Here is a 144179-nt window from a genome sequence, read left to right on the forward strand (position 1 = left end):
AAAAAAAGAGAATTATGTATCATATCTACATGATGACAATGTTTTAACAACTTAAAATAAAAGACTGACACTTCTGGCCATGGCATAGTAAACTGCTACTGGAATTGTCCTTTTGATGAAAATAACAGTAAAATAACAAAATATATAAAGTAACTTTTCAGGCATTAAACATCAGGCAGATCAGCAATCTGATCCTTGAAAGCATGAAAATATAAAATGTGATACACAAAATAGATCATCCTAGCTTTTTGACCAGAGACACTTTCTTGCTATGGACCAGTGTTACTTATTGGAGGAAGATGGTTGGGTTTTTGAGTGCCATGGTGTTAATGTTCTCTAAAATTTATGTGTTGGAAACTTAATCCCCATTGCCAGAGTGTTGGGAGGCGAGGTCAAATGGCATGTGTTTAGATCATGAGGGATCCACCTTCCTAAATGGATTAACACAAATTATAAAAGGATTTAAGGCTGCAGGTTTGATCTGTTGCTCTCTCTCACCTTGACTTTTCCCTTCCACTCTTCCACTGTGGGTTGACACAGCAGGAAGGCCCTTGCTGGATGCCAGCAACTTGATATTAGATTTCCCAGCCTACAAAACTGTGAGTCAATACATTTCTATTCATTTTAAATCACCCAATCTGCAGTGTTTTGTTATAGGAACACAAAATGGACTAAGACATTGGGTTTTTGACATGGTGAAAATTTATGTGACAAAGACTGAAAATAAGGGAGGGAAGGAATAAGTAAGAGAGGGCAGAAGTTTTCATGAAGATTCATAAAATTTTAGTGGCCAAGCATTACAATGCACATGCACGTGCACAAGATGGCTTTCTATGAAGTGTAGCAAAGATAACCTTCTCTGGGGCTGAGAGACGAAGTGTTACTAGAGATCTAGACTGGGAGATTTAGCATTCTGGTTTATCCAGAGTTGAAAGACTTTACTGAATACCTTGGACATTCATCTGAGACTCCAGAAAGGACATGTCTTAGAAGTAGGAAGCATGCTCTCAAGGAATAGCCATGTTGCAGGACTAAGTTGAAGGCTGAAATAGATCTCTTCTAGCCAAGAGTAAAACCAAGACTTACAGAACAAAGGATTTTCCAATAGTTAACTGCCTGCCAAAACACAACTCAGCACCCCTGTAAAGCAGGGCAACATATCTAAACTCCCTATAATATATCATCAACACTGTTCTGCATGCAATGAAAAGTTAAAAAAATACACGAATAAGTGAGAAAATATGGCCTACTATGGAAAAAGTAAAATACCTCAAGATGACTTAGATGCTAACATTAATAGGCTAGCACTTGATTTATTATACTTTTTTAAGCTGGTCGTCTGTTGGTGTTGTCTTTTTAAGAATTTTATTTTGAATTGACAAATAATAATTGTATATATTTATGGAAAGCAATACAATATTTCAATATATGCATATATATTATGAAATCATTTAAATCAGGCTAGTTAACAAATTCATCACCTTACATATTTATTTTTTTGTGGTGCAAACATTTCAGACCAGGATTTTAAAATGCTATATTATGAATATGTTCAAGGACTGAAAGAATAATAAAATAATAATGAATGAAGAGATAGAGAATGTCACGAGAAAAATGGGAAACATAAAAATTAGAAATTGTAACAGAAAAGTGCAATATGTGAAATGATACATTAATTGGATAGGCTGAGGAAAAGATTGAAGGCTACAGAAACAAGCAATGCTGACCTTGAAGACAAACTAGTAGACATTATCCAGTCTAAAGAACCTAGAGACAAAAAGATGGGGAGGGGGCAGAGGGAGAGGCTAGTGCCTCAAATTCTGACATATATGCAATTAGAATCCCAGAGAGAGATTTTTTTCATATTAAACTAATAATAGCAAAAAATTCTTAAAGTTAGTAAAATGCTCCAGTTTACAGATCAGAGAAGTCAAACAAACTTCCAAGTAAGATAAACATACAGTAAACACACTTAGCTATATTATAAACTGCTGCAAAAGGAAGATAAAGGAAACGTACCTTAATAAAATGCTCAGAGAAAAAGAATGCATTACATACAGTTAAACTGCTAATAAGAGCAGTTGTCATGTTATCAGAAACAGTGAAGGCAAGAACACAATGGAGAAACATCTTTGAAATGCTAAAAGAAAATTCTGCCGTCTCAGAATTCTGTATTTTGTGAAATTTTCTTCAGAAATAAGGAGAAATTAAAACATTTTTAGATAAATGAAAGTGAAAAAATTTGTTGCTAGTAGATATATACTAAAATAAATACTATACAAGATTTTTTTAAAAAGAGAAGAAAATCAGATTGAAATTTGGATCCACAAGAAAGTCATTTGGAAATTTCAAACAGGAGGCTAAATGTGAAAAAGTAAAAAATAAAAAGGATATCAAAACCAGAGAAATGAAATAAAATGTTTCAAAATATTAATAGCAGTTCTCTTTGGATAGTTTTATCCAAATCATCAATGGAAGGCAAATCACGTATGGAAACATCTTGCATATCTGACCCCCTTAATTAGAGAGGTCTTCTGAATGCAAAAAAAGTCACCAAGAACAATACTTCAAAACTTACTCAAATATAGTAGGAGGGATAAATATATGAGTAAAATCTCTATGCAGCTGCTTCTGCCTACTGGAGATGTGGCATAACACATCTGTAGAGTAGAATGTTTTGTTTTTATATGTCTTTGGCTAACGGCAAGACCAAGAGAAATGAAGAACTGTTTTATTCCAATATATAGGGGCAGAAATTTTGTTTTCCACAGTCCGGATAAGAAGAAGAAAAAAACTCGGAAATCAGGTATGTATGGAGAAACGAGGAAAGAGACCTCTGAAATAGTGGCACATGGAAACGTTTGAGGAAAAAAATGGCAAATGAGAAATTCCCTGTGGAGGAGATGGTCCAGGATCACTGATGTCTAATGCTCAAGTCACGTTCTATTCATAATGTGCTGTGGTCATCCTTTTTAATCACCAAGTCTTCAGTTAGGGTCTTCTATAGACAAAGGCCCTGTGTTTATGTGATTTTCAAGCACTGAGGAAGTGAGCTGGAAGAGGGAGAGCCTCCCGGGAAGCTGAGAGTGACAATGGAAAACCTAATTGCAGCAGAAAACAGGATAACAGGGTATTTATTCTACAGGGAATGCCGTCTCTAGTCGAATCGATGATTGATTTCACATCGCATTAAATGGAAGCAAATAAAGTAAATTCAAATTACAGCCCACAAAATGAGTTGAAGGACAACATAAAACAATGTTTATAATTATTTTATTTATAAAATCTGAAGTTGTTTTATAACTTGCATGTGATAGAAGATAGTTGGGCAATTATTGAAATACTAGCACACTATTAAAGAGAAATATTAATTTATAGGTATAGAACTTAGTGTGGGAAATTTCATGTCTGGTTCTCTCACAAATTCATTGATGTGAGAAACAGTAACAGGTTCTGACTATAAAGTGATTATAAGGTAGAATAAATAGAAACCACCTCCGGAGGCACTAGAAGAAATCCTTGGGGATTTCTTACTCTTTGACTGAATCAAATGTCCTTTGCCACACATTAGGCCTCTCTGGAGTCTTTGTTAGACAAATTCCTTAAAAATCTTAGACAGCCAGGCAGATTTTCTAAGATCTAAACCACAAGGGCAAGTAGAGGTCCTTTGTGGTACTCAGAGAGCTTTGAGAGTGACTTAAACATCAGCATACATTTGAAAACTATAATTGCAAATGAGAAGTTTAAAAAATAGATGTGGCTTTTTATTTAATCATACTGTTTTAAATTCTTCTTTACAATAACAAATTATGCTGTATACAAGAAAATATTTAAATTACTTAAATAAAAATTCAACCCAAGCTGCTCTTCTATTTGGATGGCAATCAAAAAATGTTTCTGCAGGAATTATAATAACAATTCTGTGCTCTTCTGACATTTGTTCTAGATAGACTGATATAACCCTTGTCTAAGAGTTCATCCTGACAATGCTATGCCATCTAATCAGGAATTAGAAAGATGAGTCACCACACTAAAACATTTAGTTGGTCGTAAATAAGTGTTCCACTTCAATAGGTACATATGCCATTCTTTGTTTTAATTCATTTTCCAGAATTGCCATATGATCTGTGATACCAATTTGCTATGTGTATTGTTGCATTAAAATTCTTAGTCAATTCTTTTTCTTGTTTCAATAACAAGCATGTTTAAAATAATTTTTTTTAGTCATTTGGAGCTGTGGTATGCTGATGTTATTCTTTTATAAGTGTAGAGATTAGAAACCAACTCCCACTTCAGCATAAAAAAAAAAAACATGAGGCTATTGTCTTGAAGCTTTATTATATTTACATATTTCTAAACTCATTATTTAGCATTTAAATGGGCATTTCTTTTATCATATTATTTTGATTATTATATAAACAATAATGTATAAGCATAATAATTTATAAACATATTTCTACTTAGCAACAGTATAATAAATAGCATGATAAACTACCCATAGAAATGTTACCTACTTCCAGATCAAAATAGATAATAAAAACATTCCAGGTGATGCAAAGGGCAGTCCGCATTGTACATAAGAAAAAAATAAAATAAAAAGAGAGGAGAAAAATGTGGCGATTAAAGGCATTTATTGGAAACAAGTCAATAATAAAAATGTCAATAAGTTTAAATCTAGAAAAAAAGAGACAGGGCACTCAGAAAAGTGTCAGCTTTACAATGTCTGATAGGATCTTTAAAATTTCAAAGACCAATAGTTTCTGCCACTGGTAGTACATGCCAATAAAATTCGATTTATTTTTAAAGTGTTTTATTGGCCTGAAGATATAACTTTATTTAAATGCTGAATTGACTACTGTTTTCTCAGTATTCTCATTTTGTTACAAATAACATTATACAAATTTTCTATCATGCCACCCGTAAAATCAAAATAAATTATGCTAGTAAACTGCCAGGACTAGAGATAGTAAATGACAACACTCCCATACCCCTAATAGTAGGCTAGTTCTAAAAACAGAGATGTGGTCTTAAGTGAGTATAGTGTACTTTCTTGGTTCATCTGATAAAAATAGAAAGTGTGCTTTCTGTGAATCATAATATTAACTGAGGCCAAAAATATTAACTAAAAAAGCTATGACAATTTAATGAATAGAATTAGGATGAATAAATTAACAGCAGATTTCCATAATGATGGAAACCCTTCTAATCAAACTCAGCAACTTATGAATCTGTTGACACCACAGATGAAATGGTTTTTATTAATGGCTCCTTTGTATTAGAAAATGCTATAATTACTAATTTGGTGGGTTTTTTTTAAGGAAATCACCTTTTTATTTAAAATATTTAATTGACAAAAACGACTGCATATATTCAAAGCATGCAGTATGATGACTTGATATTTGTATAAATTGTGTAATGATTATGAAAATAAAATTAGTTAATATACCCATCACCTCTCATACTGTATATCAGATCCCTAAAACTTATTCATCATTGTGTTCTTTGACCCACATCTCCCCATTTCCCTACCCCCAGCCCACGGCAATTGGTTAGCTTTAACTTCACTGGTTAGCCCCAGATGGAGATCTTAGAGCTCATCTAATCCAGTCACTTTTAGATTTAGATAAATTTTGCCACAGAGAACTTAACTATAGAGAAGCTTGAATTACTGAGAATGATAACTTCCTTGGGAGAACGTCACCACAATTAAATACACTAGTTGCTATTTACTTTACTATAAAAGTTCATAAATTCTTAATTCCTTAATATTCATTATATAGGCACACTAGTTATATTATGGCTTTCTATCAGTGATAAGAAATGAGTTTTAAGTGAAATAAAAGTACAAAGATATTATATTGATTGAATGTATTTCTTTAAGTAATTTTATAATCTACCCAATGATAGAATTATGCAATGTGGGTGATATTTATGAATGGTTACAGTAATCATAAGTCACTCAGCAGCTCATGATAGTCACACAATTTCATTTACATTCCCTCTGTTTTGTCATTCATGATTTTTTCTGAAAGTGTAGTCCCAGAGTTGATTGCATTTGATGTCATACTTCTCATTTTGACTTTGAAGTGGAAGTTTTCCTGGTATAACTTATTTTTAAAGGACCATAAAACTGCAAAAATGACCCAGAGCTCCTGACTCTGGAGATATAGAAAAGTTGGCTAATATAAGTAGAAATTTAAAAATAGATTGAGGAGGCTTCTAGCTTCAGCTCCCACATATAAAGAAATTGGAAATCATCCATCCCATTGTTATAAAAGGAAAAGCTTTACAAACTGAAAATCAATAACTTTTACTGAACCAGTCAGAAAATGGAGATTCCAGGACAAACTGCCACCCTTACATTTGGAGGGGCAGGCATATCCTGAGAGATAGAGCTGAAATCTGTTTACCTGGAGCAGAAGCTGCTGGAGGCATAAACTAGTAGGACCTTTAATGTTGATTCTGATGAATCGCTGGATGCTGAATGTGAAATAACCTGAGAGAGAGAAGCTGCATAGGTCCACAGTCTTGAGGGCTCCCATGCTTCCGTGGGCTTTTCCTACAGGAACCCCATCAGGTTCTTATGTAAGAATCTGAGAAAGATCCCTTTATGGCTCTCTTGAAGGGTGGGGAGTGGGAAGGAGTAACCACTGTGAAATATACCCATAGCCTTCTCCATAGCAAAGCCTTCTATGGAGGAAAGAATTTTGCCAGAGCATTATCTCATCTGGGACAAGAGGATTCCTCTCCACTCCAACCTTCTCCAGACTTCTAGGGTCTAGTAAGGTGAAAAAACACATCCACCAAAGTTCTGTTCTCCAAGAAAATGGATTGGAAACACTGCAGCCCAGGAAAAGAACTAGGCAATATAAATGAAGGGATGGGAGGAGCGGGGGTTAATACAACTGGAAAAACACTTGTGAAAGCCTGAGACACAGACTTACTAAAAGACAGATTTAGTTGGAAGATTGTAAGACACTCACCCTCCCTCATGCCTTGTCACCACACCAATAGCTCTCCAGTGGCAGACTTATCATCTAAAACATGTAAGCAAGAGTCGAATAAAACATTTAAGATGTTAAAGAAAAAAACACGAACCTTAATTCTATATCCAGTAAAATTGTCTTTGAAAAATGATGAAGAAAATGTTTCTCAGATTAAAAAAAAAAAAAAAAACTGAAGGAAATTAATGAAAACAGACTTGCCGGGCAAGAAATGTTAAAAATGTTTCTCAGACAGGAGGAAAATATCAGAAACTTGGTCTACATAAAGAAAGGAGGGCCAGGCGTGGTGGCTCATACCCATAATCCACTTCGGGAGGCCAATGTGGGTGGATCACCTGAGGCCAGGAGTTTGAGACAAGCCTGAGTAACATGGTGAAACCCTGTCTCTACTAGAAATACAAAAATTAGCTGGGTGTGGTGGCGGGCCCTTGTAATCCCAGCTACTCAGGAGGCTGAAGCAGGAGAATTGTTTGAACCCAGGAGGTTGAGGTTGCAGCGAGCCAAGATCGCGTCTCTCCATTTTAGCCTGGGAGACAGAGTGAGACTCCATCTCAAAAAAAGAAGAAAGAAAGATCTACACAAAGAGAAAGAATAAGTGATGGTAAAATCATATAGAAAATCTAGAAGAACATAATTTACATACTACTATGCTTGATAAAATGATTGGCTTATGATATTTGAATAATAACTTCAGGCTAGCAATAATATATTTAGTACTACATGAAGAAAAAGTCACATTATTGTCTTGCTATGAGTAAATACACATGGTTTTAATTGTTTTCCCGAGAATGGCAATTTTGATGAGTACTAACCATGTATTAAAAGCAAAGTTTTCTATTACTTGCTATGGCCTAAGGGTCCTAATGCAAAATTGGTGGAAAGCAGTTCCTTTGAACCCCATTTTGTTCAGAACTAACGCTTACAGGAAAATTTCTCTTAGAGGAAGTAAAATTATTTTCAAATATTAAAGTGAAAATCACAGAGCCATAAGAGTTTTCAGTAAGCTTGTTTTCATTGTATATGCAACACTGTTGAACAATTGAGAAATATGCTAAAGTATGCATTTATATATATCGTGTATGATGATGCAACTGAATTACATCAAATTCAGTGATGATCAACAAGATTATAATCATGTAAAAAAGACCATTTTAATTATATATATATAATTTTTATAATCCCATCTGCTGTAGTAGGACTACATGTCATATTTCAGGCATTCCCCCTCCTCATCAGATTTACATTGATGAAATAATATTCCAACAAAATGAACCAATGATTAGCTCTACTGATAGCAGTATGAGCCACAGATTAGAAGTGAAAATGACACTCAAAGTATTTTGCTAGATATGCGCGGCAGGTGTTTGGCTTGAATAGCTTTAATCTCCTTTGACAAAAAGAAATGCCCTTCATCCAGCAAGCTGAATTTACCTTGGTTAAGATTCTCCTTCAGTAAGCTGCAGAGAAGAGAACAGAGAAAAATGCCTGAAGACAACCACACCAGAAGCACATTCATTTCATGGGTGCCTCCTAATTATTGACTCGTCACCATCTCCTGCATCCACAGATTGAAAGATGTGTAGAAATGATAACAAAGCAAAATGATCAGAGTAATGTAAGTGAAAGGGCAGTCTTGCAATTCTCTGTTTCTCTCTGCTTATGATTGTAATTAGTTCCCAGGAACGCTACACTAAAAATACAGCCATTTGTTTCTCCATCTATGTGTGGCACAAGGGTACAAACACAAGTGCTCTGCTCAGAGAAAAAGATCCCTGAAGAGCAGCTGCAGGCAACACATTCTGAAAATAAACAATATTTTAAAGCTATCATGTAGGACAAAATGTTTAAGGTAAAGTTTTCAAACAGATAATAACACAATAACCTGTTCTGTCAGAAAATGCATGAGTAACATTTCATTTTATGGTGTTAAACAAAAAGTATATAATGAAACAGACTACAAATTAATGACGCTTATTAGGAGATCTGTATTCTTTACTGAGGAAGATTATCTATCTATCTATCTGTGAATCATCTATCTCTCATCCATTTATCTATTCTATGAATACCCTAATATACATTTTAGGTGGCTTGAAATAAGAACTCCTAAAATAATTACCACATAAAAAGAAACCAAATGATAGAAATTGAAGGACGCGAATTATGTCAAGAAGCAGACTAGCCAAAGAAAACCTATAATAATAGCTGCTATAAACTCTATTGAAAGTATATTTGAGTGCTGCACTTTAAGAAACAAACTATACACAACAAAAAGGAAACAAACAAAAAACTTCTAAAATCTTTCAGACCACTTATTCATTCAGATTCCCAGCAAAAGTATCTCTATACTTTATAACCTGTGTGATGACATTATTTTATTACATTGGAATTAAAATATATACCTATAGCTCTCTTAGCTCAGAAGGAGTTTGAAATATATATTGCAAATAGTTCTGTAAAAATGGTTATAATACAAAGTAGAGTTAATCAGTATGCTTAATTTACTGTCAAAAGGACAGTAAATTTATCAACTGATTACATATCAACAATGAACAAATATTGATTTCTTGTTCTATACATTTTCTGACAAGCAAATATTTCTAATAAACATATATTTCAAGCTCTGACACAGTATCATTCAAATAATCTAGAATATAACATGGTCATGGACTGACACAAAATTTAAAAATCTATCTATATCCATCTCTCTCTCTGTATATAAATATAGCCTGTGTATATGTATATATACAGATAGAAACTGTCTATCTATCTATATCTATATATCTTGTATTAAATCCTATAATCACCATCTAAGGGAAGATAAACTTCAATACTATTGGGACAAAAGTACCTGAAATACAAATATTCTCCTAACTTTCAAATACATGTATTTCTTGGGTCTTAAATTTTCTTGTGCTGGAAAGGAAAGCAAATAGTTTAAACCGTAGAAAAATAATTCTGAAAATAGTAGAAATTTAGATAAGTTTTTTTGTGCCCATAAATGCTAGAAGAATTATGAAACATTCATGCTATTACAGATAAACTCATTTCCCAAAATCATGAGTATATTTATGCCATGAATAGTTTTCAAAATTGCTTTTTCTGAAATTCAAATTCGTAAGACTTAAAAGCTAACAGTAACACCAAGGCTGTTATAAGTGTATTGCTACTTGCTCAAGAAAAATATAATTCCCAGATTCTATCATATAAATGGAGGACTATTGATTTAAAACTGCCAGATGTTTTCTTTTCTTGAACCTCTGATGTACTATTGAGAATCTATTTGGATCCACAGGAGAGGAGTGAAAGTTTGTGTTTAATATTTGAGGTATGCTGATTCTGGACCCTCATTTCTGTAGGATATTTATGCAAAATTAACAGATTACAGAACCAGTTCAGAATGAGCTTAATGATTTTCTGGTTTTAGGTTAGATGATAGTTTGGAGGACAAAATGGATTTTGTCATTTACAGGCTATTACTGAGATACAACTATTTTACCCATGATATTGGCCAATGATTCCATATATCTCATAAATTGAAAGGCATAGAAAACCGGCATTTTAATACACTGATCACGAGAGAATAAACTATAAAGACCTTCCTCAATCTTAAAAATGTGAATCAGGGTTTCTAGATTCATATTGAAGTTGATAATGTATGTTTGTAATCTTTCCTTCCATGGCCCTCTCCAAAAACTAATGTAGGAATTGAAAAGCTATACTATGATAACAGTGAAGAGAATGACAGGGGTGCCCATATGTACATGAGAAATTTTGTCAAATAACTTGAAAACAGAGCAGATAGAAGTGGGCTGACAGATGATTAAACCTGACCAGAGGAACCCTTAAGAGTCAGAGATTCTAAACAGGAAGGACCACAGAAGCTGGCCATGAAAAACCTGGCTGGAGACAGGAGACTCAGTTAATGCTCTGCACATAAAAAATCTCTCCACACCTCACCTGCATGCAGAATCCCACAGATCTCCTTTTACTACTTCTCCCACTGCTCTCTGTCTCTGTCTCTGTCTCTCTCTCTCTCTCTGTCACACACACACACACACACACACACTCTTCTGTGCACAAACAGAATGAACTGTATGATAAGAACTATAATGGGCAGTATGTCTGGTGTATGAATAGGCATCCTGGAGATAAACTTCAGTTGTTCAAATATTTAGCTCCCTCCATAGTAATAACCAGATTCTTGCACACTCAGTCACCTATGTTGCCAGGTGTGCCAGACAACACAGCCTGCCCGTGTAAGCTGACTTCCCATTCTATTTGGCAACTGCCCTATTGTGTGGTGATGAACAAACACTCAAGGCTTACCAGTCAATGGAGGACAGTCTAGAGCACAGCAGAAGAAAAGAGGGATCTAAGAGCAAGACCAAGTGCACAGAGACACACATAGTTCTGGGGGAAGCAGAGAGGTCATGCAAAGTCACTTTTTACAGAGTGTCTGGTATCTTCAGAGAGTGCCACAAAGCTATTTTAGCCTTATTAGAATAAAAGGGTAGTGTACAAAATGGAGAGTTGGAGAATGCAAAAGGACTGTTAGTCACTAGAAATATGCTGAAATAAACAATTCAGATATTTGGAAGTTAATATTATAAAAATCATCCTCAACACAGTAAGGGATCAAAATTTTAAGATAATTGATGAGAAACACAAAGCAATAATCAAGTACATTTTCTGCTAATAGAAATCCCCAAAATAAAAGGGAAACATAAGAAGAAATGGACAAATAATTAAAACAGATTTTCTAGGAAAGAAAGGGACACTAACTTTAGATTTAAATGTTTTACTGAGTGAAGAACAGTCTGAATGAAAATGACCCATATGTAGACACATCCTTATATTATTCCACAATTCCTGTAGTAAGAAGAATGCTCTAAAATTTTCCCAGACAAAAAAGCAAAACAGAAATAAAGGACTAACATTTAGACCAACAGCAGACTTCTCTTCAGCAAGATCGTCAGAGTGCTTCGACACTGACTCCGCAATGTGGTCAGAGTTCTGAGGGAAAACTATATTCAACGTGAAATTCGGTATTTAGATAAACTGCCAATCAAGAGATGAACGCAAAATAAAGATATTCCAGACTAAGGAATCAGAAAAATCACAAGTGCACTTTTATTGGTTAATTACCTGATGACATAACAATTAAGGAGTAAGTCAGGAGAAATGAAAATACAGGCTCCACAAAATAGTGGCTCTAACTCAGGAGAGCAGTCAATATCAACCACTGGTTAACAGTAATTAAGCCAAGTAGGAAATAACCACTCTAGAGAGAGCAGAAGAAAAGAGGGATCTGAGAGGAATGACACCACAGATTCCATGTAAATGAAAGAATAGTGTACCCCAGAGGTTTTCAAACCATGGCCCATTGGCCAAATTTGTCTCATCTCTTGTTTTTGTAAATCAAGTTTTATTAGAATACAGCCACACTCAATCATTAACATATGGTCTATGGCTACTTTTGTAACACAGCAACAGGGTTGAGTAGTAGCAACAGAGAGTGAATGTCTTGCAATGGCTAAAGTTATTTGCTATCTGCCTTGATACAGGAAAAGTTTGCCAATTCCTGATGTTGGCAGCTGAAGAATTGGAGGGTACAATAAAGTCACAGAGGTCAATAAAAAGAGGGCAGTTAGACACTCCAGGAAATTTTTTAAAAAGCTGAATGTGTAGCAATCAGTCAACTTGTCTGAACAGGAGGCAGGACCTTAAAGAAGAACAATGGAATGATCCTATTTGATAGGTAGGATGCATAGTAACCAGAAGTTATTAGGTATATAATGAAGAATATGTATGTCTCATTTTTTCAAGATAAAAAGATGAAATGAAATTAATATTATTGAAAAGTAAAAGAGGAAGAAAAGAATAAAGGAAACCAAGGCAAATGTTACTTGAAAGATGTGGTTCACATAAAAAGCATGCTAACATTGTCCTAATTTAGAGTGTATGAATGTACAGTACACATGGGTCTTGATGTTGGTACCATGGAGGGGGAATGTGACCTTATTACCTGCTTCTGCATTGAGTATATTATGTCATTACAAAATTAATGCCATTATTGGTTTGTAACATTGAGAATCAACCTACAGAAAAAACATTAAAAACTTCATCATAGTGAGGGAAAAGAATGGAAGTGCATACACATTCAACAACATAAAAGCCTGTCAAACAAGGGGTATGAGGTGCTGACAGTTCTATGCTGTATCATGCATGTGAGCACAAGTGGAAGGCGTTTTTAACTCCTTTCACAATGTCAGGCATTTCCTCATCTAGCACAAAGGAGCAAATGACTTTCCTCATTGAACACCAATGTATTTGCCTTGATATAAATCAGTAAATTTTTCTAATTCCTCAGAAGATGGACTTACTGTGCCACGTTATGTCCAAGTTAAACACACACACACACACTTACACACACTCACTCTTCAAAGTAGTCTTTTTATTAATCTTTGCCGCACCTAAATGCCTAATATAGTACTTTGCATTGTATTTTGTTTATATTGATGAAATTCAATTTTTACTTAAATAGCTTTTAAAACTCCCCCAAACAGAGTATATTTCTGGATCCTTACCTAGGATGAATTCGTAGAATGAGCTTCGTCCAAATTGAAACAGTAAGAAAGTTTTTTCTTAAGAATCGAGTAACCTATTCTTGGAAACTAAATTTTCTTGTAAATAAAGTGAGCTGCCTTTTATTCTTATTCTTCCTGCTGACTAGAGGCAGAAACAATAAAATGATTGCAACCTGAGAATCAATACAAGGCCATTCACAGCTGTGTTGACAGCCAAGAAGCACATGCTTCATTGTGAATAGACAGATCTACAGAGGCTGAGGAGTTGAAAGACTGTATGTGAAGGGCGTGTACAACACAGGCACTCAGAAAGGTTCTTTCAAGTGTACTGTGCACTGACTTAGCAATCCACTGGCAGAGTGATAATGAAAACATAGGAAACATGTGATGACTATTTCATCAACTTCTCAATATGTCAGGGAATAAACCCAAGTGTTAAAGAAATGCTCCAAGGCAATAGTATGGATAAGAAGTAATTTACCACTTTAATTTTTCCACATCTGTTAATCTCATACGATTCTAATAAAAGTATGAAATATATTGTTATCCTACTGAGTATATGAGAAAAAATAACAGTCACTAATTGGAGACAGAGCTAAGAATAGAAATTTAATGTCTTGATCCTATTTCATTTCCATCATACCACACTGAAATCCTGCAGCAAAAAGCTCTTTATTTAGTAAGATTGAATTCCAAAATAAACTGCATTATCAGAGGTAGAAATAACACAGGAAGCAATTAGAAATGATAGGGCTTTGCCCCATTTGATCTCTTTACTTCCTCAGCTTAATCCTAATCGCCAAGGTGGGCAAAGCAAAATCTCCCTATCCTTCAGTAGAGTAACATGGCACTTTTTAGAAATTTATCTCCTGTGTGACAACCATCAAGTAACAACCTCTCAGCTTTAGTTTATCGGTCAAATATGTATAACAGTAATCCTTGCCTTGCAGGTAATCATTAGCAATTGAATATCTATAAAACACACAGAGGATAATCAATCTAGATGGCAAAACTCCACACCAACCCACGCAAAATCGATACCCACCTTTCTCCTCTCTCAACCCTAAAATTATTTGTCTGAGTTAACATCATCCTTTCCAGATTCCATTGTCATCAATCCAGTATTGTGTAGACCAACAGTTCACAAAAACTTACCTGCACCAAAGACATTCTTGTTAAAATGAATCATTGTTTCTTGAAAATTTCATTGATACAGCAGTTTCATGTAAAATTTATAATATAGCAACATTAGCATTTGACACAAATTGCAGGTCTGACTCCACAAGATATAAATTTCCAAGATCAGGGCGTAAATGAAAGGAAAGATAAGTGTTTCCAGCACACCATGTCTCCTAGTAATACGCTTTTTAAAATGTCAATATTATGAGTAAGTCCTTACCCTTTGCCTAGAGAAAATGACTTTCATGCCAGTAATGAAGAGAATCACTTGTGCTATGTTGAGTGATTCTTAATGATCAATAACAATACTTAGCACTTATGTAGCAGTTTTCATCTTCAAATCACTTTACTGGCATTGAACAAATTCAAGATGCTATCATTTTCTCTCAAGAAAATCCATGGGATGGGAAGTTGTAGTTTACTTTGCCATCCAATATTCCAGGATGTGAATTGCGGAAGCAAGTATTTTGCACAAATCATGGGGTGCCAGACCTTTTTAGGCATCTAGAGATATGTCAATAGTTAATTTTATTGTTTATAAAAGTAATAGATCTCTACTGTGCTGTCAAAAATGTGAGAATATGCAGATATATGAAGAAGAAAAATTACATATGGACATATATGTCCTTTAAGTGAGGCATTAAAAGAGGAAACAAGAGGCCAAGTAAGGATCTACTCCAGGAGGAACAGAGGAAAAACTTGTCCTTCTCTGGAAGAGAGACAGGGAGGCTCCTTAGATCCAGCTTCCAGTACAGTTTATAAGGCAGAGATCTGATACCTTTGGGTGGAGGCAGGAAATTCTCAAGACTCATCATAGGGTTTGCCATCCTATGAAAGTAGGAGAAAGGATGCTGAGAAAGCCATACCCATAAGGCCCAGGCTCACAGGGTTTAACTGGGTCTGGGACTTAACCATGAGACCAAAGAATCCCCACCACCCTCTTACCACTATTCTAGCACCAACTGATAAACAACAGCTGACTGGTTGTAAAGAAGATGCAAAGGCATCTGGAGTGCCCCTTCCGTGGCACAGTCATTCAAGCCACACTGAAAACCAAAACTAAGAAATACATTCAAGCATCTCAGGCCCTGCATGAAGCCCAAGGTCACAACAATCCATCATCAGAATGTTAAGTTTTTGACACACTGAAGATAATAATGACAATAAAACACCCCAAACACCCCAAAACACAGCTCAACTTCTAGATTGATTCGGCTCCTCACACCAGGGACCTGGAAGAAAAATAGGCATGCCCAATTTCAGATATTCACATTATTCAGCTTTCCTACCTCTCTTTTCACATGATGTCTGACCTTCAATAAAAATTATGAAATATTAATATATTAAAAAGGAAAATAACCTGCTGTCAAGTGATAAATCAATAAAGAGAAACTGACTCAGAAATACACTGAATGCTATAATTGATCAGATAGGCACTTTAAAATAAATATAGTCAGTATGTTTAAGGACCTAGTAAATCTAGTGCCAGAAAATTTGTAGAACAGATTAGGGTAGGTAAGATTTGCCATATGGATGAATTGCTTGTGTTAGCAATAAATAGCAGGTGGATAATTAATTTGAAAAGTGTAGATTTTATTTATTTATTTATTTATTTATTTATTTATTTATTTATTGAGATAGAGTCTTCGCTCTGTTGCCCAGGCTGGAGTGCAATGGCGTGATCTCGGCTCACTGTAACCTCTGCCTCCCAGGTTCAAGCAATTCTCCTGACTTAGCCTCCTGAGTAGCTGGGATTACAGGCACCTACCACCATGCCCGGCTAATTTTGTATTAGTAGAGATGGGGTTTCACCATGTTGGTCAAGCTGGTCTTGAACTCTTGACCTCAGGTGATCCACCCACCTTGGCCTCCCAAAGTGCTGGGATTACAGGTGTGACCCACCGCGCCCAGCTGAAAACTGTATATTTTAATATCTTTTTGATGTCTTTTCTATTTTAGTTTATAGCCATATATATATTTTTCTGTTTGACTTTTTCTTTCTTATGTTCTTCTTATCTGTATATGCTCATTTTCTTTCTACTTAGGCCTTGGTAGTAATTAAAAATGTTTAATGGGTCAGACCTTAAGAATTTCACCCAAATACACAAGATGGGACTTAGAGCATTACTATGTATTGTCCAGTTATTTTTTATGTACAATACCATCTGTCTATTTATTTTAGCCTAGTTTTACATGGTATATATAATATATTTCTTTGACCAGCAGGGTTTAAATATTTCAGATGAAGGATTTGGACTTCTGTAAGTACTGAACAGTTTTTACATTCTGGCCTCTCTCTGCTTTATGATAGTTTTTGCTTTATGTTCTTTATGAGATGTTCATTATGTAGTTAATGCACGTGCTATAACAGACCCATGTGCAAATTAAAATATTTTAATACATATAAACTTAATTTTTATAGCTCCCTTTAATGCGTATGCTTTATTCTTCTGATCCATATCTGGATAATTTACCTCTAATCTATAGTCTACTTTAGAATTCAGTGCTTTTTCCTAGTCTGTATTTTCATGTAAGTTTTGAGATTTTTGGGGAAAAAAATTGAACAATCTAGGTATTAGAGACAAAGAAAAGAGTATTTAGGAATAGAATATCCTATATGCCTTAGTTTGAGCTGCCTTAACAAAATATCATAAACTGTGTGTCTGAGAAACTAAAGAAATTTGTCTTTCCCAGTTTGGGAGTGTGGACCCTCCAAGATCAAAGTGCTGAGCAATTTGGTGTCCGGCAAAGGCCTGCTTCTTTTTACATAGTCACCATCTTCTCTTTAACCTCACATGGTAGAAGGGGCAGAATAGCTCTGGGTGTCTTCTCTAAGGGCACTAATTCCACTCGTGAGGGTTCTGCCCTCATGACCTAATCACCTCCAAAAGGACTCACCTCCAGGTATCCTCATATTGGGGATTAGGTTTCAAATATAAATTTTAAGGGAACACAAACACTCTGTGGCACTATATATTAAGACATTAATTCTTCTTAAGTAACAAAGCAGGAATTTAACTCTCACCATATTCACCCAGCATTTCTGAGAGGAGGTTTGGCAAACTATCTTTGTAAAGAACCAGATACTGAACTGTTAGCCTTGCAGGACATGCAGTCTGTGTCACTGTTCCGGTCTGCTGTCATAGTGCAAATGTATATATATACAATATGTAAGCAAAGGAGCATGGCTGTGTTTCAGGAAAACTTTGTTTACAAAAACCGAAGGTGGATTGGATTTGGCAAATCTGTATGATAAGTAGACTCCTGCCACAGGGATTTTTAAAAAGAGCAGGAGGCAGACAGTCACTTTTCCTACTAGCTTTAAAAATATAAGTTTAAGTTTGCTAAGTGGAAATTTTAAACCTGCTTTAGCACAAATAATGAAATATATGAAGTTTGTTTATTAATGACGTATTATGAATTATTGTTCCAAAGCAGGTGATTTCTAAAAAGGTGGTTGAAATGTTTGCCTTCCTCTTGGTATAGCTTTTGTGTAAAAGGGAAGTAAAATAATGCAGGGCATGAAGTTTAACATTTCAAGTGAGATGTATTTATTCAAAACAATATGAAAGAAGTAGTTAAATCACAGGATGTAAGAGCAATATGCAAAAATCAGTGTTGTGTCCATATAAAAGAAATGAATAGTCTAAAATTTTTTAAAATTATTCACAATGGCATCAGAAAGAACAATATGCTTAGGAATAAATTTTAAAAAGAAGTGCAAGAGCTACACTGGAAATAAAAAGCATTGCTGAGAGAAATTAAAGATCTATTAATAAATAAACAGAGGCATACACCATATTTATGGGGGACTCAAATCTTGTTAAGACGGCAGTTCTTCCACATTTGAGCAATAGGTTCAATGTAATCCCTGGCAGAATTCTAGCAGGATTTTTTTTTTTTTTTTGAGACAGAGTCTTGCTCTGTCACCCAGGCTGGAGTGCAGTGGCACGATCTCACCTCACTGCAACCTCCACCTCCCTTGGCTTCAAGTGATTTTATAGAAATGAACAAGCTGATTCTAAAACTTAAATGGAAACACAAAGGATCTAGGATAGTTAAAAAAAAAAAAACAGAGGAAAAAAGTTGAAGGGCTTACACTACCACATTACAAAACTTACCATAAAGCTACAGTCATCAAGACAGTGTGCTAATAGTGTAGAGATAGACATGTTAATTAGTTGAGTAAAATATGGTCAAAGGTTGTTGACAAATGTGCTAGGACAAGTCACTGGGGGAAGGATTATCTTTTCAACAGATGATGTGGTAACAATTGTATATATACACATGCAAACAAATAAATAATAAATCTTGAGTTCCACCTCAGAACATACACAGGAATTAACTCAAAATAGACCAGAAACTTACAAGTGAGAAAAAACTGTACAATCTGTAGGAAAAAATAGGAGTAAATATTTTTGACATTGGATTAGCAAAGATATGACATTAAAAGATATGACATTATTTTTTTGAAGATATGACAAAATAAAAGGAAAATTAGTAGTTTGGACTCCATTAAAATAAAAAAAAATACTCTTACGAAGAAGACACCATTAACAAAATGAAAAAAACAAGCCATAGACTAGGATAAAATACTTGAAAAATTCATATCTGATAAAGTATTGTACCCAGAATATTTAAAGAACTAAATAAGCAACCCAGGAAGCAGACGGCAAAAGACTTGAATCGACATTTTATCAAAAAAGATATATAAATGGAAAGTAAGCTTATGAAAAGATATACTCAGCACCATTAGTGATTGGCAAAATGCAAATAGAAACGAAAGTGAGATACCACTTCACATCCAGAAAGAGTGGCAGTACCAAGTGTGGGTGATGCTGTGGGAAAGTGGAACCCTCACATGTTGCTGGTGGGAATACAAAATGGGGCAGCCACTGAGGGAAAGAGTTTGTAGTTTCTTAAAAAGTTAAACTTTTACTTACCATAAAACCTAGTATTCTACTCCAAAATAAATGGAAACATATCCTCATGAAGACTTGTATGTGAATGGTTATGGCAGTATTGTTCATAATAGCCCAAATTGGAAACAACCCAAATGTTCGTCAGCTGTGAGTGAACTGTGGTACATCCACACAGTGGAATACTAGTGAACAGTGACAAGGAATGTGCCACGTGCCACAACATGGATAAATGCTCAACTCCACATGCTGAGTGAAAGAAGCTAGACACAAGACTAGTTTATATGATCCCATTTATATGAAATTTCTACAGATGACAAAACTAGTGACAGCAAGTAAGTCAGTGGCTGCCCAGGGGCTAGAGGTAGGAGAGAGGATTAACTGCGGATGGGAATGAAGGAACTTTTGGGGTGATGGGAGGATTCTAAACCTGGACTGCAGTGTCAATTCACTAAAACACATTGAGTTGTACACTTAAATTAGGTGAGTTTTATGACATGTAAATCTACCTTGAAGCTGAAGAATAAAAGATAAATATTATAAAGGGAGATGTAACGAGGAATATCAGTACTAAAATAAAATTGAGGCACAGCTTGAATGTTGGTTTAAGGATTTTGTATATTTGCTCATTTAAGCAAATGTATAGAGGTTTATATGCATCTGTATTTTTTTGAGTTTAATTTTAAGAATGAGGGATCAAAAGGAACATTGACCTTCAAAAGAGGGTGCCCTTGAAGGAAGGAGATGTAGATGTTGAGGGGGAGGCATGATCCTTCACATGTTGGAAGGGAGTAGTTCTTTGGTGTGCTGAGATGGAGTACCACCTGATGAAATAAGAAAAGGTACACATGGCCCGAGGAAGGATGACCTTAGTTACAGTGAGAATATTTAACAATGTGATTTGTAGAATATTGCATTTGTCATTGGAAATATGTAAATAGATGCTGAGGGGACATTTTGTTTTGGATGCCGTAGGAGGTTTTGCCAGGTGGCTTCTACATTCTCTTCTGGTGGTCATTCCTAACAAGCCACAGGGGGAGTTGCTGAGCCGCCGATGTCATCTGTTCAAGAGTGCCTTTCCCTTAAATCCATAAAGAAAATTGAAAAGTTCTATCATTTCAATATTGGTTTTTTCCCTTTTCTCTGCCTTTTATGCCTTAGTTCATCCATTCTTTCTCTTTGTTTTTTATCCCCCATCAAAACATGTGGAAGGGGAGTGGTAGCCGATTGTGTGTCCTGCTGACGGCTTTACTCCTGGAGAGGTGGTGGCACCTCATTGTATAAATAAACAAATGGAGACTGAGTTATTATGTATTTTGAGGCCATGTAGCTTAGGGGTCCTGGTCCCTGGCCTTTTAACAACCTGGTTGTACAGAAGGAGGTGGTGAGTGGGCATTAGAGCAGATTCATGTGTGTTTACAGCTGTTCCCCGTCATTCGCATTACGGCCTGAGCTCTGCCTACTGTCAGATCAGCAGTGGCATTAGATTCTCACAGGAGCGTGAACCCTGTTGTGAACATGCTTGTGGTGCATGCAGGGGATCTAGGTTGTGTGCTTCTTATGAGAATCTAATGACTGATGATCTGTCACTATCTCCCATCACCCCCAGATGGGACAGTCTAGTTGCAGGGAAAGAAAGCTGATGCCTCTCACTGATTCTACATTATGGTGAGTTGTATAATTTCATTATATATTACAATGTAATAATAACAAAGCGCACAGTAAATGTAATGTGCTTGAATCATCCCAAAACCATCCCCTCCAACAATGAAGAAAAATTATCTTCCACGAAACTGGTCCCTGGTGCCAAAAAGGCCGGGGTCCGGTGGTATAGCTAGGAAACAGTGGAAACTGGATTTGAATCTGTATCTGTTCTACGCTGAGCATGGTGTTTTTAAGTAATATAATTTCATTTGGCTGAAATTTATTCAAACTGTGTGTCACAGGCAGTTTGCCCTTTATTTCTTTTTATGAAATGAAAAACTATTGCTGTTAAAGGAATTAAAGGTATCAGCAGACAGAATCTTTCTTGAGAGGTAGGATGAGGAAGTACAAGTCAGTTTCTTTTTCTTGATTTTGAGAACATGCTGTGTAAAGTTTATTGTGTGTTTGTATGTGTTTTAAGATTACTCAGGGGAAATGATTAGCCATGTGTCTTTTCTGGCCTCAGAATTCCCCAGGGGATTGTGTCCTCTGAAAAGCATCCACCAGAGCCTTTTTCCTAGGACCTGTGTGGTGCGGAGGGTCCGAGAGCGTTTTTGGCCTGTCTCTCTGTCACTGCAGCCTGGCATAAGCTTGCTTGCTTCAGCGTACATCCTGAAGCTGTGCCCCAGCCCTGATCACCTTGTCCTAGAGCCTCCCTTCATCCCTCTTTCACAAGACATCTTTCACCTGTGCTCCCCACTGTGGTTGATGCCATCTGACTCTGTCATTCCATTTTCTTTGGCCTCAGCACTCACAGGATATCTGACTCCAGGCCACAGGATATCTGACTCCAGGCCAGGAGGAGTGAGCAGCAGGATTTACTTGAGGGCCACTTCGCTGGAGCTTCGGTCCTCCATCAGATTCAGCTGTGGAGTGTGTTCCTCAGGCACAGAATGTGGGGGTGGTGGACAAGTGGAGTGTGTCTGAGTAGGAAAGGACAGAATTGAGGTTAAATCCCTGAGATGCATGAACATCAGTCTCAATTTATAGAAAGATCTCTTCACTCTTTTGTGGTAGACAGAATTCCAGTAAAGGCTGTGAATTGTGAAATCAGGCCATTTGTTTATTTGTTCATTCATTTATTCATCTTATTTATTAGACCAACTTCGCACCCCTCTCTTATGTCCTAGGCAATGTCTGGCAGCTTCCCCGCTGAGGAGTTCAGTATGGTGGGAGGCATGTGAACACACATTTTAATACTGTGTGCTAAGAGCTCTGGTAGGAGAGAGTTTGTAAGAATAACTAACCCAACTAGCAGCAAGCAACTCAGGCAACAGCTTCCTGTGGGATGTCATGCGTGAATTAGATACGAGGACCCCAAGGAGCTGAAGAGGTAACATGGGAGGATTTTACTGCAGGGTGGACAGCACAGGCAAAGGCATGGAGGCATGAAACAGCATGGCGTGGAAGCACTAGCAGCTTAATAAATAGCCTGATTAGAGGGGGCAGTTTGTGTGTGTGTGTGTGTGTGTGTGTGTGAGAGAGAGAGAGAGAGAGAGAGAGAGAGAAAAGAACAGGCAAGCGTGTGAGCTGGTGGGGGTGGGGTGACACATCTCAAGGCACGCTTTCCCAGTCCTTCCTTCTCCTTTGGTGAAGTATATTGTTTGGGTGATAGTTTCCCTTTCCTGTCAAATGAGAAACAAACATATCAAATATGTTTCATGTGCTAAGGGATATCGACATAGGGCTAAATTCTTCTTTTATCTGACTGTTATTTAGTATATATGTCTTAAAAATGGACACAGGTGTGCCTTGCCTATAAAAAAAGTATGGTCTGGCTTTGGGAACAATTCCTGCATGCATCTTGATGTGTGCCACAACCAGCAACATTTAAATAAGGCTCCATGGGTAGGTATAATCTGTGTGCATGGACTTGGCTCACATAGAAATTCAGCTCACTGGTACATCGTTGTTCGACATTATCTTGCTTACTTTTTAGTCTGTCCTTTCCATGCACTGTGAGTGCTGTGGGAGGGATGGTCCTGCTTGTCTTAGGTACTGCTCCATCCCAAGGGCCTCACAGAGTGCCTGGTATATGGTAGCTTCTCAGTGAATACTTGTAAAGAATGAGTTTATGAGACAGCCTGTTTTTGTTTACCCTCTACCACCCCCTTTGCCTTGTTCTCCATGACTGTTGTTTCTTCCTCTCTGGAAAATATTGTCTCTTTTTTTCCACAGGCGTTTTTCATCCTGTTCCCTCTGCCTAGAGTTTCTCCTGTCTTCTCCATCCCCTCTCTCTTCCTGACCTTTCAGATTTCACCTTAAGTATTACACCCTTAGTGAATCTTGCCTTGATCTCTCAAGCTAGGACAGATGATTTACACACACTCTCATGGAATTGTTTTCCTTTCCTTCTGTGAATTTATCTCAGTTTTTAATGATAAATGTTTGAGAGAGTTACTTGAGTAATGTGTTCTGCCCCCATTGACTGCAACTTCTATGCGCCTATTTTATTTTCTGAATATAGTCAGTACTAAGAGATTGTATGTTCTCAGTGTTTACTGGTGGATGAATGAGTGATGATGTGCTTCTGCATGAGAACACACCCTGTCCAAGGAGCCTCCTAGAGCTCTTGACTCCCAGCTATAGCCTCTGTCTCCCTTAGAACGCTGGGTGCACCTCAGGGCCTGCCCCATGGGGATCTTGTGAACAGCCACCGTAGCACTATAAATTCTCTCTTGTTTCTTTTCTATGCCCCGGAACAATGTCTCCTCTCTGATTCTTGTACCTGGAATATCTGTTGCTGGACTATACTTCACTCTCTGTTCCTAGAGAAGAAGCATAGGGCTGGAAAGAGGGAAGGGCTGAATGTAGGGAGCCTCACCACTTAGGTTGTGGAAGAGGAGAGGGAAGAGAAATGTGTTTCAGGCATACCCAATTGGAAAAAGACATTTTTTCTAGAGAAGAAATAGCACAGTGTGGCCAGGTTCTTTTATATTGGAGTGTGTTGAACAAGTTTTTGTGGATGGGTGTGGAAACGCAGGTGACCTTTGTGTATTTTGTTCTTTGTTTTCTAGCTTTTCTATGGGAACAATTTGTTTTGAGTTCCAAAAATTAGTCTCATATTTCTGGAACACAGCACGAGAGAACTGCCAATATTCAAATATAAACAGCAGAAACATGGGATGGTTAAAGTGGGAAGAGTGGACACCTATTAACCTTGGGAAGTTAAGCTGAAATACTTTCTTTATAACTTGGAAGTAATTTTTAATGATGTAAATGACCCAAAGAAAACATGTAAAAGATGGAAGTATATGCAGCAAAATTGCATAAATCTAATGGGTTGCCAAGCTGTGTATGGGATTATATTGTAAGAACTGTAATTTTAAAGTGATTTTAAACATACCATCGTGTGGCTTAGCTGCCCACCAATTTGAACAAATACTTACTATGTGCCACAGTATTTCCAGAAACTCAAAGGAGATGGGGCGCTTATTCTTTGAAACACACAGTTGAGAACATTAAGACAGTGATTCCTCCAACACATGATTACTGTTACAAAAGAGGGGTAGACCATAAGCTGGGGTAGGGGTGGGGGGGCGGATCTGGGAGGGACCAACTAATGTGGAAAGCAGTAAAACCCAGACTATGTATCAGCCACTGACTGTGTATTTAGTAGAATAAAACAGTTGGAAACAGAGTACAGATATTTGGTATTAAGTAGAATTCTGGTAACATATATTTAACATATTGGGGCATATTGTGATATTTTCCTCGGAAGTCTGCTTTACTGATGATAAAATGGAACAGTGGACTAGAACATGAAAAAAGATTGAATTCAAACTCTGACTTACGTGTGGTGGCCTTAGTGATTGATTTTATGCGATTAAGGGAAGAAACCTTGCTTAAGATGACTTTATGTCTCAACTATCCTTAGTATTCCATGTTGACCCTAAATGTCAATTTATTTATCTTTTGGGAAACAGTGATAACTTTAGACACTTGGTTGCATGCGGTGTGTGTGCATCAGCAGCTGTGGCAACCCCCGACCCTGCCCGCCACCAGGAGCATGGACCCCTGGCCAGATGCTGCCGGGCACCTTATTCAGGAAGTCAGCCCAGCAGCTGTAGGAGGGCGGGAGCTGGTGCTCAGCCCCATCCCAGTGGCTGCACAGTGCCCAGTGCCAGGATCCCTCGCTTTGGGCGCTTGTCCAGGAGGAAGAAGGGGGTGGTGCAGTCAAGCGGGCCCTGGGGCAGGCCTGGCCCAGTGCTCCGTTCTTGGGAGCCCCGCCAGCCCACAGGCCCATCTGCGGCAGGCACGTGGTGCCGCGAGAACGTGGCTCAGGGGTGGTTTTTCCGCCATGCGCAGATTCTCGCCTCGCGCGGGGGCGCCAGGGGGCAGCTGGTTGAGGTGCGCATGCGCACTGGCACCTAACGGCTCTTCTTCGAGTCTTCTCAGAGGTTGGAGATTCCCTGTCTTCTCCAACCTCTGCCAAGTCTTCAGAGAGGTTGGAGTGCGCCTGTCGGAGGTCGGGGCCAGCCCACCTTGCTCTCTAGTGCTGGGCTGGGTGGGGTCTGAGTGGGGGTTGGGCAGGGGGAAGGGCGAGGGCAATAGGCTATAGGCTATAGGCTCGGGTCGGCTATAGGCTCGGCTCGGCTCGGCTATAGGCTCGGCTCGGCTATAGGCTCGGCTCGGCTATAGGCTCGGCTCGGCTATAGGCACGGCTCGGCTCGGCTATAGGCTCGGCTCGGCTCGACTATAGGCTCGGCTCGGCTCGAGTATAGGCTCGGCTCAGCTATAGGCTCGGCTCGGCTCGGCTATAGGCTCGGCTCGGCTATAGGCTCGGTTTGGCTCGGCTATAGGCTCGGCTCGGCTCGGCTATAGGCTCGGCTCGGCTCGGCTATAGGGTCGGCTCGGCTATAGGGTCGGCTCGGCTATAGGCTCGGCTCGGCTATAGGCTCGGCTCGGCTTGGCTATAAGCTCGGCTCGTTTATAGGCTCGGCTCGGCTATAGGCTCGGCTCGGCTTGGCTATAGGCTCGGCTCGGCTATAGGCTCGGCTCGGCTCGGCTATAGGCTCGGCTCGGCTATAGGCTCGGTTCGGCTATAGGCTCGGCTCGGCTCGGCTGTAGGCTCGTCTCGGCTATAGGCTTGGCTCGGCTCAGCTATAGGCTTGGCTCGGCTATGGTCTCGGCTCGGCTCGGCTCGGCTCGGCTATAGGCTTGGCTCGGCTAAAGGCACGGCTCGTCTTGGCTATAGGCTCGGCTCGACTATAGGCTCCACTCGGCTCGGCTATAGGCTAGGCTCGGCTGTAGGCTCGGCTCGGCTCGGCTATAGGCTCGGCTCGCCTGTAGGCTCGGCTCGGCTCGGCTATAGGTTCGGCTCGGCTATAGGCTTGGCTTGGCTCGGCTATAGGCTCGGCTCGACTATAGGCTCGGCTCGGCTGTAGGCTCGGCTCGGCTCGGCTATAGGCTCTGCTCGGGTATAGGCTCGGCTCGGCTATAGGCTCGGCTCGGCTCGGCTGTAGGCTCGTCTCGGCTATAGGCTTGGCTCGGCTCAGCTATAGGCTTGGCTCGGCTATGGTCTCGGCTCGGCTCGGCTCGGCTCGGCTATAGGCTTGGCTCGGCTAAAGGCACGGCTCGTCTTGGCTATAGGCTCGGCTCGACTATAGGCTCCACTCGGCTCGGCTATAGGCTAGGCTCGGCTGTAGGCTCGGCTGTAGGCTCGGCTCGGCTCGGCTATAGGCTCGGCTCGCCTGTAGGCTCGGCTCGGCTCGGCTATAGGTTCGGCTCGGCTATAGGCTTGGCTTGGCTCGGCTATAGGCTCGGCTCGACTATAGGCTCGGCTCGGCTGTAGGCTCGGCTCGGCTCGGCTATAGGCTCTGCTCGGGTATAGGCTCGGCTCGGCTATAGGCTCGGCTCGGCTCGGCTATAGGCTCGGCTCGGCTATAGGCTCGGCTCGACTATAGGCTCGGCTCGGCTCGGCTATAGGCTCGGCTCGGCTATAGGCTCGGCTCGGTTCGGCTGTAGGCTCGGCTCGGCTCGACTATAGGCTCGGCTCGGCTCGAGTATAGGCTCGGCTCAGCTATAGGCTCGGCTCGGCTCGGCTATAGGCTCGGCTCGGCTATAGGCTCGGCTCGGCTCGGCTATAGGCTCGGCTCGGCTATAGGCTCGGCTCGGTTCGGCTATAGGCTCGGCTCGGCTCGACTATAGGCTCGGCTCGGCTCGAGTATAGGCTCGGCTCAGCTATAGGCTCGGCTCGGCTCGGCTATAGGCTCGGCTCGGCTATAGGCTCGGCTCGGCTATAGGCTCGGCTCGGCTCGGCTATAGGCTCGGCTCGGCTCGACTATAGGCTCCGCTCGGCTCGAGTATAGGCTCGGCTCAGCTATAGGCTCGGCTCGGCTCGGCTATAGGCTCGGCTCGGCTCGGCTATAGGCTCGGCTGGGCTATAGGCTCGGCTCGGCTCGGCTGTAGGCTCGGCTCGGCTATAGGCTCGGCTCGGCTCGGCTATAGGCCCGGCTCGGCTATAGGCTCGGCTCGGCTATAGGCTCGGCTCGGCTCGGCTATAGGCTCGGCTCGGCTATAGACTCGGCTCGGCTCGGCTATAGGCTCGGCTCGGCTATAGGCTCGGCTCGGCTCGGCTATAGGCTCGGCTCGGCTCGGCTATAGGCTCGGCTCGGCTCGGCTATTGGCTCGGCTCGGCTATTGGCTTGGCTCGGCTCGGCTATAGGCTCGGCTCGGCTATAGGCTCGGATCGGCTCGGCTATAGGCTCGGCTCGGCTATAGGCTTGGCTCTGCTCGGCTATAGGCTCGGCTGGGCTATAGGCTCGGCTCGGCTCGGCTGTAGGCTCGGCTCGGCTATAGGCTCGGCTCGGCTCGGCTATAGGCCCGGCTCGGCTATAGGCTCGGCTCGGCTATAGGCTCGGCTCGGCTCGGCTATAGGCTCGGCTCGGCTATAGGCTCGGCTCGGCTCGGCTGTAGGCTCGGCTCGGCTATAGGCTCGGCTCGGCTCGGCTATAGGCCCGGCTCGGCTATAGGCTCGGCTCGGCTATAGGCTCGGCTCGGCTCGGCTATAGGCTCGGCTCGGCTATAGGCTCGGCTCGGCTCGGGTATAGGCTCGGCTCGGCTATAGGCTCGGCTCGGCTCTGCTATAGGCTCGGCTCGGCTATAGGCTGGGCTCGGCTCGGCTATAGGCTCGGCTCGGCTCGGCTATAGGCTCGGCTCGGCTTTAGGCTCGGCTCGGCTATAGGCTCGGCTCGGCTCGGCTATAGGCTCGGCTCGGCTCGGCTCGGCTATTGGCTCGGCTCGGCTATAGGCTCGGCTCGGTTCGGCTATAGGCTCGGCTCGGCTATAGGCTCGGCTCGGCTCGGCTATAGGCTCGGCTCGGCTAAAGGCATGGCTCGGCTCGGCTATAGGCTCGGCTCGGCTATAGGCTCCGCTCGGCTCGGCTATAGGCTCGGCTCGGCTATAGGCTCGTCTCGGCTCGGCTATAGGCTCGGCTCGGCTATAGGCTCGGCTCGGCTATAGGCTCGTCTCGGCTCGGCTATAGGCTCGGCTCGGCTATAGGCTCGGCTCGGCTATAGGCTCGTCTCGGCTCGGCTATAGGCTCGGCTCGGCTATAGGCTCGGCTCGGCTCGGCTCTAGGCTCGGCTCGGCAATAGGCTCGGCTCGGCGATAGGCTCGGCTGGGCTATAGGCTCGGCTCGGATCGGCTATAGGCTCAGCTCGGCTCGGCTATAGGCTCGGCTCGAGACATGCAAAAATCTGTATTTCAGGCTCCTCTTAAACAATCAATTTTGGTTTCTCTCGAGCCCATATTACTGTTTGGTGTGCTATGAAGAGGCTGTAGATTAAAGTAAGTCTATGTTCTCTAGTTTGTCACTGTGCCCACCTAGGTACGTCACTTACTCAGGTCACACCCTTTACCTCTGTAAATATTTTAGTTAACAATTCCTGTCGTATTGTAAAGATTTCAAGGTTTTTAAGACAGTTGAAAATTATAGTATGTAGTTATATATTAATCCCTTAATAATGCAGTTGACTTTTAGAATTTAGAAGTTGTTTGTTAAAACAACGATTTTTCTTTATGCCGTAAATAATCATCTCATTAGAATGTTTATAAGCCTTTTTAGGTTAATCGTTGTTATATTTGGAAAAGTTATGAATATTGCAGAAAAGATATCTTTCTCCTGAGCGTTGTCCCTTAAAATCGAAGTGATTTAGTCGCTTTTATTATGTCAAAATAATCCATATAGATAGGGTAGAAGTTTTATTGATAAGTCATTGTATTTGTAGTTTTGATATTTTGCCAAAAATAGTAAGTAATTTTAAGTAGCAATGGAAATAGATACCAGAATAAAAATGGATTAATGCATTTGAAGAAGTAGATGTGCATTGGGGTCTTAGGATTATCATTATAATTGAGAATAAAATTTCATACTGAACTTTCTAACAGCTAAGAGAAAATTCTGTCATCTTGTATAGAACAAATCCCATGGACCATTCAATTATTTATAAGCAATCGAAGTTCATTTGAAGCCAGACTCTTTTAATTTAGAGCCCATTTCCTTAGTGACTTATTTGGAGCAGGAGGGCCTGACTTTGGCATTTGGGATCCTGGACCATTGATAGAATCAGGCAAGTTTGTGTCACCTGGAGGAAACCTCCACCTTTATTGGAAAGCTTTAAAATTGTTTTCCTGAAGTTTTAATTCCTCAAATAGTAATGTTTGCCACAAAAAAGTATTTTCAAATAGGGAATAGGCAAAGTTCAAGACATTTCTTGAATACTGAACAAATGATTCACAGTTTTACAATATTTCTCAAACGTAGATGATCATAGGATCTTTCTGTTGGGGTACAGTCTTTAACTTCTGGTAAAGTAAACTTCTGCCATTTTGAAAATTTATAACTGTCTTAATGGTAATATTAATCTCATACGTTATGTGAATTCTATACATCTAAATACTAATTTGCATACATTCTGTGAATCTACTGAATAAAATGAGCCATTCTTATTCATTTGAATCCTGACTTTCCTTTGGCTTAAAGTTTTTTTAAAAATAAAGTAAAAATGACTGTGTTTTAAAAATTTGTGTCAGTATTTCAACCCTTTTTTTTCCATAGCACTTTTAAGAGCTAAAATTGATTTAAATGTTAGTCATATGACTAGGACTGCTATTGTCCTGTTGTGTATACTGTACTCTACTTAATGTCACCGTGGATTATGTGATGCCTCTATTTTATGTATCAATAAAAGAATGTTTAAATGCTGCCAAATATAGTTGTAAAAATAATGAATTATAAATAGGATTTCAGCATCAGATCTGTTAAAATACGAGAAACTGTGCACCTTAGAATCATTGAAATACGGTGTTATCTCTAACCTTTGAAACATACCTCAAAGGAGGTATAATTGTACCATTTTACTTAATTAAAATGTTGTCTTCATTAAGTAGTAGTAATAATTATGATATCTAACAATTATTGAGCCATTATTTGTGCCAGGAACAGTTACAAATACTTGGCATAGATTCCCAACTAGGTATCACAGTGATGTCCTGTGAGATAACTACTATATTCATCTCCACGTTATTGATGAGAAAATTGAGGCACAGAAAGGTTAAGTGATAGCTCATAAATGAAAGACTTTAATGTAGTATTCAAGCTCAAGTTGAACTGAATCCAAAAGCCAAAAACTTTCTAGTCAAATGGGCTACTCTTTTATTAGTGTAGTGACTAATACGAGCTAATAAGTGTTGCACTTTCTTCAGGGGCAAATTAGATGTTTTGAAGGCAGAGGAAGGGCATGCTATTTAATGTTTACAATTACATGAATCATGTATGTATGTCTTGAGATAGTAGGCTAAACTTCCCCGGAAAATTCTTTCAGTCTTGTAGGACTGTTCTACATTTGGCCTGTGCCAATGATGTTCCAGAAGTGGTAACTTTTCTGGCACATAGAAAGCGCCAGCTTAACATCTGTGATAGTGAAAACAGGGCACCTCTGATGAAGGTACATAGTGGCCAATTTTTTCAGCATGAGATGAATTTGGCTGAAATACACAGAATAAAAATGAATTTATCTCACCGAAATATCCACAGTTTATGAAACGTGGAATGTGTATATTGATTTTTTAGAACTTAAAATTTCTTGGACTAATACTGATAGGTTATTCAATGCCAATAAGATGTTTTTGCAACTATTCTGCTCGACTTTGGTGCTGATCCAAATGTTGTAGATGTCTGTTGCAACACTGCTCTCCACGACGCTGCCTATAGTGAGAATATACAAAAGGTAGCAAAACTGCTTTCACACAACCCAGACATTGAAGTGAAAAACAAGGTAGAGATCAACCAATGTTATTTTCAAAATATTTGAAATCCATTTGTTTTAACATTGTCATATGTAAGGGTCAGTTTTTCATACTTGGAAGCTCAAGCTCCCTGAGTGAAAATATTTTAAAATAACTGGGGTTTAAGCATCATTGTAACAAAGATTTGTTGGTTCAGAGTTCGAGGAGATCAGTAAAGAAAAGTAGGAGTCCAGGCCAGGTCTTGAAATCTGTTAGTTTTCTGCCCTGGGTGTGATTGATGAGCTCAGAAATAGGGGATAATCATGTTATCTATTTTGATGAATTAATTTATAAATAAATTTTATTACAAATTATCAAATAGCCTAGATGCCCTGAATCACAAACCACAAAAAAATGGAACATCTAATAACCAAAAGTAGGACTTAATAAGTTTCTGAAAACTACAACATTTGAATATTAGATCCTATGAAGAAACACACATTGGTTTTTTATAATTTATCTTTTATTTTTTGTAGTTACAGGGTCTCCCTGTGTTGCCCAGGCTGGTCTTGAAGTATTGAGCCCAAGTGATCCTCCTGGCTCAGCCTCCCAAAGTGCTGGTATCACAGGCGAGTCACGGCATCTGGCCAACACATTGGGTTTTATTTGGGATTTTAAAATAGTTTCAGCTATAAGCTTCAAGATTAAGTATTCCATTACTATTTCTTTGAGCAGTTTTTCAAATGTTACGTTGTTAAAACTTTGTAATAACCTACTGAAATAAGGCACTGAAACCCTCATTTTAGAAGAAGACATTGAGCCTAAGAGAAGCAACTTGTTGAAGAACAAATAGGTGTTGGTTACAGAACTCAAACTTAGGAGATCAGGACATTTTCCATTATGTCAAGCTAACTCTAGTTAATTTCCTGAGCTATACTGCCCTGAATTCATGAGTATTTCACTTTACTTTCTTCTTTAATTTGAAGCTTAATAAGTGCATAGAGCTAATAAGTTAGAAGTCTGTGGAATAAGTAGATTTCAGATATTACCCCGACACTCTGAAATATCCTAGGAATTTAACACATTGGGTAAAATTTTAATATCAGTGTTGAAATAATACCTCAATTTATTACATATTTGATACATAGCATTTACCAAGAATGTTTGGAATCTGAAATAAAGATACGTAAAAGTCCTCAAAACAGCAATCCAGGTAAGACTTTTAATACTAAGCTACTCTTGGTGGTGCTAGCATAAGATTATTGAGTTTCGATCACAAAAAAGAAATTTAGTGTGTCAATGGTATGTCTGTGTGGCTGTGCGTGTGTGTGTAAATATGTTTGTATTTATATAAAATTTTTTCTTTGAATAGTTCAGTATTCACAGTTAAGAATTTAGTTTGTAGATAGTTTATAATCTCAAAACCTATTGTCTTAAAAACAATCCTTTATTGAATTTTGTTGCCTACAATTTTAAAAAATATTTTTGAATAAATAACAATTTAAGTAAGTGAGTTATATTTTCCCTTTACTGGCATGTTATAACGAATGAGGTTTGTGAATACATGATGATTCCTATGATGAGCTTAGAATGATTATTTCTACTTTTGGATCTGGGGAAATGATAAAGATCCAAATAAAATTGTGTTTCTCCAGTGAGAAGAAACAATGGCCGTGGATAGGGAGCCAACCAGGTTTCCTGCAGAGATTCATGGGAAGCTTTTGAGCAGGGGAGTCAGAAGATGAGCAGTCAGTATTAGGGCATTCTGGTCATGGCACGATGCAGGGATTGGCTAGCTCTTCCTGTAAAGGGCCAGGTGGAAAACACTCATAGGTATCATGGTCGCCGTTCACGCTGTAGCAGCGTGAAAGCAGTCAGAGATGACACGTAAGCAAATACTCCCGACCGGCCTCTGGTAAAGCGTCCATTGTGGAAGCGTTTAACAGACCTAACAGCCTTTCAAACCGCATGGCATTTGTTTCCCGGGTCCCCTTTTGAGAATGTTTCTGGCAGCTTACAAGGACCTTCTCCAACGTGCTTGGGCTCTCTTAACTTTCCTAGGATCCTGAATACGGCGTCCCCAATTTGGCCTTAGGGCTCCGGGAAGTATTGGCCTTACTGTGTCCCCGCTAACCCCGTTCCCATCTTGTCATGATCACCCACTGGAGAAGAGAGGAGGTGCTGGAGTGAATGGGATCGGGGGAGGCCTGTTCATCCCTGGGAGCCCGGAATGAACCGGTGTTACCGTGTACCCCTGGCCTTGCCTACATCCCTGCTCTAACGGTCGTGTGTTAGCCTGGGATCAGCCTTTGTCTCGGTGCCATGGATCTGTTGCGCCTGCGGCCTTGGTCCGGTCTCTGTCCTTGTGTCTGTGACATGAGAGTGACTGTGGCTGAGAGCATTCCAGCAAGACAGTGATGATCTCCGCTGTCTGATTCCTGTTTCCTAGATTCTCACACTAGATGAGGAGCCTGTTTTTCAGCTAGCTGCTGCAAGGGAGCTGGAAATTTCTCCCTTCAGATAGGACCTAGAAGGTCTGAAAGCATCTGGAGAAGGACGCGGCTGGGAGTCGAGAAACAGGCTACAGACTGAAGCAGGAGGAAGCGAGAGAGGAAGACTCATGGAAAGCCTTGCTGCGCTCGCCAAAAGAGCGGCCCTCGCACTCGAGAGGGCCATGTTTAATGCCTACCTGAAGAAAGGTAGTAACCTCTGCAGCACTTGTGGCTTGGGGTGAAAACGCGCCTGGCGTGAAGGAAGAATCTTTGCTCTTCCCAGAGGGGTGCTGACTGGAAATGAGCAAGTAGATGGGGTCCCAAAGAGCCACAGAACGAGGCCCTATGCAGGTGGCGGGACAGACTGCCCCAAAAGCCCCCTAAGAAGTTGGCCCTGGGGCGTAAGAGGAAGGCAGGGTGAAGAGCAGGAGTGAAAGCTGCTTCAACACTTTGGAGCAGGAAGGAAAGCAAGCAAGATACAGTTGGAAGAGGGCGAAGCGGGCAACCTAAGGGACAGAGTGCAGGGTTTGACCTTCAACTTGGGGTCTCCTCCATTGGCAGGTTTTGGGGGTGGCATTGTTGCGTCTCCACTGATCCTTCCCTTGGGTGGGGCTGTTGACTGGCGTCGCGGCCTGTCAGCTTGTGGGCGGGGGGTGTGACAGCCGCAATGCCATACCTGGAGGCTTAGGTGTGCTCACTTGAGGTGTACATCCTCTACCCATCGAGTGTTCCCAGAGGAAGGGGACAGAGCTGCTCAACCCCGCCAGTGTGGCTGTCAGGGGGTCCTGTGTGAGCCCACATGCCTGACTCCTGGGATCTTGGAGGCTGCTGATGTCCACCTTCCTGCGCTTCCGTCCATTGGGAGCCTGCCCTTCCTTGGCACTGGCTGGCCGTGAGCGGTTTTCCTCCATAGATAGGGTTCAAGAACCACGCGACAGTCACCTCATGGTCGTCTGACATTCCTGATGGAGGTAGGGAGAACCCCTGGTACCATGCTCACGTCAGACCAGCTACCGTGAGTGACAGGAACGTCTGACAGGATTGCATGTTTGGCAGAAGAAACACCTGCCAGATCAGACGTGAACGTGTGGCAGAAGGCCCATCCAGGAAGATTGCACACTGGGAAGAAGGAAGACCTGAGAACGTTGGACGGACAGCAGAAGGAGCGCCTCGGGAGATTGCCCGGTGGGGTGGCGGTAACATCTGACAGGATTGCGGGGTGGGCGGGAGGATGAGCTGGGAAGGATGCAAGGCCTGGGGAGGTAACATATGAAGACGATTAAATATGTGGCAGGAGAAACACCTGAGAAGATGGGATGCTTGCCAGGGGAAACAAGGGATGGAGTGGAGTGTTTGGGAGAAGGGATGCTTAGGTAGATTGCACGTGTGGCCAAAGGTACACATGAGAAGGGTGAATGGCGGACAGCAGAAACGTTGCAGCCGATGGCACGGCAGTGGGGAGGAAAACGTAGGAAGCATGGAAGTGCATGGCTTGCTAAAGAAGCATCTGAAGACGTGGCATGTCTGGGAGAGGACACGTCGGGCAAGATTCCACGTTTGGCAGTGGGCCCATGAGTGGAGGCAGATGCGTATGGGCCTGCGGCAGTCTCGGTTCCTGCCTCCTGAGAAGAAAGTCATCAACCGAGGGGCACAAGGCAGAGGGAGAGACCGAAGCACGCATAAGAGCAGAGGCGAAAGTTCCTGAAACGGTATGGTGGCAGGAGCCAAAGGAAGTCAAGGAGGCTTGGAAGAGGCCCAGGTGGGCAGGGGAGCCGCGTTCATCCCCGGGGTCCCAGAGTGAAGCTGTGTTACCATGTACCCCTGCCCTTGCCTTCCTCCCTGCTCTAATGGCCGTGTGTTAGCCAGAGATCAGTTTCGGTCTGGGTGCTATGGGTCTGTTGTGCCTGTGGCCTTGGTCCGGCCTCTGTCCTTGTCTCTGTGAAATGAGAGTGACTGTGCCTGAGAGCGTTCCAGCAGGACAATGATGATCACTGTCTGATTCCGGCTTCCCAGGTTCTCACAGTAGACGAGGAGCCTGTTTTTCAGCTAGCTGCCGGGAAGGGGCTGGAAATTTCTCCCTTCAGAGTGGACCTGGAAGGCTTGGAAGCATCTGGAGAAGGGCGTGGCCACGAGTAGAGAAATCGAGGCTACAGGCAGAAGTGGGAGGAAGCGAGAGAGGAAGACTCATGGAAAGCCTTGCTGCACTCGCCAAAAGAGCTGCCCTCGGACTCAAGAGGGCCACGTTCAATGCCAACCTGACATAAGGTAGTCACCTCTGGAGCACTCGTGGCCTGGGGCAAAAACAGAGTTGGATTGAAGGAAGAGTCTTCTCTGTTCCCAGAGGGGCACTGACTGGAAATGAGCATGAAGGTGGGGTCCCTAACGGGCCACAGAACGAGGCCCTATGCAGGTGTCCGTACAGACTGCCCCAAAAGCCCCCTGAGAAGTTGGTCCTGGGGCATAAGAGGAAGGCACAGTGAAGAGCAGGAGTGAAAGCTGCTTCAGCACTTTGGAGCAGGAAGGAAAGGAAGCGAGATACAGTTGGAAGAGGGCGAAGCGGGCAACCTGAGGGATGGAGTGCAGGGTTTGACCTTCGATTCTGGATCTCCTCCATTAGCAGGCTTCCGGGGTGGCGTTGTTGCCTCTCTGCCGATCCTTCCTTTGGATGGGGCTGTCGACTGGCGCCACGGCCTGTGAGACCGTGGGCGGGGGTCGTTGCAGGCACAGTGGGGTTCCTAGAGTCTTAGGCATGCTCACTTGAGGCGTTCTTCCCCTACCCGTCGACTGATCTCAGAGGAAAGAGACTGAGCTGCTGAAGCCTGCCGGTGTGGCTGTCGGTGTCCCGTGTTAGCCCATGTGCCCGACTCCTGGGATCTTACAGGGAGGCTACTGATGTCCACCTTCCAGTGCTTCCGTCCATTGGGAGCCTGCCCTTCCTTGGCGCCGGCCGGCCGTGAGCGGTTATCCTCCATAGATAGGGTTCAAGAACCGCCCAACCATCACCTCATGGTCACCTGACATTCCTGGTGGTGGTAGGGGGACCCCCTGGTTCCATGCTCACATCAGACCAGCTACCTCGAGTGGCAGGAACGTCTGACAGGATTGCACATGTGGCAGCGGAGCATCTGAGAAGGATGAAGGTTTGGCAGGAGAAACACCTACCAGATCAGATGTGAATGTGTGGCAGAAGGCCCATCTGGGAAGATTGCACACTGGGCAGAAGGAAGAGCTAAGAACGTTGTACAGACAGCAGAAGGAGTGCCTCTGGAGATTGCCCGGTGGGCGGTGGTAGCATCTGAGAGGATTGCGGGGTGGCAGGGAGGATGAGCTGGGAAGGATGCAAGGCCTGGGGAGGCAACACGTGAAGACGATTAAATATGTGGCAGGAGAAACACCTGAGAAGATGGGATGCTTGGCAAGGGGAACAAGGCACAGAGCGGAGTGTTGGGGAGAAGAGACGCTTAGGGAGATTGCATGTGTGGCAGAAGGAACACGTGAGAAGGTTGCCATGGTGGACAGCAGAAAAATTGCAGCCGATGGCACAGCGGTGGGGAGGAAAACATAGGAAGCTTGCAAGTGCGTGGCCTGCGAAAGAAGCATCTGAAGAGATGGCATGTCTGGCAGAGGACACGTTGGGCAAGATTCCACGTTTGGCAGCAGGCCTGTGAGCGGCGGCATATGCGTATGGGCCTGTGGTAACTCAGTTCCTGCCTCCTGAGAAGAAAGACATCGAGTGGCACACGGTAGAGTGAGAGACCGAGGCACGCATTAGAGCAGGGGTGAAAGTTCCTGAAACGGTATCGTGGCAGGAGCCAAAGGAAGTCAAGGAGGCTTGGAAGAGGCCCAGGTGGGCGGTGACCTGAGAGGTGGAGTACGGGACTGGACCTTGGACTCAGGGTCTCCCGCGTCGGCAGCATCGCTGCCTGTCCTCTGATGCTTCCCTTGGCGGGGAAGAGGGGGCTGTTCACTAGCACAGTGGCCTGTCACCACCTCATGGGGGCGCGGAGGCGCCGTGTGCTTACTAGAGTTGTTCTCATGCTCTCCTGAGGCGTTCCTCCCACAAGCAGACAAATGTGCCCAGGGGAAAACATCCTAGATCAGTGAACCTTCCGCCAGTTTGCCTCTTAGGGCGCATGTGTGAGCCCATTCACCCAACTCCCGAGGTGTGCTGGGGAGGCTTCTGAGGTTCGTGACTGCTGTGGGGGAGGGGGACTGCCTTTCCCTGGCGCTGCCTGTGATCAGTGATTTCTCTAGAGAGTCTGCTTTGTGACCACCGGGCCATCACCTTGCGGCTGCCTGATGTTTACTGGCGGTGGGGAACCCTCTCGGGCCCCGCTCCACACATGTGACTGAGAGGGACACCTGACGGGATTGAACGCGTGGCAGATCATCCGACGAGATGGAGTGTCTGGTGGAAGGAACATCTGACAGCCCTGAGCATGTGGCAGAGGGAACATCTAAGCAGACTGCAGCGATTTCAGAAGGAACGGCTAAGAACGTCGCATGGTCAGCAGGAGGAAACCTTAGGGTAGGGTGATTGCAGGGGGTTGGGGGGCAAGGAAACCCGTGAGAAGACTGCGGGATCAGCAGTTGGATGCCCTAGGGAGATTGCAAGGCCTGCCCAAGAGACATCTGGGTGGAGGAAGTATTGGGCCCATGGTGCGCCAGACAAAACTGAGTGCTTGTCAGGGGAAGAAGTGGACGCAACTGGCTGTTTGGCAGAAGGAACCCTCAGGTAGATTGCACGTTTGGCAGAAGGCCCAAGTGCGAAGATGACATGGTAGACAGCAGAAACCCTTTAGCAGGTCGCACGGTGGGCAGAAGGAACCTCTGAGCAGATTCCATGGTGGGCAGACGGAATGCCTAGGAAGAGTGCGTGGCTTGCAAAGGAAGCATCTGGAAAGAGGGAACATCTGGGAGAGAAAACATCCACCAAGATGGAGCGTTTGGCGGTAGGGATGTCAGCGGTGGCAGATCCATAGGGGCCTGCACGCAGCAACCCGAGCTCTCGCCTCATCAGAGGGAGTTTAACTGAGGGGCGTGAGGCAGGGTGAAAGAGACCGAGGCCACTTTGAGCGCAGGAGTGCAGGTCTCCCAGACAGTACCAGAGCAGAAAGACGAGGCAGTAAGGTATACTTGGAAGAGGGCCATGTGGGCAACTGGAGAGGTCAGGGGCACGCTTTGTTTGACCTTTGAGGCGAGGTCTCACAGATTGGCAGGCTTCCAAGTGCCAGGGGTTGCATTGCTTCCTCCTCTGAGCCTTTTTGCAGGGTGGGCCATCCACATGGGCAGTGGCCTGTCGTCACCTGGGAAGGACCGCAGGCGTGGCCTGTTTCCTGGAGTCATAGGGGCGCTCACATGAGGCGTGCCTCCCTTGGCAGTCGGCTGTTGCCTGGGGAGGGTCATAGGACAGTAAAACCCGGCCGGTTTGCCTGTGAGTGTGCAAGCGTGAGCCCCCTCACCCGCCCCCTGAGATCTTCTCAGGGAGCTGCTAATCGCCACCTTCCGGGGTTTCTCTCTGTCTGGGGGACCGCCCATCCCTGGCACCGGCTCCCGGCAATCATTTGTTATTTGAGACAGGTAGTTTAATGGCAGCCTGACCCATCACCTCCTGGTCGCCTGATGTGTCTGGTGGGGTGTGGGCGTGGCCCTCTCCTGCGCTGCTCCTGTGTGACCAGCCGCCCACGGTAACACAGAAACATCTAGCAGGATGGAGTGGTTGGCGGAAGACACATCTGACGAGATGGAATGTTTTGCAGAAGAGCCATGTGACCGGATCCCTGGTTTGGCAGAGGAGACATGCGAGAAGACGGAGCTTTTTGTCCGAACAGACATCTGGCAGGGTGGAACGGAGAAAACAGGTATGGTGGAGAGAACGTCTGAGAAGGTCGCAGGATTCGCAGGAGCATCGGGAAAAGATTGCCTGTTTGCCCGAAGGAATGGCAAGTTCCAAAGGTCAGAGGCTCGCGTGAACTCTGTCGGGTTCAGGAGCAGCTCAGTGTTGCTGCTGGCAAGAGTGTGGTACGGGAATGGTTGGGTGTGGTTTGAATGTCTAGAAAAGGCGAGCTGAGGGTATATTTTTGAGCAGTCCAGAGCAGAAGGGGTAGAGGATGTATTCTGTGGGCCACGGCCACATTCTCAGGATGCTCGTGGCTGTGAATAGTAGATGACCCAAGTAAGAGCGGCTGAAACCATAGGCACCAGAATTGTGGCAGCATCGTCGTGTCATGCTCACGTTTTCCCTTCCAGCTGTGCTGTGGGCAGTGTTTAGTTCATGTCTGCTTTGCTGGCGGGCCGAGTAGCAACAGCTGCAGTTGGTGTGTTCTCTGAAGGCAGTATCTGAAAGCTGGAGGGGTTGCTTTTCTTCCCAGGTGTCTTTTGAAGAGGCAGTCAAGTCAGCAGCTCGCAGTGACCTTCTGGTAACATCGTATGGGCTGGGTTACAGCACATGCTGACTGCTAAGCCGGTCACTGGGGAAAACCATGTGATTGCTGTGATGAGCTTAGAATGATCATTCCTCCTTCGGGAGCTGGGGTGGGTTGAGGGAATGACAAAGATCCCAATAACCTTGCATTTCTCCAGCGAGAAAGAAGAAAGAAATTCCGTGGATAGGGAGCCCGCCAGGTTTCCTGCAGAAAATCATGGGAAGCTTTTGAGCAGGGGAGTCAGAAGATGAGCGGTGAGTATTAGGGCTTTCCGGTCACGGCGTGACACAGGGATTGGCCAGCTCTTCCTGTAAAGGGCCAGGTGGGAAACACTCGTAGGCCCCGTGGTCTCTGTCGTGTCTGCTGAAGCCTGCCGTAGTAGTGTGGAAGCAGTCAGAGATGACGTGTAAGCAAATGGTCCTGATTGACCTCCAGTAAAGCATTGATTCCGGAAGCATTTAACAGACATAACAACCTTTCAAACCGCATGGCGTTTCTTTTGCAGATCCCGTTTCAGGAATGTTTCTGGTGGCTTACAAGGACCGTCTCCAGCATGCTTAGGCTCTCTTAACTTTCCTGGGATCCTGAGTAGGGTATCCGCCATTCGTCCTTAGGGCTCCGGGATGTCTCGTTCTTACCGTGTCCCTGCCAACCCTGGTCCCATCTCGTCATGCTCACCCACTGCAGAAGAGAGGAGGTGCTAGAATGAACAGGGTCAGGGGAGCCCCGTTCATCCCCAGGGTCCCAGAATGAAGCAGTGTTACCATGTACCCCTGCCCTTGCCTTCCTCCCTGCTCTAATGGCCGTGTGTTAGCCAGAGATCAGTTTTGGTCTGGGTGCTATGGGTCTGTTGTGCCTGTGGCCTTGGTCCGGCCTCTGTCCTTGTCTCTGTGAAATGAGAGTGAGTGTGCCTGAGAGCGTTCCAGCAAGACAATGATGATCTCCACTGTCTGATTCCGGCTTCCCATGTTCTCACAGTAGACGAGGAGCCTGTTTTTCAGCTAGCTGCGGCAAGGGGGCTGGAAATTTCTCCCTTCAGAGTGGACCTGGAAGGCTTGGAAGCATCTGGAGAAGGGCGTGGCCACGAGTAGAGAAATCGAGGCTACAGGCAGAAGTGGGAGGAAGCGAGAGAGGAAGACTCATGGAAAGCCTTGCTGCAACTCGCCAAAAGAGCTGCCCTCGGACTCAAGAGGGCCACGTTCAATGCCAACCTGACATAAGGTAGTCACCTCTGGAGCACTCGTGGCCTGGGGCAAAAACACAGCTGGATTGAAGGAAGTCTTCTCTGTTCCCAGAGGGGCACTGACTGGAAATGAGCATGAAGGTGGGGTCCCTAACGGGCCACAGAACGAGGCCCTATGCAGGTGTCGGTACAGACTGCCCCAAAAGCCCCCTGAGAAGTTGGTCCTGGGGCGTAAGAGGAAGGCACAGTGAAGAGCAGGAGTGAAAGCTGCTTCAGCACTTTGGAGCAGGAAGGAAAGGAAGCGAGATACAGTTGGAAGAGGGTGAAGCGGGCAACCTGAGGGATGGAGTGCAGGGTTTGACCTTCGATTCTGGATCTCCTCCATTAGCAGGCTTCCGGGGTGGCGTTGTTGCCTCTCTGCCGATCCTTCCTTTGGATGGGGCTGTCGACTGGCGCCACGGCCTGTGAGACCGTGGGCGGGGGTCGTTGCAGGCACAGTGTGGTTCCTAGAGTCTTAGGCATGCTCACTTGAGGCGTTCTTCCCCTACCTCTCAACTGATCTCGGAGGAAGGAGACTGAGCTGCTCAAGCCTGCCGGTGTGGCTGTCAGGGTGTCCCGCGTTAGCTCATGTGCCCGACTCCTGGGATCTTGCAGGGAGGCTGCTGATGTCCACCTTCCAGTGCTTCCGTCCATTGGGAGCCTGCCCTTCCTTGGCGCCGGCCGGCCGTGAGCGGTTATCCTCCATAGATAGGGTTCAAGAACCGCCCAACCATCACCTCATGGTCACCTGACATTCCTGGTGGTGGTAGGGGGACCCCCTGGTTCCATGCTCACATCAGACCAGCTACCTCGAGTGGCAGGAACGTCTGACAGGATTGCACATGTGGCAGAGGAGCATCCGAGAAGGATGAAGGTTTGGCAGGAGAAACACCTACCAGATCAGATGTGAATGTGTGGCAGAAGGCCCATCTGGGAAGATTGCACACTGGGCAGAAGGAAGAGCTAAGAACGTTGTACAGACAGCAGAAGGAGTGCCTCTGGAGATTGCCCGGTGGGCGGTGGTAGCGTCTGATGGGCCGGGCCGGGCCAGGCTAGGCTAGGCTAGGCTAGGCTAGCGGGGTGGCCGTTCAGCCCCATCCTGGCGGCTGCATAGTACCCAGCGCTCACGACCACGCGCTCAGGGCGCGAGCTAGGGAAGAGCGAGCCCTAGAGCGGGAGGGTGGTGCACTTGGCGACTCTCAGGAGGTCTGGGACCAGCCCTGCCAGCTTCCACCGTGGGCTCAGCTACTCCTGCCATCTGCACATGCCCCACGGCAGCACCTGTGGCAAATCCCGACCTTGCCCGCCCCACTAGCAGCGCGGTCCCCAGGGTCAGACACTGCCACTGCGCCTGATTTGGGTCGTCTCTTCCGCAGCTGCAGGAGGGCGGGAACCGGCCCTCATCCCCATCGCGATGGCTGCAAAGAGCCCAGCACCCTGGGCTCAGACTTCTGGGCTCGGCCCAGTGAACTTGGCGAAACTCAGGACGTCTGGGCTAGCCCTGCCAGCCTCCGCCCTGAACTTATGTGCAGTTACCACCTGCACATGGCACGGGGCCGCGGGAGTGGCAACCCCCAACTCTGCCGGCAGCCACCAGCAGCATAGACTCCAGGACCATATGCTGCCATGACCCCTCGGTTAGGCAGTCAGCCCCGTAGCCGCAGGAGGGCGGCAATCGGCGCTCAGCCAAACCCCATGGCTGCACAATGCCCACGGCCTGCGAGTCCGCGCTCCCGCACCAGCCAAAAAAGTGCAGGTACTGCGGCAGCAGCGGTGGCAACCCCGGACCCTGCCTGTCAGGCGTTCGGCCCAATAGCTGCAGGAGGGCGGGAACCGACTGCTGAGCCCCAACCCAGCGGCTGAGCAGTGCCCAACGCCCGTGACCCCATGCTTGGGGCGCAGGCCAAGAAAGAGCCGAACTTATTGTGGGAGGGCTGGGCACTCGGCCTCCTTCAGGCCATCTGGGACCAGCCATGCCAGACACTGCCGTGGGCTCATTTGCAGCTGCCACCTGCACATGGCGGGCAGCCGCAAAGCTGGCAACCCCTGACCTTGCAGGCATCACCAGCTGCAGGGACCGCAGGGCCAGATACCTTCTAGGCCCCTAATTCAGGCGGTCGGCCTCGCAGCTGCAGTAGGGCTACAACTGGCGTTCAGCGCCATTCCTGTGGCTGCTCAAAGCCCAGCACCCGCCACCTAGCAATATGGGCGGGGGGCCAAGAAAGAGCGGACCCTAGGTTGGGGCGCTGAGCACTCGGAGACCCTCAGGCCATCTGGGTCCATTCCTGCCAGCCTCTGCCAGGGGTTCAGCTGCAGCTGCCACCTGAACATGGCGGGGTCAGCAACTGGGGCAACCCGGGCTATTTCCGTGACTACTATCGCGGTCCACAGGGCCAGACGCTGCCGTGGCGCCTAAGTCACGCAGTTGCAACCGCAGCTGCAGGAAGGTGGAAAACAGTGCCCAGTCCCATCCTGGTGGCTGCAGAGTGCCCAGCTCCAGGGACCCCCAACTTTGGGCGCGGGTCGAGCAGGAGCAGTGGACTGGGGCTGCGCAGTCACGTGGGGCCTGGGGCAGATCGCACCGTGAGCTCAGTTTGGTGGTGGGCGCCTCAGCTGCAGCTGCCACCTGCATGCTGTGCCCACGAGAGCGCGACTCAGGGCGGTTTCTGGCCACGCGCAGTTTGTGGCCACGCGCGGGGCCATTACCTTCCGAGGTGCCAGTGCGCGCTGGGGCTCAATGGCTCTGCTCCGTATATTTCTTCTCCAAGAGGCTGGAGACGTCCCTCTCAGAGAAGCTGGAAGGTCCCTGTCTGAGGTCTGGGCCAGACCGTCTTGTTTTCTGGTGCTGGTCAGGGTGGGGGCTGGGCGGGGGGAAGGGCGAGGGCTAGTTGTGGCGTCTCTGAAGCCGATAGCCGGGCCATGAAGAAGATCTTCGCTGTGGAGAGCCAGAAGGGCCAGGTGCCCCTGAGCTCCTGGAATAACCGCATCTTCTCTGACCCCTGGTACCAGACCCCAGATGAGGATCTGGAATATCCACAAAGCTGCGTCCAGGGGAACGCGTGGAAGCTGCAGCGGAGCCTCCTGCTCAAGAGAAAAGGCCAGTCTGAAACCTACAAGAAGAACATGTGTCGGGAACTGCGGGCTGTGGGCTGGGGGCTACTGGAGGAAGTGGGCAGCTGGGGAGAAGCACCCCCTTCAGAGCTGGGAGCTTGGGGAGTGGGGTCGAGGGGAGGCTTGGAAAGAATGGAGTGTGTGGGGCGGGCCGTCCTGGTCCCCAGGGCGCTGGGCTTTTCTCCCTGGCAGACTCCGCAGCGCCTGAGATGTGGACGCCTTGGAGGCGGAGGGCCCAAGCCATCTTTATGAGCAGCAAAAGAAACCCAAAACTTTAGCTGGTTTCTCCACCCACAGTTCCTCTTACAGAGCACTTCAGAGAGAATTTTAAAGCGGTATAACAAAATTAAGTATATACAGTGTTTTATTTTTAATGTACACATTTTAAAAGATAATATTAGATACATTATAGAAAGGAACGTAATGAAAGAAATAATTCCCATAATATATCACCTTCTGGGCTAGAAATTCTTTGGCTAAAACCCAATATTTATTTTATATTAATAAATGCCTACATAAATATGTTCTTTACTGAGGGACCTTAGAAGGACACTTTGAAGTGGGAAGATGGTTCATGTTCTTGAATTAAGAAGACTCATTTTTTTCAAGATGTGAGCTCTTTCTCAATTTTACATAAACCAAATAAAGCTATCAAAATTTTTAACGTTTTTGAATTACACATGCTTTCACTATTGTGATGACATTAAGAAAATTTTTGTAACGGTTAAAAAAGTCTTACCTTTCTAGATATCAAATGTGCTATTAATTTCCACAAATAGTTTGCTAACAGCTGAAAAGATAGATAAATGAATACAAGAGAATAGAAAATCCAGGGACACTCAAATATATGTAAGAATTCAGAACTTGATAATGGTGATACTTTGTACTAGTAGGAAAAGATGAATTATTTTCATTAATGAAAGGCCTGCTTTTTGGAGGAAACTAGCTAGATTTTTATGCCACAAAAATAAGTTCCTCATACAATATAGACTGAAAATTTTAAATATGTAAGATGAGAGAAACATCAGAAGAAAACACAAATGCCTTATTTATACAGAAGCATTTTTGTGTTGACAAAAACCTGTCTAAGAAGCTCACAAGCAAGCCTTCTGAAGGTTGATCTAGCAAAATAAAATTAAATCACCCTATATATAACAAAAAATAACAAAACATAAGGTAACATACTTATAAAATATTTACCATATACGTGTACACATATTAGATTAAATATGGATTTTCATTTTACAGAGAATTATTTCAAATCAGCCTGAAAAAAAAAAGACTCTAATTTAACATTGAACAAAGCAGTTCTTTCAGATCTGCAAGTGACCTATGCTCATAGGAAAAAGTATTTTGTGTTCTTGGTAAGAGAAGGAATTTAAGAGAGGTATAAAATATGTTTTCTGTCCACAAATTTTGTGAAGATGAAAAGCAGTGATATTATACTGCTGCTTAAAGTTGCTGATGGCCTTTCAAATGGACAATTTGGTGGTAAGCATTACATTTTTAAAATGTATATTCCTTTTACTGATCAATTCCATTATACTAAAATCTGTTTAGCAGACAATGAGAGATACATGCGATTTCATAATTTGAAGGTCTTGAATTCCAGTGTTTTTATAGTTTGGGGTTTTACAATAAGTGTTTAATCTATTTTGAGTTAATTTTTGTATATGATGTAATGAAGGGGTCTAGTTTCAATCCTCTGCATATGGTCAGCCAGTTATCCCAGCAACATTTATTGAATAGGGAATCCTTTCCCCATTGCTTGTTTTTGTCAGGTTTGGCAAAGATCAGATAGTTGTAGGTATGTGTACTTATTTCTGAGTTCTCTATTTTGTTCCATTGGCCTGCGTTTCTGTTTTTGTACCAGTACCATGCTTTGGTTACTGTAGCCCTGTAGTGTAGTTTGAAGTCAGGCAGCATGATGCCTTCAGCTTTGTTCTTTTTGGTTAGGATTGGCTTGACTATTTGGGCTCTTTTTTGGTTCTATATAGATTTTAAAATATTTTTTTCTAGTTCAGTGAAGAGTCTCAATGGTAGTTTAATAGTAAAAGCATTGAATCTATAAATTGCTTTCGGCAGTATGGCCATTTTAATGATATTGATTCTTCCTATGCATGAGCATGGAATATTTTTCCATTTGTTTTTGTCATCTTTGATTTCTTTGAGCAGTGCCTTGTAGTTTTCCTTGCAGATACCTTTCACCTCCCTAGTTAGCTGTATTCCTAGGTATCTTATTCTTTTGGTGGCAATTGTGAATGTGAGTTCATTCCTGATTTGGCTCTTAGCTTGACTGTTGTTGCATCTCAGGGATAAAGCCTACTTGCTTTTGGTGGATAAGCTTTTTGACGTTCTGCTAGATTCAGTTTGCCAGTATTTTGTTGAGAATGTTTGCATTGACATGCATCAAGGATACTAGCCGAAGTTTTCTTTTTTCTTTTTGTTATCTCTGCCAGGTTTTGGTATCAGGATGATGAGTTAAGGAGGATTTTTCTCCTCCTCAATTGTTTGGAATACTTTCAGTAGGTATGATGCCAGCTCTTCTTTGTACAACTGATAGAATTCAGCTGTGAATTCATCTATTCCTGGGCTTTTTTTACTTAGTAGGCTATTTATTACTTCCTCAATTTTAGAGCTTGTTTTTGGTCCATTAAAGGATTTAATTTCTTCCTGTTCAGCCTTGGGAGGGTGTATATGTCCAGGAATGTATCCATTTCTTTTAGATTTTTTAGTTCATGTGCAAAGAGGTGTTCATAATATTCTCTGATCATTGTTTGCATTTTTTTGGGGTAAGTGTTAATATCCCCCTTGTATTTGATCGTGTTTATTCAAATCTTATCTCTTTTATTCTTTATTAGACTAGCTAGCAAGTCTGTCTATTTTATTAACTTTTTCGAGAAAGTATCTCCTGGATTTTTTTATCTTTTGAAAGATTTTTTATGTCATTATCTTCTTCAGTTCAGCTCTGATTTTGGTTTCTTGTCTTCTGCTAGCATTAGGATTTGTTCACCCTTGGTTCTCTAGCTCTTTTAGTTGTGATGTTAAGTTGTTGACCCGAGATCTTTCTAGCTTTTTGATGTGGGCATTTCGTTTCCCTCATTGTGGGCTATAAATTTCCCTCTTTACACTACCTTAGCTGTGTCCCAGAGATTCTGGTAGGTTGCATCTTTGTTCTCATTAGTTTCAAAGAACTTCTTGCATTCTTCCTTAATTTCAGTATTTACCCTATGTTCACTCAAGAGCAGGTTATTCAGTTTTCACGTAATGATGCAGTTTTGAGTGAATTTCTTAGTCTTAATTTCTAATTAGATTGTGATGTGGTTCAAGAGACTTTTTGTTATGATTTCAGTTCTTTTGCATTTGTTGAGAACAAACCTAGATTTTACCTACAAAATGCATAGGTGATATCAGTGACGGGCATTGAAACTGATTTTGTCCAGTTCTTGATTCACTGTGAGCAATTAATGGCAAAACAAATCCAGGAGGCACTTTTTGATTTGGGGAGCTTGGTTTTTTAAGGGCTAGAGTAGCTTAGCCTTTATATATATGTACATATTTATCATGTATTTTTATGGTAATATAAATATATATGTGTTATATATTTATATTTAAACATATTTATAAGATTGACTATATTGACTTACTCTGTTTTCTGTTGCTATAACTGAATACCTGAGACTAAGTGATTTATAAATAAATTTATTTCTTACAGCTCTGATGGCTGGGAAATCCAAAGTTACAGGGCTTATCTGGTGAGGATCTTTTCCCTGGTGGGGACTCTACAGAGTCTCAAGGTAGTGCTGGGTATTACTTGGTGGTGGCCTCACAAGAGACAACCAGGAATGAATTAATCCATTCATAAGGGCTTGGCCTCCCAAAGGTTCTACCTCCCAAAAGTTCTCCCTCTCAAAGTTTCTACTAGTCACTTCCCAAAGGTTCTACCAGTCACTTCGCAGAGGTTCTACCTCTCAACACTGCTACCTTGGGGGACCAAGTTTTCAACACATGAACTTTTGGGGAACACATTCAAACCATATCACCACTTTAGCTGTCTTGGCTACTATCTGCACCTTTTACGTTCAATCCATGTATATCTTTGAATCTATAGTGTGTCTCTTATAAATAATATATATAGTTGGATCACATTTTTCTTATCAGTCTGACAATCTCTGCCTTTTGATTGTATTGTTTAATCCATTTACATTTAATGTTACTATGATATGCTTGGATTTACTTCTATTTTCCTTTTTATTTTTAACGTTTCATGTATTTTTTTATTCTTTTATTCCTCCTTTACTGCTTTTTCATCAAGTTAACTAAACTCAAAGATTCTTGTACTTAGGAGAATGGATGTTTTTATACTTTTTTGGTAAACGTACATCACATATAGTACTACCTTCCTGGCCTACTTCACAGAATGATGTGGAAATCAGTGAGACAGTATGAGACAGAGACTGAGAAACCACTGTGTGTTATACAAACACAAAGTATTGTTTCTAATTAAGTACTGGAGCAATGTTTAAAAATCAGTGTGAGATGGGCATGGTAGCTTACGCCTGTAATCCCAGCACTTTGAGCAGCTGAAGAGGGTGGATCATGAGGTCAAGAGTTCGAGACCAGCCTGGCCAACGTAGTAAAACCTCATCTCTACTAAAAATACAAAAATTAGGCATGGTGGTGCACGCCTGTAGTCCCAGCTACTTGGGAGGCTGAGGCAGAAGAATCGCTTGAACCTGGGAGGCGGAGGTTGTGGTGAGGCGAGATAGTGCCACTGCACTTCAGCTTGGGCAACAGAGTGAGACTCCTTCTCAAAAAAAAAAAATTAGGGTGAAATTAAGTAGTAGTGTTTTACAAAAAATGAATTTTGAAAGGGTGTGTGTACGTGTTTAGGTCATGCTTTTTTGGGCTAGTTAGTATGAAATCTATTTACCTGAATTCTGTAAGACTACTTAAAATGTTTATTAAATTTTGAAATTCATGTAACATGTTAGGATCATAGCCTTGACTTGAGAAATAACTGGTTCCCGATCATTGCTTTCTGTGTTATGCACCTTGCAGTGATTACTTCTCCTCTTCTGTGTCCAGGTGACTGGATACTGTTGACTGATTAGGTAATTTATTTTAATGAAAACACACCACGTAGATGGTGCCGATAAGTCATAGACTTTGGCAAACTTTTCAGCATTCCCCAAGCAGTGTGGGCCCCTGCTTCTGCAGAGCTGACAGCTGGAGGGATCAGGCACTAATGTTTTAGTTTAATGAGAGACGTGCTATATGCAGCAAAAAAGCTGAGATGAGCTAATCTAACAGTGAACTTGGAGTTTACAGAGGAGAAGACATCTGATATAAAATGTAGAAGTTAGCCAAATGGTCATGAGCTGTGAAGAGCTTTCCATAGGTGAGAAAGTGCATTTGAAATGCACTTACTTGAGAATCCAACTCTGAAGTGAATTAGATTGGCTCCATTAAGTCATTTTAAAAGGCCAGGCACCATGGCTCATGCCTGTAATCTCAGCACTTGGGGAGGCTGAAACGGGAGGATCTCTTGAGCCCTGGGATCCAAGACTAACCTGGGCAACATGGTGAGACCCCATCTCTACCAAAAAAAAAATATTTAAAATTGTTCAATCATCCAGATTTCAAGGGTGAAGACAAAAAGTTGTTCAGCCGTTTTTCTCAAACTAAAGCTCTCAAGCCGTAAGTGCTTGCTGTTGTTTACGTGTCTAAAATTTTAGTTGCCCAGAATCTAATTTAGAAGAGTAGCTTTCAGGTTGTTATTTTGAAGCCATGAAACCTTTTCTTCAATATTAATTTTGTAAAGAAATTCACTATGTCAAATATGTAATACAGACCTTCTGTGAATGAGGAATGTGTGAGAGATCCTCTGTTGCTCCTTTATGATCATAAAAATGCCACATACTTTTTAAGAAAGCTGGTCAATATAAGAAAATATATATAAAAGAAATGTAAAATTGTCCCTAAATTTTACTTAAGTGAAGATAACCACTTTGGCATTTAACTAGATATATTTTATATATCCCTATGTATGCACTCAAAAAATTAATTTGTTTAAATAGATCTTTTATGCTGATGCTTTATAACCTGATTGCTTTCACTCTCTAGTCTGTTGCTATCCGTGTCAGAAACTTTGGGTTTATAGGCTTAATAGCTGCACAGTATTTTTGCATAGATGTACCATATATTAATTCCCTATTCACGACATTTGGGCTGTTGCTATTTTTCACTTTTACAAGTGACTCCTCTGCAGTGACTCTTCTTTTCTATTCATGTTTGTAAACTTTTGTGATTATCTTCTTAGAATACATTCCTGGGAAAAGAATTTCTAGGTCAAAGGGCACACACACTAAAAATTTTCATAAATTGCCAAACAATGTATTTAATTAATAATGAATATCAAAATATTCACATTTTGACTGTTTATTCAGGCAAATTTTTATTTCCTGTGTTGTTTTAAACTAAATTGAAAGAAAAAAATTGAGTGGTAAAAAATATTTGAAAAAATGTTTTACCTTTAACAAATTTAAATATTTTATATAATTCATAAAAGAAAGCCATGCTCTCTAATACTTTTTTAAAAATATTAATCTTTAAAGTAAAATCTTTGAAATTAAGTTATTTCAAAATGTTTTCATTTAGGTAATGTTTGGGCTTCCAAATATGAATAACTGTTTCTTTCATATGTCAATATTAAGAAAAATATTTTGAAGATAACATTGGTTGATCTCTAACATTTTCCTTTCACTTCAATGTTTGCATTGTATGAAAATAGTCTTACTGCCATTAACACATTTTCATTATAGGCAGCATAATGGAGAGCAGTGTTTCAATAGCCCTTTGTCAGATGGGTAGATTGCAAAATTTGCTCCCATTCTGTAGGTTTCCTGTTCACTCTGATGATAGTTTCTTTTGCTGTGCAGAAGCTCTTTAGTTTAATTAGATCCCATTTTTCAATTTTGGTTTTTGTTGCCGTTGCTTTTGGTGTTTTAGACATGAAGTCTTTGGCCATGCCAATGTCCTGAATGGTATTGCCTAGGTTTTCTTCAAGGATTTTTGTGGTTTTAGGTCATATGTTTAAGTTTTTAATCCATCTCGAGTTAATTTTTGTATAAGGTGTAAAGAAGTGGTCCAGTTTCAGTTTTCTGCGTATGGCTAGCCAGTTTTCTCAGCACCATTTATTAAATAGGGAAACCTTTCCCCATTGCTTGTTTGTGTCAGTTTTGTCAAAGATCAAATGGTTGTAGATGTGTGATGTTATTTCTGAGGCCTCTGTCCTGTTTCATTGGTCTATATATCTGTTTTGGTACCAGTACCATACTGTTTTGGTTACTGTAGCCTTGTAGTATAGTTTGAAGTCAGGTAGCCTGATGCCTCCAGCTTTGTTCTTTTTGCTTAGGATTATCTTGGCTATGTGGGCTCTTTTTTGGTTCCATATGAAGTTTAAAGTAATTTTTTTTTCAATTCGGTGAAGAAAGTCAATGGTAGCTTGATGGGGACAGCATTGAATCTATACATTACTTTGGGCAGTATGGCCATTTTCACAATATTGATTCTTCCTATCCATAAGCATAGAATGTTTTTCCATTTGTTTGTGTCCTCTCTTATTTCCTTGAGCAGTGGTTTGTAGTTCTCCTTGAAGAGGTTGTTCGCATCCTTTGTAAGTGGTATTCCTAGGTATTTTATTCTCTTTGTAGCGATTATGAATGGGAGTTTGGTCGTGATTTCAATCTCTGTTTGTCTATTATTGGTGTATAGGAATGCTTGTAATTTTAAAACATTTATTTTGTATCCTGAGACTTTGCTGAAGTTACTTATCAGCTTAAGGAGATTTTGGGCTGACACGATGGAGTTTTCTAAATATACAATCATGTCATCTGCAAACAGAGACAATTTGACTTCCTCTTTTCCTATTTGAATACCTTTTATTTCTTTCTCTTGCCTGATTGCTCTGGCCAGAACTTCCAACACCATGTTGAATAGGAGTGGTGAGAGAGGGCATCCTTGTCTTATGCCGGTTTTCAAAGGCAATGCTTCCAGTTTTTGCCTATTCAGTATGATATTGGTTGTGGATTTGTCATAAATAGCTCTTATTATTTTGAGATACATTCCATCAACACCTAGTTTATTATCTCTTTTTCTATTGTTTGGAATAGTTCAGAAGGAATGGTACCAGCTCCTCTTTGTACCTCTGGTAGAATTCGGCTGTGAATCCTTCTGGTCCTTGACTTTTTTTGGTTGGTAGGCTATTCATTACTGCCTCAATTTCAGATCTCATTATCGGTTCATTCAGGGATTCAACTTCTTCCTGGTTTAGACTTGGGAGGGTGTATGTGTCCAGGAATTTATTCATATCTCCTAGGTTTTCTAGTTTATTTGCATAGAGAGTTTTCTAGTATTCTCTGATGGTAGTTTGTATTTCTGTGGGATCAGTAGTGATATATCCCCTTTATCCTTTTTTATTTCATCTACTTGATTCTTCTCTTTTTTCTCCTTTATTAATTGGCTAGTGCTGTATTTTGTTGATCTTTTCAAAAAAGCAGCTCCTGGGTTCACTGATTTTTTTGAAGGGTTTATCATGTCTCTATCTCCTTCAGTTCTGCTCTGATCTTAGTTATTTCTTGTCTTCTGCTAGCTTTTGAATTTGTTTGCTCTTGCTTCTCTAGTTCTTTTAATTTTGAGGTTAGGGTGTCAATTTTAGATCTTTTCTGCTTTCTCTTGTGGGCATTTAGTGCTATAAATTTCCCTTTACACACTGCTTTAAATGTGTCCCAGAGATTCTGGTACACTGGTCTTCGTTCTCACTGATTTCAAAGGACATTTTTATGTGTGCCTTCATTTCGTTATTTACCCAATAGTCCTTCAGGAGCAGATTGTTCAGTTTCCATGTAGTTGTGTGGTTTTGAGTGAGTTTCTTAATCTTGAGTTCTAATTTGATTGCACTGTGATCTGGGAGACTGTTTATTATGATTTCTGTTCTTTTGCATTTGCTGAGGAGTGTTTTACTTCCACTTATGTGGTCAACTTTAGAATAAGTGCGATCAGGCGCTGAGAAGAATGTATATTCTGTTGATTTAAGGTGGAGAGTTTTGTAGATGTCTCTTAGGTCTGCTTGCTCCAGAGCTGACTGAGTTCAAGTCCTGAATATCCTTGTTAATTTTCTGCCTCATTGATCTGTTTAATATTGACAGTGGGGTGTTAAAGTCTCCCATTGTTATTGTGTGGGAGTCTAAGTCTCTTTGTGGGTCTCTGACAACTTGCTTTATGAATCTGGGTCCTCCTGCATTGGGTGCATATGTATTTAGGACAGTTAGTTCTTCTTGATGCATTGATCCCCTTACTGTTACATAATGCCCTTCTTTGTCTTTTTCGATCGTTATTGGTTTAAAGTCTGTTTTATCAGAGATTAGGATTGCAACTCCTGCTTTTTTTTTGCTTTCCTTGTGCTTGATAAATATTCCTCCGTCCTTTTATTTTGAGCGTATGTGTGTCTTTGTATGTAAGATGGATCTTCTGAATACAGCACACTGATAGGTCTTGACTCTATCCAATTTGCCAGTCTTTGTCTTTTAATTGGGGCATTTATCCCATTTACATTTAAGGTTAATATTGTTATGTGTGAATTTTATCCTGTCATTATGATGCTAGCTGGTTATTTTGCCCACTAGTTGATGCAATTTCTTCATAGTGTTGATGATCTTTACAATTTGGTATGTTTTTGCAGTGGCTGGTACAAGTTGTTGTTTTCCATGTTTAGTGCTTCCTCCAGGAACTCTTGTAAGTCAGGCCTGTTGGTGACAACATCTCGGAGCATTTGCTTGTCTGTAAAGGATTTTATTTCTCCATCACTTATGAAGCTTACTTTGGCTGGATATGAAATTCTGGGTTGAAAATTATTTTCTTTAAGAATGTTGAATATTGGCCTCCATTCTATTCTGGCTTGCAGGGTTTCTGTAGCGATCTGCTGTTAGTCTGATGGGCTTCCCTTTGTGGGTAACCTGACTTTTCTCTCTGGCTACCCTTAACCTTTTTTCCTTCACTTCAACCTTGGTGAATCTGATGATTATGTTCCTTGGGGTTGCTCTTCTCAAGGAGTGTGTTTGTGGTATTCTTTGTATTTCATGAATCTGAATCTGAATGTTGGCCTGTCTTGCTAGGTTGGGGAAGTTCTCCTGGATAATCTCCTGAAGAGTGTTTTCCAACTTGGTTCCATTCTCCACAACTCAGTTTATTTCATTAAGTTGGCCTTTAATCTCTGATATCCTTTCTTCTGTTTGATCAATTCAGCTATTGATACTTGTGTATGCTTCACAAATTTCTCATGCTGTGTTTTTCAGCTCCATCAGGTCATTAGTGTTCTTCTCTAAACTGGTTATTCTAGTTAGCAATTCTTCTGACCTTTTATCAAGGTTCTTAGCTTCCTTGCATTGGGTTAGAACATGCTCCTTTAGCTAGGAGGAGTTTGTTATTACCCACCTTCTGAAGCTTACTTCTGTCAATTCATTAAACCCATTCTCCATCCAGTTTTGTTCCCTTGCTGGAGTTGTGATCTTTTGGAGGAGAAGAAATGTTGTGGCTTTTGGAATTTTCAGACTTTTTGTGCTGGTTTCTCCCCGTCTTTGTGGATTTACCTACCTTTGGTCTTTGATGTTGGTGACCTTCAGATGGGGCCTCTGAGTGGACCTGCTATTCCTTTCTGTTTGTTAGTTTTCTTTCTAAGAGTCAGGCCCCTCTGCTGCAGGTCTGCTGGAGTTTCCTGGAGATCCACTCCAGACCTTGTTTTCCTGGGCATCACCAGCGGAGGTTGCAGAACAGCAAAGATTGCTGCCTGTTCTTTTCTCTGGAAGCTTTGTTCCAGAGGGGCACATGCCAGATGCCAGCCAGAGCTCTCCTGTATGAGGTGTCTGTCAGACCCTACTGGGAGGTGTCTCCCAGTCAGGATACACAGGGGTCAGGGACCCACTTGAGGAGGCAGTCTGACCCTTAGCAGAGCTCGAACGCTGAGCTGGGAGGTTCACTGCACGCTCTTCAGAGTCATCAGGCAGGGACGTTTAAGTTTGCTGAAGTTGTGCCCACAGCCACCCCTTTCCCCAGGTGTTCTGTCCCAGGGAGATGGAGGTTCCATCTATTAGTCCCTGACTGGGGCTGCTGCCTTTCTTTTCAGAGGTGCCCTGCCCAGAGAGGAGAAATCTGGTAGTCTGGCCTTAGCGGCCTTGCTGAGCCGTGGTGGGCTCTGTCCAGTTCAAAGTTCCCAGTGGCTTTGTTTACACTGTGAGGATAAAACTACCTATTCAAGCCTCAGCAATGGTGGATGCCCTTCTTCTGCCAAACATTCAATTATGTCAGATGTTTCTTTTCCCAAGCATTCAATATTGTCAGGTTTTTCTCCTGCCAAATATTTAATCTGATGTGTCTTCTGCCAAATGTTCAATCTTGTCTGATATTTCTTCTGCTGATGATGCAGTCTTCTCAGATGTTTCTTCTGACACACATGCAATCTTCTTAAATGTTCTTTCTGCCAAATATTGCATCTTGTCAGATGTTTCTTTTTCTATGTCTTCCCACAAAGCCTCCCAACTCTGATGGGGTGCTTCTCTTACATCCACCCAGCTCCTCTTGTTGTCTGCAGCCCCCAGTTGGCAGTTCCTGTTACCTCTTCTTATTGTCTGTTTCATACAAGTTTTTTCTCTTGAGCATAAGGATCTGCTTCAGCTTCCGTACTTTTTTTTCTGGATGGAAGATTTGTGAATCTTCCTGAAGTTCTCAACTGGAATTTTGCACTGATGTTATAAGAAGATGTTATCACAGAAGGAGCTCAGGGGCACCTGGCACTTCTGGCTCTTTACAGCAAAGATCTTTTTCATGGCTGTGACTACCAACTTCAATAACACCACAGCTCACCCTCACTCTTCCTCACCTTCCCTCCAACCCCAATGCCAGCAAGCAATTTGCTCTGGCCAAGATCTCTGACAGAGGTCTCATCGTCTTGAGACTCTTAGAGAACAAACACACCATCTCCAGCCTCTCAGAGCAGAAACACACAGTCTCCAGCCTCTCACAGAAAAAATAAATAAATAAATAAATAAATAAATAAATAAATAAATAAATAAACAAACCTCACCATCTCCAGTTTCTCACAGGAGAGTCTGGCCATCTCCTACTTCGTAGTGAATAGACTCACTGTCTCCAGACTGTCAGATGAGAGACTTATCTTTTGCAGCCTCGAAGAAGAGGACCCCAATGTCTCCAGCCTCTCAAAGGAGAAACTCATCATCACCAGCTTTTGGAGGAGAAACTGGCTGTCTCCAGCCTCTCAGAGAATGACCTTTCCATCTCCAGCCTCTCACAAGAGAAACTCACCATGTCCAGCTTCTGGAAAATAACTCACCATCTGCAGCCTCTCAGAGGAGAAACTGGTTGTCTTTAGCCTCTCAGAAAAGGAATTCACAGTCTCTAGCATCTCAGAGGACAAACTTATCATCCTGAGCCTCTCAGAGAAGAAACTTACTGTTTCCAGCCTCCTAGACAGAAACTTGCTGTCTCTAGCCTCTCAGAGGAGAAACGGTCACCAGCCTCTTAGAAGAAGAAAACCTTGCTGTCTCCAGCCTCTTGGAAAAAAAAAGGCCATCTCCAGCCTCTGAGAAGAGGACCTCATTGTCTTCAGCCTCTCAGAAAAAGAACTCACCAACTCCATCCTCTGAGAGGAAGAACTCACCATATCCAGCCAATCACAGAGACTCACACTCCCCAGCCTCTCAGAGGAGAGACTCACTGTCTTCGCCTCTCAGAGAAAAAACTCACTGTCTCCAGCCTCTCAGAAAAGAAACTAACCATCTCTGGTCTCTTGCAGAGGGATCTCACTATCTCCAGCCTCTCACAGGGGGACTTCATGTCTCTAGCCTCTCACAGGATGACCTCACTTTCTCCAGCCTCTTAGATGAGGAACTCACAGTCTCTGGGCTCTAAGAGAAGAAACTCATCATCTTGAGTCTCTCAGAAGAGTAACTGACCATCTCCAACTTTCCAGCAAAGAAACTGGCCATCTTCTACCTCTCAGAAAAGAACCTCACCATCTCCAGCCTCTCGGAAATGGAATTGGCCATCTCCCGCCTCTCAGAGGAGGACCTCAATGTCTCCAGACTCTCAGAGGAGGAATTCACAGTCTCCAGACTCTCTGAGATGAAACTCACTATCCTGAGCTTCTGAGAAGAGAAGCTTACCATCTCCAACCTCCCAGTAAAGAAACTGGCCATCTCCTGCCTCTCAGAATGAGGATACACCATCTCCAGACTCTCAGAAGAGAGACTTGTCATCCTCAGCTTCTCAGAGAAGATACTCACCATCTCTACTTTATTGGAAGAAAAGCTCACAGTCTCCAGCCTCTCAGAAGAAAATCTGGTCATCTCCAGCATCTCAGAGGAGCACTTCTCCTTCTCCAGCCTCTCAGAGGGTGGAACTTGTAGTCTTTAGCCTCTTAGAGGAGAAACTCATCATCTCCAGCCTTCTCTCAGAAGGGAAACTGGCTGTCTCCAGCCTCTCAGAGGAGAAACTTTTTGTCTCTAGCCTCTCGGAGTAGGACCTCACCATCTCCAGCTTCTCAGAAAATAAATTAATCATCTTCAGCCTCTCAGAGGTGAAACTCACCATCTACAGCCTCTCAGAAGAGTACCTTGCAGTCTGCAGTCTCTCAAAGGAGAAAATTGCCATCTCCAGCCTCTCAAAGAAGAAACTGTCTGCAGCCTCTCAGATGAGGAAATCTTCATCTCCAGTCACTCAGGAAAGAAACTTACCATCTCCAGCCTCTGAAAGAAGAAACTTGCTGCCTCCGGCCTCTCAAAGGAGGAACTCACCATCTCCAGTCTCTCATAGAAGGGCGTAATTTTCTCCAGCCTCTCAGGAAAAAAAAAGACTTGCCATCTCCAGCCTCTCAGGAGAAACTCATTGTCTCCAGCCTTTCAGAGGAGAGAGTCACCATGTCCAGTTTCTCAGAGGAGGAGCTCACTGTCTTCAGCCTCTCAAAGTAGGGCTTTGCCATCTCCTGCTACTCAGAGAAGAAGCTCCCCACCTCCAGCCTCTCAGTGGAGACAGTGGGGTTACAATGGCATAGCATTGCCCCAACCCCCAAAAGAAATAGTATCAAAGTCCAATGTAAACCTATTAATTACGTGGCTGTGCTACAATCAAAACATAGATCTCTGATGTCAGCCTTATTGTTCTTCATTGTGTTGATCAAGGTAAGCATGTGCTTTCATCTTTAGTTAAGAGATTCATGAGTATAGGACACAGCTTAGTGTTTAAGTCTTTTGAGTCTTAGACAAGGAATTTCCAACTATAAATGAAGCCATACTAAAACATAAATGGCAGAGGTTTCTGGGTATCCTCGGTGTCCAAAGTGACTGCCAGCAAGTTTATTCATGTTCTGTCTCTCTCTTCCTATAGAAGTGCCCTAGCCCTCAAGTCCTCCTCACTCGAAGCCTATGGACTCCTAATTTGCACACAAGTCTAACAAGCCACATCATTTTGTTTTTCAGTTCATAGCACTGTGAAACAGGAGACATTAGAGGCAAGCATTGATAGCAGTAAAAAGGGCAACCATTAGGAAAGAGTCAGAATATTAACAAACAAATGTCAGAAATGAAAGTCAAATAGTCCAGGACTAATCTAAGGGCAGATATTACCATATACAATAAGCCATTGGGATGTCTCTAGATTTCAGCATAGTTCATTAGTTTATGCCCAAAACAGTGACTTAAATCTTCCTCCCAAAAAGATGAACTTGTGATTATTGTTCAATATAAAATGTAATACATTAAAAAATATAAGACTTTTTTTTGAGACAGAGTCTCACTCTGTCACCAAGGCTGGAGTGCAATGGTGAGATCTCGGCTTACTGCAACTTCCCTCTCCTAGATTCAAGCAATTCTCCTGTCTCAGCCTCCCAAGTAGCTGGGATTACAGGTGCCCACCACCACGCCCGGCTAATTTTTTGTATTTTTAGTAGAGATGGGGTTTCACCATGTTGGCCAGGCTGGTCTCAAACTCCTGACCTCAGATGATCCACCTGCCTCGGCCTCCCAAAGTGCTGGGATTACAGCCGTGAGCCCCCACACCTGGCTCGGTGCAGCTGCCAGTATGGGGCTGGATGGTCTTTTATTAAAAATATAAGACATTTTTAATAAAAGAAGTTAAAAAGTCTGTGGAAGTATTGAGGGTGAGAATCTCTGCTAGCTAGATCTCTATATTAAGTGATGAGATAAGCTTTATTAAAAATGAGAATCAGTTCATACTTAACCTAAGCCTGACAGTGCTGGGCAGAGAGTCCTGCTGTACCACTACCAATGGAGCCAGGCAAGGATGCCTCTCTGCTAGACACAGCACATATGGACAAAGCCACAAGCTATGGCTCGTCCCAATAGAATCTTACTAGTTCCCTGGTAAGGTTAGCTATAATCTCTTCTAACTCACATCATTTGTATTAAAAAAAGAAAGAAACAGATGATGACTGATACACATGTTGGTTGGTAGAGCTTTCAGGTTCCTCTTTCCATGTAGTTGAGGAAATTCCTCAGCCCATTGTCACCTCGGATCTCATGCTGCAACTCCATCCTTAGCTCAACACCCGCTTTCAAAGGGTTGCTGGTCTTCAGGTAGAGCAGGTTCTGCAGATCAAAGGACATTTTTCACTAAAAATCTCTGACATCAGAGACAGAGACTACATATCTATAATGAACCTTTCCGAAACCTGTCCATTAGAAAGCCACTTCTCAGTACAGAGGTGGCCCTTGGAGTCTTTCCAGGATTTTCACATCCATCTGCGAAGAGGAAAAGAACTCCTGAAACTGGGCTGACTTCATAACCAGTTTAATTTCACACATCTCACCTTTCTGGAGCTGCCTTGTTTTTCCCTTCTTGCATCACTGCAGAGAAAATTCATGGACTTCCTAAAGGTGAGACTGACCCATTAGTAAGAAAGTCTTGCTTTATATTAAGTTGGCTTTCTCTGGAGATCTCCTAACTGCTTTATAAACATTCTTTCACACCTCCAAGCAGGTAGGTGGTAACTCATATTCAATTGTTACTTTAGTTTCAGTGATCCCCAGGAGCACTGATCCCCTGACCAGATGCCATGGAGGCTGCTAAGTCAGGTAGCTGGCTGGGCTGTGGAACGATGGGCAAAACCACAGCTCAGCCCCATTGTCTTTGGCTGCAGATTACCCAGCAACAGGGCCGCTCTCCAGATGCAGGTCAAGGAGGAGTGGACCCTGAGGCCTGGCAGCAGGCACACTTAGCTACCTGGAGGCCTTCTGAGGGAAGCCCCATATCCGGAGCCAGTACCTGAGCTACAGCCGCTACGTGCAGGTTGCGCACTGATAGAAGTGGCCCTGCGCCTCCAACTTCCCGCTTCCCCTCTGGACCCCAGCAGCGCAGACTCCCATGTCAGATGCCACTGCCGCGCCTAAGTCAGGTGGTCCGCCTTGCAGCAGCACGAGGGCGGGAAAAGGCCACTCAGCCTCATACTGGCAGCTGCACAGTGCCCAAAACCCGCCACCTCGTGCCAAGGAAGAGCACACCCTAGAATGGGGGGTTGGGCACACCCTAGAATGGGAGGAGCAGCAGAGCCTAGAATGGGAGGCTGGTGTCCTCGGGGACCCTAAGGCTGTCTGGGACCAGCCCTGCCAGCCTCCACCAAGGACTCTGCTGCAGCTGTCACCTGCACATAGGGCTCGGTAGCAGAGATGGCAACCCCCAACACTGCCCGCGCCACCAGCAGTGAAAAATACAAGGCCAGAGGCTACCAGGGCTTTAATTCAGGCGGTTGGCAGGACAGCTGCAAGAAGGGAACCGGCAGCTGCAGGAAGAGAACCTGGCGGCCACACAGTTTCCAGCGCACACGACCCGGAGCTCAGGGCGCGGGAGAAAGAGGAGCTGACCGTAGGGTGGGAGGGAGGTGCACTCGGCGACCCTCAGGCTTTCTGGGACCAGGCCTCCCAGCCTCCGCCTGGGCTCAGCTGCAGCTGCCACCTGCACATGGCGCGCGGCAGCACAGATGGCAATCCAATACCCTGCCCGCACCACCAGCCCTGGACCCCAGGGAGAGACACTGCCACTTCAACTAATTCAGGCGGTCCGTGCCGCAGCTGCCGGAGGATGGGAACCGGTGCTCAGCCCCATCCCAGTGGCTGCACAGTGCCCAGGACCCACGACGCCGAGCTCTCGGAGCTGGCCAAGATTCCATATCGGACCCTATGGTGAAAGGGCCATGCAGTCGGTGACATTCAGGACCTCTGGGACCAGCCCAGTCGATCTCCACCATGGGCTCAGTTGCAGCTGCCACCTGCACATGGCACCCTGCAGCAGCGGTGGCAACCGCTGCCCTGCCCACTGCCACCACCAATGAGGATCCCAGGGTCGGCCGCATAATTCACCCGGTGGGCCCTGCAGCTTCAGGAGAGTGAGAAATGTCCACTCAGCCCCATCCCGGTTGCTGCATATTGCCCAGCTCCCAGGACCTCACACTCTGTGCGTGGGACAAAAAAGAGTGGAACCTGGGGTTGGAGGGATGTACACTAAGCGACCCTCAGCTGTGTGGGACCAGCCCTACCAACTTCCATCGTGGGCTCAGCTGCAGCTGCCACCTGCACACGGTGCGGGGAAGCAGCGATGGCAACCTTTCACCGTGCCCACGCCACCAGCAGCGTGAAACCCAGGGCCAGACGTCACCAGGAGCCTAATTCAGGCGATTGGCCCGGCAGCTACAGGGCGGGAACTTGCTGCTCAGCCATCGGATTTAGGCTGCTGCACAGTCCCCAGCACTGGCGACCTCGTTCTCTGGGCGCAGGGCAAGGAAGAGAGGACCCCAGTTGGGAGGGTGGTGCACTCGGAGACCTGAAGGCCCTCTGGGACCAGCCTTGCCAGCCTCCGCCTTGGGTTCAGCTGCAGCTGTCATCTGCATATGTCGCGCGGCAGCAGGGGTGGCAACCCTCAACGCTGCCCGAGCCACCAGCAGCGCGGACCCCTGGCCAGATGCTCCAGCAGCCCCTAATTCGGGCGGCCGGCCCTTCAGCTGCAGGAGGGGGGAACCAGTGGCTCAGCCCCATGTAGGCGGCTGCACAGTGCCCAACACTCAAGAGCTCGCGCTCAAAAGAGGGCAAGGGAGGAGCAGCTGCAGGGGGCAGCGTCGTTAGGCGGGCCCTGAGACAGCTGGGACCGCGCGCTCCGCTCTAGGGAGCTCGGCCAGTCCACAGGCGTCTCAGCAGCAGCTGCCACCTGCATGCGGTGCCGGCGAGTGCTCGGCTCAGGGCGGTTTCTGGCCACACGCAGTTTCTGGCCACGCGCAAGGCGGTTGCCTTTTGAGGTCCCATGGGCGCTGGGGCCCAACTGCTCTGCTCCGTATATTATTTATTCTCCGAGAGGTTGGAGACGTCCCTGTCCGAGAAGTTGGAGGGTCCCTGTCTGAGGTCTGGGCCAGACTGCCTTGCTTTCTGGTGCTGGGCCGGATGGGGGCGGGGTGGGGGCTGGGCTGGGGGAAGGGCGAGGGCGAGTTGTGGCGTCTCTGAAGCCAATAGCTGGGCCATGAAGATGATCTTGGCTGTGGAGAGCCAGAAGGGCCAGGTGCGCCTGAGCTCCTGGAGTAACTGCATCTTCTCTAACCCCTTGTACCAGACCCCAGATGAGGATGTCGGGATGATACACAAAGCTGCGTCCAGGGGAACGCGTGGGAGCTGCAGCGGAGGCTCCCGCTGAAGAGAAAAGACCAGTCTGAAATCTACAAGAACAGGTGTCGGGAACTGCGGGCTGCGGGCTGGGGGTTGAGGGAGGAGGTGGGCAGGTGGGGAGAAGCACCTCCTTCAGAGTTGGGGGCTTGGGGAGTGGGGGCCAGGGGAGGCGTGGAAAGAATAGTGTGTGCGGGGTGGGCCGTCCTCGTCCCCAGGGCGCTGGGCTTTCTTCCTAGGAGGACTCCGCAGCGCCTGGGATGTGGACGCCTTGGGGGTGGAGGGCCCAGGCCATCTTTATGAGCAGCAAAATAAACCCAAAACTTTAGCTGGTTCCTTCACCCACAGTTCCTCTTACAGAGCACTTTAGAGAGAACTTTAAAGTGATTTAACAAAATTAAGTATATATTGTTTTATTTTTAATGCACACATTTTAAAAGATAATGTTAGATACATTATAGAAAGGTACATAATGAAAGAAATAATTCCCATAATATATTACCTTCTGGGCTAAGAATTTTTTGGCTAAAATCCAATATTTTATATCAATGAATACCTATGTAAATATGTTCTTTGCTGAAAGACCTTAGAAGGAAACTTTGAAGTAGGAAGAAGTTTCACGTTCTTAAATAAGAAGACTCACTTTTCTCGAGGTGTGAGATCTTTATTAATTTTACATAAATCACAGTTATCAAAGTTAATATTTTTGAATTACACATGCTGTCTTTTAATATTAAGATGGCTTAACATTTTTGTAATGGAGAAAAAAAGTCTTGCCTTTCAAAATGTGCCATTAATTTGCATAAATAGTTTGCTAACAGCTGAAAAGATAGATAAATGAATGCAAGAGAATATAAAATCCAGGAACACCCAAATATATGTAAGAATGTATAACAGGGTAATGGTGAGACTTTATACTAGTAAGAAAACAGTTATTTTTATAAATGAAATGCCTGCTTTTTGGAAGAAACTAGCTAGATTTTTATGCCACAAAAATAAGTTTCTCATTGAATATAGATTATTTTAAATATGCAAAATGAGAAAAATACCAGAAGAAAACGCAAATGCCTATTTATACAAATACATTTTTGTGTTGACAAAGACCTTCCTAGGAACCTCTCAAGCAAGCATTCTGAAAGTTTATTTGCAAAATTAAAATTAAATCACAGTGCTTATGAGAAAAAGATAAAATAAAAGACATCATACTTATATAATATTATTTACCACGTGTTTTTGTGTGTGTACATATTAAAAATGGCTATTCATTTTACAGAGAATTATTCCAAATCAATATGAAAATACCTCTAAAACTGGGCAAAGTACCTTTTCCAGCTCTGCAAGTCACCTATGCACATAGGAAAAAATACTTAATGTGTCTGATAAGAGAAGGAATTTAATTTAAAAAAGGAATGAAATGCCGTTTTCTATCCTAAGTTTGTGAGGATGAGGAGCAGTGATATTTACACTTCTGCTTAAAGTTAAGTTGCTGATGACTTTTCAAAAGGACAATTTGGTGGTAAGTACCATGTTTAAACTATGCTTATGCCCTTTCTTGATCAATTCCATTATAGTAAAATACATTTAGGAAACGAGAGATACATGCAATTTGTTTTTCTCAGCAGTGCTTAAAATATGATTGTATTAAAGAGAATCCATATAACAAATTTCATAAATAAATTTCAGTGAATATATAGTATGGGATAATATGAGACCACTGAAAGTAATATCTACAAAAGTATGTTGACATATGAAAATGTATTTTGGTGTATCAGGTGAAGATAACATTCAGTTTGATTACACATACAAACTGACTATGTTCTTGCTTTATCTGAAAATATGTACCAAATGTGATAAAATTTGCTATTTGGGAACAATTGTATTATAATGAACTGTTTTTCCTTTTTAAGATTTGTGATTTCTTCACTGAGCAGGGGATTGGGGATCTGTGGTATATAGCATATAGCATAATTATTACTAATAAAATAATCCTTAAGAAGAGCAGAAATATGAATTTTGCACATAAAAGTAATTTCTCACTTTCTATTTTTAAATTTTTATTTCTATGGATTAGTATAGTCTGTGAACTTTCAGTGTCTTCAGAAGTGAAGATAAACTTTATCTGTGATATTGGTTTTATATATGTACATATTTTATTAAACATATTTTTATTATGTATAGATTTATTACATATATGCCAATAATTATATATTAATCATTTTAGTTTCATGTTATTATTATGAAAATAAAAATAGTGAATATAAGTAACTATTACCATTGCAAAAATACCACTTTATTTGTAGCTGTTTTAAAAATATTAAACTTCCCCACTGTATTTATTCATTTTTAAAATCTATTTATTCATCAAATACAAGCTGAATACCTGTTATGTAAAAGACACATTATACTAACTATCAAGACCCTTCCATTCTTAAAAATTTCATGTGTACCTGCCCAGCCTGAGAAAGCTGAGAGATTTAAAATTAGAGAATTAGGACTGAGTCTCAACTGAAGCTTGTCCTCTCATCTTTCAAAAAAAAAAATCATTTCTGATGTGGGAAAGTAGTGCAAGATAACATCAGCAGCCACTTTGAAAATGTATAGGTCTTAAACAGTGATATTAATTATCATAAATACTTACCCTACATGCATTTTATACATGTAAATACTAATTTACATACATGCATACATTTAGATTGTGTACATCTAAATATTTAAATAAATGAGCCATATTTATTTATTTGAATCCTGTCTTCTATTAGGCTTAAAGTTTTTAAAAATGAAGGAATTGCTTTGTTTTAAAAATTTGCTTTTATTTCAATGCTCCTTTTCCATAGTACATTTAAGTGCTTAAAATTGATTTAAATGTTAATCATACGACTAGGACTTCCATTGTCCTATTGTATATACCGTATTCCACTTGATGTAGCCACCATGGATTGTGTGATGCTGCCTTATTTTTATGTATCAATAAAATAATGTTTAAAATGCTGAAAAATGTAGTTGTAATAAATAATGAATTATAAGTAGCATTTCAATGTCAGAGTTGTTGAAATATGAGAAAATGAGAATCTTAGAATCATTGAAATACAGTCTTATCTCGAACCTTTAAATCATAGCACAAAGGAAGTATAATGGTACCATTTTACCTAATTAAAATGTTGTCTTTATTAAGTAGTAGTAATAATTAGAATATCTAGCAAGCGAAAGATCTTAAAATAGTATTCAAGTGCAAGGTCAACTAAACGAGAGGCCAAGCTCTTTCTATCCAAATAGGTCACTCTTTCATTGATGCAGTGAATAATAACAGCTAATAAATATTGTCCCTTTTCAGGAGGAAATTAATATTTGTTTTGAAAGCAGAGGAATAGCATGCTATTTGTTGTTTGCAATTACGTGAATCATTGTATGTTTTGAGATAGTGGACTAAACTTCTCCCAATGTCTTCTCAATTTCGTAGGATGGCTCCACATTTGGCCTGTGCCAATGGCTGCCCAGAAGTGGTAACTTTTCTGGTGCACAGAAAATGCCAGCTTAACATCCGTGACAGTGAAAACAAGACACCTCTAACGAAGGTATATAGTAGCCAGTTCTTTCAGCATGAGATGGATTTGGCTTAAATACATAGAATAAAAATGAATTTGTCTCATTGAAATATAACTAGTTTGTGAAACCTGTGGAATACTTATTTTAATTTCCTACAATTTACAATTTATTTCTTGTTCTAATACTGACAGGCTATAACATGCCAAGAAGATGTGAAACTATTCTGCTAGACCTTGGTGCTGATCCAAATATTACCGATGTCTATGGCAACACTGCTCTCCATATGCTGTCTATAATGAGAATATGTCAATGGTAGCAAAACTGTTTTCACACAAGACAAACATCGAAGTGAAAAACAATGTAGAGCAACCAATGTTATTTTCAAAATATTTGAAATCCACTTGTTTTAACACTGACATATGTAAGGGTCAGTTTTTCCTATTTGGAAGCTTAAGCAATCCCTGAATAAAAATAATTTGAAATAACGGTCTAAGATTTTACCTTAAATACTAATATCTTTAAAAAAGTATTAGAGAGTATGGCTTTCTTTTATGCATTTATGGTACATATTTGAATTTGTTATAGGTAAAACTTTTGTTTTCAATTTTTTTTTTGACTGAAGTATTTTTTTTCTTTCTAAGTAGTGTACAACAACACAGGAAAGCAAAGTTGGCCTGCATAAATTAAGCCAACGTGTAAAATTTAGGAGACCTGCAAAAATCTGTATTTCAGGCTCCTCTTAAATAGTGGAATCTGGTTTCCCTTGAGCCCATATTACTGTTTGGTGTGCTATGAAGAGGCTGTAGCTTCACGCAAAGTCTGTGGTCTCCAGTTTGCCGTTGTGCCCACCTAGGGACTTACTCAGGTCATACCCTTTGCCTCTGTAAATATTTTAGTTAACAACTCCTGTCATATAGTATATTTTGGTAAAGATTTCAAGGTTTTCAAGACAGTTGATAGTTATTTATAATATATAGCCTATATTTTGTATTAATTCCTTAATAATGGGTTTGACTTTTAGAATTTAGAAGTTGTTTTCTAAATAATGATTTTTCTTTATATATACCATAAATAATAATCACATTGGAATGCCTATAGGCCTTTTTAGGTTAATTATGGTTATATTTGGATAGGTTATGCATATTGCAGAACACATTTTATCTTTCTCCTCAGCATTGTCTCTGAAAATGGAAGTGATTTAGTGGCTTTTATTATGCTAAAATAACCCATATAGTTCAGCTAGAAATTGTATTGATAAGCCATTGCATTTGTATTTCTGATATTTTGCCAAAAATAAAAAATAATTTTAAATAGCAATGAAAATGGAAACCAGAATAAAAATGGATTAATGCATTTTAAGAAGTAGATTTGCATTAGGGTCCTAGGATTATAAATATCATTATAATTGAGAATAAAATTTCATACTGAACTTTGTAACAGCTAAAATTCTGTGACCCTGTAATAGGAGAAACCCAATGGACCATTTAATAATAAGCAATCAAAATTCATTTGAAGCCTATCTCTTCTAATTTAGAGCCCATTTCCTTAGTGACCTACTTGGAGCAGGAGCACCTGACTTTGGCAGCTGGGATCCTGGGCCCATTGATAGAAAATAATCAAGTGAGTTTGTATCACTTGGAGGAAAACTCTACCTTTATTGGAAAGCTTTAAAAACTGTAATCCTGAAACTTTAATTCCTCAAATGTTAATATTGCCACAAAACCTATTGTCAAATAAGGATTAGGCAAAGTTCAAGACATTTCTTGAATACTGGACATATAATTCACAGTTTTATAATATTTCTCAAACATAGATGATCATAGGATCTTCCTATTCCGGTACAGTCTTTAAATTCTGGCAAAGTAAATATTCTTTGGAATATAGTTTAAGAAGTACTACTCTAGAGGTAATAATTTAGATCATTAATTTAATAAAAATACTTAAAGTATTTACTACGATGTCATAGGGTTTGAGGATAAACAGATAAAAGATACAGCAGCTGCCCTCAAGAATCTGTTGGTTTAGATAGAAATCAGTAAAATTATTACAATATACCATGTGAAATGCTGTGCTAGAAACAAAGATTATTGAAACCAGTGACTGTTTCAAATCATTTTTGGAGCTGACCAGAGTTAATGTGAGTCAGAGGCCGGATGTTTTCAAGTGGAGGAGGAGTGCATGGGAAAGCACAGAGGAGTGAGAAGGAAGGGACAGATTTTATTTGCTTTCTATTTTATGTGTTTAAGTTCATAAGACCTTATATAAGGTATTCAGCTCAGCTGACAAATATGTAATTTTATGAATTATAAATTGTTTTTGCCATTTTACAGGATGGCCTCATACCACTTTTACTTGCCATAACTAAAAGAAGACAGCAAATGGTATAATTTTTACTAACAAAAAATGCAAATGTAAATGCAGTTGATAAAGGTTTAGTCATTTTTTTAAAGTGAGTGTTGTTCTAGAGTCGTAACATTCAAGTTGGAAATATTAAATTAATCAGCAGATTAGCTTATATTTATTGGATTATAGTGGAAAATATCAAAACAAGTCACCAGTTAGGTAGAAAAGCAATTACTTGGACTGGGCAACATAAAGAACATATGTATATGATAGGATTTATATTCTCTTATTATATTGGCTGATGTTATTTGCAATCTGATGTTTTTGGTCACATTATCTTCTATTAGTAAAGGGTTTTGTATTAGTTTTATAAAATATGAACTTTAACTTTCAGTTTGCTTATTGATTCAATATTGAATTATTAAGTATTTATAGTATTTCTCTACCTTCTGCTTTTTATATACTTTTTCTATAAAATGTAATATGAATCATAAATAGGAATTGAAAATTATTTTGTGTTTTGGATGACTGTTTGCTTTAAGGTGATTTATTTGAAAAATATTAATGTTAGGTTATCCCTAAGTGACTATTAATTGTTACCACCACTGTGAATTCATCATTTTATTTCTTTTTAACTTATGGTATATTTTAATTTTTTAATTTGTAATCGGTATGTGTAGAGGGAAGAAAGATATGTTTAATTAAATTAACTTTTTATTTAATGAAGATAAGCTGTAGGTGAGTGATAGAAAAGAGGCCTTAGATTCACAAAAGACAGGTTTTAATTTCTAGCTTCTTCATTTGTTAGGGGTGACCTTGCATACATTACTTAGTACCAAGTATGCTTTCCTATATGAAAATGAGGATAATAATATTTCTTTCAGGGGTGATTGTGTGGAAATTAGATTATGTGTATACAGCATTTAATTCAGTTCTTCACACATGCTTATCAGTATCATTAACTGAACAACTACTACTAATATCATTATTCTTTACATTATTGTTTTCAGCCTGCAGATTGCTCTTATTTATCTGACTCCTAACTGATTTTGAATTACAATATATCAGACTAGAGAAGAAATGGATAATTCTTCACTTAAATCTTTGCCTCCTGTAGATGAGTGACCTGAGCATAGTCTTTTGCCCATCAAAGGACTTTATGTTAATCACTTCTACTATGCCATACCCCAGTGGGACATGAATTTTTTTTGTCCCTTCCTTTAAGCCTTTGTGGTTATTTACAAAGATGAACACTTGAGCACCCAGGATGCTTATGTTTGTTAGTTCATGTAAATGTTTAATTCTACACTGACAGGCACGTATTAAGTTTGTAAAGTTTCTAAGAATGAAGTTCTCTCTCTGTTTAGCACAGCCCTCATGCTTGCAGTATGTCATGGATCATCAGGGATAGCATTCTTCTTCAGAAAAATATTGACATATTTACTCAAGTATTTGTGGAATGACTGCAGAAGATTACGCTGTTGTTAATATTTTTAATCTATGTTTGTACATGTAAAGTCTAGGTGAGATTTCATAGCTTGGCTCAAGTAGTTTTTGAAGGGCAGTGAGTTAATTCACTTCATCAGCCAGAAATCAGGCAAAAAGCTAGACTAGTTAGAAGGAGCAGCGGGTCCAGGATTCTTTATTTTAGGGCTTTTAACACATTTATCCCTACAGATACCAATGTTGTCTATTTGATCCCAAGTATAATCCCAATGCATGGGATAAACATAGTGTCACATTTTAAATTTTTGTAATTAGTAATTTGGGTCTTAAAACGTCCACTTTAGCAAAAAATTTAGTACTGCCTCTGGGCGCTATCCTCTATACCCTTCTCCTTGAATTTTTAAAGGAACTTAAGGGGTTCCCTAAGTCCAAGGAAGACAGTCTTCTTTTACAGTCAGGATGAGGGGGGAGAAAAGACCCTTCTAATCATTGTGTTGTTCCCTCTGATTCTGTTGCTGCATCGTTGCCATTGAAACTGCTTCTTCAGTCTGTTAACAATTGACCTTTGCTACCAGGATGACCTCACTTATCTGGATCCCTCAGTCTTCCTGGTGATTCACATATAGACTTCAAAGTTATTACCTTTTGTTTTAGTTCACATAGATATTCTCAGCCATTATTTCCAAAGTGCCTGTACGCCTGCTCTGACAGTTGGGCCTCCTAGCTTTAGCCACACTCATAGTGACCCTTCTTCTCACACTCAAAACCTGATATGAAACCCACGTCTTAGCTTGGACTTGTCCTGGACCTTCAAGGTAAATTATCCTCTGAATCCCTTGGAATAGTTTGAAACTGTGAGGTCTAAATAATGTTACAGGAAGAAATCAGAGGTTCCTTTCTTCTTTCCTACCAGATCTATGCCCTTGGCCCCTTTAGATTCTGTGTGGCACTATTTTGTAGGTAGTGGAGGGTCCCATATTATTCTGGAAGGACCAATATTCTGCTTCCCCAGAGTAGTGGTTCTTCCCTCAAGTGATCTGTTTTCCGTAAAAGTAAAAATCTCCCAAACTACTTGTGTTTGTATCTTGAGTTTTAAAAATATTTTAAAATTCTACCTCACAATGAAGCCATTCGAAAGAATTCACGAAATCTCAAGTAAGTTAGATTTAACAGAGCTAAGCCTCATCCATGACTCATCAGTATCCATGTATGAAAGTAGAAGTCTGTGGCTGGGCACAGTGGCTCACGCCTGTAATCCCAGGAATTTGGGAGGCCGAGGTGGGTGGATCATGAGGTCAGGAGTTTGAGACCAGCTTGGCCAACATGGCAAAACACTGTCTCTACTAAAAATACAAAAATTAGCCAAGCATGGTGGTGGGCACCTGTAATTCCAGCTACTCGGGAGGCTGAGGCAGGAGATTCACTTGAACCCGGGAGGTGGAGGTTGCAGTGAGCTGAGATCGTGCCATTGTACTCCAGCCTGAGCAATAAAAGCATGACTCCTTCTAAAAAAAAAATAGATGGCAGCACATCCACTAAAATTGAAACAATATAGAGAAGATCAGCATGATCCCTGCACATGGGTGACACACAAATTTGTGAAGTGTTCTATATTTCTTGCAGTCCCCAAAAGGACCTTGGACTACTATCTTACTAGCTCCAAGGAAATGGTGTGAGTCAATGAAAAATGGTGACACCCAATATTGAAACTGTGATTTTCACACAAAAATATTTATGTAAGATGATCTGTGGAATGAGATTGTGCCGGGAAACACATGGGATGTTGTGTGCAATATATTGCTAGTAGGCATCTAGGAAATGAGAAAATATCAGCTTCCATCCCCATCATGGAACTTAAAAAAAATAAAGGTAAGGTTTTTTCTTCCACAGCAGTTGGAGATGAACATGGGGAGTAAGCACTATTTCAACAAAGATTTGTTGGTTCAGAGTTTGGGAAGTTTGGTAAAGAATATTAGGAGTCCAAGCCAGGTCTTGACATTCAACAGTTTTCTGCCCTGGGTGTGATTGATGAACTCAGCAACAGGAGATAATCATGTTGTCTGATTTGATGAATTAACATATTTATAAATAATTTTTATTACAAATTATGAAATAGATGCCCTGAATTACAAGCCATAAAAAATAGAACATCTAATAATCAAGAGTAGGACTTAATAACATTTTCTGAAAACTGCAACATTTGAATACTAGAACCTATGAAGAAATACACTTTTTTTAAAATTTATTTTTAATTTGTAGAGATAGGTTCTCTCTATGTTGCCCAGGCTGGTCTTGAACTCCTGGGCTCAAGCAGTCCTCCTGTCTCAGCCTCCCAAAGTGCTGGCATCACAGGCATGAGCCTCTGCATCTGACAAGCACATTGGGTTTTATTTGGGATTTTAAAATAGTTTCAGCAGTGAGGTTCAAGAATAAATTATTCCATCGCTTCACTACTTCTCGGAGCATTTTTTCAAATGCTGTCTTGTGAAGTCTTTATAATAACCTAGTTAAATAAGGCACTTACAAGTCTCACTTTTAGAGGAAGACATTGAGCCTAAGAGAAGCAACTTAATCAAGAACCAATTGGTTGCAGAGCTGAGATTTATTCTGAGTTGAGGACATTTTCCGTTATGTCAGCCTAACTCTAGTTCATTTACTAAGCTATATTGCCCTCAATTCATGAGTATTTCACCTTACTTTCTTCTTTAACTAAAAGTTTAAGAAGTTCACAGAGCTCACAAATTTGAAGGCTATGAAATGAATAAAGTTCTCAGATTAGCTCTAATATTGTCTGGAATACTCTAATAATTTAATATATTCAGTAAATTTTTTCATATCAGTGTTAAAATAGTACTTTTATTGATTGCATATTTCTTTTTTTCTCAGCCTTTTCACTGAATTTTTTTAAATTATGCTTTAAGTTTTAGGGTACATGTGCACAACGTGCAGGTTTGTTACATATGTATACATGTGCCATGTTGGTGTGCTGCACCCATTAACTCGTCATTTAACATTAGATATGTCTCTTAATGCTATCCCTCCCCCGTCCCCCCACCCCACAACAGGCCCCAGTGTGTGATGTTCCCCTTCCTGTGTCCATGTGTTCTCATTGTTCAGTTCCCACCTATGAGTGACAACATGCGGTGTTTGGTTTTTTGTCCTTGTGATAGTTTGCTGAGAATGATGATTTCCAGCTTCATCCATGTCCCTACAAAGGACATGAACTCATCATTTTTTATGGCTGCATAGTATTCCATGGTGTATATGTGCCACATTTTCTTAATCCAGTCTATCATTGTTGGACATTTGGGTTGGTTCCAAGTCTTTGCTATTGTGAATAGTGCCGCAATAAACATACGTGTGCATGTGTCTTTATAGCAGCATGATTTATAATCCTTTGGGTTTATACCCAGTAATGGGATGGCTGGGTCAAATGGTATTTCTAGTTCTAGATCCCTGAGGAATCGCCACACTGACTTCCACGATGGTTGAACTAGTTTGCAGTCCCACCAACAGTGTAAAAGTGTTCCTATTTCTCCACATCCTCTCCAGCACCTGTTGTTTCCTAACTTTTTAATGATCACCATTCTAACTGGTGTGAGATGGTATCTCATTGTGGTTTTCATTTACATTTCTCTGATGGCCAGTGATGATGAGCATTTTTTCATGTGTCTTTTGGCTGCATAAATGTCTACTTTTGAGAAGTGTCTGTTCATATCCTTCGCCCACTTGTTGATGGGGTTGTTTGTTTTTTTCTTGTAAATTTGTTTGAGTTCACTATAGATTCTGGATATTAGCCCTTTGTCAGATGAGTAGATTGCAAAAATTTTCTCCCATTCTGTAGGCTGCCTGTTCACTCTGATGGTAGTTTCTTTTGCTGTGCAGAAGCTCTTTAGTTTAATTAGATCCCATTTGTCAATTTTGGCTTTTGTTGCCATTGCTTTTGGTGTTTTAGACATGAAGTCCTTGTCCATGCCTATGGCCTGAATGGTATTGCCTAGGTTTTCTTCTAGGGTTTTTATGGTTTCAGGTCTAACATTTGAGCCTTTAATCCATCTTGAATTAATTTTTGTATAAGGTGTAAGGAAGGGATCCAGTTTCAGCTTTCTACATATGGCTAGCCAGTTTTCTCAGCACCATTTAGTAAATAGGGAATCCTTTCCCCATTGCTTGTTTTTGTCAGGTTTGTCAAAGATCAGATAGTTGTAGATTCACGGCATTATTTCTGAGGGCTCTGTTCTGTTCCATTGATCTATATCTCTGTTTTGGTACCAGTACCTTGCTGTTTTGGTTACTGTAGCCTTGTAGTATAGTTTGACGTCAGGTAGTGTGATGCCTCCAGCTTTGTTCTTTTGGCTTAGGATTGACTTGGCAATGCGGGCTCTTTTTTGGTTCTATATGAGCTTGAAAGTAGTTTTTTCCAGTTCTGTGAAGAAAGTCATTGGTAGCTTGATGGAGATGGCATTGAATCTATAAATTACCTTGGGCAGTATGGCCATTTTCACGATATTGATTCTTCCTACCCATGAGCATGGAATGTTCTTCCATTTGTTTGTATCCTCTTTTATTTCCTTGAGCAGTAGTTTGTAGTTCTCCTTGAAGAGGTCCCTCACATCCCTTGTAAATTGGAATCCTAGCTATTTTACTCTCTTTGAAGCAATTTTGAATGGGAGTTCACTCATGATTTGGCTCTCTGTCTGTCTGTTATTGATGTATAAGAATGCTTGTGATTTTTGCACATTGATTTCGTATTCTGAGACTTTGCTGAAGTTGCCTATCAGCTTAAGGAGATTTTGGGCTGAGACAATGGGGTTTTCTAGATATACTATCATGTCATCTTCAAACAGGGACAATTTGACTTCCTCTTTTGTTAATTGAATGCCCTTTATTTCCTTCTCCTGCCTGATTTCCCTGGCCAGAACTTCCAACACTATGTTGAATAGGAGTGGTGAGAGAGGACATCCCTGTCTTGTGCCAGTTTTCAAAGGGAATGCTTCCAATTTTTGCCCATTAGGTATGATATTGGCTGTGGGTTTGTCACAGATAGCTCTTATTATTTTGAGATACATTCCATCAATACCTAATTTATTGAGAGTTTTTAGCATGAAGGGTTGTTGAATTTTGTCAAAGGCCTTTTCTGCATCTATTGAGATAATCATGTGGTTTTTGTCTTTGGTTCTGTTTATATGCTGGATTGCCTTTATTGATTTTCATATGTTGAACCAGCCTTGCATCCCAGGGATGAAGCCCACTTGATCATGGTGGATAAGCTTTTTGATGTGCTGGATTCGGTTTGCCAGTATTTTATCGAGGATTTTTGCATCAATGTTCATCAAGGATATTGGTCTAAAATTCTCTTTTTTTGTTGTGTCTCTGCCAGGCTTTGGTATCAGGATGATGCTAGCCTCATAAAATGAGTTAGGGAGGATTCCTTCTTTTTCTATTGATCGGAATAGTTTCAGAAGGAATGGTACCAGCTCCTCCTTGTACCTCTGGTAGAATTCGGCTGTGAATCCATCTGGTCCTGGGCTTTTTTGGTTGGTAAGCTGTTATTGCCTCAATTTCAGAGCCTGTTATTGGTCTATTCAGGGATTCAGCTTCTTCCTGGTTTAGTGTTGGGAGGGTGTATGTGTCGAGGAATTTATCCATTTCTTCTAGGTTTTCTAGTTTATTTGCATAGAGGTGTTTATAGTATTCTCTGATGGTAGTTTGTATTTCTGTGGGATCGGTGGTGATATCCCCTTTATCATTTTTTATTGCATCTATTTGATTCTTCTCTCTTTTCTTCTTTATTAGTCTTGCTAGTGGTCTATCAATTTTGTTGATCTTTTCAAAAACCAGGTCCTGGATTCATTGATTTTTTGAAGGGTTTTTTATGTCTCTATTTCCTTCAGTTCTGCTCTGATCTTAGTTATTTCTTGCCTTCTGCTAGCTTTTGAATGTGTTTGCTCTTGCTTCTCTAGTTCTTTTAATTGTGATGTTAGGGTGTCAATTTTAGATCTTTCCTGCTTTCTCTTGTGGGCATTTAGTGCTATAAATTTCCCTCTACACACTGCTTTAAATGTTTCCCAGAGATTCTGGTATGTTGTGTCTTTGTTCTCATTGGTTTCAAAGAACATCTTTGTTTCTGCCTTCATTTCGTTGTGTATCCAGTAGTCATTCAGGAGCAGATTGTTCAGTTTCCACGTAGTTGAATGGTTTTGAGTGAGTTTCTTAATCCTGAGTTCTAGTTTGATTTCACTGTGGTCTGAGAGACAGTTTTACATAGTATTCACCAACAACTTTTGGAATATAAAATATGTCTAAACATCCTCAAAATTTCAACCCAGGTAAGATTTCTGACAGTAAACTACTCTTTGTGACACTACCATAATATTATGGAAGTTTTGATCACAAAAGAGCAACTAAAAATGTATAAATAGCATGTGGGTGTGTAAATTTAAATATATATAGATATATAAAAATTTCTTTGATTTAATTTTTTGCTTACAATTCACAATTAGTTAACAATGTTGTTTTAGATAGTTTATAATCTCAAGCAGTATTGTCTGAAAAAAATATTTAATTATGGTACCTAAAATTCTATATAGTTTTTTTGTATAAATAAAAAATTTTAAGTTCTCATGTTGTATGTTTCCTCTATAGTCATAAAAAATTAGGCTTGTTGTACAATATATCTTCTATTTAATTTTTATAATAAATGGTTTACGTTTAGCAAATGAGAATTACAAGTGTTTAACAAATGAGAATTACAAATGTTCAAGTAACCTCTTGAACAACATGGGGATTAGGGTGCTGATCCCCAGTGTAGCTGAAAATCTGCATTTAACTTTTGACTCTCCCAAAATGTAACTCCTAATAGCCTAGTATTGACCTAAAGCTTCACTGAAAACATAAACAGTTATGTATTGTATACTGTATTCTTGCAATAAAAAGTCATATGTATTGTACACTGTATTCTTGCAATAAAGCAATCTGAAGAAAAGAAACTTATGAAGAAAATTATAAGGTGGAAAAAATATATTTACTGTTCACTAAGTGGAAGTGCATTATCATACGTAAAGGTCTTCATTCTCATTGTGGTCACATTGCGTAGGCTGAGAAGGATGAGGAAGACGAGAAATTTGTCTTGCTTTCTTAGTGTGGCAGTGGGAGTGAAGAAAATCTATATATTATAAGGGGGGTCCTGCAATGCCAACCCTTGTTCAAGGATCAACTGTATGACATCATGATTTGTGTCACTAAAAAAGGAAATTTCTTTAGAGCTTGGAACTTAATAATAATTTTCTGGTACCATAATCATATGTCAGTAAGAATTGTAAAACTTATTCAGGGTGCATAAGTACCAATAAGAAATTAGTTTTTAAAGATACCTGCTTAGTGCAGAAGTCAGAAGAGCAATATTTTGTTGAGAAGCACAGGTTGTGTTACATACTCTTGTACCAAGAAAGTCTCATTATTATTGGCTTCATTACCCCTCAGTTGAAACCAACTAAGATAATATTTACTTCATTAAAACAAGATGTGTTGTTTTATCTGGTGGGTAATTGTCATAATAGTAATTTTGTTACAACAAGATATGTTCTGTTACTATTAGCCAAAATATTATTATAATGAATATTAAAATAGCCCAACTCTAGGCTCAATAAATTACAATAAAAGTACAAAATATTTTACAATAAGAAAAACGGTATTATACTGCCTGGATGTAATACAATGTACAATATACAATGTACATTGTACAATATGAACTGTATGACCATACCTCTATTATATATTTATCAAAGAAACTTCTGTAAGTAAGGTTTTGCATGTCGCAGGGATAAAGAATACACATAGTCTGAATCTTTAATGTGCTCATAATGCAATAGAGCTTTCCCTATTTAATTTTCATGTTTTTTCAATAGAATTGTCAAAGGAAATGCCTTTATTCACCTATCCACTTCTCTGCGTAGACATAACTGTAAAGTATCTTTAAGGTACTAAGCATTTTTATCTTGTTACTATCATTGTCATTTTTTACTATTTACTACCATATTCAGTGCTTACTCTGTCAGTTGCTTGCTGGGAGTTTACAATTATTATTTATTGTGTATTTGTCATATTTAATGTGGGACAGACACTTTATGTCCAAGGCAAAGAATTAAAGATTTTAAAAGATTGGTAGGATTTAAGGAAAGCATGCAGTGTAAGTAGAAGTTTTCCAGGTAAGGAGGCAGAAGAACAAAATTTGGCAAAAGGAAAATCTAACCAGAATTTGTGTTAGGCAGAAGGAACATCTGACAAGATTGCATGTTTGGCAAAAGGAACAACAAGTACGAAAGGTCAGACTCTTGAGTGAGTTTTGTAGGGTTTATGTTAAATTCAGTGTTGCTAGTGGAAATAGTGTGGTATAGGAGTTGTTGCAAATGAAGTGAATATCTAGATATGGCAAGCTTAGGAAAGACTTTTGAATAGTATAGAACGGAGTAGATCTTATTCAGTAGGCCATTGAAAAGTTCCCAGAATACATCTGGCTATAAATACTAGATGACCTAACTAACAATGGCTAAAACCATAGGCACCAAAGTTGTTCTGTTGGTTCAGGGATATCATAGTGTCACATGTATGTTTCCTTTTTTAGCTGTGCTATTGGCAGTATTTTGTTAATGTCTCTTTTCATGGTTGGCTAAGTAGCCAATGAGTAGCCAGTCATTATGTTCTCTCAAGACAATATCTGAAGGCTGGAAGGGTTGCTTTGTTTCATGATTTTTTTGTTTGTTTTTATTTTTAAAACAGGGAGCCAACTCAGAAGTTTGCAGTGATCTTCCTGTAACACTTTAGTGGCCGGATGACACCACATGCTCATTCCTAAACCTGTCAGTAGGAAAACAAACGTAATTCCTATGATTAGCTTACAACAATCATTTCTTTCTTTTTTTTTTTGGAACTGAGGTGGGATAATGGAATGATAAGTATCCAAATAAACTTGTGTTTCTCCAGTGAGAAAGAAGGAAGAATGGCCATAGATAGGGAGCCAGTGAGGTTTTCTGCAGGGATTCATGGGAAGATTTTGGGCAGGGGAGTCACAAGAGGAGGTGTGAGTATTAGGGCATTCTGGTTACGGTATAAAGCAGGGATTGGCAAGCTTTTCCTGTAAAGGGCCAGATAGCACACATTTCTAGGCCTTGTGGTCTCTGTTGTATGTTTTCAACCCTTTCACGCTGTTGCAGTGTGAAAGGAGTCAGAAATAATATGGAAGCAAATAGGCATGATTGTGCTCCAGTAAAGCTTCCTTTCCTGAAGCATTTGATAGACATAACAACATTTAAAGTTGTATTTCTTTCCTAAGGTTCCTTTCACAAAGCTTTCTCATGACTCACACAGACCATCTACAAGATGTTTGAACTTTCTTAAATTTCCTATGATCCTCAATAGGGCATCCCCCCATTCATCCTTAGTATTCTGGAGCAAATTGTTCTTACTGTGTGTCCCTAACCTTGGTCCCATCTCATCACAATTACCCCCTTGAGAACATAAAACATATGAAGTGAACAGAGGACTCCCTGTTTATTCCTGGGGTTCCAGAATGAACCAGTTTTACTGTGTACCACTAACCTTGCCTTCATCTTCTAGCCTGGGACCAATGCCCTCAATCTTGGCCTGGCCTCTATCCATGTCTCCGTGACCTTAGAGTGACTCTCACTCAGAGCATTCTAGCAGGAAAATGATGATCTCTTTACTCAAATTCCCATTTCTCATCTTCTTTAACCAGATGAGAAGCCTGTTTTTCAGCTAACTGCTGCAAGGGGGCTTGACTTTACTCCATTTGAATTTGACCTTGAAGACCTTGATGCATATCGTGAAGGGCATAGAAGTGATTAGAGAAATGGAGGCTACAGGAGCAAGTGGGAGGAAGCAAGTGAGGAATACTCGTGGAAAGCCTCCCTGTGCTCCCCAAAACAGCCACCCTTGAATTTGAGAGGGCTATATGTATTTGCCCTCTTGACGTAAGGTAGTAACCTCCAGAGGATTTGGGCCTTAGGGTAAAAACTCCAAAAGGGTAGAGGAAGAATTTCCCTCCTCCCATAGGGGTACTATTTCCAAAAAAAGCAAGTAGGTAGGGTTCTTAAAAGGCCACAGAATGAGGCTGTATGCAGGTGAACAAATGGCTTCAAAAGCCACTGAAGAACTGGGCCGTGAGCATAACAGCAAGGAAAAGCATGTGGTAAGTCATAAGAAACTGGCAGAGCCCTGGGGTTCCAGTTAACATCTTTCCCAGCAATGTGCCAGCAGATAGGGAAAGGCTTGAACATCATCTGAGCTGGTGAAAACAAATATAAATCTCAGGGAATATTCACAAGGGAATATCTCATGAGCAGAGCTCATGTCTCTGCTTTTGAGCCAACACAGCAAGAGTCATGGGCATGTGAGTGACCAGGAGCATGTGTATTTCAGGCAGAGAAGTCACATGGTATGCAAAGTGAAACCAGAGAAAAGGCAGACTGGCCTCCATGGGAAAAGGTATGGTGGGTGACAAGGCCATTGCAGAATACACACAGAGAAAGGAGGGAATAGGTGGTGTGGACTTTTTGGAAAGAGCTGATTTTAGTTGTAGAAGCTGAGAGGAAGCCCCAGACATTGCACAGTCTTAGGCTTTAGCTTCACAGCTTTCATGAGCATCCTGTCCAGGAGGGCCATTAGTGCCTTGGTTCTACGTGGTACAGACTCCGAGTTCCTTCCCACTCCTGTAAGCCACTTATCAGCGTGAGCTGAGATTGGCCGCGAGGAGCAGAGCCACTTGTGGCCAGTGGAATTGTTCTAGGGGTGGTTTAGAAAGCAGGAGATTGAAAGGAGAGACAAAACCCAAGTATATGAGCTGAATTCCTTTGTCCGAAGAAGATGAGGTGTAGAAGTGTCTCACCATAGGGGATTGTACTTGAGTCAAAACAACACAGCATTGTTAGTAGCAGTGAATCTGTAAAGTTCTGTAGCAACTTCAATTCTTGCCTCCTCAGAAGAAAGAATTCAACGGCGGGGTGTAAGGCAGAGTGAGAGACTGAGGCAAAGTTAAGAGCAGGAGTAAAATTTCTTAAAATTTTCGGAGCAGGAATGAAAGGAAGTAAAATACACTTGGAAGAGGGCAACACAGGCAACTTGAGAGATCAATTGCATGGTTTGACCTTTGATGGGGTCTTATACATTGCCAGGCTCCTAGGTTTGTGTTATTTTTCCCCTGATTCTTCCACTGGGACACGCTGTCCCTAGGCACAGTGGATTGTCAGCACTTGGGAGGGGACACATGTACAGCATGTTTACTGGATTGTATGCCTGCTCACTTGAAACATTCTTGTACTGGTAGAATGTTCCCAGAGAAAAGTCAGAGAGCAGTTAAACTCTGGCAGTTCTCCTTTTAGGGCACATGTGTGAACCCACTCAACTAACTCCTAAGATCTTATGGGGAAGCTGCTGGTCAACAGCTTCCAGTGTTTCTGTGTATTGGGAGACTGCATTTCCTTGGCATTGAGTGTGACCAATTATTATTTTGGAGAGGCAGCTTAAAAACTGCCTGACCATCATCTCATAGTTGCTTGACACTCCTGGTGGTGGGACACCCTTTCTTGCCCTGCTCATGCCTGACTAGCTACCTACGGTAACAAGAACATCTGACAAGATTGAAGGCTTGGCAGAAGAATATCTGACATATTTGAACTTTTGGCAGAAGAAACATCTAAGATGTCATATTTGCCAGAAGAGACATCTAAGAGGATTGCATGGTCAGCAGGAACCCCAAGGGAGATGGCATGGTAGGCAGAGGGAGTATCTGAAAATTGCACGGTCTGCATAAGGATGACCTAGGATGAGTGCATGGCCTGCAAAAGAAACATCTGAGAAGATTAAATATTTGGCAGGGGAAACATCTGACAAGGTTCAATGTTTGGTAGTAAAAAGGTTAGCGGTGGCAGATTTGCATGTGTCAGCAGCAAACTGAAGTCTTGCCTCCCCAGAAGAAAGAATTCAACTGAGGGACATATGGCAGAGTGAGAGACAAAGACAAGTTTTAGAGCAGGAGTGAAAGTTTCTTAAAAAGCATTAGAGCAAAACAAAAGAAAATAAAGTACACATGGAAGAAGGCAGAGTGGGTGGCTTGAGAGATCAAGTCCATGGTTGACCTTTGACTTGGGGTTTTATACATTGGTAGCCTTCTCAGGCTGCGTTATTTCTCCCCTGATTCTTCCCTTACGGTGTGCTGTCCGTACATGCAGTGGCCTGCCAGCACTTGGGAGAATGCATTTGAAGTGTGTTTTTTGGAGTTGTATGCCTGTTCACTTAAGGTGTTGTTTTTTCACTTGATCTTAGCCAAAAGGCTGAGAAGCGATAGGGTGTTGTTTTTTCAAAATGTAAGGTGTTCTCAGAGACAGGTCACAAATCAATTAAAATCACCGTTTTGCCTCTTACTGCACACATCTAAGCCCACCAGCTCAAATCCCGAGATATTATTATGAAGCTGCTGATCACCAATTTTAGGTGTTTCTATTTATTGGAAAACTGCCTTTCCCTGGGCTGGCTGCAACTAATTATTATTTTAAAAAAGTAGTTTAATAACCACCTCATCTTCACTTCATGGTTTTCTTATATTGCTGGTGAAGGTGGGAGGGGGGCTTTTCTGTCCTGCTCATATCTGACTAGGTACCCAATGTCATGGGAACATCGGACGAGATTGACTGTTTGGCAGAAGAAACATCTGGTAAGTTTGCATGTTAAGCAGAATAAACATCTGAGATGATTTCACGTTTGACAGAAGGAAGAGCAAGTGCAAAGTGTTGTATGCTTGATTCAACTTTGTAGTGTTTATGAGCAGTTACACTTTGCTAGTGGAAATAATGTGGCATGGGAGTGGTGTGGAATGAATATCTACATAAGGCAAGCTTCAGAAAGCCTTTTAAGAGTATATAAATGAGTAGACCTTATTCTGTGGGCCAGGGAAAAATTCTCTGAATACTTCCGGCTGTGAATACTAGCTGACCCAACTATAATAACAGTGGCTAAAACCATGGGAACCAAAGTTATTTTGGTGGTTCAAGGATATCATAGCATAGCACTTACTTTTCCTCTTTCAGCTGTGCTATTGGCAGTGTTTTGTCCATGGTTGGCTAATTAGCAATGACTCCAGTCATCATGTTCTCTCAAGACAATATGTAAAGGCTGGAAAGTCTGCTTTTCTTCATGTTTCTTTTAAATAGGGAGTAAAGTCAGAAGCTTGCAGTGATCTTCCTGTAACAATTTAGTGCACAATATGCTAATTCCTAAACCAGTCAATATGAAAGCAAATGTAGTCACTTTAATTAGCTAAGAATAATCTAATAAAATGTTAAGCAGGGCAGTCACAAGATTAGGTTTGAGTATTAAGGCATTCTTGGCATTGTATAAAGTAGGGATTGGCAAGCTTTACCCATATAGGGCTCAATAGGAAACATTTTAGACCTTTTGGTCTCTGTCATATCTATTCAATTCTGACATTGCAGTGTGAAAAAAATCATAAAGTGTAGTAAGCAAATAAGCATAACTGTACTCCAGTAAAACTTCATATACAAGGCTATATTGAAGGCTGCATTTGACCTTTGGCCTGTAGTTTTCTGACTCTTCATATGGAGGGTAGCCATGTAAAGAGGTTGAGAAACAAAGGAAGTTTTGCAGTAGTTCATGCTATAGTTTTTTTGTTTTGTGTCACCAGTTTGTGCATTAGTATAAATCTATTATAAAATTTTGACCCATCCAGGGTAAAATAAATAAGTTAGAAGCTAAGATTATACATTTAAACATGTGGGATTTTTTCTTGGCATTATTCTATCTTCATTTTTTTGCTGAATTTTTTTAACTTAAGAAATATGAATAATAATTGGTACAATGTGATAGATTAACTTATTTCTATACATGTTGACGTCAAAGAAATATTCATGTAGGATATTTTCAGCTGGTAATTGGATAATAGGCATTTAGAGCTGGAGCTAGACTCTATGGTTGAAGTTGCAGACTTAGAATTATTTTATTATAATTATTAGACAAAGCCATAGATCTTAATGAGCTTGTCCATAATGCAGAATATGTAGAAGAAGTAGAAGAAAGCCGTTGACAAAACCCAGGGAATATTAACATTTTTCAGAGGAAAAAGAGTTGGTAAAAGAGACTGAGCAGTGGCAAGAGAAAAGTAGGAACAAAGTCAGAGGGAGTGATGTTGCAAACATTTTTGGAAAGATGAGTATTTCAAGCACGAAGTATCAATACTAACAGCAATAAGTAAATTGGATTTAGCTTTTAAAAGCTCTTTGGTGGTACCCTTTTTTAAAAAAAATTTAGAGTTCTTAGGTGTACTATTAATATGATTGATACTTCTGGTGGTCAAGAATCTACCAAGATGCCAAAAGTTACCAACTTCTTTGCAGCTACATACACAGGGTCAGAGAATGTTATCTAGACTAATGAGTACATGTGTCAACATTTTCCAGGACTGTCAAAACCTAAGGGTCAGGTGTGAAGAAAGATCTTGTCTTTCTTAGCTGCTTCTTGTGGAAATACTTCATTTGTATTTCCTGAAAGAAAGAATGCTTTCAGTCACTCTAAAAGAAAAACCTGGTACCAACAACTAGAAGCTACTGTCAGATGCACATATACCCCTCCTCAATACAACCGTGTTTTGAGAGTTTCACATTTGAATCAGAAGTAGTTTACAAACCAGCAGCTTGGAGAAATTGACATTTTAATAATAATATATTGCAGACAACTAATATAATGTCATATGGGGAGATATGGAGGGAAATATGGAGATATGCTTTATATACTAGTTTTCAGTATTCTGGGAATTTTAGGGATATCTGTAGAAAAGTTAGTACCTGTCTTTTTGTTAGTGCAATTCTCCTTTATTTTGCTATCTTCTGTTATCTCTGCTTTTACTGCTTCCTTTTGAATTTCATCCTTAAAGAAAGTACTTTTAGAACACATTTTTAAGATATGTATGTTTGACAAATGTGTATTATTTCCTTTTAAAATAATATACTCCATATCCTAAAGTATATCTGGTATTCTATGTTTCTGAAACTGAATTTCTTTATATGCATACCATAGTGACAGTGTCACTGATAATGCTCTGCCAAGATTTTAAGTGTCTTCTCAATTGTCAAGCTCAAATTGTTTTATCTGAAATAGTTTTAATATGAAGTTTTTTTCTGGTATTATATTTCTTCAGAAATTGGTAATCTGTGATTTAACTAGATTATGAGGTAAAATTCAATTACCATATTTATAAATAAGTTGAAAGTTTGATTGATTTTTGATGGTTAAATCCACAATTTATGGGGAACAGTAGATAAATCATCTTACATTGTGGAAGGAATTCTTTTGACTCTGACTTTTCTGAGAAGAACTGCCTTAAACAGGTCCACTGTGTTTTTAGTGTTATAAAAAATTAAGAAAAAAATTAAAAACAAAGTGATTTCTATTATTAGTTAAACACTATTATACTTTATTCAGTGGATATATGTTTTTCTACAATTATCTCACTTATCTAAATTAAGCACACTTATTGCTGTACATATGTAGGTATGTATGTGTTTATTTATTTACTATTTAAGAGACAGGATCTTGCTATGTTGCCCAGGGTGGAGTGCAGTGGCAATTCACAGGAGTGATCATAGGGCACTATAGCCTTCAACTCCTAAAGTCAAGCCATTCCCCAAACTAAGCCAGTCAAGTAGTTGAAACTATAGCCATGTGCCACCATGCCTGCTCTTATGCACAATTATTATGAAAAGGAAATTAACCCTGTTGAGTTGTAAAATATTGACTTAATCTTCACACTTTTTAGTACAAATGTTTATACTGTAGAACATACTGTGCATTAGGACAATTTTTTTTCTGGTTGAAATAGGATTTGTGCATGTTTCCCTTTTTTTATACATCATTGTTTCATTTATCCCTTTTATTCTGCTATTGCAATAAATATAGAAAGGCAGAAATTTGAGAGGCAAATATCAAGAAAAACGGATTTTAAAAGTATTATGTGAAATAGCCTTCTGATTGTAGTCACATTTAACACATCAAATTAATTAAATAAAGAAATCTGACATAATGCAATTTTGTCAGGGGTTCCTAAGACCACCTCCAGGTTTGGTGTTACACTAGAGGGGCTCACATTTGAGATGAATGTATGTTTGGCAAAAGAAAGCTGATAAGATTGAATGTTTGTCAGAAAGAACATCTGACAAGAGTAATTTTTTGACAAAAGAAACAGCTGACAATATTGAATGGCTGAGAGAAAGAAAAAACACCTGAAAAGGGTCATTGTTTGGCAGAAGGAGTATATAGATCTTAGAAGATTGCATGGTTAACAGGAGGAAGACCTAGGAAAATAGCACGGTCTACAAAAGAAACATCTGAATAGATTGAAGACTTAGGAGAAAAGGCATGTGATAAGATTAAATACTTCGCAGAGAAAACACTTGAAAAGACTGAATGTTTGGAAGGAGGAATTTTAGTGTCTGTGGATGGATAAAGGTCTGCCCTAACCTAAAATCTTGCCTTATTAGAAGAAAGAATTCAGCTGAGGAGCATAGGGCAGAGTGAGAGACACTGACAAGTTTTAGAGCAGGAGTGAAAGTTTATTAAAAAGTATTGGAGAAGGAATGAAAGGAAGTAAAGTACACTTGGAAGAGGTCCAGGCATGCAACCTGAGAGATCCAAGTGCACAGTTTGACCCTTGACATGGGTTTTTATAGGTTGGTAGACTTTGGGGGATGCATTACTTCTCTGATCCTTCCCTCAGAGCAGGCTCTCACATGTGCAGTGGCCTGTCAGTACTTGGAAGGGGCCACTTGTACAGAGTCTTTATTAGAGATTTATGCATGCTCACTTGAGGCATTCCACCTTTACCTGTTGAATTTTTTCTGAAAATTGTCATATACCAGTTAAACTCTGCCATTTTGCCTCTTAATGTGCATGCATGAGCCCATTAGCCCAACTCTTGAAATCTTATCAGGAAACTGATCACTAGCTTCAGATGTTTCCCTTTATTGGGAATCTGCCTTTTACTGGTGCTGGTGGCAACCCATTATTATTTTAGAGAGGCCTGACCATCACTTCATGGTTGCCTGACATTCCTAGTGAGAAGAGGCCCTCTCTGCCCTGCTAATGTCTGACTAGCTACCTACTGTAATAAAAACATTGGTCAGGATTGAATGTTTGGCAGAAGAAACATCTGACAAGATTAAATGTTTGACCAAAGAAACACTGGACAAGACTGAATGTTGGTTAGAAGAAACATTGGACAAGATTGAATGTTTGGCAAGAGAAACAGCTGACAAGATTGTATGTTTGGTCTAAAAGAAATCTGACAAGATTGAATGCTGGGGTGAAGAAACTTCTGATAAAATTTAACACATGGCAGACGAAACAACTGACAATAGAATGGTTGACAGAGGGAACATTTAAGGAGATTGCACATTTGGCAGAAGGAACATCTGGGAAGATTGCATGGTCACAGCAGAAACATTTAAACAGATTTCATGGTGGGCAGAAATAGTATCCAAGAAGACTGCATGGTTGGCAGAGAGAAAACCTGAAAATGTGCATGACCTGTAAAAGAAACATGTAAAATAATTCAATATTTGGCAGAAGAAAACATCTGACAAGATTGAATATTTTCCCAAGAAAAATGCTGACAAGATCTAATGTTTGGCAATAGGAATTTTAGTGATTGTGGATCAGTAGAAGCCTGCTGAAGCCTCAATTCTTGCCCCCTTAGAAGAAATAATTCAACTGAGGGGCATTAGGCAAAGTGAGAGACCTAGGCAAGTTTTAGAGCAGGAGTAAAATTTATTAAAAAGTAAGAGCAAGAAAGAAACGAAGTAAAGTACACTTAAAGAGGGCCAAACATGTGACTTTAGATATCAAGTTCATGATTTGACCTTTTACTTGGGGATGTATAGGTTGGCAGGATTCTGAAGTTGCATTACTTTTCTGGCTCTTTTCTTGGACCAGTCTGTCTGCATGCATAGTGGCCTATCAGCACATGTACAGTGTGTTTACTGGAGTTGTATGCACGTTCAATTAAGTTTCTTTATTCTTTTTTAATCATTTTTTATTGATTTTTTTTGCCAGTTGAATGTTCCCAGAGAAATGTCATAAATGTTTTAAACTCCACCATTTTGCCCCTTAGTGTGCATGCATAAGCCTATTCACTCAACTCTTGAGATTATTGGGAAACTGCTGATCAACAAGTGTCGGTGTTTCTATCTATTGAAAGACTGCTTTTCCTTGGTGCGACTAACTATTATTTCATAGAAGCAGTTTAACAACTACCTGACCATCAACTCATGGACAACCGACATTTTTGGTGGGGATGAAAAAGCTTTTTTGTCCTGATCACATCTGACTAGCTAACTACTGTAACAGAAACAGCAAACAAGATTGAATGTCTGACAGAAGAAACATCTGTAAAGGTTGAATGTTTGGAGAAGAAGCATCTGACAAACTCACATGTTTGGAAGTAGAAACAACTGATTAGATTGCATGTTAAAGAGGAAGAACATCTGAAAAGCAAAAAGTTTGAATATTTGGCAGAAAATACATCTGAAAAGTTTAAATGTTTGGCAAAAAATCACATCTGACAAAGGTTGCATGTTTGGCAGAAGAAACATCTGACAAATTAGAATGTTTGACAAAAGAAACAATTGATACAACTGAATGTGTGGCAGAAGAAACATTTTAGAAAATTTCAGGTTTAGCAGAAGGAACATTTAAGAAGACTGTAGGTTTGGCAGAAAAAAAACATATTAAAACATAGCATGGTTGACAGCAGAAACATTTAAGCAGATTGTGTGGTGGGCAGTAGAGAGACCTAAGAAGATTACATGGCTTGCAAAATAGACAACTTAAAAGATAAAATATTTGACATAAGAAACCACCTGATAAAAAATGTTAGTAAGAAGAAACATTTGACAAGGTTGTATGTTTGGCAGAAGGAACATCTGAAAAGTTTCCACATTTGGCAGGAAGAACATCTGACAAGCTTGCACGTCTGGCATAAGAAACATCTGACGAGGTTTCTGTTTGGCAGAAGAAATATTTGATAAGGCTGAATATTTGGCAAACATCATCAGACAAGGTTGAATGTTTGGCAAAAGGAATATGTAAGAAGTTTGAATATTTAGCAAGAGAAAGATCTGATTCAACTGAATATTTGGCACAAAATTTGTTTACAAGACTGCATGTTTAGCAGAATAACTGCATGTTTGGTGGTAGGAACATCTCAGAAGATTGCACATTTGGCAGAGGGAACATCTGACAAGGCTGCAGGTTAGGAAGAAAGAACATGTGACAAGTTTGAACGTTTTGCAAAAGGAGCATCTGAGAAGGTTGCATGTTTGGCAGAAGGAACTTCTAACAAGTCTGCATGTTTGGCAGAAAAAAGTCAAGATTGAATATTTGGCAAATGAAACATCTCCCAAACTTGCATGTTTAACAGAAAACAAAACATCTGAGAAGACTGCATGTTTGGCAGAGACAACATCTGAGAAGTTTTGATGTTTGCAGAAAGAATTTCTGACAAGCTTGCATGTTGGACAGAAGGAGCTACTGATAAGTTTGCAGGTTTAGCAGAATGAACATGTGAAAACATTGCATAAGTTTGGCAGAAAAAATATCTGAAAAGATCGCATGTTTGGCAGAATGAACATCTGATAATATTACATGTTTGGCAGAAGTAATATCTGATAAAGTCGCATGTTTGGCAGAAGAAAAAATTACATGTTTGGCAGAAGTAACATCTGACAAGTTTCAATGTTACCCAAAAGAAACATCTGAGAAGATTGCATGTTTGGCAGGAAGAACATCTGACAGGATTGCATGTTAGGCAGTAGAAAATGTGACAAGCTTTTATGTTGGCAGAAAAACAATTAGACAAAAAAAAAATAGACAAAAATTGCATGTTTGGCCAAAGAAACATCAGACAAGCTTGCATGTTTGGAAGAAATAAAATCTGACAGGCTTACATATTTGGCAGTAGACAAATCTGACAAGCTTTTATGTTTAGCACAAAAAGTATCTGACAAGGTCGCATGTTTCCCATAAATTATTTGAAAAATTTTGAATTGTCCTGTGAAAGGTGGAAGATAATTAATGTCTGCTCTGAAAAGGTGCAGATGGCAAGTTTCATTGCTGAGAGTCTGGAGATAATGAAGTCTATTTCTGAGAGGCTGTAAAAGGTGAGTTTTTTCTCTAACCAACTGGAGATAAGAGGTCATTCTCTTAGAAACTGATAACTGTGAGTTCTTCTTAGAAACTGGAGATGGCAAGTTTCTCATCTGAGAGGCAGGAGAAAGTGAGGTCTTCCTCTGAGAGGCTGGAGGTGGTGAGACTCTCCTGAGATGTGAAAGAAAAAAAAAATCATGCTTTAAAAGCCTGGAGAAAGGAAGTTTCCCTGCCAAAAAGCAAAAGACAGTGAAGTCATATTCAGAGATGAAAAAAAAACCCCACAAAACATTCTTGTGAGAATCTGGTGAGATCCTCCTTTGAAAAATTGGAAACAGTGAGTTTCTCCTCAGAGACAACATCTGAGAAGGTTTGATGTTTGCAGAAAGAAAGAAGCTGGACATAGTGAGATGCCTGGGACTGTGAGGTCCTCCTCCAAGAGGCTGGAGACTGCAGGTTTTTCTGCTGAGATGCTGCAGACTGGGAGTCCCCCTTCTGAGAGTGTAGAGAAGGTGAGGTTCCCTTTCAAAAGGCTAGAGATGTCTAGGTCTTTCTCTGAGAGGCTGGAGATGGTGAGGTCCTTCTCTGTGAGACTGGAGACTGCAAGGTCCTTTTCTGAGAGCCTGGAGATGGTGAATGTCCCTGTCAAATCTCTTGGCCAGACTGGGTTTCTGCTGGTGCTTGACAGGGTGGGGGAGATGGGAAGGCCGAGGGTGAGTGTGGTGTCTCTGAAGCCAGTAGTCACAGCCATAAAAAAGTTCTTTGCTGTGGAGGACCAAAAGGACCAGTTGCCTCTGAGCTTTTTCAGTTACCGTGTCTTCTGAGACCCTTTGTACTAGAGCTGTGTTGATAATCTCTGGAAGAGTCACAAAAGTGTCGTCTGGGAGAAAATACGAAGGGTACACAATTGTATGTGCCAAAGACAGCCCTGGAATGAAACAGACAATAATAAAAGATAACAGGAACTGTGTGCTGAGCACTGAGGACTGAAAGAGGTGAGCAGATGTGTGAGAAACACCTTTTTCAGAGTTGGGGGTCTCTTGGGGAGTGGTGGTGAGGGAAGGATGTGGAAAAATGGGGTGGAGGCAGGGAAGCACTCCTGGCCTCCGGGGCTTTGATTCTCTTCTGAGATCCTGCACATGGCCAGGTCTTTTGTTGAGAGGCTAAAGATGGCAAAGTACTCTTCTGAGGGGCTGGAGATGGCAAAGTCCTGGAGATGGTGAAGTCTTCCTCTGAGAGCCTGTAGAGGTTGAAGTCTTTCTCTAGGAAACTGTAGAGAGGGAGTTGCTTCCCTGAGAGGACAGAGACAATGAGGTTCTCCTCTAAGAGTCTGGAGATGGTAAATTTTACCTCCAGGATGGAAGATCCACAAGGTGCTCCTCTGAGAGGCTGGTGATGATGACGTCTTTCTCTGAGAGACAGGAGACTGACAGTGAGGTCTTAGTCTGAGAGGCTGGACATGGTGAGTTTCTCCCGTGAGATGCTGAGGACCCTGATGTCCTTTTCTGAGATGCTTGACATGGTGAATTTCTTCTCTAAGAGACTGGAGGTGGTGAGGTCCTAATGTCAGAGGCTGGAAACAAAAGCTTTCTCTTCTGAGAGTCTCCTCTAACAACAAGATCCTCCTCTGAGAGGGTTTTGATGATGTCTCTTTTCTCTGAAAGGATAGACATGATCAATGTTTCTGTTGGAGCTATTGGCCAGAGAGCTTTGATTGCTGATGCTTGGTTGGAGATAGTGTGGTGAAGGGGAGGGTGAGTTTGCAGAGTCTTCAGCTGGTAGCCAAAGCCACAAAGAATATCTTTGCTGTGGAAAGCCAGAAAAGCCAGGTGCCCCTGAACTTCTTCAGTAATTGTGTCTACTTAGACCCCTGGTTGTGGAGCCTAGATCAGGATCTTGGGAAGCTTCACAAAGCTGCCATCCAGGGGAAACTATGGAAGGTGCAGCAGATCCTTGTGCAGCACAGTATTTGGGTGGGAGTGTCCCGTTTTTCCAGGTACAGTCTGTCACAGCTTCCCTTGGCTAGGAAAGGGAAATCCCTCGACTCCTTGTGCTTCCTGGGTGAGGTGACACCCTGCCCTGCTTCAGCTCGCCCTCTGTGGGCTGCACCCACTGTCCAACCAGTCCCAGTGAGATGAACCAGGTACCTTAGTTGGAAATGCAGAAATGACTCATCTTCTGCATCGATCACGCTGAGAGCTGCAGACTGGAGCTGTTCCTATTCGTCCATCTTGGAACGGACCACCAGAAAATTTCTGTACTGCCACTGGGAAAGTACATTGATAAAACTCCTTTGGAAATGACTTGTCCACATTGAGTAAAGGTGAACATGCATACACCTTGTGATCCAGAAATTCCATTTCTAAATATATAGCCTAGGAAAATTATAAAATATATACACCTGAATGCATGAATAAAACTGTAGCAGTGCTGTTTGTAAAGAAACAAATAATAAATATAACCCAAATGTCTATCAATAGCAAAATGGATACATATATGATATACTAAAGTCTACAATGAATGAACAAGATTTATACATACAAATTTTTCTTAAAAACAATGTTGAATAAACAGTTCCATGTTTAAATAACAAGCAGACATTTTCTATGACTTGGCCATACACACAGTAAAAGTATTAAATTTAGTCGTTTGAAATGGCCATTTTATAGGTAAAAATGGTTAAGTAGAAATTTCATAAATGGTTTCTTTTGGAGAGCAGGAATTAGGAACAAATGTGGGTAAGGAGCTGACATTATTTCTTACAAGCATTGTTGAAGTGGTTGATTTTTAAATTACATAAATATATTTGATAAAAAGTTTAAAAATCAGTTAAATATTATAAACTACTCATGAGCACATCATTCCATCATTCATTACTACTCACATGTTAAAGTTGATTCAATATTTATAAACAGAAAATGAAGTAAGTTATAGATCATTGGTTGCCTTTATTTTGAATGTGGTTGACTGGTAAACAATATACATTAGAATGTTTCTTCCTGAGAGAAGTAGAGTGTCAGTTTGCTACAGAGTGTCAGTTTGCCCAGATATATTCACGTGATTCAGTCAGAAATCATCCTTTAGGCTTTTAATCATCTGTGCAACATGTTTCTCAGATCTTGGTGATTTTTAGTGAGAGTCTATGACAGATAGCCAATTTCATGTTGTAGGGGACCTGAAATAAATCACTACCCTTGTTTCTGCCAGTTTTATAGTTCAACCTTTCAGATGTTGGAAGTAAATCTATTTCAATACAAAATTTTAACTTCCCTGCTTTGATTCTCAATCAAATATCTAATATTTACATTTTATAGTTCCTGTAAATTTCCTCATGATGATTCAATTATTCAAACAAGAAATTAATCCTCACAGTGCCATATTTCCTTATTGTGTGGCTAATTTTTACTCCTACATAAAAAGAAGTGATGATCAGTTGGGATGGTTTAAAAACCATTGTGAAAATGACACATACATTTCATGGCAAAGACTAAAAGTAGTGTGTAGAGTGTATCAGGCTTAAAAGCCAGGAGAACTGGAAAGCCTACTGTTTCACCCATTCCTTCAACAAACATCTATTGAAATCCTTCTCTGTGCCTAATATTGCTGTAGCTGCTAAGGGAGGGGAATAAAATTTCAATTTTCATGGACCTTATAGTAAGTGTGTAGCATGTCACATGGAATAAAGTGTGGTATGACAAAGACAGATGCTGTCTTACATTTTATTGACTTCTTAAGTGCATTTGAGTAAGTCCTATTCCCTCTCCTTTCCCTTCTCCTTTTCTTCTTCCTTCTTCTTTGTCTTTTATTTCTTATTATTGGTTCAAATTATAAAAGCTGGATAATACAGAATTTCACTAGGCAACAAGGTATTACGAAGAGTTTGTACAAAAGAATATTAATGACAAAAGACAGAGAAATCATCATTAATTTTAACTCTCCATGGTTGAAACCATATATAGTGCTATAAATTATTTGAAATTAGCAGTAGAGAAACTTCCTTATAACTCCACACTGCAGAAATCCAAAAGGAATCACTTTTGTTGCTGTAACTAACTAATGTGAACTTTATGACAATAACATTCATTCTGAAACTGCTTCTCTCCTGATATCCACTCTAAATCTATTTTGGAGAAAGCAACATAAGCAAGGAAAGAGAAAAATACACAACCTATTGTGCAATAAGGACTATTCTTGGAAAGTACTTGTTTACAGATCAAGCCAGACCTATAATTTTTCCAAGCTTCCTTGGGGCTCTGTTTTCCTGCCCCTTTCCCTGTTCTTGGCACCTGCTTTCTGTCAAGGGAAGCAGCTCCTGGCAGAGACCCTGGACTCCAGGGAGGTTGTGCAGTAATCACAGTTGCCATCACTGTGAGGCCAGGCACAAAAAAAGACACAGCTCCATCCCCGATCTTGACTTCTCATAGGTTGTGCCAGGAAATGTAGAACATTCAGTATCTTGCATAAGGTTCTGTAAATTCCAGTTCAGCAGGGCATTTTTAAGAAAGAAATCTGACCGAAGTTGTTCAGGAAAAAGCAAGTCAACTTTAAAAGCCACCAGTTCCATTTGTACTTGATAAAGCTCTTGTATTTCTTCACCATAGTTTCCCTATATTCCTGAAGAATTTATAACAGCCTCTGTGGAACTGCCCATTACATACATTATATATGATATATAAAGCACTGTTGTATTAAAGATATAAAAGGAGACAAAGGATCAGAACATTACTAAGTGTAATGAGATTCAGTTAGGTAGAAGGGCCAAGAATGAAGAAGTTAAAGTAAGACAAGATGGGCCGGGCGCGGTGGCTCACGCCTGTAATCCCAGCACTTTGGGAGGCCGAGGCGGGCGGATCACGAGGTCAGGAGATCGAGACCATCCTGGCTAACATGGTGAAACCCCGTCTCTACTAAAAATACAAAAAATTAGCCGGGCGTGGTAGCGGGCGCCTGTAGTCCCAGCTACTCGGGAGGCTGAGGCAGGAGAATGGCGTGAACCCAGGAGGCGGAGCTTGCAGTGAGCCGAGATCGCGCCACTGCACTCCAGCCTGGGCGACAGAGCGAGACTCCGTCTCAAAAAAAAAAAAAAAAAAAAAAGTAAGACAAGATGTCCTGAGAAGTAAAACTGGGGAATAATTTGGTTTTGATTGGAAACATTCTTTCATTTGGGGTATTAAAAATTGTTGAACAAAAGCCTGAGACTCAGTTTGTATCTCCTTATTCATAATAGCAACACCAAGGGGTGGATTTGGGGAATTCTTTATACCCTCAGTAATTTCCATCAATATCCCCAGCTGCCTCACACAGAAAGAAAAAAATTTATAGATATATATATGATTTTATATCCTTTAATATTATTTATATGTTTATATTATATAAATTATAAGTGTATAATATAGATCATATTCTATAAATTATACATGAAGCAGTTTTAGGGAACCTTATTAATATATCCCAAATGAAAACTGCACATGTATTTCAGAAGTCACTTAGCATCTTCTTCCAAGCAGATCGTTTTGTGTTTAACTTTTACAGAAATTCTGGACTATCTCTTGATTCAATGACAAAAGTTACAAAAAGAGTTCTTTCTAATTGCAAGGATGTATTTGCATTTTGCCATCATTGGAAATATGCCCTTACCCAGAATTCATTCCAAAGTAAAGTCAGAGGTAAAAGCTTTTGTTCGTTGTTTTTCTTCTGAGCTATCAGAGTACTTACCATAAAAATCTCATACTAAATGATGTAGTGCCATGTCTATTAGTAATCATGTGCCTGTCTTTTGCTTCCCTCCCTCTGAGTGTAGCATAAGGAAAATAGAAGTTCTTGGTGATGCTGGCAGAGTGAATAGATTACATCCATGTTGTTATGAGAGTCTGGTAGGTATCAGAGTTTAGGCTGAGATGTTTTTGTTTGCAATGGAGGTAACAAATACTCCAACTGGGTTCTAATGCCATTGTGGCTAACATCAAATTAAAGAGAAGCTAGGCAAGTTGCCTAATTGAAATGTAACTGCCACCGGGGCGAAATGAATGCCAAAAATAAAAGGGAAGAAATGAAGAAATGGCAAATGCTACAAGAGTGCTAAATACATTGTTCTGGGGAAATCTATGGCCACAGAAGCTTTTCCTGGATACACGTTTTCCAAGGCTTTCTTAGGTTTGCGTCCAGAGTTCCTTGTAAGCCAGATGAGGACGGAGAACATTCAGGGCAAATGTCTCCTACTGTTTTACTATTCCCATATCTAATTTTTACAAAAAATGTAGCCAAAGCCTATATTATCCTGTAAATCTCTTTATTAGGTTCTATCACCTGCAATATGGAGATAGCTCTTTGGGAGAAGGGACTGTATATAAATAACAATTTTGCATCAGCCTAGAGGGTACCTTGCATCGTGCACATAGTATTTAATAAATGGTGTTGGATGTTTATGCCACTGATATATTTTTCTAAAACCAAGAGTAAAAGCAATAAGGATATGCCACATCTCTGTACTTAGGCTAATAGTCTGTCACGAAAAGAGCTTGTCAAGCCTAACTTTTAAAGGTAATAAAACCAAAATTGTAATTTTAAATGAGTTTTAATTTGTAAATTACTAAAAGATTACTTAAGGTCACTTTTTTAAAATTCTGCCAAAAGGTCTCTGAAACATTTAATACTGGTACAAGGAAACTTAAATGTCAAAAGAAAAAAAAGTAGAGATGTCGCATGTACTACAAAGAATTTACAGATTCCACTGAGTGCTTATTTGTTGGTTCTACCAATTCTGAATAGAGAAATCACATAGTGACTCTCTGAGTGGTGGAAATGACTCTGTGAAGGGAGCCTTATCCTTATTTTATAAGTGATGCTACTCAGAAGTAAAGAGTGCACACAAGTGAAGTTAAAATCTTATATACATACACACACATATATGCTTATGGGTAGAGTTGTTTCACTTACCTTGTTTGCCTAAGGAACTGTTTATGCACTCTCCCTTGGAACCATCTATGTGACATTTAGATAACTAGACTATCCATGAAGAAAGAAAAATAATTTGGATGTTAATAAAACTTTTCCATGAAGAACAAACCCTTTACCAGACAGGGGATGGCAGAGTCCTCCATCTGGAAACTTAAATACATCAGAAAAAGGGCTCAGCTCTTTGATATCAAGCATAAGGAAAGGGTGTTATGTTTTACAGTTCACCGGAGGATTTAGCCTACCTCGATGAGAAGCTGAATAATCTCATATTTAACTGTGATCAAAATTATAAAAATGGAAAGGGATGGATAGTCATGGTCTCATTATTCTAGAACACAGCTAGACAGAATTGTGGGAGAAACATTAAGAATAGCAGAAAAGCTATGCTGTCTATTAGCATTCATCATATGGTATTTCCTTCTGACATTTCTAGTCTATGTTTCAAAGACATCGGTTCAGTCCTGCCCACATTGTGCTTGGGCTTTAACCCAGAGCCAGCTTCTGGTGCTTGCTCTTATTGGTGCTAAATTGACTCTGATATACTCTCTCATTAAGCCAGCCCTTATTTCATGACCATGACCATTGGCCAAGAGAAATAGGGGAAAATATGACGTGTTTAGGGATTACACCAGATCTGTGTATCAATCTTCACAAATACCAGTAGTCCACTGAAACTCAGCCTACTCTTCTGATTTTCACGAAGTTGCCCTGGTGATAATGCATCTGAAGTCAGGGAGGATCAGAGTCCGGGGACTTGCAGTGCCCTCTGCAAGCTGCATGCTCTTTATTGTGTGCCAGTTCTCAATTCCAGTCTGATGCCTGTTTTTTTCCATGTCTAACAACTTGCAAGTCTGGATGATATTGAAGAATAACTATTATCACAACTCTGTTTTCTGTAATTCCGTGGTGGTGGAGTTTCATTTACTCTGAGTGCAGAGGGAAAAGACTTAAATAAATCCAGATATAGTTCACATTTCTATGAAGAAAATATACTTTATCCCCAGTACCTTTCTAGTTTTATCTAACGAATGATAAAGATTTTTCAGGAAAAAGTGAGGTCAATTTTAGAAATTAGAATTAAGCCACCATCCCACCTACAAAGGACAATAATATTAATAGGCTTAAGAGGGAAAGCTATTAAAACCCAACATGGAGGGAATTCTGCCTTCCACCTGTAATATGTGCCTGCCAAATAATAATCCCCTCATCCAGGCACCAGGAAACTCTGGTTTGGAAGATAGGAGGATGGGAGTTAAATTTTTCTTAGTTAAAACTATGAAACAGTTTGTCTGAATTTCACGGCTACACTTAGAATCTCTAAGCCCAACTGGATCCTTTATCTTATTCTATCTCACTGGAGCCTTGCTTTCCAAGAAAGGGTTAAAACCTTCGAACATATGTTATTCATAATTAAAATACATTTAGTTTTTTTGGCTTGAGATAATTAGGTGTTTTTAACTGACTAATCATTCAATTGTCTCAGTCACATTGGAACTTTTCCTGACCAAACAATTGAAGATAAAGCCAAGCCACTATTTCAAACTCTCTCTTTCTTCTAATCCTTTTCCCTGCTATTTTTGATAATACTGTGCAAGATCATTAGATTTTATGCATTTACTTGATTTACTATCTGCCTTTCTTCAAAAGAATGCACGCTCCAGGAAGGAGTGTTTTTTTTTCTTTTGTGACCTGCTGTATCCACAGGATTTTGAAAAATATCTATCAAATTGAGCCACTCATACATCTCTGTGGAATGAGTGAATGAATAAATGAACCAGAAGGTAAAATCATTTAGATTACAAATATTCTCTCAGTAATGCCAGGATGTCAAGACCATACCTAGCAATAATATTGGGTGAACTGTTAAGTTTGTCCTACTTAGTCCCTGAAAACAACCACCTCAGCCAGGTAGTTAACTTCACCTAGAATGGGGAGGAAGACAGAGATGTTGGTGGGGAAGATTCCCGTAAATTTTGGCTACATTTTGAAACTTACATAGGGTGGAATCACATGGCAGAGCTGGACCACAGAACTATGGTTTTATTTTTATTTTTTCTTCTATTTCAATATAGATAACAATAAGGTAATCAGACGAAGTACAGTGTACTGTTAAACAGTATATTGCCAAATATGCTGTACAATATATTGCTGTATATGCTGATAGGAAGAAATCCAATGCGAAACTGTATCATTACTAAACAAATGCAAAATCCTGAGCCTGCTTGACAGGTACACTAATTCTTTTTTAAAAGATTAAGATCTATGGAAACATAGATAATTAGAGCATCAAATTTATAAAGCACACATTCATTATGTTGTAGTTTTTCCCCTGAGTCTTTAGTCTAAATATAGATGTTGTCTTTTGGGCTGAATCACGAATTACAAAGCCTTAGCCCAGTGAAGACAGCAGTGGCTGAGTGAAAGCACATCACAGCCTTGACATAGATGGAGCACTCTGCCTCTCTGCGCCAAGCCTTTGTCTTTTTACTTATCTTACCTGGTACTATGCAGTCATCCTTCTTCTTCAAGTAACCAGCCACAATCAGTGTGACCACGTATGGTATGTTAAACAATTGTCTTATTTTACATGGACACTCTGAATACATACTAGCTTACCAGAGCCTCATGCCATTCTTAATCCAAGAATGTAGATGACAAGTTTGTCTGTTGGGGCTTATACAGTGGTTTTTAATGACAATATAATTACCCAGACATGTCAAGTTTTGATATATTAATCCCCAGCTTCCTCACTGTAATCCGAGAGAACTAGGCAGTCATGATAGCACTTAGCGAGGACCTACATGCATGGAGTTTTGTGCACCTACACACGGCATTCATACTACAGCAATGGGTGCTGTTGGTGATGCAGAAGAGTACAGAGGTCTGGTTATTTTAGCTAAACTTTCTTCCCCATCTCCAGCTAGACATCAGAACCAGGCTTCATCATTGCAATGTCCTGGGAAAACTAACCATGAGATGACTGTTGGTCATTCACTTCAGTCCATCTCTGGGTTCTTTACATTGTGAAGTACATGATGAATAGAATCATCACTTTCTTTCTTTATTCAACACACATCTATCACCCATCAACTGAATAGATACTATGCTTAAGATACAAATACAGGAAATATCCTGATCTCTACCCATAAGTAGCTGACTAATGAATTGGGAGAAAAGATGTATAAATATATCCCTTAATTTTAAGGAAGAAAGGGGGGGAAAAAGACAAACATATCCTTGCAATACAAAAGATTACAATGTAACAGATAATTAAATATATCCTTATAGTGCAAGGCAATATGAGCAAGACAAGTGTTCTGGGTTAATGAGAGGGAACAACAAAGGGAATCTCATTCTCAAGGGAGAAATCAGTAATATTTTTAAAAGGATTTGCTGTTAAACTACCTATAAGGATAAATGGTATCTTCATAGGCAGATTAGAGAGTAATACATTTCAAACTGCAAAACACACGCAAAAGCACAATCAGGTAAAAGTTTGGCATGTTTATGGGGGGTGGTTATTAGGTGAGGATGAGGAGAATGTCAGGAACTGAAGTTGGTCTATCACAGCAATAGACCACACATGAAAAGAGTATCAGTTTTTCAAAAATGTTTAATGAGCACATACTCTACACCAGGCAGGGGATTTGTGCTTATCTGGTGCCCCACTATGTTTCACTTCTCTGTGGTAGACCTAACTTATGATACAATTATCATTTAAAAAGAAAAGATTAGCACAAAATAAAGGCACCAGTGATCACTATTTTCATTTAATGACATTTGGAAAGTTTGGGCCAGTACAATCAGGGGAGGAAAAAAAGCGGGAAAGGTGAGATAAACAATAGGGAGGAAAATATATTAGTCTGCACTTCATTGTTCAAAATAAGATGTCAGTTCTCATCTCCAGAGCAACTACAAATGAAATGATGTGAAAATATAGTAAAATAAATAACAAAGGAATTAAAGTAGTTCACTAGAAAATATCTATTTAACCAAAAGAAGAGAAAAATGGAAAAACTGAGGAGAAAAAAAGATAAGACATATAGAAAAATGTATAGCAAAAGGCAGAAAGAAGTTCTTTATTAGTAATTACATTAGATATATATCAATTAATATTAGACTCTTTAATAGGCAGAGATTGGCAGAATGAACTACAAAACAATACCCAACTATATGCTGTCTGTAAGTCTAATTTTAGTTCAAAAACACAAAGAGATTGAAAGTCAAAGGATGGAAAAGTATATTTCATGCAAACAGTAACCAAAAAAAAAAAAAAGAGAGAGAGAGAGAGATAGAGTTGCCAAGTGCAGTGGCTCATGCCTGTAATCCCAGCACTTTGGGAGGCTGAAGCAGGCAGATCACCTGAGGTCAGGAGTTTGAGACCAGCCTGGCCAACATGGTGAAACCCTGTCTCTACTAAAGATACAAAAATCAACTGGGCATGGTGGTGGGTGTCTGTAATACCAGTTACTTGGGAGGCTGAGGCAGGAGAGTCGCTTAAAACTGGGAGGCGAAAGTTGAAGTTGCAGTGAGCCGAGACCATGCCATTGCACTCCAGCCTGGGCAACAACAGCTAAACTCCAGCTAAAAAAAAAAAGAAATAAATAAATAAAAGAAATTGAGTGACTATACTAATGTCAGAAAAAGTAGACTTTAAGACAAAAATTGTTATGAGAGACAAAGTGACATTATATAATGATAAAAGGATAATCCATCAAGAAGATATCACAAATATAAACATCTGCACTGAACATCAGAACCTCAAAATACATGAAGCAAAACTGACAGAATTAAAGAGATAAATGACAGTTCCAATGAGAGTTGGAAACTTTTGTACCCCATTTTCATTAATGTAAAGAACAACTAGACATAAGATCAACAAGAAAATAGGTTACTTGAATAGTATTGTATATCTACTAGACCCTAACACATCTACAGATCACTTCAGAAAGGACAGCAGAATGTGTGTTCTAATAATATGCACATGAAACATTTTCTAGCATAGACCATATGTTCGGCCACAAAACAAATTAGGATAAACCTAAATAGATTGAAATCATTCAGAGTACGCTCTCCAATCACAAAGAACCTAAATTAAAAGGCAATAACAGAATGAAATTTGAAAAATTCACAAATATGCGAACATTACACCAAAGTCCTTGATAACCAGTGGGGCAAAGAAGAAATCACAAGGGAAATTAGAACATATTTTGAGATAAATGAAAATGACAACATAACATACTAAAACTTATAGAACACAGCAAAAGCAATGCTCAGCTGGACATTAAGAATTTTAAAAGCCTACCTTAAAAAATGAAAAAAGATCTCAAACAACAACCTGTCTACCTTAAAACTAGAAAAAGAAGAACAAACTAAATTCAAAGCAATGAGATAGAAGAAAAATTAGCTCAAGATGACAGCATCAAGAAACAGAATAGATAACAGAAAATCAGAGAGAATAAAAAAAACCAAAAGTGGTTATCTGAGAAAGAAAAAGGGGGCCCCCCAAATGGTAGTCATGTCCCCTATTTCACTCCTGATTGTAGTAATTTGAGACATATTTTTTTTTTTGTCAGTGTAGTTAATTGTTTGTCAGCTTTGTCCTTGAGTTGAGATCTAGGTATTTTGGTACCAGAGGAAATAATTGTTTTCCTCTCAAATAAAACCTGATTCAGAAGCCTTGGTAAATATGCTTGGCACAGTGTTTCTTAAACAGTGCTAGTTTTTAAATAAAGGACTAGTTTTAAGAAAATTTTGCCAAATATGTTGTGGATCAGTACTTCTGTAAAGTAAAATAAAAGTAAATGAGTAGACAAATGAAATGGAAAGCATTGGAAATACCACCGAGTCTTTCATTATTATATCCAACAGACATAGAACTACTCTGTGAACTTGTTGTAAAATTTTCTAAACATTTACTCTCAATTTTTTTTAACCTCATTTTGGACTAGTGCACACACAGGCCAGAAGCCAGCACTTAGAGTTGCACTGGTCTGGTAGCATTGCCATTTTTTTCTTTACAAATTCATAGTTTTTCGATTATGTAATCAGAGCATAGATGAAATTGCCCTTTAGACTAATGCAGAACACCAATTTTAAGAGAACTATCCTTTATCCCTTCTCTGGAGTAAGGGAAGAGTTGAAGGCTTTGTTTCCAAAGCTGAATATAAGACAATAATTAGAAAAAGAACTTGTTAAAAATAAAAAGTAGAGTTGGTGGCATTGTCAGTCTCATGAAAATAGTTTCAAATGTTTTACACTGAGCATATAATTAAAAGTTTATTGCCAATGATATTTTCTAATCACCTTACACTATGGTTGACTTAAAGTCTTTTCTATAAATCCAGTGCTTGGACTTCGTCAAAAAATAGCTTCTCTCCATTTCTTTCTTTTTTTCTCCCCTGTGAATGGCCTGTATTTTCCTATTTCTACACCTTGCATTTTTTTGTTGTTGTTGTTGAAAACTAGACATGTTGAATATCATAATGAAGTAACTCCGTAAATTAGATTTTCCCTTCCTTCAGGTTTGCTGTTGTTGATTGAGGGCTGAAGTCATCTATTTGTTTAGTGACTTTTGCAAACTATTTTTGCAAAAGCTGTATTCTTTGTCATGCGCAGTCACTGAAGCCTCTGTTCTGTGACCTCAGATGTCAGCCGGTAACCCAACAGCTGACAGAGATTTTCTTAAGTGCCCGGAGGAAAACAAAACCAACCAACCAATCAGCCAGCCAACCAAAAGAAATCTGTCTCCCTGTCTGCAGATTGCTTCTGACTTGTGGCACTTCTTCAACCCTAATCCAGGCTACATACACCTCTGCTTTATGCTTCACCTCCTGCTTGCATGGAACTCACAGACTAGCCAGAGATGCAAGCTGATGCTCTTCTCAGGTATTTTCTGAGCATACATCTGGCCCTATGTGCATTGCATTCTGGCTTCCCTGGTGTACATAGTAACCCTTCAAATATCTTATTCCCCCAAGAATTTTCCTCCTCAACCTCCTTCCCAGCCTGTTGAGTCTGTCTGATACTTGCCCAATCTGCCATTGTTTGCCCCAGGCAACTGTGGATGTTGCCATGTTTGGAAAGCTGCTCCAGCTGCTCCAGAGGATAAACTTTCCTTTGTCCCATTCAGGCTGTGCTAATCCTTCAGGGAATATCCAGAAAGGTCAAAATTTACAACCAAAACTTTTGGAAAATAAGATCTACATTGCTCCCCTTCACCCCAGCAACTTTCACCAGTGATGTCAGCTGCTGTCCATCCAGCCACTCCTGAACTGGAGAATGAGGGATGGTAGACAAGTAAGCAGAAATGCCACAGTGACACTCAGCAGTCTTTTTCTTTTTTTTGTCTTTATTAAAAACTCACCTGTAAATTTTTGTTTAGATTTAAGAGTTCGAGAAAAGTTGATTCTGTAAGATTTTCCAGCTTAATGGTTGGTTCAGTTAAGGCCCTGATTCTTCTAGTTTCCAACTCCACCGTTTTCTATGACATCACCATTCAATTCAACAAAGGGAGAACAGACGTTTCAATAAGTGATGCTGGGGCATCTGGATATCCACATGCAAAAACTATGAAGTTGAACCTTATTTTATGCAAAATACAAAAATTGGCTCAAACTTGAAGGCCTCATGTAAGAACTAAAACTATACAATTCTTAGAAGGAAACATAGGAGTAAATCTTTGGGACCATAAATTTGGCATTGAGTTTTTAGCTTTGACACAGCAAGCACAAACAACAAAAGAAAAAGTATACAAATCGGGGCTTAAAAATATGAAACACTTTTGTGTTTAAATGGGTGCTATCAGAAAAAAGAAAGACAACTCACAGAATGGGAGAAGATATTTTCAAATCAAGCATCTTATGAGGGACTTGTATGTAGAATATATAAAAACTCTTAGAAATCAGTAACAAAGACAAGTAACTATTAAAAATTGAGCTAATGATCTATATAGATAGTCTTCAAGGAAAATATACAAATGGCCAATAAGATATAAATGATGCATGAAAGATGCTCAATGCTTTTAGTCATTAGGAAAATGCAAATAAAAACCGCAAGATACCGTATTTTAATTTCCATTATAATTATAAGATGAGTATAATAATGACTATAATAAAAAGGCCCGAAATAGAAAATGTTGGTGAGAATGTGGAGAAATTGTAATTCTCAGACATTGCTTGTGGAATATAAAATGATGGAGCCACTTTGAAAAACAGTCTGGCAGGTCCTCAGAAAGTTAGACGTACAGTTACCATTTTACACACCAATACCACTCGTAGGCATATACCCAACAGAATTGGAAGCATATGTCCACACAAAAACTTAGATGCAAATGTTTTTAGCAGCATTATTCATAGTAGCCAAAAGGTGAAACAACCTGAATTTCCATCAAGTAATTAAAAGATAAACAAAATGTAATTTTCTATACAATGAAATATCATTTGAACATAAATAAGAGTGATAAAGTTGAAATTGGCCCAATTTTCCCATAGAACTGAGACTTGAGAAATACACATTTGTTTTATGTAAGTTCCTTTCTCAAGAAACCGACCATCAGGGCTCCCAGACAGTAGCAAGGAATTGAGCCTTCCCAGGTCACAACATCCGGACAATGAAATGCACCTGCTGCCTACTGACCAACTCCTCTTCTTACCTCTTCCTAATTCTTTGCTATATAAACCACTAACTTAAGTCAGTTTTGGAGATGTGTTTGAGACTGGTCTCCAGTCTCCCAGCTGACATCACCCGCATTAAAGCCTTTCTTCCTTGCCAATACTCATTGTCTCAGTGATTGGCTTTCTGTGAGGCGAGCAGCTGGACATAGGCCAAACCCCTGGCATTTGGCAACACAGTGATACGTGCTACAATACAGATGAACCTTGAAAACATAATGCTAAGTGAAAGAAGCCAGTCACAAAGACTTCATATTATATGACTTCATGTATATAAAACATCTGGAAAAGGCAAATCTCTAAAGACAAAATCAATCAGTGTTTGCCAAGCCTCGATGAGAAGAGGGAATGTGGTACAGTGCAAGATAAAGTGGTACAGGACTTTGTTTTATGACCAGGAAAATATTCAGATGGCTGCACAATTCTATGAATACACTAAAAACCAGTGAATTGTATACTTTAAGTGGGTGAATTGTACACTATATGAATTATATCTCAATAAAACTGTTACAAAAATATACTATAAGCCATTCTGTACATTAGAAAACCGTGAATTCATATTGATAGAAATGAAGGAATGGATCAATTCACAATTTGATGAGGAACAGAACATTTCATAACCTCAAAGTACCTTCACAGAACCAATTTAGAAAACTCATCTCTAAGATTCTGTTCCTTGTAAATAACTTTCAGTATTCAAATCTCTACCAGTCAGATCAGGGTTCTCCAAAGAAACAGAACTAAAGGAATAGATATATAATTAATTGTTACTAATATATTATACACATATATTAAGAGATTTATTTCAAGGAATTGGATCATTAGATTGTGTGGGCTGGGAAGTACAGAACACACAGGGAAGGTCAGTGGGATGGAAATTCAGGCAGGAGTTGATAAGTCCTGAGGCTGAATTTCTTCTTCCTCAGTTTTGCTCTAAAAGGCTTTCTCCTGATTGAATGAGTCCCACCCACACTAGTGAGGTAATCTCCTTAAAGTCAACTGATTTTAGATGTTAACCACATCTATGAAATAACTTCACAGCAACACCTAGATTAGTATTTGATTAAATACCTGGGTACTATAGCCTAGCCACATTGACACATGAAACTAACCTACTACAAAATGCTTATTGATTATAGAGAAAGGAAGTTACTTTACAGTGGACCCTGGCAGATCTCACACCATCAGTAAAGGTGCACATAAAAATAAACGTGTACCACCTGATAGAACACAATAACAAACATACTTAACATCATTTCTCTGATATCCCTGCCCAATATGAATAAACTAAAAATAATTAGATAAAGCATCAGTAAAACTCCTGTTGAAACAAATTCCACAAATAAATAGCTTTAAGCTTCAAAAGTGCCAAGGTCATGAAAGTGAAGTAATATGCCTAACTTTCCAATGTGACTTGGCAAGTCTATGTTTACAGTCTTGACAAATAGAGGAGGCATCATTGTGATTATGTAAGTAGACTCTAAGGAATCATATTCTTTCAGGACAACAGTTCAGATTTCTATATACAAAGAAGAGACAGATGATTGGCACTTGCAATTGGACTCTTTGAAGGCAGAGAATTCCTTCATCAAATGTTACGTAGGGTGGGCTGTGGGTCACTACCAGATGCTCTTTGAAGTGTCTTTCCATTCCTATGTAGCACAAATGCTACTCATTCATGGCTCCATAATTATTGACTTCATATCTTGTTCTATTACTTGTGACATGCTCATAAGATGTATTTCCAAATATTAAAGATTTAAGTTGTGCAAGTTTGAAACTTTAGTAGAACAAATTCAAAATCGTACCTATGAAGCAATTGTGCTTCTATGTCCTCTCTGGATTTACAAAGGACATGATGTTGACATGCCAGGAGTGATTGCAGGTGTGGGAACCCAAATGTTGAATTGTGTTACATGTAAAGGTCATCTTCCATGTGTATTGCTATAGGGACCTATACATGTTGATAACTTACCTAACAAAAGATAAATTTACCTAAAATATCTTGAAATTGGCTACTCACTCAGGTTAAATTGAATGGTAAACAGATTACATTATTAGTAGACAAATTATGAGCTGAACAAATAAATGAGAACAAATGCTTTTGTAATGACTTACATGCCACAAGACTATGGGAACACTGTAAGTTAAAAAGCTTCTGATGTAAATAACTCAGGCTAGTTCCAGTGCCTATTATATTCTCAAAAAGAGCAAGAAACTGATGTGCAAAAGAGAACATAAAGAGATGCTCGCCCCGTGGCATGCCTTCACAGGTTTACCAGGATTCTTCTGATATTACCTTCTCCTCCAGTTATGAAACTGCCTCTTCGTCTGCTTCATCCTCCTCTACCTTCTCCCATTCCTCAAACTGTTTTGTAATTCCAGTTTCTGAAAGGTTACAATTCACCATCAAGTAAGCATGCTTCCCTGAGTAAGTATTTGAAAAAATGTAATCAGCCCTAATTAGGAGGTTCTAAGTCAGGATTCTTGGTACACAACTCCCCATTAAAGCTAATCTGAGTAGTTGATGGCTCACAGAAGGGATTCTAAAGTTGTTGCTGATTTTAAAAATGCATACGTTTATTTATTCCTTATCAGTTGATCCATTCCATCCAACCTCCCAAGAGGAGCCTCTGCAAAGGATAAGGTGTCAGATTAATAAATGATAATGTGCGAGCTCTTTTTCATAGACCCTTCAGTCACATTTAACACTGAAGTGCAATTAATACATCTTTAATATGACTATATATATCACTAAATGAGAGCAGCTGTTAGATATGAGTAAATCGTGCATTCTCTTGAGGCTTGTATTCATTCTCAAAATGTCAAGATGTACTCAGCAGTGAGCAGAGTAACTAAGCTTCAAATAAGTTGGACAGAGTGCTCTTAAGAATAAAGAGTTTAAATATAAAAGAGTTGAAATATCACCATTGTTTTGATTAAAACCTTTGCAAAGACGGTAAAACAAACTTGAAAATACTGGATAACCATATAAAGCATGGAAATGGTATTAATTAAAGAATGCCTTGAGAATTTATTAATATTAGGGGGATAAAGTTAAAGATGAAGGTGAGCAATATTTTCTTCTCAGTCCTGTTTTGTGAATATTAATATAGAATTCATTATCACTAATAATTTCTCTTCATAAATGTTCATTTTTGACAAATTAATGTCTAAATTAATCTAATAATTAATTTATAATTAGACCAAATAGCAGGATGAATCTTCACAGTGGAAAACCTTGGAGATAATACTGAAAATATTGTCAAATTAAGAATATAGCATATTTATGTTTCATAAACAAAAATGTTATATATTTAATGTATTTTCAATCTTAATAGCCCTTAATTATTCTATGGGGAGAGTAAATTAACTAGAATTTTATTTGGAGGGATGTAGTCTGATAAATTTAATTATTAACAAATTTTTTTTGTCTTATATATGCATATGCAAATCTATTCTTATATATTGCTAACTTTTAGAATATTGATAATTAAAAATATCTCATCTTTATCTGGCTATGTTATATAGCCAGATAAAGGTGGGATACTGAACAAAAAATCCATAAATTTTGAAAATTAAAATAGTCCCTTAAAACTGTTTCATCACTTTTAATCAAAGTGACATATAAAAATTCCCTGCTTTTACTGTAATATTTCCTGCATAATAAAATAAGCCAGATTTCTACTTGATCTTCTAGTCTATAGAGCTAGATATAGTCTCAGCCTTTAGTTTAGAGATATTGGCATTCAATTCAAAAGTCTGTAGCTTGTTTGTGTTCTACTTCACCCTTGTGGGTGTAGCTAAACATGCACAATCCTGCTACTGGTACACAACCCGTTCCCCTCTTCTAACATGTAGAGTCCTAATGTCCTTAGGGCTATCCGGTGTTGTGCCAACATACAAAATCAGGATGTATTCTCAACCAAAACTTGGTTTGGCTGTGAAAATGGGAGATGCCACATAAACACCAAGAGGGTATAAAAACATTTATTAATGAAGAGTTTTGTGGGGAAAAAGCAAGGCACTCTTCCTAAGCGGGTCTGAAAGTGGCTTAAGAGAAGAGAGTTTTTATTGTGGAAGGTAGGAAGGGCTGGTGTGAGAGTTCCTGCACATGGGTGGACACGGGGTTGTAAAGTTTGTCTCTCACAGGTGCTAATGGAGGGGGTGCCCAGGCTTTCTTATCAACTTTCCGAGATGTGGTACAGAAGATGAAAGAAGAGGGGTGAGGCTTAAAAGCAATTAGCAGTCAAACACAAAAATAAGGAGTCAGCCTTATTTCTATTACCTATAGAAGTGGCGACATCCCTTCAGTGGTGTCTTGGGGACTCCAGGGTGTCCAATGTTGCATACTCCACAGGTGTGAAAATTTCTATTTATTTTCTCTACACAAACAAACCTTTCCCCATGCAGATCCACTGTGTAACAGTGGATAGTAGTGGGTCTGTTAACTCTTCTCCATGAGGAAGCTATATAGTTGTTCCCTTCTCACTGAACAACATTACACTGGTTTATGAATTTAGTTAAATCAATAAGGGATACTGTGAATGAAGATATATTCAAGAATTGTATAAGACCAGCAAAGAACCAGTTTTGGCTCAAGCCTTAGCAGTGCCCCCCATTCCCACTATGTACAATAATTTAATAAATACTATTTCAGATATGCATATGATGAACTTGAATGCTACTATCTTAACTCCTTGTAACCATCACATAAGTTTCAAATTGTTTCCCTTTTTCTCCTAGCTTTGCCTCCATTAATAGAATGGCATAAGTTTCAATTGTGGACTTGACTGCTATTGATACCACTGTTTCCTAACATGTGGCTTGTCCAGGGACTCCACGTCTAACCTAAACCACTACAGTAAGGTCTTCTTGCTCCATATTTCCTAAATTTTAAAGCAATCACAATTTATCAGAGTTGAAGTCTCTTTGATATTATAAATAAAATGAATTAGGCAAAACATTATCTGTAGTCATATTCTATAATAAAAATGTAAATTATATTAATCAGAGACATTTGCTCAATTCTAGAATTGCTCTTTCTATAATTCTTCTCCCCTAAGTACTTTTCATTAATGCATCTCCTTATGTAAATTGAAAATTATGGAGTAAATAATGAGATACTACAACCCAGGTACCAACTTAAGATGATCCTTTTTGTGCATAATTCAGCTATGCTATAGATTATTTGCAATCATTTGCAAAGGATAATTATTCATAAATGTGGTCCATGGGCACCCCCCTCTGCAATTAATTTAACATGAGTGTGTCCCTGGCCTCAGAAGCTCTCTGCTGGTCATTTAAATGGGGTGTTTGTATGCCCCTCAAAGATAGACGTATAATTTAATGTGTATTAAATATGATTACAATTGTTTCTACGAAAAGAATTTCCCGACTAGCTGAGTTTTCCCATTTTTATAGTGAAGATACTACTCAGTTTATCAGCACATTTTCAAGCAAAAAAAAATCAACAAATTCTATAACATTAGTCATGTAATCACACAAACTATTTGCTTTCCTAACAATATTTTAAAACAGCTGGTAGTGTGGCCTCTCTACCCATGGGTTATCCTAGAATCATAGAGCAGGAAGAGACCCTGAGAGAAGATTGGTGCAATCCCCCATCCCTCAGGAAGGGCTGCAACTAAATCATCCCAGACAGAAGCACATTTCCCCTAATTTTGATGAGCTCCAGAGACAGAGCTCTTGAGACTTCCTATTCTGAATAGAGAGAAATCCTTTCTTACAGCTAAACAATCCCTCTCATTAGAGCCAAACTCCATTTATCTGCGTCTGGCTATTGTTTGCATTGGAGAAGGGCTCCTCCAACCATGTTTATGTCATGTACTCTTTCCACATGAACTTACATATTTTTTAATTAAGTATTTTAAGAGACAGGACATTGCTATCTTGACCAGGCTGTTCCTGAACTTTTGGCTTCAAACTCTCTGCCCACCTCAGTCTCCCGAGTAGCTGGGATTATAGGTGGCTGGTTCTACAAGAATTTGAATCAATTTTGTCCTCATGGATGTTGTTTCCAAAACTTTAAAAACACCTTTAAACGCTTTTAAACCTCTGTGATGACCCTCTCATCTTTCTAGAATGTATCTCCACTCCTCTTCAGTTCCGTAATCTAGAAATATATATCATTTTCCAGTAGGGTTCTAACCAGTGATGGGGAGGGTGAAGATCTACATCTTAGATGACATTTTTTTTCTCCATGTACACATTTTTTGTTTTCATATGGGTTGGTCATATATAGAATATTTGAAAGGTGTGTTCTTGAAATTTTGTAATACAAATTCTTGAGATTTAAGACATGTCTATGCTCATTTTCTACCTTCTTAGCACATTAGCAATGTATGAGCCCCGTGTGTACATTTTCACTACTGATTATATTACCTGATGAACATTTTTTATTATGTAAGTGATAAAAACATTTCTACATATAAACTTGGCAGTGTAAAGATGCCACGCAATGAAAATTACCCAAACATCAGCAGCACCCAAAGCTCCTGATGTGTGTAAAAAGCACACATCAGCAGCTTTTTACAAATCTAAGGTAGTGGGACAGCTAATGTATATGAATAAGCTAATTTAAATTTCTTCCCTTTTGCTGTGATAAAATGTACATAACATAAAATTTATTACTCTAATCATTTAAGTTTATAGTTCAGTGGCATTAATTACATTCACATTGTTGTGCAACCATCTCCACAATCTATATTTGGAACTTTTTCATCATCCCACACTGAAACTCTGAACCCATTAAACAATAACTCCTCATTTCCTCTCTCCTAGTTTCTGATAACCACTATTCTACTTTTTGTTTCTATGGATTTCACTATTCTAGGTACCTCATCTAAACAGAATCATATACTATTTGTTCTCTTTGGTCTGTCTTATTTCACTCAGCATAATGTCTTCAAGGTTTCTCCTTTATCTTTTGTTCCAGATTTGAAAATGGTACACCAGGAGATGCAGTGTGAATAAAAGAATACTGAAAAAGGAATTTTTGAATTCCTCAGGATATATAGCTAGTCTGGGAAGGTTTCCAGAATTAGGCCTATCTGCAGAGAGCTATGCTAATTATGACATAAAAGAACAGGTCTGTGGCTTGTGTCTTGAGATTCAAAGGCTAAATTCATATCAAGTTTCTGACTCAGACAGTAATTTTGGAAACAGCTGCCTGGAAATGAAAATATTAAATTCAGAATAATCTTGAAAAGTTTTTTTTTTTAAGTTACAGATCGTGGGTTAGACCTGAAAATAGGCCTATTATCAGAATCCCACGCAGGCAGGTGGAAGCTGATCAGTCAGAGATACCCACAGCAATGTGGAGTTTTTCATGCCTTCCATGAAGACATTCACTTCCATCACCAAGTGTAGAAGATTTCTGTTTGTCTCCTTGGACGTCTCCTTGAGAGTGTCTTTTCATGACACCAGGCACATGCTAGGTGGCTCCCTCTAGGGTGACATGCATGAATCATAGGTGTGTTCGTATAGATTCTAATCTGCAGAGAAAATAAAATGTGGAGTGACAGGTGGCTCCTTGTTGATGTGAATATTTTTGTTTTGTTTTGTTTTTCATGATGACACCTTTCTAAGAATCTGAACATTGAATCTGACCCTTCTGAGAGGACACTACGCCACTAGAGGGAATCAAATAGAAGATACAAAATTTCTGCTCTCAGTTCTGTAAGTGAATCATCTAGAGAACTTCAGCAAGTCAGCTTACCTTTGTCTCTTCCTAGACATTTTGTAATGCTAGCGATGTTTTACTTTTTCTGTCTGTAATGTGTTAACACTGCAGCAGCCTTAACTACAAGAGTATTGGAACCTCTTCAAGGGAAGAAATGTTGAAGTCAACTTATTTTTTTCATGCAAAAATCCTAGTGTGTATATGATCTATTCAGGAATGATGGTCTACGTGAAGTATTATGACTGAGACTCTAAGAGGAACACTTTCCACATCATACTTTGAGGTTGAAATTAAGTAGTAGTATTGGAAACTGTAAATAATCCTAGAGCTGACCTACTTAAATCTCAGGAGAGCTGTGGTCCAAGCATGTTAGGCTGTTTCCAAATCCCAAAGCTAGTAAGCATTGAGATTAAGAATATCAGTTCCTGACTGCTAGAAAAGTTAAAAGGCAATTTTTAAAGTTAGTCTGCCTATGAATATAGTAGTAGCTTGTGCTATTAATATAAGTAGCTAGTGCTACTAAAAATAATGTATTTAAAGTGGTAACTCACAGAATAGAGCTGAGAATAAGCCAATAATCAGAATTAAACACAGGTTAGGGAAACATTACCTGAGGTTATATAGGTGAAGTTTCACGAATAACTCAAAAGCATGGCTAAAACTGTTTAATGTTGAATTTTCTCTTTCTGCTTTTTTTTTCTTCTTCTTCTTTTTAGACAAAGTCTCTCTCTGTCACCAGGCTGGAGTGCAATGGTGCAATCTCAGCTCACTGCAACCTCCTCCTCCTGGATTCAAGCTATTCTCCTGCCTCAGCCTCCCAAGTAACTGGGATTACAGGCACGTGCCACCACGCCTGGCTAATTTTTTTTTTTTTTTGTATTTTTAGTGAAGACGGGGTTTCACTGTGTCAGCCAGGATGGTCTCGATCTCCTGACCTCGTGAACCACCCACCTCATCCTCCCAAAGTGCTGGGATTACAGGCATGAGCCACCGCGCCCGGTCCTCACTTTCTGCTTTTAATTGTGAACATTGTATAGTGACTTTTTAAAAAGTAGATTAAATTCATGTGTACTGAAATGTACAGATTTTTAGCATACAATTTGATGTTTTGATGAATTCACACACCAGGGTAACCACTATTCCTGTGAGGATGGAATATTTTCATCACCTCAGAATGCTCCTTCATGCTGTCTTCCCATTAAGTCCCTATTCCCTTTAGGCAAAAACTTCTAATTTTCATCTTCATAAGTTAATTCATTTTACCTGTTCTTGAGTTATACATAAATGGAATCATACAGTATGAATTTTATATCTGTTTGTTTCATACAACATAATATTTTGGGGGTTTATCCTGTTGCAACATTGCTATGGTTTGAATGGGTCCCCTCCAAAATGCAAGTGTTGAAACAATGGTTGTTGTGATAGTATTAAGAGATGGGGCCTTTAGGAGGTAATTTGGTCATGAGGTTAATTCCTTATAAGGACTATAAGGGTCCTTATAAAAAAGGCTTCACACGGTATTTCTTTGGTGCTCTTACCCTTTTGCCTTTCATCATGTGAGTACACGGTGTTCTTTCCTCCAACTGTGAAGCAGAGAGCAGCCCGTGCCAGAAAACTAAAGCTGCCAGTGCCTTGTCCTTGGATGCCCAGCCTCCAGAACAGTGAAAGATACATTTCTGTTCTTTATAAATTACCTGGTGTCAGGTATTTTCTAATAGCAGCCTGAGTGGACTAAGACAAATGCATATTATATAGTTCATTATTTCTTACTGAATAGATTTCAGTGTGTGAATTTGTCTTCTCCATTCTCAAGATAATTGACTTTTGCTTCCTATATAAGTCTAGGATCTATATCAGACTTTAAAAACTTTGATATGATTTTAAATGTATAGAAACCTGGAATATAGCACAAAGAAATCTCATATTTTTAAATCAAATTCAGCAACTGTAGAGAAAAGGGGACTCTTGCACACTCTTGGTGGGAAGGTAAAAACTAGCACAGTCATTATGGAAAACAGTATGGGGGTTCCTCAAAATATGAAAAATAGAACTATCATATGATCCAGAAATCCCATTCATGAGTGCATCTGTAAAGGAAATGAAATTAGTATGTTGGAGAGATATCTGCTCTCCCATGTTCATTGCAGCACTCTTCACAGTAACCAGAATATGGAATCAACCTCAGTGTTCATCAATGGATGAAAGGATAAAGAAAATGTGTTATATATACACAGAGGAATACTAATCAGCCTTTAAAAAAAGGCTTGTCATTTGAGACAAGATGGATGAAACTGGAGGACATCATGTTAATAAAATAAGCCATCATGTTAATGAAATAAGCCAGGCATACAAAGATCTCACTTAAATGTAGAATCTAACAAAGTTGATCTCATAGAAGCAGAGAGTACAAAGATGGTTATCAGGGGTTGGGAGTGGGGAAGTTGGGGAGATGTTGGTCAAAGGGTATGAAATTCCAGTTAGATAGGAAGAATAAGGTCAAGAGATTATTGTACAACACGGTGACTATAGCTAATAGCAACATATTGTATTCTTGAAAATCTCTAAGAGATTTAGATATATGCATATGTTTATACATATCTTAGGATTTTTAAGAGAAACAGAACCAATAGAATATATATAGATATACAAGAGAAGTTTGATTATGAGAATTGGCCCATGCAATTCTAGAGGCCAAGAAGTCTTACATGATAAATTGTATTTCATAATTTAAAGCTTTTTCTCATTAAAAGCACTATTAATAAAAGGAAATAAAAGCCACAAATGTGAGAAAATATTTGCAAAAGAGTATAGGTGATAATAAACTTGTATCTACAATAAACAAAGAACATGAAATTCTTGCAAATCAATAATAGAAGACAAAACGCACAATTAAAAAAATAGGTTAAAGGTTTGGACAGACACTTCACCAAAAAGGATGCAAGAATGGCAAATAAGTGAATAAAAAGTTTCCTCAGTATTTTCAGTCATTAGGAAAATCATTATTATTCCTATGCCAGCTTTAGTAAGATGAACTTCATGTGCTATAAAATTCACCTAAAGTGTACAGTTTAGTGGTTTTTAGTATACTCACTGGGTTGTGCAACCATCACCACAGTCTATTTGGCAACATTTTTACCACCTCAGAAAGCAAGCCAGTACTGTTTAGCTACTATTTCTATTCTCCCAACCTCTCCAGACAGAAGTAATCGTTCATCTATTTTCTGTCTCTATTGATTTGCCTATTCTAAATATGTCATATAGTAAATCATATAATATGTGGTCTTTCATTAGTGGCTTATTTCACTTGGCATGATGTTTCCAGGGTTCATCCATGTTGTAGCAAATTACCCCCATTGTATAGATATGCCACCTTTTATTTATCAGTTAATCAGTTGGTGAACATTTGGGTTGTTTCCACCATTTGGCTATTATGAATAATGTGGTTATGAACAGTTGTGTACAAGTGTTTGTGTAGACATATATTATTTTCTCTTGAATATACACATAAAAGTGGGAATGTTTGGTCATAGGGTAATTCTATGTTTACTATTTGAGAAATTACCAGAGTATTTTTCTAAGTGTCTGCATCATTTTACATTCAGGCCCACAAAGTAAAACACTTCTGATATTCCACATACTCAACATTTGTAATCATCTGTCTTTTTTTGTGCAGAACGTGCAGGTTTGTTACATAGGTATACACATGTCATGGTGGTTTGCTGCACCCATCAACCTGTCATCCACATTAGGTATTTCTCCTAATGCCATCCTTCCCCTAGCCCTCCACTCCCTGACAGGCCCTGGTGTGTGATATTCCTCTCCCTGTGTCCACGTGTTCTCATTGTTCAACCCCCACTTATGAGTGAGAACATGTGGTGTTTTCCTGTGTTAGTTTGCTGAGAATGATGGTTTCCAGCTTCATCCATATCCCTGCAAAGGACATGCACTCATCATTTTTCATGGCTGCATATTATTCCACAGTGTATATGTGCCACATTTTCTTTATCCAGTCTATCATTGATGGGCATTTAGGTTGGTTCCAAGTCTTTGCTATTGTGAATAGTGCTGGAATAAACATATGTGTGCATGTGTATTTATAGTAGAATGATTTATAATCCTTTGGGTATATACCCAGTTATGGGATTCCGGGACCAGACAGATTCATAGACGAATTCTACCAGAGGTACAAAGAGGAGCTGGTACCATTTCTTCTGAAACTATTCCAAACAATAGAAAAACAGGAAATCCTTCCTAACTCATTTTATGAGGACGGCATCATCCTGATACCAAAACCTGGCAGAGACACAACAAAAAAGAAAATTTCAGGCCAATATCCCTGATGAACATCGATGTGAAAATCCTCAATAAAATACTGGCAAACCGAATCCAGCAGCACATATCAAAATCCTTATCGACCACGATCAAGTTGGCTTCATACCTGGGATGCAAAGCTGGTTCAACAGACACATATCAATAAACATAATCCATCACATAAACAGAACCAATGACAAAAACCACATGATTATCTCAACAGACACAGAAAAGCCCTCGATAAAATTCAACACCCTTTCATGCAAAAAACTCTCAATAAACTAGGTATTGATGGAATGTATCTCAAAAAATTAAGAGCTATTTATGACAAACCCACAGCCAATATCATACTAAATGGGCAAAAGCTGGAAGCATTCCCTTTGAAAACTGGCACAAGACAAGGATGCCCTCTCTCACCACTCCTATTCAACATAGTATTGGAAGTTCTAGTTAGGGCAATCAGGGAAGAGGAAGAAATAAAGGGTATTCAAATAGGAAGAGAGGAAGTCAAATTGTCTCTGTTTGCAGATGACATGATTGGATATTTAGAAAACTCCGTTGTCTCAGCCCAAAATCTTCTTAAGCTGGTAAGAAATTTCAGCAAAGTCTCAGGATACAAAATCAATGTGCAAAAATCACAAGCATTTTTACACACCAATAATAGACAAACAGAGAGCCAAACCATGAATGAACTCCCATTCACAATTGCTACCAAGAATAAAATACCTAAAAATACAACTTACAAGGGATGTGAAAGACCTCTTCAAGGAGAACTACAAACCACTGCTCAATGAAATAAGAGAGGATACAAATGGAAAAACAATCCATGCTCATGGATAGGAAGAATCAATATCATGAAAATGGACAAAGTAATTTATAGATTCCATGGCATTCCCATCAAGCTACCATTGACTTTCTTCACAGAACTAGAAAAAACTACTTTAAATTTCATATGGAATCAAAAAGAGCTCACATAGCCAAGATAACCCTAAGCAAAAAGAACAAAGCTGGAGGCATCATTCCATGTGACTTCAAACTATACTACAAGGCTACAGTAACCAAAACAGCATGGTATTGGTACCAAAACAGATATATAGATGAGTGGAACAGAACAGTGCCTCATAAATAGGGCCATACATGTACAACCATCTGATCTTTGACAAACCTGACAAAAACAAGCAATGGGGAAAGGATTCCCTATTTAATAAATGGTGTTGGGAAAACTGGCTAGCCATATGCAGGAAACAGAAACTGGACCCCTTCCTTACACCTTATACAAAAATTCTCAAGATGAATTAAAGACTTAAATGTAAGACCTAAAACAGTAAAAACCCTGGAAGAAAACCTAGGCAATACCATTCAGGACATAGGCATGGGCAAAGACTTCATGACTAAAACACCAAAAGCAAGGGCAACAAAAGCCAAAATTGACAAATGGGTTCTAATTAAACTAAAGAGCTTCTGCATAGCAAAAGAAACTATCATCAGAGTGAACAGGCAACCTACAGAATGAGAGAAAATGTTTGCAATCTATCTATCTGACAAGGTCTAATATCCAGAATCTACAAGGAACATAAACAAATTTACAAGAAACAAACAACCCCATCAAAAAATGGGTGAAGGATATGAACAGACACTTCTCAAAAGAAGATATTTATGAAGCCAACAAACATATGAAAAAAGCTCATCATCACTGGTCATTAGAGAAATGCAAATCAAAACCACGATGAGATGCCATCTCACACCAGTTAGAACGGCAATCAGTAAAAAGTCAGGAAACAACAGATGCTGGCAAAGATGTGGAGAAATCGGAATGCTTTTACACTGTTGGTGGGAGTGTAAATTAGTTCAACCATAGTGGAAGACAGTGTGGCGATTCCTCAAGGATCTAGAACCAGAAATATCACGTCTTTTTGATTGTCGTTATCCTAGTGCTTCTGAAGTGGTGTTTCATTGATGTCTTGATTTGCATTTGCATTCATAAGAATTCTTTATATATCCTAGATACAAGTCCCCCATCAGATATATGATTTACAAATATTCTCTCCTATATTGTCGGTTATGTTTTCAAGTTTTTGATAGTATCACTTGAAGAAAAAACGTTTTAATTTCTTATGGTTATTTATCTGTTTTCTAATTGCTGTTGTTTATACATTGATGTCATGTCTAAAAATACATTTCCAAATTTGAAGTCATGCAGATTTAACCCTATGCTTTCTTCTAAGAGTATTATCTCTTACATTTAAGCTTTTATTCAATTTTTAGCTGAGTTTTATATATTGCATAAAGTAAGGGTCCAACTTCATTCTTTTGCATGTGGATATCCAGTTGTCCTAGTACCATTTGTTGAAAAAGTCACAAATTATTAACATATATAATAATAGTAGATGTGATTTGCTAATATTTTCTTATGAATTTTTGCATCTACAACCTTTAAAGATACTGTCCATAATTTTCTTTTCTTAGAATATCTCCTCAATGTTTTGATATCACAGCAATACTGACCTCTTAAAATGAGTAGGAACATGTTTCTCTATGTTTTTAAAATATTTTGTGAAGAATTGGTATTATTTATTTCTTCCCAGGAATATTCAACAAGAAACCTCTCTGGTCCTGAAAATTTCAGAATGAGAATGTTTATCATTATGAATTCGATTGTTTAATAGATATTTAGCTATTCATATTTCTCTATTCATTAGTGAGTCTGAAAAATTTGTATCTATCTAGAATTTGCCTGTTTTATTTAAACTGTTGAACTAAATGGAATAAAGTTGTTCACAATATGTCTTTATTGTCTTTTTGATGTTCAGGATCCATAGCAATGTTTGAGCTTTCATTCTTTTTTAAAAAAAATTTACTTTAAATTCTGGGATACATGTGCAGAACATGCAGGTTTTTTACATAGGTATACATGTGCCCTGGTGGTTTGCTGCACCCATCAACCCATCATCTAGGTTTTAAGCCCTGTAGGCATTAGGTATTTGTCCTAATGCTCTCCCTCTCCTTCCCCTTCACTCCCTGACAGGCCCCTGTGTGTGATGTTCCCCTCTCTGTGTACATGTGTTCTCATTGTTCAACTCCCACTTATGAGTGAGAACATGTGGTGTTTGGATTTCTGTTCCTGTGTTAGTTTGCTGAGAATGATGGTTTCCAGCTTCATCCAGGTCCCTGCAAAGGACATGAACTCATTTTTTTAAGGCTGCATAGTATTCCATGGTGTATATGTGCCACATTTTCTTTATGCGGTCTATCATTGATGGGCATTTGGGTTGGTTCCAAGTCTTTGCTATTGTGAACAGTGCTGCAACAAACATACATGTGCATGTTTCTTTACAGTAGAGTGATTTATAATTCTTTGGGTATATCTAATGGGATTGCTGGGTCAAATGGTATTTCTGTTTCTAGATCCTTAAGGAATCACCACACTGTCTTCCACAATGGTTGAACTAACTTAGACTCCCACCAAGAGTATAAAAGCATTCCTATTTCTCCACATCCTCTCCAGCATCTGTTGTTTCCTGACATACAGAAAGGCATATTATAAATGCCAGTCCTGCTTTGAGATATTCCCTTCTCTACCCAGTCCAAAGGAATCTCTCTCTCCCCTGAATACTCTTTTGTGTAATTCCTCTTTGGATACTTAAAACAAAGGCATTTATGTAAATATTCTGACTAACATTATTAGACGGTAGACAAATAAGGGCAGAATCCATGTATAAGTTATATCCAATACTTAACACGATGCTTTGCCCATAGCAATTCCTCCATAAAAAATACTGATTCTGTTAGTGAAATGTCCAAATGGTATGTCTAGAGATGTCTCTATATGAATAAGACTGGTAAAAGAGGAAAAATAGATAATGTTATACTTAGGAAAATTACAGCAAGGAATAAATTTCTCTCAAAAGAAACAAAATTAGAAGAACCAGGTAAAGCTACCTAAGAATTTTGTGATTATGGTTCCAGGTCTCATGGAAACCTGGTAATTATATTAGCCTCTATTCCTTGGATGCTTAATGTACTTAAATATGAAAGTGCAATCACTGCTGAATTTCACTAATAGGCCATAAATCAAAAATACCAAACATCAGATGATTTTTGTCCCATCAGGGACACACAGTATAGACAATAAAGGAAGGGTGCATAGAAGCACAGTCATAAATGAAAGTGGCAGATAAAGGATGTGATGAACAAGAGCCACAAATCTCACCAGATAAGACCTTTCCCAGGACAGATGGTATGGTGGATACTCAAGCTCACTCTGATGAAGTGAGGCAGAGCCTGGGGCATGAGCTACAAAGTGATATGTAAACTTAAAAGGAGATGTCTTATTAAATGTCTTTCTGCTCCTAATTTTAATATTGTGGCAAAACTTCCTTAAATTTTCTCATTCTATTCTTTCCTTTATTGTCTTTGATCAATATTTCATCCCCTACATATAAAGTTTATCATGTGCACTATCACTTTGTACACATATAGTTATTTGCCACTATTATATTTTACTTGTTTCCTTTACTTTTCCGTCCCTGTTTGTTGGCATCATTGCCCTCAATAAGATTACAAAAAATCCAGGGGTAGGAACTATTGCCTGAAAATGGTGTAGAAAGCACCCCCACCCCCGCCACCCTAAACCTAGTGTAGAACTCTGCATACTATGAGTGAACAATACATGGGCCTTCAGTGAAAAACTGAATTAGGAAGAGATTCTTTTTGAAAAACTAATTCGATTAGTATGATATAATGAGATGGCATAGACTCATTTCTCCCTGCACATCCTTGGTAAGTACAACTATAAACACTGGAAATAATGTAAGAGAAAACCAAAGGAGAGCTCTCAAGGGTGGAGAGAGAAAGCGTGCTTTGGAACCAAGACTGAAGGAAGAACACCTATCAGAAAAAGGGAAAAAGATGATCTGGCTTGGCACTTCCCCACCACAACCTAGCAACAGCAGGCAGCCCAAGTAGACTCATTATATCTCAGGTTGAATGGAAGTCCCTCCTACAACAGTGGGGGAGCCCTGCACCACGAGAACGGGCGATTATCAGAGCCCCACTAACAGTTAACAGCACGGGAATCTCTTTTCTCCTTTCCCCAGTGGAAGACATGGGGGTGGAACAGGCAACAGTGGCAGGACAGATTTCACCCCAACAACCAATCAGACCAGGGAAGCTTCCTGGTGTTTATGGACCAGGCCTGAGACTCCTCTTCCCCACTGAGAGATATCAGGCTGCCTGGCCCAGGGAAACCCTTTTTGTCCCTTCAGGCAGTACTAACAAGAAGGACTAGTGGGAGCCCCAGCGACAGCAGATTATCCAAGCAGACCAAAATGACACCACAAAGGTTCTGAAAATTTAAAAGTAGCTCTAGACCCACATAATACATCTAAACAGGGTGACTCTTACTTAAATAAGAGATTTAAATCAGACTCAGAGTCTCCTAATGTAATAGACAAAATGAGCAGGATACAATACCCATCATATCAAGAATCAGGAAAATCAAACTTGAAAGAGAAATACAATCAATTCACGCCAAGATGAATCGTGTATTGGAATTATCTAATGAGAATTTTAAAGCAAACATAAAAATGCTTCAACACTGACTTATAAATTCTCTTGAAGCAAAAAGATAGAAAATCCCAAAAAAGAAATGTTATAAAAAAGACCTAAATAAGAATTATGGAACAAAAAACAAAATAATTAAAATTAAAAAAAAAAAAACCTCACTGGGAGCTCAGTAGTACAGTGGAAATTATAGAGGATAGAATCAGTGAACTTGAGGTCAAATTGTGTCTGGAGTTGGTTCCTTCTGGTGGGTTCATGGTCTCGCTGACTTCAAGAATGAAGCCGCAGACCTTCACGGTGAGTGTTACAGCTCTTAAAGGTGGCACAGACCCAAAGAGTGAGCAGCAGCAAGATTTATTGTGAAGAGCAAAAGAACAAAGCTACCACAGCATGGAAGGGGGCCAGAGCGGGTTGCTGCTGCAGGCTGGGGTGGCCAGCTTTCATTCCCTTATTTGTCCCTGCTCATGTCCTGCTGATTGGTCCATTTTACAGAGTGCTGATTGGTCCATTTTACAGGGTGCTGATTGGTCCATTGTATAAACCTCTAGTTAGCTACAGAATGCCGATTAGTGCATTTTTACAGAACACTGATTGGTGCCTTTTACAAACCTCTTGTAAGACAGAATAGTTCTCCAAGTCCGCGCTCGACCCAGGAAGTCCACCTGGCTTCACTTCTCAAAATCAATAACATTTACCCAATCTGAAAAACAGAAATAAACTGTTTTACCCCTCAAAATGAGTAAGAGTCTCAGAGCTCTATAGAACAATAACAAAAGACCTAACCTTTGTATCATTAGGATCTAATATGGTTTGGCTGTGTCCTCATCCAGATCTCAACTTAATTTGTATCTCCCAGAATTGCACAAGTTGTGGGAAGGATCCAGGGGGAGGTAATTGAATCTTGGGGGCCAGTCTTTCCCATGATATTCTCATGATAATGAGTAAGTCTCTTGAGATCTGATGGGTTTATCAGGGGTTTCTGCTTTTGCTTCTTCCTCATTTCTCTATTGCTGCCACCGCCACCAAGTAAGAAGTGCCTTTTACCCTCCACCATGATTATGAGATCTCCCTAGCCATGTGGAGCTGTAAGTCAAATTAAACCTCTTTTTCTTCCCAGTCTCAGATATATCTTTATCAGCAGTGTAAAAACGGACTAATACAGCATCTCAGAAAAAAGGAAAAACAGAGTGTTTGGGGCTGAAAGAGTATTTAAGAAAAAAGCTCCATACTTTCCAAACTTGGCAAAAGGCACAAGCCTCCAGATTCAAGGTGGGCAAATCTGGGAGAGAATAAACCCAAAATATTCATGCCAAGACACATTATAAATAAACTTTTAAAAACAAAAGACAAAGAAAAATCATGAATGCAGCCAAGAAGAAATGACTCATTACTCATGGCGTTACACTAATTTAAGTGATAGCGGATTTCTCTTCTGAAACTATTAAGGCCAGATGGAAGTGACACATTTTTCAAGTGCTAAGATAAGAACTGTCAACTGTGAACTATATATGTGGCAAAACTATTCCTAAGGAGTAAAGGGGAAATAAAGGCATTCTCTGATAAAGAATAACTAAAAGAATTTGTCAAATCTACCCTCAAAAACTGGCCAAAGGAATGTCTTCAGAGAGAATCTTTAAAAGTAAAGATTCTGGGAGCATAAGGAAGGAAGAAGGAGCACAAGTGGGTTCATACAGTAGACTATAATTTCTTTCATGAGTTTTATTAATTGATTACCTAACTGAATCAAAATTATCACACCATCTGATACTCAAGAAAATGGTATTTAACTGGAAGCATAGCAAAGGAACCTAAAAGAAAGTTAGATTTCCGCTCTCTATATGAAGTGAAAAAATGTTGATTCCTAGTAGAATGTGATGCCACGTATGTATATTGTTATACCCTGTGAAACAACTATAAAAGTGACACAAACAGATGCATTCAAAATATAAATTAATCAAAATGGAATTCTAAATAATTTCTAAATAACTCTTGGGAAGATAAGAAAAGGAAAACAGAGTAAATAAAACCAGAGAGAAATAACATAAAATACAAAATTAAATGGCAGACTTAAGCTCTAGCATATCAATAATTACCTTAAATATAAATAATCTAAATTTACCTGTAAAAAGACAAAGAGATTTGCAAAGTGGATGAAAAAACATGAACTAACTATATACTGTTTACAAGAAGTTCACCTCAAATTCAACAACATAGGTAGCTTGAAATGAAATGATGCAAATGATATGCCATGCAAACATTATATATTAATAATATAGATTGTACGTGTGTGTGTGTGTGTGTGTGTGTGTGTGTGTGTGTGTTTTAAAAACCTAGTAAAGGTCTGAATGAGAGAAGATGAGGAAGCCAAATCAGTGTACATCACTGAATCTGGGTAGGAAGGTTACCGCTAATGTTACGGAATTTAACAAGCATATGTAAACACATTGTCTCATTGGGTTCTCCAAATACATCTGTGGAACTGGCATGTCTAACTGGCCTTCATTAGCAAACAAGGTGCTTAGGGAATTGTCTCAGGCTGGTGTTCCAGGTGCTGTGGTCACTTTGGGAGTGACTGGGATTCAACATGTGGAGCAAAGGGAAACTTCGCTTCTCATGAATATCAGACCCTGAAAGGTTGGAAGAAAGAGGGGAGCAAGAGGAAAAATGACTCCCAAGGCAAACTGGCAACAGGGAAGAGGTTAAATTGAGCAAACATGTTGCAGAATGCCTGACCTTACATTGTTCTGAAAGACTATTCAGAGCAAAAAGCTAAGTCCCATTTGTGAGATGATGGAAGGGACACCCAAGGGCAGGAAGAAACCTACTGAGTTAAGTTGGCAGGACTGAGAGTATTCCCATTTTGTGAAAAATGAAATGGACTGACATGTTGAAAGTCACATCATAACTGATAGCACCAAAATCTCAGAAAACACTGCTAAATAACTTTTCTAATCACCACCCGTTCCCCAATAACTATTGAAATAAAAAAGTCAGCTGATGATTAACCAAAATAACACTAATAATTGGTAGAGCTGGGATTGAAATCTAGGGCATGTTCTTCAATATCATGTGACTTATTTGAATTTGAAGAGAGGCCTCTTAGGGAACAGGATATATGAAAGATTGTTCTCTGGAAGTAATAAGATATCACATTCCTTTAGATAATCCAATTAATGAAGTTGTAACAGAGATGTTTGTCTCAATGGAGCCTGTCTTGTACACATCAAAATGTTTTTTTTAACACTGTTACGCCATTGAGCTGAAACCTGGCATTTTTTGACAACAGCATATGAGGTGAAGGGATCTCTTCACTCTCATCACCACTCTGCCCTCCCATTTCTTTGCACGAGTCTCTCTGCAAGTTATTCCCTTTCTGACAGTTGGTATGGACAGTCTAGTACAGACATCATGACTTTGGAAAATTACATCAAGTTTTTAATCTGTTGAGTAATTTGTGTCAATTATATACGTGTAAATAAGAATATTGTAAAGGAAGAAAGAATGCTATTAATACTGTCTTTCATCTAATTAGTAGCCAATCCCTGTCCCAACCAAAAGAAAAAAGAAATCCAGTATCAGGCTTATGGTTCTAATGTGGTGGGGTATAATTTTAACATTATCGAGGAGGGTGATAACACTAACAGCATTCAGAAAAGAGTCTAGTATTCTGTACTCTATAGAGCAATAAATGGTGTCTTAGTGTGGGTATGAGCTCCAGAATGGCATGAACAACGGGAATAATAAGCATTAATCTAATTGAGAATGCCAATTATCTCTACCTGTTTACCATATCTGTCACTTGGCAAGGATATAAAGATGACTAGTGAAAAGGAGAGTAGAAAATACTTCTATTATTTAGATATTAAGCATCTACTGAGTCCCTGCTATGTGCACAAAACTAGACAGTTGCTGAGGCAGTGACTCAATGAGTTTTTAATACGTCTCAGTAAGTATTTCATAATCCAGAAAAAATATTTTATGCTTTGTTCACATTCAAGTCTCAAGTCAAAAAATCTTCATCTAACTGGATTTTTATCCACAATATTTAAGTTTGTTAAAATTTTCTAAAGTGAAGCCAGTAGACTCAAAATAGCAATGTTTACTAACCATTTATATTCTTTAATTATGTTTATTCAGCAGATCACATAAACAGCATGTTCACAACTAAAAACATTTTACCACAAGAATAAAGTCACTTGTTTATCTAAGAGCTAACCACTGTTGATAGATATTAGTATTATTATTTCAATTTGCTTTGGGCAAAGAAATGGAATAGATGCTTGCAACCTATTATACATTACACATCAGATGAGGAAAGGCAGAAAAATGAAAAGAGCTCAGAAGGAAATGAATACAATAATAACTAAAAGGAAAACAGAATCTTGACAGACAGGCAGAACACACCAGCTGCTCTCTTCTGATTCCAAAGATTGACATCAAAAGTCAAGAAAAATAATGCTTGTGTCCTAAATTAAAGATACACATGTATTTATATGATTACCTATGAATTTAAGGAAGAATAAGACTCTTTGTTCCAAGAACTGGGTGCGGATTTATTTCTTAGAGTTTGCTCATTTGAATTTTTAATTAGGAGTTATAGTCACAATCCACACAATAAATTGGGACATGCCAGTGATAGGAGTTGACAGTTGAGAATCACTTAGTACTAATTATTAAGAAAATGTATAGAACAAATTTGAGTAATGTTTCAAAGCTACTGTTGTCAATGGGTTTGGCTATACTTGATTATGATGCTGATGAACAAAGACACAGTTGCTGTTGCGTGTTACTTGTAATGTAGTGAGGTAAACTGCTTTTTGATTCTCTATAGAGCTTTGCAGCTATATTTTTGTGAGAAAATTGTTGAGACTCATGCCCATCACTTTATTCGATTCTTCATAAGGTCCCAATAAACTTTTCTTAAGCATTAGTAGTGAGAGAAATTTTTCTTTTTTAAAGAATAATCTGTATCTTCCTCTTGAAAAAATTTGAAGTACGTAACTTGCCACCTTAAGTTCCCTATGAACTTGACATTTGTGTCTCAAGGATCTAACATAGTACAGGACTTAAGGAAGGAAGGCATTTGTGAAATGTATTTGTGAAATGGATGAAAAAATACATAATTAAATTTTGTTTACTAAGAAATAATGGCGATGATCACAATCATATTGGGCCATAATGTTGGCATATTTATTTTCCTCAATCCTAGTTTTCCATTTTTATTTCTATTTTACTAGCTTCATTGTATAGTCATTGCTGCTTCCGGTGAGCTTCAACTGTGGTGAAGAAAGACACCCACATACCTAACAATGACATAAGAGAGAAAGAAAAAAATGCATTTAGCAAAGGTACAAGCAACATGTTACATGATCACTGAGGAAGAAGCAGGTGAGTCTAGCTGGAATTTGTTAAGGAAATAGAGACATTGAGAAGGGAAGATGCGTCTTGAGCATTCATGGCATGTTAATTATCGAGCAGAGATTTTATAAGGAGAAAAAGTAGGAGATAAAACTAAAAAGGCAACTACAAATCAGACTGAGAAGGATGGTGAATGGTACCTTAAGACAGTGGTCCCCAAATTTTTTTAGCACCAGGGAATGGTTTCATGGAAGACAATTTTTCCAGGGATTGAGGTGGGGTGTTGGTTTTGGGATGGAACTGTTCCACCTCAGATCATCAGTCGTTAAGATTCCTCTAAGGAGCACGCAACCTAGATCCCTCACATGTGCAGTTTACAATAGGGGTCAGGCTCCTATGAGAAACTAATGCTGCCGCTGATCTGACAGGAGGTGGAGCTCAGGCAGTCATGCTGGCTGGCTTGCCACTCACCTCCTGTGGTGCAGCCTGGTTCCTAACAGGCCATGGAGCGGTACCAGTCTGTGGCTCAGGGATTGGGAACCCCTGGCTTAAGAGTTTGATCATTAAATTGCACAGTTAGGAGCCACTGAAGCTAGATGAGGAAAAATCTAAAGGCATTGTTGTTATTCCTTAGGAAGATAACTTACATGGCAGTATGATGGATGATTTGGAGAAATAAGAGACTTAAAGCAGAAGAAACAATTGGAAGGTTTAGATAATAAGATACAGAGAATACAGTTATGGATTCAAAGAAAAAATAAAAATCAAGATGACTAGGCCACTAAGGGGATATGAAGATAAACAGTGAAAAGAATTCATGATGGGACTGCAATGATACTATTTAAGAACAGAGGGATCCAACAAGTGAAAAGCCATTGAAAGGAGACAATAACACAGAATAACACAGACTATCACGCAGGTGTTACTGTGCATACTGCTTGACATCAACTAGACCAAAATCCTGTGACCCTTGCAGGTAGTCTTCTTAGGGTCTTTTATTCCTTTTTGACTGCTAGATAGTTATTTTATCAAACATACTGCCTGAAATATAATGGCACTCATATTTCAGGTAGTATGTTAGGTATTTAATCTTCCCTGTAACTCTGTAAGGCAGGGTACTTTCCTCTAAATTATAGCTGCATATACTATTTGAGTGTCTTTTCCATAAATACACAGTGGAGAAGTGGCCAAGGAAAAATTGTAACCCTCAGGTTTGTCAGAGTCCAAAGGCCATGCTCTGTGCACAGTTCCTCACTGTCCACTTTTGTTTTGAATATGCCGAGTCAAGTATAAGAGGACCATCCCCATCCAGCAAATGCAGGTGCAGGTTGCAAATGCGGATGTGGTGCCCAGGAGAAGAGCTAGGCTGGGAGAACAGAATTTGAACCATCTGAAGGGAGGTGAAAGTTGAAAGCATATTGGGGGCTGAAATCACTAAGGGGAGCATGTGTGGGAAAACCAAGAATTTAACCTTGAGAAAGTTACACCTATAAGGCAGGTGGAGAAAAAGAGGCCATAGAGAAGGCTGTTCAACAAGGAAATTAGAATGAGGAGGTTAAAGTTAAGTAGTAGGTCAAAAGGGAATGGGTGATCAGCAGTGTCAATACTGCAGAAAGTCACATGTGCATGAGATTCAGGAAAAGGCACCTAATGCTGGGAGGAGAAATTAATCAGGGACTCTGAACAGCAGCATTTAGGTATTAGAGACTATAAAACTCAGAAGCAGCTCTTCTGAGAATGGAGGGATGAAGATGCAGGAAAAAACTAAAGGCTTTTTATTTGTGATATTTGACAGTGATAAAAAATAGAGGTGGAAAAGAAGCTGGGGATAGGGCACATTGTGATGAGGTTTTATGTTAATTGTTTTGATATTTGTTTTCCTTTTTTATTGACTATAGTGAAGTTATTGAAATTATTTTGATTTTTGTTTTTCTTTGGCTACAATGAAGATGTGTTAAAGTGTAAAAAGGAAGCTGTGAAAGAGATATCAAAAATAGGAGGAAGAGAGAGAGAGAAAATGAAAGAAGATGTGTAATCCTGGGCTCTAGCTACATGGCCTCTGATGCGGTGAACTGCAGACAGAGCAGTGTGGCAGCTGAATGACAAACACAGCAAATTGGAACAACATAAACCCTCCGTAACTTTAACATCATAGCTGATTAAGTTTTCTGGCATGTAAAATGCATCCACTGTGAGAAATTCTGTATCTCAGACATGACTCACTGTTTAGCATGTTTATACCATTAGGAAATACTAAAGATGTTTCCTCAAGCGTATGATGGTATTATAAGAGCACATGTAAGAGCACTTATTTTGATAGTAAAGAGTGGCTACCAGTAGCTTCAGTTTGCCACAAAAATCTCTATATTCAATCTTTAAAATAAGTGATTATAAAATAAATATCTAGCAGTGAAAACAGAATTAACTACCCTAAGAAGACTATCTGTAAGGGTCACAGGCTCTTGGTCTAGTTGATGTCAAGCAGTACACACAAGAGCAAGACTATGCATTTTGCATAATCACTAGACATAACAGAGTGAGTAGAATATATGATAATTTGGCTCTAAAAGAAGAGATTTATCAACATTTTTGGAATCAGCAACTTTGAATTTATGGGAAATGAGGAGAATATAAAAAGACATGAGTAAACAGAATGCCTAGTAATTTGAGAAGAAATTGAAAGAGCAAATTAGAATATTGCAAAACAAACACAGCAGCCCTAAAGGGAAGTCCCCAAAACAAAAACTTTGTTCCATCCTAGATAAAGATAGCAAAGGATTTCTAGGAATGGGATTGCCATGTCTTAGAATGTGTGCTTCACTTCATAAGAAACTGATGGGCTCATACCTGTAATCCCATCACTTTGGGAGGCTAAGGCAGGAGAATTGCTTCAGCCCAGGAGTTCAAGACCAGCCTAGGCAACATTGTGAAATCCCATCTACACACACACACACACACACACACAAAATTAGCCAGGCATGGTTGCACACACCTATAGTCCCAGCTACTCTGGCAGAAGGCTAAGGTGGGAGGATCACCTGAGCCAGGGAGGTCGAGGTTGCAGTGAGCAGTGATTGTGCCACTGCACTCCAGCCTGGGTGACAGAGGAAGACCCTATCTCAAAAACAAAACAGAATGAAACAAAAAACTGAAACTGTTTTCTAAAGTGGCTGAACCATTTTGTACCCCTACTAGCAATGTATGAGAGCTCTGTTCATTCTGTATCTTCACAGTGCTTGGTATTTTTAAGATTTTAAAAATTTATCCATTCTAACATGTGTGAAGTATATTTAATATTTTGAATATTATATTTATAACATAAATCTGGGCTATTTTGGAAATAATACAAGATAAAGTCAAAATGGTTTCTTCTTTACAATCTCACAATCACAGTCTTGTTGGAAATAGAAAATCCATGGCATTTGTTCAGTGGTATTAATTGGAAACATAAAGGAACTCTCATTTTTACCCAGAAGGTTATTGATATATTTGTTCTTCATTTTCTCAAAATTAAGAGAAATGTTAATCTCTCCTTTTATCATAAGTTTAGGCAAAGCAAATCACAATTCTTCCCACATGATGCTAAATAAGTCATATGCAGGAGGAACTTTCTGCTCTAGCCACATTCCCTGGACACATTTTTATTTATAGCTGCAATTTTAAGTCCTAGTAGATAGAGATGGCAGCAAATGTGTGTTGCGTATGTTAAAGGGCACGTATCATCTCATCACTTGTGGTAGACTGAGTTATTGGACACAATCCTTCATGCCTCCCTTTATCTACATCCTTTACCTTATACTTTCTGCCCATAAAAGGCCAAGTGTACTCTCCCATCTTTTGAATTTGACTTATCTATGTAATTTTCTTTGGCCAATATGTTATTTCTAGTTGTGATGCAAGTGGAGGCTTGACATGAGCTTGCACAGTGGGTCTTGCTCTCTTGTACTTTTTCCATTTTCATGAGAAGAATATCCCAATTATCCTGATGGTCCCAGAGTCAAGATAAGAGACATAGAAATGACCCACTCCCATGACTGCAGCCTGAAGCCCAGCTTCCTTGTCCACCTAGTACATTAGTAGGGAAAAATCAATGCTCATCATCATATGCCACTGAGATTTTGAGGTTGTTTGTTATGCAGCACTAACAGACAGGTAACAGATTCCACATCTGTATATGATATAAAAAATAGATTGACTATGAAAACTGATGAGGCCTTTAGAAACAACATGATGAAATAAAACTATGATTGTATTTCTGTGTGTATGTGTGTGTGTGTGTGTGTTGGAGAGTTCAGAATGGGTCCAGGGCAGAGCAATCGAGAGATTGTCTTGGAGACCAAGTTGAACAATTTGTATTTCAATGGGGAATTTGTGGATTAAAATGAATGAAATGATAGAAACACTGCGTTTAAAATGGAGTAAAATAAAGTCAAAAACTAGAGGCTGCAGCAGTAAACTATTTTTTCATAAAATTCTGCAATGCTCATGAAAAAAGAGTCTTGATTCACTGTCTTTCTATCCCCTTACTTTGGCAAAACCCATAGATCTCCATTATGGCACATATACGAATTATTATTCTAAATTTGATCTTGGCTAAATGTTATTCACATTCAATTTAATCAAAAAGCCTAGTGACTGCCCAACATCACTTAATAGTGATAGCTAGCAACACATATTTATTTAAAAGCACGCTGAGTGTCTGGCGCCATTCTACAAACCAAATAAAAGTAACCAAGCAACAATAGAGAATTTAACTTCACTGTGCCAAGTAAAAGGCATTAGCCACTTATCATGTTAATCACACAAGCACTTCAAGCAGTGCACGCAAAAAGAGTTACCAAGGTTAATATAAAGGCTTTTATAGACAATAAGCCTAGGCTGACTGAATACCTGGACATAACTGAAGTGTCAGAGTAAAGTCGTCAGTCCATGGTGGAGGACAGTTAGACTTTAGCTCAAGTTCAAATTGATGTCTCAGAGTATTCTAATCAGAAATGATATTTGGTCTGTATTTGATATTTAGAATCCTCTACAAACTGGAAGAGGTCTCTTACAATACAAAGACAATTCCTGATGGCAGGAGTCTCCATTGAAGCCATCTGGAACCCACCAGGGTCTTAGAGGAAGTGAATTTAGGATCAGCAGATAGGATTTTTCCTGTAATGAGCATCTATTCCAATCAGGCTGCTTGATGAACTGCAGGCACAACTTTGCAATTCCTGTTAGATGAGTGAGAAAGAAATTCAGAGTATACTTATGGTAGCTACCCAAGTACCACACATTGTATTGAGTATAACTTTGAAAGGATTGCTTCAATTCTATTACTGAAACAGAAAAGAAATATAATCAACCCTTTCACTATTAGTAATCCTTCTAGTTGACACTAAAAACAGAATTTATATGTGTATTAGTTCATTCTTTAAAACTTTTCACTTTTTTCTTCCTTAAACAATGTTTTACTAATAATTTTAAAATGATTATATATTAAAGTACATCTATACCTACTATAATATATAATATATATCATAGTCAATATAAATATAGATGCTCTGCCATATATATGATATAGTAGATTTAGATATGTTCTGAATCTCTTTTATGTATATTATGCTATACTATATTTAATATTTCATATACACATTCACAAACACACATACATAGTAGTTTTCAGTTATAGTAGTCCAACAGTATTTCACATAGTTGAATTATGTCAAGACCAGGTAGAAATAAAAATAAATTAATGACTTTGAGTCTTAGATCAGAAAAAAAGACTACTTGGATTACTAACTCAAATAACGTTATGATTAGGAAAATGTCTTTTTGATAAGAGCTTGAACTTCAGTACCTTCTTAATTGTGAAATTTGTTAGGTGTTCAGAAATGACATTATTCTCTAAAGCTCATATCCATTAAGCAGGGTGTAGCCATCCCATTGTACTTATTAAGATACCAGGAATTGCTGTCCTGGAAAAGAGGCCAGAAACTGAGATCACTGAACAAAAATAGAACATTTCTGGCTAGGACACTAATTACATAAAAATACAGAAAAATGAAACTTCTACCTCTAGAAAGAACAAAAACGAAAGTGAGTCTTATCTTCTCTAATTATGTTCCCAACACATTTTAACTTTGCTTCTTGGAAAGGGGATCCCTAGTTGTCTCTCAGAACTCTTTCCATATTTTCTGCCACAATTGCAAGTTACCAACCATATGATCTCAATCATGATGAGGGTGAATAAATGCATGCATGAATTAATCAATGACTAGTCCTAGCTTTGAACACGGAATGCCAGAGGTGCTTTCTGCTGAACTCATTGCACTGCACTGACAGAGCCAGTGGGTGAAATGACAATGAATGGCATTCTTTCCCATACAGTTTTAGTGACTTTGGAGGAGGCCTGTCAGTCTCTAATGACCTCATATGACATTCTGGCCATGTCTCAATACTCTGCACTTTCAACATCATTGAGATAGAAATAGAAATTGGCATCATTAGAATGAGTAATCTCAATCTCCCTCACCTGCCCCCTCCCAGCCTGGTTATGCTGTATTAGGAATTTTGGCAGCTTTTCATGCTGATTTGAATGCACTTACTGCTCTAGCTTAAGATGAACTATTTCATTAGGTGTATCTTCATAACTTTTGTCTTTCCATTTGTGTTTACATTTGTAAGCAGTAAGCACAGTATTAAAAGCTGTTGAATTAATAGTGCATGATACTTTTAATAAAACCACATAACCATATAAAACAATGTACACATAAAGGCCACCTAAACCTCTCTGCCTAGTTACTGGGCTCCAGATTCCCAATTAAGGCTGTTTTCAGAGGCTCAGGCACTGGTTATCAGTACTGTAGAGTATTAGGCTGGGAGTCAACAGAGCTGGGCCCCATTGCTGATAAGCAGCATGGCTATGTGACCTTGGAGAAGTTAATTAATCTTGCTGAATTTCAGTTGCCCGGTCCATAAATTGGGACTCTTGTTTCTAAACTAAACGTTGTTGAGAGTGTTAAATAAGATAATGTGTGTATAATGTGTGTAAATGACTTAAGGCAATACATCGCAAGTGATTAATGGATGGTATTAAAAATACTATGGTCTAACAGAGTGAGAAAAATATTTGCAAACTATATACAAACAGCCAACAAACACATGAAAAAATGTTCAACATCATTAATCATCAGGGAAATACAAATTAAAACCACAATGAGATACCATCTTACTCCTGCAAGAATGACTATAATCAAAAAGTCAAAAAATAATAGATGTTGGTGTGAATGTGGTAAAAAGGGAACACTTTTACACTGTTGGTAAGAATGTAAATTAGTACAACCACTATGGAAAACAGTATGGATATTCTTTAAATAACTAAAAGTAGAACTACCATTTGATCCAACAATCCCACCACTAGGTATCTACTCAAAGGAAAAGAAGTCATTATATGAAAAAGACACATGCACACATATGTCTATAGCAGCATAATTCACTACTGCAAAGATATGGGACCAAGCTAAGTGCCCATCAACCAATAAGTGGATAAAGAAAATGTGTGGAGTATTACTCAGCCATAAAAAAGAATTAAATAGTGTCTTTTGCAGCAATGTGGATGGAGCAATTGGGTTCAGAGGTTTAGGTGAGCATTATTCTAAGTGAAGTAACTCAGGAATGGAAAACTGAATATCATATGTTCTCACTTACAAGTGGAAGCTCAGCTATGAGACACAAAGGCATAAGATTTATGTAATGGACTTTGGAGACTCGTGGGGGAAGGTTGGGAGGGGGTGGTGAAGGACAAAAGACTACATATTGGGTATAGTGTACACTGCTCAGATGACAGGTACACTAAAATCTCAGAAATCACCACTTATTCATGTACCCAAAAACTATTGAAATAAAAATAAAAATTAAAAAATATATACATACATATATAATGGGCTTGTTGAACCTCTTTATACTCCAGTCTTTTTATTTATAAAATGAACAAGTTAGATTAAAAAACAATTTTGGGTCTTTCTGATTGTAAGTCTGTACACTTGATAGGCTTCTTACTAGATTGTATACCAAAAACAGAGACGATTTCTTATGTATTCTTCCCAGAGATAGTGTTGACTGAGTAAATTTTATAACAAAGAAAAAATACCAGAAACATCAATTGTTTATTGTCAAGAATGTGTGCCTGAGAGATTCCCACAACTCTCAGAGCCAAATCTTATGGATCTCAAGACAGTCGTATTTTTAACACGCACCTCATATTCTGCCATCTCTCACTGTTATAATCTCAGCTATATATTCCCTTTTCTTTTGCTGGAGTCATGTCCATTGTATTCTTGTTGTTTATGGTAACCACTCTCCCATGCTCTCATCATAATAATTTCATTTCCTCATTTAATCTATTCTCAGTTACTAATTCAGAAAACATTTAATGGTGAGCCCCATATCTTAGACCTAAGTGGGCACAGGAGAGTGAGAAAGAAAAACCCCAGTGCAGCATCAAGCAGACTTAGTTACAGCTGCTCTAGCTGGAGGGGATTCTGTATGGTGAGAAACTGAAAATAAGACTAAAGGAATTCTGAGTAGTGCTGAGTAGATATTTTTTTCTCTCGCCTTCAAAATCGCTACAAAAAAAGTCACTGAAAGAATACTCTGGCACACAAAGGCAGCTTCAAAAGGCATAACTGCAAATTAGTAGAAATTGTATTTGGGATACTTTTATAGATTTGTGATGTAAATAAGAATATTTGAAAATATCGAGCCACATAATTATTGTTGGTTTGTACTTACTTATTTAACCACATGACTAAGCTCAGCTGGCACCATCACAGCAGCGGTGAGCTGTCCAGGTGAGCCCTGACTGAATCACCACTCTGTAGAATCACATTGTCTTGTAACACCTGGATCCAAGCTGCCATCACGGGACCATTAGAGGAGGCTGCTATAGAAGATGGGTCTACACTCTGTGACTGTAGAAACAAAGTGGAAAGATTCTGGATCCTTAGGGACACAATTGAGCCACTGGTTTACTAAACTTGGGCCCCAACATTTAGATGAATTGGCTCCAATTGTTTTTTTTCTATATTGGCATTAATCTATTCATGTTTCAAAATCGCAGGAGACATAGTCCAATTGGTTTGCCATGGGCCACATGTCCACACTGAGACCAAAGGTCCATGACAGACCACTTTATTTGGGTACTACAACCATCCTGCACAAAAAGAGTGATTGCTCAAAAGGCAAATGGCAATGAGGATGCTTTAGCCTAAGATATGGGCGTGGGTACTTAGTAGTACAAAAGCAAGTGTTCGCTATATGAAATGGAAAAGAAAGTCTAGTTTTTCCCTGAGCATATAGCTTTGTATAAACTAAGCATTCTCTATGAATCCTCACAAACTTAATTTATAACAAATCAAAATTACATTTTTTAATTCAAGGATTTTAGGTATATAAAATAGTATACCTTGAAAATGATTTAGGTTCTATCTAGATTATTGGATTTTTTTAACATGGGTGATTATTTTCACAAAAATCTCAATTTGAAAATATAAGTGAAATTTTCACCTGTTATATAAGGTGAGTAGAACATTACCATCCATGTTAAAGGATAGTTTTTTAATGGTATTTTTATTATTGTCATAAATATATTCCACTTAAAGTAAGCTGACAAGGTACTCTGCTGTGAACATAAAAGCAAAGTTTTCAGATTTAAAGTGGGTAGTTTGAAAGAAAAACAGAGGTGAGGCTCTCTTTCCTCTTCTATTACATTAATTACACTTTACATTAATAACAAGTAGTTGAAAAGTGATAAAAGATTAAAGCAATAGTAATGATGACATCAGGGATTATTAGGTCAACAGATCTGAGAAACTTACCCTGAAGGGTTATTCTTTTTTTCATGACAGAGTCTTGCTCTGTCGCCAAGGCTGGAGTATAGTAGCACGATCTCGGCTCACTGCAACCTCCACCTCCCAGGTTCAAGTAATTCTCCTGCCTCAGTCTCTCAAGTAGCTGATATTACAGGCATGTGCCACCACACCTGGCTAATTTTTGTATGTTTAGTGGAGATGGGGTTTCACAGTGTTGACCATGCTGGTCTCGAACTCCTTACCTCAAGTGATCCACCCGCCTCAGCCTCCCAAAGTGCTGGGATTACAGGCATCAGCCACAGTGCCCAGCCCCTGAAGGGTTATTTTTTAGATATTTAACATTCCCTCCTTTATGTGACAAAACAAACAAGGAATGCATGACTGATGGCAGCAGAGGATGATGAGCACTAGTAAAGAAGCCTACTGCCCTGTGCAGGTTCCTAGTAAGAAGTTCCTGCAATCAATGAGGAAACAGCGCATAGACAATACTCAGTTTCACAGGATTAACAATAAGCTATGCTTACTTCAGTGCGAACTTACCATATCTTAGACCCTGCACATGCATTATGTCCTTCGATTCTCATAACCACCCATAAGGTAAGTATTAATATCCCCAATTTACTTTAAAAGATGTTGAGACTCAGCAAGAATAGGCAGCTGATATTTCCCTAACAGGATTTCTACTCAGACGTGCCAGCCTTCAAGACCTCTTTCTTTTGAATGACATGCTGCCTTTACCATGACAACAGCCTTATAGCTTGATTGGCGGAATGAGATATCCCTTGTCTTCTAGGATCACCTGATACACATTGCTGAACATCTACTATTTAGTGATTGAGCCCAGCACCACATAGCTAAATTGATCATTGCTTATTTTATCATCTTCCAATGTGGTCCCTCTCACTGTAACTTCTCAGGGAAGTTCTAGTCCCCATTGATAAGCCTTTATCTCATCCTATTTTCATCTGGGCTTTCCATCATTATCTTATCTACAAGAAAGCACGTGAGTGACATTCTATTATTATTATTTTTAGTGCCAATAATTCATTTAAGTTTATTTGTACGATGCTCATTCTAATCCTTGAAAGATCTCTGAGGTAGTAGGAAGAGAGTTGATTATCCCTAAGTTACAGAAGAAACCGAGGATCTGAAGACTTAGATAACATGTCCAGGGTCACTGAGTTAGCCCACAATGAAGGTGGTACTTGATCCCATGCCTGCTTTTGCAGTCACCTTTTGATGGAGGTCAATGCATTAATTATTCACCCATGGCCCTGGGCAATATTCACAAAGGGGTAGTGCTAATGCTGCAACTTGCAGTTTGCCTCAGATAATATTTTCAGACCACTTTTAAATTCAGTGAATTATGCCCTGGGTTTATTGATTTCGTTTTGCTTTTTTTTTTCTGATAAAAGGTCATAAAATACAATTCCACCTTGTGACACTTTAAAGATTAAGTGCTTCATTATTATTTTTGCTATTTGCTATTTCTAAAAACCTATCTATAGTTAAGTTTTAATTTTTCTCTCTATTTGCCAGATAACAAAAACAGAGCAAGGTGTGCCTAAGGTTACAAGGAACATCAGAGATCATTAAAGTTTTAGTCTAGCTGGTATCTCTCCCCGTGTAATACATAAGTGATGAAATATTTTAGAGCACATTTTTAATTGACTGGTTGTGGATGCAAATATTTATTCAAGCCTCAGAGAAGCATGTTTACCTTGAAAACTCAAAAGAGCAGCAATAGGATAGAAGTAAAAATCATACATAAAAGGTATAATAATAATAGCTACAATTCAGCACTTAGCATGTGCCAGTCACCTTAGAAAGCACTTTATGTGATATTCATCTTTTTAATAATGCCCTAAACATTAGGAGGTTGGCTTTATAGAAGAGACTGAGACTTATGTTAAAATTTAGCCTGGCTGGGAAATAGCAGTGCCACAATTAAAACTAAGGATTTGAGTCTAGAGCCTATGTTCTTAGCCCCACCAGGCATACTGCCTCTCCAATCAATGCAGCCTGATGGACTTAAAAAAAAATCAGTTTCTACAGTTTCTGTCTTGCTCATGGTAGCATGCTGTTCTATCTATACTACTAGTGCAGCCCTTTTAATCATTCTTATATCTTTTTATTTAATTCATTTTCTTTCATGTTATAATAGGACTGTACTTTGGTAACTTCCCCTAAAGGCTTCTGTAAAATGTCTCCAGCACATGGCATTCTTGAGTCGTGAACTCACATATTCATTCATTTATAATAGACATTATTGGATTAATGTGCCATACTCATGTATGTACTAAGGACACAACGATGGGCAAGAAGGAATCTCTGTTCTTGAGGAACTTGATGTCTGGTGAGTGTATGTGGAGGAGTAGATAATTATGTGCAATGATAGGTGTTATAATAAAGGCACAAGCATATGCTTTGGGAGATAGGAGGAGCTAGAGACAATTATTGAAAAAATCTAGATGTCACTTCCCCGGAAGTGAGCTTATCCTTGACAGATGCGGTAGAATTACTCAGAATAACAAAATAATAACTTCAGAACACATAAAAGAATATGTTTTCCATGCTGTTTTGGCTACAGTAACCAAAACAGCAATGTACTGGTACCAAAACAGATATATAGACCAACGGAACAGAACAGAGGCCTCAGAAATAACGCTGCGCATCTACAACCTTATCTGATCTTTGAAAAACCTGACAAAAACAAGCAATGGGGAAAGGATTCCCTATTTAATAAATGGTGTTGGGAAAACTGGCTAGCCATATGCGGAAAACTGAAACTAGATCCATTCCTTACACTTTATACAAAAATTAACTCAAGATGGATTCAAGACTTAAACGTCAAGACCTAAAACCATGAAAACCTTAGAAGAAAATCTAGTTAATACCATTCAGGACGTAGGCATGGGCAAAGACTTCGTGACTAAAACACCAAAAGCAATGGCAACAAAAGCCAAAATTGACGAATGGTATCTAATTAAACTAAAGAGCTTCTGCACAGAAAAAGAAACTATCGTCAGAGTGAACAGGCAACCTACAGAATGGGAGAAAATTTTTGCAATCTGTCCATCTGACAAAGGGCTAATATCCAGAATCTACAAGGAACTTAAACAAATTTACAAGAAACAAACAAACAACCTCATCAAAAAGTGGGAGCAGAATATGAACAGACACTTATCAAAAGAAGGCATTTATATATCCAACAAACATATGAAAAAAGCTCATCATCACTGGTCAGTAGAGAAATGCAAATAAAAACCGAGATACCATCTCATTCCAGTTAGAATGGCGATCATTAAAAATTCAGGAAACAACAGATGCTAGAGAGGATGTGGAGAAGTAGGAACGCTTTTACACTGCTGGTAGGAGTGTGAATTAGATCAATCATTGTGGAAGACAGTGTGGTGATTCCTCAAGGATCTAGAACCAGAAATAACATTTGACCCAGCAATCCCATTACTGGGTAAACACCCAAATGATTATAAATCATTCTACTATAAAGATACATGCACACATATGGTTATTGCAGCACTATTCACAATAGCAAAGATTTGGAACCAACCCAAATGCCCATCAATGATAGACTGCATAAAGAAAATATGGCACATATACACCATGGAATACTATGCAGCCATAAAAAATGAAGAGTTTTGTCCTTTGGAGGGACATGGATGAAGCTGGAAACCATCATTCTCATCAAACTAACAAAGGAACAGAAAACCAAACACCACATGTTCTCACTCATAAGTGGGAGTTGAACAATGAGAACACATGGACACAGGGAGGGGAACATCACACAGCGAGGCCTGTCTGGGGGTGGAGTGCTAGGGGAGGAATAGCATTAGGAGAAATACCTAATGTAGATGACAGGTTGATGGCTGCAGCAAACAACCATGGCATGTGTATACCTATTTAACAAACCTGCACGTTCCACACATGTGTCTCAGAATGTAAAGTATAATAAAATAGAAATAAAAAAAGAATAGGTTTTCCAAAGAGTAGATGCTCTCTGTGTATGACCAAAAGCAAGAGGACAGTACATGATGAAGTTTCTAGATGACTTACGGGTGATAACTTTGGATTCTCAGGAGGTTGAGCTTACATTTACATAGATTATTGATGAATAATTACATCATTGTATTTTATTGGAGCTTAAATGCTTAAATGTTATAAAGTTTCAGTAATATAAATATGCAATGCTTTAAGTTATACAAATAAAGATGAAAATTCTCATAGCACATTGCCAAGAATGAAGTGGGCCAATAAATCTCTTGAAAATTGAAGGTGGATTCCTTAGTGATTCAGGTGCCTTCCTAGAAATCTCATAGCTACTAAAGTGAAGTTCTTACATTTGTTAATATTACCAGGATCCCTCAAGAGATATACTGTTTTTGTTGTTGTTGTTATTCTCTTGGTTTACTGACTAACTCAATTCTCCTGAGTCATGTGTGGCTAGTGACCAAACACTGTAAATGAGTTAAGTGCAGCTTTTATAGAGAGTGATGTGCTGCACATATTAAGAGAATGTGATTGGTTTACAAGATGTGTAGTAATAATGGGGTTGTGAATTATTCAAGTATTAATACTTC

General features: G+C 39.7%; 1 long non-coding RNA gene and 1 pseudogene across 3 annotated transcripts; both read left to right on the forward strand.

Annotated features, from left to right (window-relative positions):
- Positions 1–25725: 25725 nt before the first annotated feature.
- LOC117981407 (uncharacterized) lies at positions 25726–67640 on the forward strand. 3 transcript variants are annotated; one of them, XR_010112939.1, is made up of 6 exons: positions 25726–25861; positions 57112–59125; positions 63555–63669; positions 64878–65120; positions 67062–67176; positions 67339–67640. It is a non-coding gene; the product is annotated as an uncharacterized LOC117981407 (long non-coding RNA). The 3 variants fall into 3 exon arrangements; XR_004672913.3 differs by having other exon boundaries at positions 25737–25861; positions 57022–59125; XR_004672912.3 differs by lacking the exons at positions 25726–25861; positions 57112–59125 and adding an exon at positions 62660–63349.
- A 4815-nt stretch (positions 67641–72455) lies between these two features.
- LOC117981594 (U6 spliceosomal RNA) lies at positions 72456–72554 on the forward strand (annotated as a pseudogene).
- Positions 72555–144179: the final 71625 nt, after the last annotated feature.

Source organism: Pan paniscus, chromosome 7 (assembly GCF_029289425.2).
Source record: "Pan paniscus chromosome 7, NHGRI_mPanPan1-v2.0_pri, whole genome shotgun sequence".
Taxonomy (NCBI): domain Eukaryota; kingdom Metazoa; phylum Chordata; class Mammalia; order Primates; family Hominidae; genus Pan; species Pan paniscus.